This window comes from Oncorhynchus gorbuscha, linkage group LG25 (assembly GCF_021184085.1).
Source record: "Oncorhynchus gorbuscha isolate QuinsamMale2020 ecotype Even-year linkage group LG25, OgorEven_v1.0, whole genome shotgun sequence".
Taxonomy (NCBI): Eukaryota; Metazoa; Chordata; class Actinopteri; order Salmoniformes; family Salmonidae; genus Oncorhynchus; species Oncorhynchus gorbuscha.
This window is the reverse complement of record NC_060197.1, coordinates 16,810,097-16,954,275: the sequence shown is the minus strand read 5'-3', so window position 1 is coordinate 16,954,275 and position 144,179 is coordinate 16,810,097. Positions and strand designations below refer to the sequence as shown.

Here is a 144,179-nt window from a genome sequence, read left to right as displayed (position 1 = left end):
CAAGTAATACTAAGGTTTATTAGTAACCTCCCAGGCTGCTTCCAACAAGAGCGGGTCGTCTACAGGTAGAACTTCCTCATCTCACAGAGGCAGACCCGTTCAGTGACGTCATGGATAAGGGACGGGTCAGGGGCAAAAAAAGGTAAGTGATGAGAGCAACTGATGCTCTCTCAGTTTGTTGGTCCTCTCCTCTGTAGGTTCAACAGTAAACTGTCTATCTTCTCACATCCAAATATGCCACTGGAGTTCAGTTGGACTCAGAAGAGGATGCAACACACATCCCATGGTCCCAGTTCGTCACTCCTAGGAGTCCACTGTCCAGGCCGCCTACTTTTTGTGATTGAATCTGACCCTCGTCTTTGAACAGAAAGTCAACATTCCCTGGCTGCATGCAAGGGACTGAAGTCCACACACAGACATCAAGAGTAATGTTTTGACAAAGGCAATAGTGAGCAAAGGTGGAAAATATACAGATATAGGATCTTAATTTGAGCCAGTTTGCTACAGCAGGAAAATAATCCTGCAGCAATAGGAAAATATAATTATTATGTGGATTTTAATAAATTGACATTTTTATGGGGGTTGATACGTTTTTGGTTACTGGAAATAATAAGCTTTAAAAGCATTTTTAAATCTCAAATACACCACAAGTTTGCATTTCCTACTGTGCAGGACAATTCTCAGCAACAAAAGAGATATTAGATGTGGTATTTTTTACATAAAAATGCAAATATTTAATATTTATATTATGAATGTGACCCTACTATTTATAGGGCTACCGTTCCTTTTTTAAGCAATGTAGACTATATTAGGACTACTGGAGTTGTATTATCATGCATATCATATGTCTGCAATTAAGGGACCTCGACATTAATTACAAAAGCCTAAATAATGACACAAATTACACTTTTGTTTCGAAACAATAGTTTATGTTAGGGGGAAAAAACTGTCATTGCGTCAAAAACAAAACCTAGGTAGACTACAGTTACTTTCTGCTGATGATCACGCAGAATTATGTGACGCAATGTTTGCTTGAACTTTGCTTCTCCTCGTTCAGTGGCAGCCAAGTGTTAGGGCTGTGCAGTGGATCAACACATTGAAACCTGACCTCGCTCTTAATCCATGTTCAGTCCATGTAGCCTTTTCAAGCGAACCAACATCAAATCAAATCAAACAGGTGCTTGACCTTACAGTGAAATGCTTACTTACAAGCCCTTAACCAACAATGCAGTTTTAAGAAACCCCCCCCCAAAAAAGTAAGAGATAAGAATAACAAATAATAAAAGAGCAGCAGTAAATAACAATAGTGGGGCCATGTACAGATCAAATCAAATCAAATGTATTTGTCACATACACATGGTTAGCAGATGTTAATGCGAGTGTAGCGAAATGCTTGTGCTTCTAGTTCCGACAATGTAGTAATAACCAACGAGTAATCTAGCCTAACAATTCCAAAACTACTACCTTATACACACAAGTGTAAAGGGATAAAGAATATGTACATACAGATATATGAATGAGCGATGGTACAGAATGGCATAGGCAAGATGCAGTAGATGGTATCGAGTACAGTATATACATATGAGATGAGTAATGTAAACAAAGTGGCATAGTTTAAAGTGGCTAGTGATACATGTATTACATAAAGATGGAGTAGATGATGTAGAGTACAGTATATACATATACATATGAGATGAGTAATGTAGGGTATGTAAACATTATATTAAGTAGCATTGTTTAAAGTAGCTAGTGATATATTTTACATCAATCTCCATTATTAAAGTGGCTGGAGTTGAGTCAGTGTGTTGGCAGCAGCCACTCAATGTTAGTGGTGGCTGTTTAACAGTCTGATGGCCTTGAGATAGAAGCTGTTTTTCAGTCTCTCGGTCCCAGCTTTGATGCACCTGTACTGACCTCGCCTTCTGGATGATAGTGGGGTAAACAGGCAGTGGCTCAGCTGGTTGTTGTCCTTGATGATCTTTATGGCCTTCCTGTGACATCGGGTGGTGTAGGTGTCCTGGAGGGCAGGTAGTTTGCCCCCGGTGATGCGTTGTGCAGATCTCACTACCTTCTGGAGAGCCTTATGGTTGTGGGCGGAGCAGTTGCCTTACCAGGCGGTGATACAGCCCGACAGGATGCTCTCGATTGTGCATCTTTAGAAGTTTGTGAGTGCTTTTGGTGACAAGCCAAATTTCTTCAGCCTCCTGAGGTTGAAGAGGCGCTGCTGCGCCTTCTTCACGACGCTGTCTGTGTGGGTGGACCAATTCAGTTTGTCCATGATGTGTATGCCGAGGAACTTAAAACTTACTACCCTCTCCACTACTGTCCCATCGATGTGGATAGGGGGGTGCTCCCTCTGCTGTTTCCTGAAGTCCACAATCCTCCTTTGTTTTGTTGACGTTGAGTGTGAGGTTATTTTCCTGACACCACACTCTGAGGGCCCTCACCTCCTCTCTGTAGGCCATCACGTCATTGTTGGTAATCAAGGGGGGTACCAGTACAGTGTCAATGTGCGGGGGGCACCGGTGTCGAGGTAATTGAGATAATTATGTAAATGTAGGTAGAGTAATTAAAGTGGCTATGCAAAGATAATAACAGAGAGTAGCAGCAGCGTAAGGGGGGGGGGCAATGCAAATAGTCTGGGTAGCCATTTGATTAGCTGTTCAGGAGTCTTATGACTTGGGGGTAGAAGCTGTTTAGAAGCCTCTTGGACCTAAACTTTGTGCTCCGGTACCGCTTGCTGTGCGGTAGCAGAGAGAACAGTCTTTGACAATTTTTAGGGCCTTCCTCTGACAACGCCTGGTATAGAGGTCCAGGATGGAAGCTTGGCCACGGTGATGTACTGGTCCGTACACACTACCCTCTGTAGTGCCTTGCGGTCGGAGGCCGAGCAGCTGCCATACCAGGCAGTGATGCAACCAGTCAGGATGCTCTCGATGGTGCAGCTGTAAACTCTTTTGAGGATCTGAGGACCCATGCCAAATCTTTTCAGTCTCCTGAGGGGGAATAGCTTTTGTTGTGCCCTCTTCACTACTGTCTTGTTGTGCTTGGACCATGTTAGTTTGTTGGTGATGTGGACACCAAGGAACTTTAAGCTCTCAACCTTCTTCACTACAGCCCCGTCGATGATAATGGGGGCGTGCTCGGTCCTCCTTTCCTGTTGTCCACAATCATCTCCTTTGTCTTGATCACATTGAGGGAGAGGTTGTTGTACTTGCACCACACGGTCAGGTCTCTGACCTCCTCCCTAAATCAAATCAAATCAAATTGTATTTGTCACATACACATGGTTAGCAGATGTTAATGCGAGTGTAGCGAAATGCTTGTGCTTCTAGTTCCAACAATGCAGTGATAACCAACAAGTAATCTAACTAACAATTCCAAAACTACTGTCTTATACACAGTGTAAGGGGATAAGGAATATGTACATAAGGATATATGAATGAGTGATGGTACAGAGCAGCATACAGTAGATGGTATCGAGTACAGTATATACATATGAGATGAGTGTGTAGACAAAGTAAACAAAGTGGCATAGTTAAAGTGGCTAGTGATACATGTATTACATAAGGATGCAGTCGATGATGTAGAGTACAGTATATACATATGCATATGAGATGAATAATGTAGGGTAAGTAACATTACATAAGGTAGCATTGTTTAAAGTGGCTAGTGATATATTTACATCATTTCCCATCAATTCCCATTATTAAAGTGGCTGGAGTTGGGTCAGTGTCAATGACAGTGTGTTGGCAGCAGCCACTCAATGTTAGTGGTGGCTGTTTAACAGTCTGATGGCCTTGAGATAGAAGCTGTTTTTCAGTCTCTCGGTCCCAGCTTTGATGCACCTGTACTGACCTCGCCTTCTGGAAGATAGCGGGGTGAACAGGCAGTGGTTCGGGTGGTTGATGTCCTTGATGATCTTTATGGCCTTCCTGTAACATCGGGTGGTGTAGGTGTCCTGGAGGGCAGGTAGTTTGCCCCCGGTGATGCGTTGTGCAGTCCTCACTACCCTCTGGAGAGCCTTACCGTTGAGGGCGGAGCAGTTGCCGTACCAGGCGGTGATACAGCCCGCCAGGATGCTCTCGATTGTGCATCTGTAGAAGTTTGTGAGTGCTTTTGGTGACAAGCCAAATTTCTTCAGCCTCCTGAGGTTGAAGAGGCGCTGCTGCGCCTTCTTCACGACGCTGTCAGTGTGAGTGGACCAATTCAGTTTGTCTGTGATGTGTATGCCGAGGAACTTAAAACTAGCTACCCTCTCCACTACTGTTCCATCGATGTGGATAGGGGGGTGTTCCCTCTGCTGTTTCCTGAAGTCCACAATCATCTCCTTAGTTTTGTTGACGTTGAGTGTGAGGTTATTTTCCTGACACCACACTCCGAGGGCCCTCACCTCCTCCCTGTAGGCCGTCTCGTCATTGTTGGTAATCAAGCCTACCACTGTTGTGTCGTCCGCAAACTTGATGATTGAGTTGGAGGCGTGCGTGGCCACGCAGTCGTGGGTGAACAGGGAGTACAGGAGAGGGCTCAGAACGCACCCTTGTGGGGCCCCCGTGTTGAGGATCAGCAGGGAGGAGATGTTGTTGCCTACCCAGTACCAGTTGCCTACCCAGTACCCAGTTGCACAGGGCGGGGTCGAGACCCAGGGTCTCGAGCTTGATGATGAGCTTGGAGGGTACTATGGTGTTGAATGCCGAGCTGTAGTCGATGAACAGCATTCTCACATAGGTATTCCTCTTGTCCAGGTGGGTTAGGGCAGTGTGCAGTGTGGTTGAGATAGACTGTCTCATCGTTGTCGATGATCAGGCTGTTGTGTCATCAGCAAACTTAACGATAGTGTTGGAGTCGTACCTGGCTGTGCAGTCATGAGGGAACAGGGAGTACAGGAGGGGACTGAGCACGCACCCCTGAGGGATCCCTGTGTGGAGGATCAGCGTGGCGGATGTGTTGTTACCTACCCTTACCACTTGGGGACAGCCCATCAGGAACTCCAGGATATAGTCGCAGAGGGAGGTGTTTAGTCCCAAGGTCCTTAGCTTAGTGATGAACTTTGAGGGCACTATGGTGTTGAACGGTGGGCTGTAGTCAACGAATAGCATTCTCACATGGGTGTTCCTTTTGTCCAGATGGGCAAGGGCAGTGTGGCATATAATAGAGATTGCATGATCTGTGGATCTGTTGGTGCGGTATGCAAATTGGAGTGGGTCTAGGGTTTCTGGGATACTGGTGTGAGCAATGATCAGCTTTTCAAAGCATTTCATGGCTACAGACTTGAGTGCTTCGGGTCGGTCATCATTTAGGCAGGTTACCTTAGTGTTCTTGGGAACAGGGACTATGGTGGTCTGCTTGAAACTCAGACAGGGAAAGATTGAAAATGTCAGTGAAGACACTTGCCAGTTGGCAGCGCATGCTCGGAGTACATGTCCTGGTAAATCATCTGGCCCAGCGTCCTTGTGAATGTTGACCTTTTTAAAGGTCTTACTCACATCGGCTGCGGTGAGCTTGTTCATACAGTCGCCTGGAAAATCTGATGCTCTCCTGCATGATTCAGTGTTACTTGCCTCGAAGTGAGCATAAAAGTTATTTAGCTCGTCTGGTAGGCTCGTGTCACTGGGCAGCTCTCGGCTGTGCTTCCCTTTTGTAGTCTGTAATAGTTTGCAAGACCTGCAACAGTGCCTTGCGAAAGTATTCGGCCCCCTTGAACTTTGCGACCTTTTGCCACATTTCAGGCTTCAAACATAAAGATATAAAACTGTATTATTTTGTGAAGAATCAACAACAAGTGGGACACAATCATGAAGTGGAACGACATTTATGGGATATTTCAAACTTTTTTAACAAATCAAAAACTGAAAAATTGGGCGTGCAAAATTATTCAGCCCCCTTAAGTTAATACTTTGTAGCGCCACCTTTTGCTGAGATTACAGCTGTAAGTCGCTTGGGGTATGTCTCTATCAGTTTTGCACATCGAGAGACTGAAATTTTTTCCCATTCCTCCTTGCAAAACAGCTCGAGCTCAGTGAGGTTGGATGGAGAGCATTTGTGAACAGCAGTTTTCAGTTCTTTCCACAGATTCTCGATTGGATTCAGGTCTGGACTTTGACTTGGCCATTCTAACACCTGGATATGTTTATTTTTGAACCATTCCATTGTAGATTTTGCTTTATGTTTTGGATCATTGTCTTGTTGGAAGACAAATCTCCGTCCCAGTCTCAGGTCTTTTGCAGACTCCATCAGGTTTTCTTCCAGAATGGTCCTGTATTTGGCTCCATCCATCTTCCTGGTGTGATCATTGCTCACACCAGTATCCCAGAAACCCTAGACCCACTCCAAATTGCATACCGCACCAACAGATCCACAGATCATGCAATCTCTATTATATGCCACACTGCCCTTGCCCATCTGGACAAAAGGAACACCCATGTGAGAATGCTATTCGTTGACTACAGCCCACCGTTCAACACCATAGTGCCCTATCTTCCCTGTCCCTGCTGAAGAAAAGCAGGCCCAAACCATGATGCTGCCACTACCATGTTTGACAGTGGGGATGGTCTGTTCAGGGTGATGGGCTGTGTTGCTTTTACGCCAAACATAACGTTTTGCATTGTTGCCAAAAAGTTCAATTTTGGTTTCATCTGACCAGAGCACCTTCTTCCACATGTTTGGTGTGTCTCCCAGGTGGCTTGTGGCAAACTTTAAACAACACTTTTTATGGATATCTTTAAGAAATGGCTTTCTTCTTGCCACTCTTCCATAAAGGCCAGATTTGTGCAATATACGACTGATTGTTGTCCTATGGACAGAGTCTCCCACCGCAGCTGTAGATCTCTGCAGTTCATCCAGAGTGATCATGGGCCTCTTGGCTGCATCTCTGATCAGTCTTCTCCTTGTATGAGCTGAAAGTTTAGAGGGACGGCCAGGTCTTGGTAGATTTGCAGTGGTCTGATACTCCTTCCATTTCAATATTATCGCTTGCACAGTGCTCCTTGGGATGTTTAAAGCTTGGGAAATCTTTTTGTATCCAAATCCGGCTTTAAACTTCTTCACAACAGTATCTCGGACCTGCCTGGTGTGTTCCTTGTTCTTCATGATGCTCTCTGCGCTTTTAACGGATCTCTGAGACTATCACAGTGCAGGTGCATTTATACGGAGACTTGATTACACACAGGTGGATTGTATTTATCATCATTAGTCATTTAGGTCAACATTGGATCATTCAGAGATCCTCACTGAACTTCTGGAGAGAGTTTGCTGCACTGAAAGTAAAGGGGCTGAATAATTTTGCACGCCCAATTTTTCAGTTTTTGATTTGTTAAAAAAGTTTGAAATATCCAATAAATGTCGTTCCACTTCATGATTGTGTCCCACTTGTTGTTGATTCTTCACAAAAAAATACAGTTTTATATCTTTATGTTTGAAGCCTGAAATGTGGCAAAAGGTCGCAAAGTTCAAGGGGGCCGAATACTTTCGCAAGGCACTGTACATCCGACGAGCGTCGGAGTACGCTTTGCCTGTTTGATGGTTCGTCGGAAGGCATAGCGGGATTTCTTATAAGCTTCCAGGTTAGAGTCCCTTTCCTTGAGTGGCAGCTCTACCCTTTAGCTCAGTGCGAATGTTGCCTGTAATCCATGGTTTCAGGTTGGGGTATGTACGTACAGTCACTGTGAGGACAACGTCCTAAATGCATTTATTGATAAAGCCAGTGACTGATGTGGTGTACTCCTCAATGCCATCGGAAGAATCCCAAAATATATTCCAGTCTGTGCTAGCGAAACAGTCCTGTAGTTTAGCATCTGCTTCATCTGACCACTTTTTTATAGACCGAATCACTGGTGCTTCCTGCTTTAATTTTTGCTTGGCACCCCCATAGTCCTATTTCTCAATATTGCCTAGCCTATAGGTGGTTTAGCCTATAGGTAGGCATATTGGTGGTATATGGCATAATTTGTCATTAAATAAGCTGGGTTTCATTCCCAGAAATAGTCCACATATGTTGTGTTGGCTATGCAAACACTTGGCACCCCCATGCGTCCTGAATGAGTTGTGTTTTAAGCATGGGGTTGAATGTTGGTCAAATAGAATGCATCCATTTCTGATGGCCCAACATTACAAGAATCAATCATGGGTGAAGTAATTGATATTGAGTATATTGAGTATTGAGTATTGATACTCCTACCCCAGTCAACAGCACTGCACCCCCAACAGTAACTCGCCCAAGCCTTCCCCATTTCTCCTTCTCCCAAATCCGTTCAGCTGATGTTCTGAAAGAGCTGCAAAATCTGGACCCCTACAAATCAGCCGGGCTAGACAATCTGGACCCTTTCTTTCTAAAATGATCTGCCGAAATTGTTGCCACCCCTATTACTAGCCTGCTCAACCTCTCTTTCGTGTCGTCTGAGATTCCCAAAGATTGGAAAGCAGCTGCGGTCATCCCCCTCTTCAAAGGGGGGGACACTCTTGACCCAAACTGCTACAGACCTATATCTATCCTACCATGCCTTTCTAAGGTCTTCGAAAGCCAAGTCAACAAACAGATTACCGACCATTTCGAATCTCACCATAACTTCTCTGCTATGCAATCTGGTTTCAGAGCTGGTCATGGGTGTACCTCAGCCACGCTCAAGGTCCTAAACGATATCTTAACCGCCATTGATAAGAAACATTACTGTGCAGCCGTATTCATTGATCTGGCCAATGCTTTCGACTCTGTCAATCACCACATCCTCATTGGCAGACTCGACAGCCTTGGTTTCTCAAATGATTGCCTCGCCTGGTTCACCAACTACTTCTCTGATAGAGTTCAGTGTGTCAAATTGGAGGGTCTGCTGTCCGGACCTCTGGCAGTCTCTATGGGGGTGCCACAGGGTTCAATTCTTGGACCGACTCTCTTCTCTGTATACATCAATGAGGTCGCTCTTGCTGCTGGTGAGTTTCTGATCCACCTCTACGCAGACGACACCATTCTGTATACTTCCGGCCCTTCTTTGGACACTGTGTTAACAACCCTCCAGGCAAGCTTCAATGCCATACAACTCTCCTTCCGTGGCCTCCAATTGCTCTTAAATACAAGTAAAACTAAATGCATGCTCTTCAACCGATCACTACCTGCACCTACCCGCCTGTCCAACATCACTACTCTGGACGGCTCTGACTTAGAATACGTGGACAACTACAAATAATTAGGTGTCTGGTTAGACTGTAAACTCTCCTTCCAGACTCATATCAAACATCTCCAATCCAAAGTTAAATCTAGAATTGGCTTCCTATTTCGCAACAAAGCATCCTTCACTCATGCTGCCAAACATACCCTTGTAAAACTGACCATCCTACCAATCCTCGACTTTGGCGATGTCATTTACAAAATAGCCTCCAATACCCTACTCAACAAATTTGATGCAGTCTATCACAGTGCAATCCGTTTATTCACCAAAGCCCCATATACTACCCACCATTGCGACCTGAACGCTCTCGTTGGCTGGCCCTCGCTTCATACTCGTCGCCAAAGGAATACCTAGGATAGGATAAGTAATCCCTCTCACCCCCCCCCCCCTTTAAGATTTAGATGCACTATTGTAAAGTGACTGTTCCACTCGATGTCATAAGGTGAATGCACCAATTTGTAAGTCGCTCTGGATAAGAGCGTCTGCTAAATGACTTAAATGTAAATGTAAATGTAAACCCACTGGCTCCATGTCATCTACAAGACCCTGCTAGGTAAAGTCCCCCCCTTAGCTCGCTGGTCACCATAGCATCTCCCACCTGTAGCACACTCTCCAGCAGGTATATCTCTCTAGTCACCCCCAAAACCAATTATTTCTTTGGCCGCCTCTCCTTCCAGTTCTCTGCTGCCAATGACTGGAACGAACTACAAAAATCTCTGAAACTGGAAACACTTATCTCCCTCACTAGCTTTAAGCACCAACTGTCAGAGCAGCTCACAGATTACTGCACCTGTACATAGCCCACCTATAATTTAGCCCAAACAACTACCTCTTTCCCAACTGTATTTTATTTATTTATTTATTTTGCTCCTTTGCACCCCATTATTTTTATTTCTACTTTGCACATTCTTCCATTGCAAAACTACCATTCCAGTGTTTTCTTGCTATATTGTATTTACTTTGCCACCATGGCCTTTTTTGCCTTTACCTCCCTTCTCACCTCATTTGCTCACATTGTATATAGACTTGTTTATACTGTATTATTGACTGTATGTTTGTTTTACTCCATGTGTAACTCTGTGTCGTTGTATCTGTCGAACTGCTTTGCTTTATCTTGGCCAGGTCGCAATTGTAAATGAGAACTTGTTCTCAACTTGCCTACCTGGTTAAATAAAGGTGAAATAAAATACAAATAAAAATAAAATATGGATGTCAAGCAAACGCATAATTGATATTTGGCTAGTGTCTGCTGCCCAAAATCTTCCCATATCCCTCAAACCTCTCATGCACTCTAGCAAACAGCATCAATTCAACAATGACCACATCTGACAGTCAAATTTTCAGAGAAAAGTCATCCCTTGGCACGGATTGTCAACATTTCCTAGAAGGTAATGAATTATTCATTTCAGCACCACTAAGCACTGGACAGCGCCGCGAACGCGACTCATCCGCTGTCATCTCGCTCCTAACAATCCGGTGCATACAGACGGAAATATAAAAGGCAGAGAATACACGTCATGCATCAAAGAAAGACAGCTTAGTGTAGATGACCACACATTGTTTCTTGCTGCATTGGTTGGATGCGAAGTGTGATCACTTGGATTTTGACAGAATGAGAATGCTGGCATTTTTCCTGATTTGTGCGATAATTCGCCAGTATGGAACATGGGGGACTCCAACTCCAGGATTTGGGTGGACGGATATTCCAGGTAATTTCTTGCTTTGATATATTCTAATGACTTTTTGATTTCTTATAGGTTCATTTTCTTCTCATAATGTCCTGAGACAAACTTTTTAATATCCAAAATTAATAAAATAAGATTTAATGCTCTCTCTTTTCTCAGGACATACACCTGCTAAGGCGCAAGAGGGGCACTCTGTTGTGATGAGAAGTAAGGTCGTCAGTCCGAATTTACCTGACGATGCGAACCTTTGTTACCTTTTGAAAGAAGGTGATGAAGACCAGCAACAAATTATCTGCAAACATCGTTTAACTCGGACCAGCAAATTCAACTTCAACCCGTTTGGTCTCCGATTTGGAAAGCGCAACAAATTTAACCCATCCAAGGCCAAACTCATAAGATCCAGTACAAGCAAATTGTTGCCTATTCTACTCTACTTCAGAGAACTAGAAATTCCTGCCTAAATTGGTTCCTTCCCAAGAGGGAACAAATGTTTAAACAATGGAGATGGTCAATTGCTTTTGCTATAGCAACATCCTTATAACCATTCACTCATGGGGTTAAGAGTTTGTGTGTCATATTGTCTACTTATAAGGTGGGTTTGGGAAATACAAGTCTGCTGAATCAAATTTTTGTACATGTCTTGTGTGATGTAATTATTACACCTTGTAATCACAATAAGGAAAATACACTCAATCGCTAAAAGCACACTACATGACCAAAAGTATGTGGATACCTGCTCGTCGAACATCTCATTCCAAAATCATGGGCATTAATATGTATTTGGTCCCTCCTTTGCTGCTATACCAGCCTCCACTCTTCTGGGAAGGCTTTCCACTCACTAGATGTTGGAACATTGCTGCAGGGTATTGCTTCCATTCAGCCACAAAAGCATTAGTGAGGTCAGGCACTGATGTTGGGCGATTAGGCCTGGCTCGCAGTCGGCGTTCCAATTCATCCCAAAGGTGTCCTATGGAGTTGAGCTCAGGGCTTTGTGCAAGCCAGTAAAGTTGTACCACACTGATCTCAACAAATAATGTCTGTATAGACCTCACTTTGTGCACAGGGGCATTGTCATGCTGAAAGAGGGAAAGGCCTTCCCAAAACTGCTGCCCCACATAGTTGGAAGCACAGAATTGTCTAGAATGCTGTAGCATTAAGATTTCACTTCTCTGGAACTAAGGGGCCTAGCCCAAACCATGAAAACCACCCCAGACCATTCTTTTTCCACCAAACTTTAGTTGTCACTATGCAGTCAGGCAGGTAGCGTTCTCCTGGCATCCGCCATACCCAGATTCTTCCTAACGTACTGCCAGATGGTGAAGCGTGATTCATCACTCCAGAAAACACATTGCACTGCTCCAGAGTCCAATGGCGGCGAGCTTTACATCACTCCAGCCGACACTTGGCATTGAGCATGGGCTCTTAGGCTTGCTGCTCGGCCATGCAAACCCATTTCATTAAGCTCCAGACGAACAGTTATTGAGCTGACGTTGCCTCAAGAGGCAGTTTGGAACTCAGTGAGTATTGCAACCGAGGACAGACAGTTTTTTTGACAGGTGTGGCTGAAATAGCCGAAGCCACTAATTTGAAGGGGTGTCCACATACTTTTGGTAATGGAGTGAAATTGTCTTGAATCAGCTGGACTCATTTCAGCAACCACTAAACAGTGGACAGAGCCTTAATTTGTTGGCTGGGGAAGAAAAGTGATGTTAAGTAGCTAACAGTACAGCATGTTACCAGAATGTTTCTTTACTGAAAATGTCAGTATTGTTCAAATGAATTTTGATGGTTTATGTAAGTAAAAGTATGACAAGGGACCTGGATTTCCTTCCACACGTCACTCCTTTTTTTATATGTCAAATGACTTAGATATTGCTACTAACAGCAGGAAGGCATTGTGTAGCCTAGTTTATCGAGGAACATTTATGTAATTGGACACAATAACATGCTTCATACGGTTAAAGTATTTATTAAGTTACTCATTGGTTGTTGTCATTCATTACAAACATGGGTGTTACAGTAAGTAAAAAATAAAATAAAAACGACTAAAGTAGGCCGTTTCGATTGATTCCACCTCTGCCCTCTTTCCCCCCCCTTTGTTCCTTTCTGGCAATCAATGTCAGACTGAACATCTCGCACAATAACCAACACCACTGCTCCTCAACAGGAGGAGACCCAATTATAGGGTCTTTGTTCCTGCGCTCCCGACAGGAAGTGAACAGAACAGTGCTTCAAGAAAGTGCAAATGGAGGATAAAGCCAACACTTTTTGATCGTAGTACAACAGCTGCAACACATGAATCCAATTATCGTACATAGTCATACTGGTTCACAACAGCACCTAGCACAGAAACAACACAGTACCCTCATCCTACAAAAGGAAAGGGGGGGGGGGGGGGGGGGGGGGGTGAACGGCAGAATGTATACCAGTAGATTAAGATGAAAGGGAGATGGACACAGTAGATCGGAGGACTGGTGGAACTAGGTCTGGGATTGACTGCATCGGGAACGGAGGGAGAAAGGGTAGCTGTGCGTCTCTAGACGTCCTTGAGGTCCTTCTGGATGCCCCAGAGTGTGTCTGCACTTTTCTTCAGCTGGCCCACCTCAGCGTCGGTCAGGGTCATGTTGATCACGCTGCCCACTCCATTGCTGTTCAGCACACATGGCAGGGACAGGAACACCTCCTCACCAATACCATACATGTCCTGGGGAAACACAGCTGTCAGTCATCATCACAAAGAAATGTGTATGTTCGCTTCACTCTCTCGCTCTTTGTGTGTGTGTGTTTACATGCACATAATGTTTAACTGTGCATGTGTCTGCACGCATGCGTGTGTTCTCCCGTCACCTTGACCATGGTAGAGACAGGGTGGATCCTGCTCATGTTCTTGATGATGCTCTCAGTGAGATCAGCCACACTCAGGCCGATGGCCCAGTTGGTATACCCCTTCAGCTTGATCACCTCATAGGCACTGGAGGAGCACACAAAACAATCACTGTCAGTCAGCATCTACGTCCAACTGTCGCCATCTTGAACAGGTAAAACTCTCTCAATCAGGTGAACCTGCATGAACGTTAACTCAAATAAAAGGTTAATGCAAAATAAAAATGTGAGGGCGGTATTTGATACTTATTCTAGTATACAATGTCAGTAGAACTCATTATATTAATGATACCAAAAATTAGCCCAGCCTGATCTCATCCTTATTTTAGCCCTTACACCTTGACACCTAGGATAGGATAAAGTAATCCATCTCACACCCCCCCCCCCCCTTAAAAGATTTAGATGCACTATTGTAAAGTGGCTGTTCCACTGGATGTCATAAGGTGAATGCACCAATTTGTAAGTCGCTCTGGATAAGAGCGTCTGCTAAATGACTTAAATGTAAAATGTAAATGTACAGCTCCAGTAGATATGAATGAATCAGAAGGTGGTGAGCAGTACGGTGGAAACTCTAGCTGTACTACGAGCGCTAGGCGAGTCAGAGGTACATATTTAGACTATGGATGGAGCTGGGGATAGGTCTGGGGTAATTACCTGTCGACCACTTCCTTATGGGTGGCCTTCCAGTCCTCCTTGTCTCCGTCAAGGCCAAACTCTGGGTTCAGCTTCTGCAGGTTGACTCCAGCGACGCTGACACCGCTCCACACAGGGACTAACACATACAGAGATATTTATTATTTTACCCAGAGAATAATAAGGATTTCCTTCATTATTTCTGACAGAGATGGATGTGCAGAGTGATGTAACAATGCCAAAACAAGTACTTTTGTTTTAAAAGCTGCCAAATGGGTGTGGCAAGAAGTTCACACATGCGCTCAGATTCCCACTAAAGTATGCACTCCACTGACATCATCATCATCCCCACCGATGGTGTCTCTGCGCTAAACCAGGACCAATCACCATCATCCCTACCCACCGCTGGTATCACCGTGCTCTACCAGGACCAATCACCATCATCCCTACCCACCGCTGGTATCACCGTGCTCTACCAGGACCAATCACCATCATCTACCAGGATCGCCGTGCTCTACCAGGACCAATCACCATCATCCCTACCAGGACCAATCACCATCATCCCTACCCACCGCTGGTATCGCCGTGCTCTACCAGGACCAATCACCATCATCCCTACCCACCGCTGGAATCGCCGTGCTCTACCAGGACCAATCACCATCATCCCTACCCACCGCTGGTATCGCCGTGCTCTACCAGGACCAATCACCATCATCCCTACCCACCGCTGGTATCGCCGTGCTCTACCAGGACCAATCACCATCATCCCTACCCACCGCTGGTATCGCCGTGCTCTACCAGGACCAATCACCATCATCCCTACCCACCGCTGGTATCGCCGTGCTCTACCAGGACCAATCACCATCATCCCTACCCACCGCTGGTATCGCCGTGCTCTACCAGGACCAATCACCATCATCCCTACCCACCGCTGGTATCGCCGTGCTCTACCAGGACCAATCACCATCATCCCTACCCACCGCTGGTATCGCCGTGCTCTACCAGGACCAATCACCATCATCCCTACCCACCGCTGGTATCGCCGTGCTCTACCAGGACCAATCACCATCATCCCTACCCACCGCTGGTATCGCCGTGCTCTACCAGGACCAATCACCATCATCCCTACCCACCGCTGGTATCGCCGTGTTCTCCCAGCACCCATCCGTTGAAGCTGGTGGCATGGATGCCCAGGCGCTCAGCCATCAGAAAACGGAAGCGGGCGGAGTCCAGGTTGGTGCCGCTGCCGATGACACGGTGTTTGGGCAGGCCGCTCAACTTCCATGTCACATAGGTCAGCACATCCACTAGGGGTAGGGAGACACAGGGATAGAGTTAGGGATATGGTCAAACACACACACACTTGACAACATTAATGACTGACTGCCCATCCCTGTCACCCACTGTTGTCACAGTGCCCTCTTATCTTGAATTGTGGAGTGGTGTGATACTGTAGCAGTTGGTAAGGGTGGAATGTTGGAACTGGGTTGGCCAATACAATCTATGGGATAATGGAAACAATTTACTTTATGTCCAAGATTTAAATTGTCAGTGTGTGTGTACCTGGGTTGGACACCACGATAAGGGTGCAGTTGGGGGAGTGTTTGACGATCTGGGGGATGATGTGTTTGAAGATGTTGACATTCCTCTGGACCAGGTTGAGCCTGCTCTCTCCCTCCTGCTGACGCACGCCAGCGGTCACAACCACGATGCGGGAGTTTGCAGTCACGGCATAGTCTGGACAGAGATTGGGAAAGAGCAATGGAATTACGTAGACTTTTCCCATTTAGCAGGGGTGAAAAAAATGGCTAAATGGCAATCAATTAAATGCAATCAACCTTAAACTGGTTTCAAAACAAGCTGCATTACACTTTCAATGGCAAAATACATACATTGCTCTGAACCACTCCAGTGGCATACACACAAGGGGGATTCTCTTACCTTTGTCGGCGACTATCTTAGATGTCTTTAGGAAGAGGCTGCCGTGCTGCAGGTCCATCATCTCTCCCTTCAGCTTATCCTCCATCACGTCAACCAGAGCCAGCTCATCAGCCAAGTCCTACAGGAAGGAGGTGGTAGGGGTGGAAAGAAGGGCCAGAAGGATAGTTTGGCCAAGAATACCTGGTATTTACTTAGAAATTATATTGTAAAATCCACAACTACAACCAGCCTACGTAATATCTGAGTGGTAACTATTTGTTGGTGTCACAATAGTAGTAGTAATTCAGAGGTAAAGTACTAATAAACACAATAGTAAGGGTAGTAATGCAGTTGTAAAGTAACAGTACGACAGTGATATAGTCATCTTACCCTGAGGAGGATGCTGACGGCACAGGCCATGCCCACCATGCCCACCCCCACCACGGTCACCTTGTTCCTGGGGGGCTCAGCAGGGCCGCTGGCCATGGGGGTGATCAACTTCTGCATCACAGACGACATGATTCACGACGCTGGAGGAGGGAGAGAAGGAAGGAGAGAGTTTAGCCTTTAGTCTAATTAATTAAGGTGAGTGTACTTGAGAGAAAATACATATTCAAAGAGAAACCTGGTCCAAGATTAAAGTGTGTGAAATTTGTGTGAGGTAATAATGCTCTTGCCTCAACATTGAGCACGCTCTTTTAGTCCAGGCATAAGCTTAATCTGTCTGGGAATCTAGCCCAAGGAATGAATTTCTTAAGCCAATCAAACAAACACTGCTGTATTTAATTGATTTACTCCAGACTGCGTCAAAACCAATATCCCAGTCAAACTTGGGTTCAAATAAATGCATATTTAAGTTATTTAACATTTATTGTAAAAATCAGCTACTTTGAAAGTATTTTCAAATAAACTTCTGATAAAAAGCCTAAACTACTAACTTCCAAATATATTATTTCAAATACACCTAGGACCAAACAGACCTGGGTTCAAAAGACCTGGGTTCAAACGCATGAAGTATTTAAATATTTGAAAATGCATTCTGAATATTCAACTACTTGTAGCCTATTTTCAAAGAAAACATATCCAAATACTTGTTACGAAATGTCCTTGAAAGTAATTGAAATAGCCTACACTAAATAGTATCTTACCTAGGCCTGTCCCTAGTGTTTGAGACCACAGGCCAAAGGTCTTGTTTCGTAGCCACGCATTTCGTAACCATTTGGAAACCATTTTGCATAGTGTATAGTGGGTAAAAGGTCACGTTTCTAAAATGTCCTGCTATTGTTTTCCATAGCTACTACAGTGCAGTTAGTGAATATTGCTTGATATACTGTAGCCCAATTGAAGACTAGTAAACTGGCATTGCTTCAAACCATTGGTCAACTTCAGTCCTGCTGCTTTGGCAGGCAACCAACCGCAGACCAACAGTACAATACAGCTTCAAACACTTATAGGAGAGGATCTTTGGAATCAAAAGCCTGAACATCCTACCATTACAACCTTCCTTACTGAGCAGTCCCTACCAAGGAAACGCACGAGTAATAAGTTAATTATTCTCCTTGGGATTTGATAGTTATGTCCTTTCGTCATTTTACTAGCATATTCTGGCTAGACATACGGAACAATATAAAGCAACAACTAAGCCAGGGTGATTTCTTAAGGCAATCACAATGACCGGACATTGCCTGGTTATTAAACTAACAATATTGATCAAACAGGATACTTGCTTTGTCTGGCAAGGTTCCTTGCCGCCAGATACAGGCACCACCAAGTAGTGATCATGCCAGGCTAGGATAAAGCAGAGCAGGCCCATGCAAGGCCTACCACAGATCAAAGGCGGCAGGGAGACATCCTACTTCCACAGGCCCAGATTTAGCTACCTTGTCCTTATCCAACCAGGAGGTCCTCCTGGACCAGAGAATACGGTCCGACAAACACGCACCTCTGAGGTCACCCTAATCCTCATCTATGGGCCCGACCCAAGATTATATTCCACAAAACCCCAATCTCAAACATAAATCGCAAATATCTAGCCTAGTACATGTCCATGTGAGAGAGGCAGTTACAACAGTTGGCAAACAATTCAAATATTAAATTTGTCACATGCGTGTTAAACAACAGGTGTAGACTAAGTAAGCATTTCCCTTTTAGTCTACACCGGTTGTTTACAAAGCATATGACAAATAAACTTTTGATTTGTGTTGTTTACCAACAGTGGCTTTAATCCTCCATCAGAAGCTAAAAAGGATACTAGAGTCCAGAGACAGAACCGTGACAAAGGTCATGAAACAGTGTTACAATTTGACCTGAATAGAATTTCAGCTGAAGACACCTGTTCTAACACAGCCGGATGTGAGTGTATGTGATTGGTAATAGTAATGTTATTACGATTCTCAAATATTAAAACAGTGATACATGTCTTAATATATTTTAATCTTCTGTAAAAGGAAGGATATTTTAGGGTGATTCTTCAGAAGGAGAACTAATATATATATATATAGTTGACTTATTTCTCAATTATGCTTTAAGATGTAATTAATTGAATCTGCAATATCTGTGACATTTTAAGACTCCATAATGTTCCATCTGTAGGTGTGACAAAGCAAAATGTAGTATCTACAGATACTACAAAGCCAAATGAAGCCTTATCTCTTACATACTACTAATTACAGAGTTTATTTCAATAACACTTTTGACGTTAATAAAAATATTTGGCAAAAGTTGTAATATATTGTTGAACATATTATATACTATACCGGTATATCAAAGTTCCGGAGTGGGATCTCTGCTAGTTTTAAAGTTAAGGCCCATTGTATACAGAGAAATTGGCATAGTAGGCAATCGCAGACCTCCTTTTGCTCGCATCGTTGCACATCCTGCAAGTCACCAGCAGAGGGCAACCATTTTGAATCCATTTTCACATTCACTTTGTTGGTAATGTTTACAAATTGGATCATAACTAAAAGTAGCAGAGATGGATTAACGGCATAGCAAACATCACTCCGGTGTTCCAATGGCACATTGTTTTAGTTAATTAAGTTTATCTAAGTTAAAAAGGCTAATTGATCATTAGAAAAACCTATTACAGGCCTCCTGGGTGACGCAGTGGTTAAGGGCACTGTACTGCAGCGCCAGCTGTGCCATCAGAGACTCTAGGTTCGCGCCCAGGTAACCGGCCGCGACCGGGAGGTCCGTGGGGCGATGAACAATTGGCCTAGCGTCGTCCGGGTTAGGGAGGGCTTGGCCGGTAGGGATGTCCTTGTCTCATTGCGCACCAGCGACTCCAGTGGCGTCGCGGGCCGGGTGCAGTGCGCACTAACCAAGGGTGCCAGGTGCACGGTGTTTCCTCCGACACATTGGTGCGGCTGGCTTCCGGGTTGGATGCGAGCTGTGTTAAGAAGCAGTGCGGCTTGGTTGGGTTGTGTATCCGAGGACGCATGACTTTCAACCTTCGTCTCTCCCGAGCCCGTAAGGGAGTTGTAGCGATGAAACAAGATAGTAGCTACTAAAACAATTGGATACCACGAAATTGGGGAGAAAAAAGGGGTAAAAAATAAAAACTATTGCAACTATGTAAGCACAGCTGAAAACTGTTGTTCTGATTAAAGAATCAATACAACTGGCCTTTAGACTAGTTGAGTATCTGGAGCATCAGCATTTGTGGGTTCGATTACAGGCTCAAAAAGGCCAGAAACAATGACCTTTCTTCTGAAACTAGTCAGTCTATTCTTGTTCTGAGATATGATGGCTATTTCCATGCGAGAAATTGCCAAGAAACTGATTGTGTACTACTCCCTTCACAGAACAGTGCATACTGGCTCTAACCAGAATAGAAAGAAGAATGGGGGGCCCTGGTGCAAAACTGAGCAAGAGGACAAGTAGATTAGAGTGTCTAGTTTGAGAAACAGACACCTCAAGTCCTCAACTGGCAGCTTCATGAAATAGTACCCATAAAACACCAGTCTCAAAGTCAACCGTGAAGAGGCTTTTACCTGGGGCGACAGGTAGCCTAGTGGTTAGAGCGTTGGGCCAGTAAGCGAAAGGTTGCTAGATTGAATCCCCAAGCTGACAAGTAAAAAAAAAAAAATCTAGCATTCTGCCCCTGAACAAGGCAGTTAACCCACTGTTCCTAGGCTGTCATTGTAAATAACAATTTGTTCTTAACTGACTTGCCTAGTTTTAAAAAATGGTTAAACGATTTTAAATAGAGGCAACTCCGGGATGCTGGCCTTCTAGGCAGAGGTCCAGTGTCTGTTCTTTTGCCCATCTTAATATTTTATTTTTATTGGCCAGTCTGAGATGGGCAGAGTTGCAAAGAAAAATACATATCTCAGACTGGCCAATAAAAAGAAAAGATTAAGATGGGCAAAAGAACACAGAACACATTCCTGCATCCTGGAGTCGCCTCTTCACTGTCGTCGTCTTTCTATTCTGTTAGAGCCAGTTTGCGCTCTTCTGTGAAGGGAGTAGTACACAGCATTGTATGAGATGGAATAGCCTTCATTTCTCAGAACAAGAATAGACTGACGAGTTTCAGAAGAAAGCTTTTTGTTTCTGTCCATTTTGTGCCTGTAATGGAACCCACAAATGCTGATGCTCCAGATACTCAACTAGTCTAAAGGCCAGTTTTACTGCTTCTTTAACTCAGAACAGTTTCCAGCTGTGCTAACATATTGCAAAAGGGTTTTCTAATGATCAATTGGCCTTTTAAAATCATAAACATGGATTAGCTAACACAACGTGCCATTGGAACACAGGAGTGATGGTTGTTGATAATGGACCTCTGTACGCCTATGTAGGTATTCCATTTTTAAAAAATGTTCCAGCTATTAATAGTCATTTACAACATTAACAACATCTGCACTGTGTTTCTGATCAATTTGATGTTATTGTAAATTGGACAACATTTTTTTTTTTAAATGCTGTTCTTTCAAAAAACAAGGACATTTATAACTGACCCAAGACTTTTGAACGATAGTGTATATGCTTCAATATTGCCACATTTCCAGAGTGGGTTCTCCTCTACTTTTGAAGAGATGACCCAATTTATACAGAATATTTTCATTTTCAATGTTATATGCAGCTTTCATGTGCTAGTCAAAACTAGGAAACTCAAATGTCCAACTTGCTAACTGGTTCTTAGTGCTGAGGGATTAGCATCATGGGCCTTTTAAAAAGTTGTTTATTTTTTACATTTTTTTAAACATTCAACAGATTGCATTGTGGGTGGAATGCTCTAAGGTAACAGAATAAAACAATAAAAAGGCCCATGATGGTAGTGACTGCCCATTACTGCTTATCACTTAACATTACTTTAATAACATTTCAATTGTTATATATTACATTTGTTTTATTTGATAACTATTATTTCATTCCAAGTCATTATCTCATCTCTATAGAGTGCCGCCTATGCTGGTTGACAAATCACTATTTTAGTAGTTCTTCAAAGTAAATAAGGCATACTTTTATGACTGCTGAATATCAACGACTAATTACATAATGCATTTTCAGGGAGAGATACCTAGAAGCAAACGGCATTCTGTCTCATAGGTAGCAGGCATAAAAGAAGAGTAAGAGTGCAATGGATTATGGTCATTCAAGTTAATTACCAAATTTTCTGCATTAAACTATGTAGAATATAGGCCTTGTTGGAAACTACAACTCCCTACTACGTCGCACAGGTCACGCTTGATCTAATTTATCTCTAGAGAAGCTGTGCAATATGCACATTGAGCTCACAGAAAACCTAAATGGAATTCAAATTGAACCACTTCAATTAGTTGTTTAAAAACTGAAAACGAACAAAAATATTAGTTAACGTGTTGAGTGTACGTACGGGGCAGTATTTTTATGTTTGGATGAAAAATATACCCAAATGAAATTGCCTATTTCTCAGGCCCAGAATCTAGAATATGCATATAATTGTCAGATTAGGATAGAAAACACTGAAGTTTCCAAAACTGTCAAAATATTGTCTGTGAGTATAACAGAACTGATATTGCAGGCGAAAACTTGAGGAAAATCCAACAAGTAAGTGCCTAAGAGAAACGAATCTCCCTGTTCAATTGCATGCCTTCCCTCCATTTATAGGCATATCAACCATATTCCCTTCTCTATGGCTTCCACATGATGTGAACAGTCTTTAGACAGTTTCAGGCTTTTATTCTGAAAAATGAGCAAGAACGATCACATCGTGTCAGTGGATGGCTGGGTACCAGCAGAGTTTTGCATGCGCAACAGCTTGGAGCAGACATTTTCTCTCTCTCTTTCCTATTGAAATAGCTACGGTCCGGGTTAAAATATTAGCGATTATTTATTGTAAAAACAACCTGAGGATTGGTCATTAACATTTGATATGTTTCTACGAACTTTACGGATACTATTTGGAATTTGTCTGCCCAGTCGTGACCACTCGAGCATGTGGATTTCTGAACAAAATGTGCCAACCAAATGGTTGGTTGGATATAAAAAATAATCTTCATAGAAAAAAAGTAACATTATTGTGTAACTGGGAGTCTAGATGATCTTCGGATGTTTGCACTCACAAGGTAAGCGATTCATTTGATTGGTCACGAAAGTCAGAAAAGCAATCTACTTTGCTGCTAGCGGTTTGTAATGTTTTGTCTGCTGAGAGAGATGTCCTAACATAAACGCTTGGATAGCTTTTGCTGTAAAGCTTTTTTGAAATCTGACACGCCAGGTGGATTAACAACAAGCTAAGATGTGTTTTGCTATATTGCACTTGTGATTTCATGAAAATGTAATCTTTTTTGTAATTTCATTTGAATTTGGCGCTCTGCAATTCAACGGATGTTGACGGAAATGATCCCGGTAATGGAATGGGTGCGCCAAGAAATTAATTGTTCTGTACAACTGGTTGTAGCTATCATGTGCCAGGTTCAACCAGTTAGTAAGTCAGACATTTTTTAGTTTCCTAGTTCCAACTAGCCAGTGAACAAGGCGATAGAGTGTTGATGTTTCTTAAAGGACGTATTGGGGTGTTTTTGGAGCCTTTGTTCATGTTTTCTGTGCCCCTACAACTACTGCTGAACAAGCATGAGGAAGGATATCACTGTTGGGGTAAGTTTTAAAAAAAAACAAGTGAAATAGCAACAACAAAAGTCTATAACATGCCACTTACATCAAAAATAAGGATTTGGTTCAAATAGAGTAAACCTCTCCTTTAAACAATCCCAGACCTCTTTTAGGAGTGCACATGCAGCAAATCACAAGCAGAGGGAGTTCCCTTTAAATCAATTTGCCCATTCCCAGTGTTGGTGGTGCTCATAACATTTATCATTACTTAAAAGTTGAAGAGCACCCACTCTGGAAATGTGATGTACTTGTACAGTACATCGTTTTAAACAATATGAACAAAATCAAGAAGGGTACTTGAGATAATGTGACAAAATGTATTTCAGAATCTAGACATCCACATTTTAGAGCACACTAAGAACCATAATGGGTTCCGTGTGGCTCAGTTGGTAGAGCATGGTGCGCGTGTAGCTACGGAAAAATGTATGCAGTCATTACTGACTTAGTTGCTCTGGATAAGCGTCTGCTAAATTACTCAAATGTAAATGTATAATGACGCCAATGTCTGTATCATAGGGTCTTTCAAGAGGCATGTATGGAAAAAAGGGCCTAAAATGGCCTCATGATCTTCTCAAGTAGTTTATGATACAAATGTAAAAAGAATATCAAACATTCTTCCTCCCAATTAAGTTTCTACCTGAGAATTTCCTGAACAGTCAGATACCAAAAATATATGTTTGGGCCATGCTGTCGTGGACTCGCCCTACAGAGGCATATTAATACTAATATGTTTGATCATGTTAAAAATATTGAAGCTTCAAGATGTCGGACATGCAATAACTGATATCACAATAGGTAAATTATAATTCCCTAAAACAATCGTAGATATATCCTTGTAGGCCAATGTTGAATACCCTTTTGTAATCACATTGAGGCAATAGTCCTATCGTCTAATGGCCGGATGCTTTTTTTGTGTTTTACACTAGTCGGCTGCAAGGTGGCAGAGCATCTATAACATTAGACAAACGAGGTGGAGGTTGTCACAGTCCATTAACAATCTGCACAGTTCAAACCAACATTCATGTCGTCAATCATTAACCACGTCTTCAAATGACATTCCGTAATACAAGAACTGTGTCACGTTCAAGACGGAGTCGCTCACGAAGCTCAACGAGGAAAAAAAATCAGTTTCCTGTCAAATTAGCGGCATCCACCCCTTTAACGACAACCGCTATTATAGGGAGCTAGGCCACCTCGCTAAAACACAGCACGCTATTAGGCTTCTAAATGTCAAATATCAAACCATGTAGGAATATCAAGAACATTATTCAGGCTATTGCAATATCAAGAACATTATTCAGGCTATTGCAACCAGGTTTGCATGCTACAAAACGTATCCAAAAATTGTGTGTAGGCCTACGTGCATTTTTGAGCATACACCGAAGTGATGAGTCAGTCGTGCGTCACATGACAGAACATAATCGAAAACTATGATAGCAATTCACTCAAAGTCAAAGCAAACACCGGCGGTAGCTACATACATACCTTTTGCATATATTTTAAAGATCGGTTATATCCCTTTTTGGTCCTAAGAGGCAGGCAACTGAAGCAGCGTCGAGAGTCAGGTAGTGAGAGGACGAGATGACTTCACTTATGGAGTTCGGGGTTTAACGGGTTTTTAGCCAAAGAGGAGGATGCAAAGTAGGGCTTCACCACTGGCTGAGTTTGACACGGAAATAATATCAATGGTATCCTCCTCGCATCCTCTCTCCTCGCCTTCTCAAAACCCATTGGAGGAGAAGGTCAGAGGAGCGGCACCTCTGGCTTTTTCATCCAATGGGTTTTGAGAAGGAAAGGACAAGGAGAGAGGACGTGAAGACTATGCTGGCGAAAAAGCTCACATCTGAGCAAAAGACAGATCAGTGCGTAATGTTCATTTCTGAAATCTCTATTAAATAATTCGAAAGATTTAGTCACTTCTAAGTAGTTGTTTCAACTGTATAGTAAGTTGACACAACTTGACAGTTGAAGGAAAACATTAGTAAGTTAAAACAACTAAAAGTTATGTTTTTCTGACTATCAAATACTTGTCTTCTCACTGGGTAATTTGTCAAAACAACTTGAATAGCTTTGTTAGACAACTAAAAACATCAGTTGAAGCACATTGATTTGACTAAAAGTATCAAGTTCACTCAACAAGTTATTAAATCCAACTTGTCAGTTCCACTTACTTAACTAGGTTGAAGTAACTTTAGATTGGGTTAACTCAACACGAAATCTAAATTGTACTTAAAAATGTTAAGGCAGCCAGGTTACACACTTTTTTTTACAGTAACATACAGTCAACCTTTGTCATTCCCTCGCAGTGTGATGTGTAAAGGGTATAGTACGATGATATAATATTGCAAGGGTCTAAAGGTCTCTTATTGTAACTACTGCAACAGGTCCAATAGTCACTCGGTCAACTGGAGAGAGAGGGTTGATGATGTCAATAAAACCAGACAGTGGACAGACGATAGACACTGCCTGTCTCCTGTACAGACAACGCCCTGCCGCTAGGATGTTTACTTTGGCTCAGTGCTCACATTGTTTGTCCTCCCCTTTGTCATGTTTTAGTGTTCCCAGTTTTTGGAGGGATTATGTAGGTGGAGGAAAACATTTATTTAAATCATGTTGTGCATTTTTATGATGACGTTTAAGGATCGGACCCTTTTTTCAAATTTTGCCTAAAATGACATACCCAAATCTAACTGCCTGTAGCTCAGGACCTTTAGCAAGGAAATACTTTGAAGTTTGTGGAAATGTGAAATGAATGTAGGATAATATAACACATTAGAACTGGGAAAAGATAATACAAAGAAAAAAAAACATAACGTTTTCTATTTTTTCTTTCTTCCATCATCTTTGAAATGCAAGAGAAAGGCCATTATATCACTTAGGAGTATAGGTGCAATTTAGATTTTGGCCACTAGATGGTAGCAGTGTATGTAAAAAGTTTGACTGATCCAATGAACCATTGCATTACTGTTCAAAATGTTGTATCAAGTCTGCCCAAATGTGCCGAATTGATCAGTTCATATATTTTCAAGTACATAACTATAAAGAACATACAAAAACGATATGGTAATAAAAAAAATGTAGTTTACACACTCCCAGGAATGTCATAAATTATGGATAATTAGCTTCCCTACAGGATAGACACTAACCTTCACACATCTAGAGGGGGCAGACACAGCAGGGGTTCAAACTGTAGAACCCAGTTCCTACATTTGAATATAAAAATGGATTTTATGAAACAAAACTATGCTATATTTTATATCTGGGACCCTCAGGATGACAAATCAGAGCAAGATTACTGAATGTAAGTACATTATTTACCTCCAGAGGTGGATGTATCAAACCAGTTGCCGTGATAAAAGTTGTTGTTGTTGTGCAGTCTTCTCAAACAATAACATGGTATTTTTTTTCACTGTAATAGCTACTGTAAATTGGACAGTGCAGTTAGATTAACAAGAATTTATACTTTCTGCCGATATAAGACGTCTATGTCCTGGGAAATTTTCTTGTTACTTACAACATTAGCACGTTAGCACAACCGTACGTTAGCACAACCGTCTCGGGGGGGGGGGGGGGGCACCGGTCCCGTAGAGGTTAACATAGACCTATGGTAAAACTACTACATTTCCACTGTACTAGCCTAAGGTTTTGGTGTTCCATTTCACTGTGTTCCATTCCACTCTGCTATATCTATTCCACTGTCCTCCATTAAATTAATTTAACAGAGGGGTAAACTCATGTATCACATACTGTATTAGATGGCTATTCTCCCTCCCTCCTCTCCTGATGTTGCTGCAATCCTATGAATCTCATACATGAAGCCTCGGCACCCAATGGGGTTTAAGTCACTCCTATATTCTCAGCCAATGAGGTGAGAGGACACTGATCCTGATAAGGACATCCAGTCAGCTGCAGTAAGGGCATTGTTTGGTGAATATGCAAGCAGGGGGCGTTTACTGTGGTGCAGCAAGCTCTCTCCCTCCCTCTATTCCCCTCTCTCTGTCTTTTTTGTCCCCCTCCCACCTCCCTTGTCTCTATCTTTACGTCTTCCTCTCTCCCACCCCCTCTCTCGCACTCCCTCTCTCTCTGTCAGATGTCCTTATCATCACACACACGGTGGGTACATGTGACTACAGGACACAATGACACACAGTCCAGTCCAACCATTAACAAGGTCATGAGCTGTAGCAAAGCTTTTAGTAATGTGAAGCACTTGAGATTCTATTTCAATTGATCCCCTAAAATATGTGTCATGAATTTGATGGGAGCGGGTAATATGACAGAAAAGGCCAACCTCTGTATGTTAAAAATGCTTTATCTGCCTTCCCAATGAAAACTAGTTTGAAAAGTCAAACATATTTGACAGAAAATAGATGAATGTTTCTGGACGATGCACCATGCTGCGTTGTTGACAACATGACCGAGCAGCTCAGATTTCTGTTAGATTTGAGAAGGGCGCTCCTCCTTCACCGCTTTTGCCTGTTCACATAACAGCCATAGATAGACTGGTTCCCCAGGGATCAGTATAATCCAATCTGCCCAATGATAGCCATTGTTCCTTCTATTAAAGGACACAGGAGTCAAAACTTAACCTTCAAAACACAATAGATGGGCACCGTAACCAGATTAGATTTCCTTTAGTCTGACTGTGTATAGTAAATATAGATGTTCTCAATGTAATGAAGCACAATTATTTTGCATTCACACATTAGATAATTTACCTCTATCTTGGCCACAATCCCTGAATGTGTTTCACACAACTATATCATCAAGTGCCATGATCAATGAGAAACACTAGTCACATGATGCATGAGTTTTACCTCACGTTCCCCACATAGTAAGTTAGCTACTGCTTTATACTACACATGACAGAGGCCCATGAGGTTGGCCGGAGGTTGTTCACTACATAAGTTATAGGGGTACCATTTCGGATACACAAGACTCAGGCGCAGCCCAGCCCCTAACTCGGCCCAGCTCGTGACACAGGAACACTGGCTACTGTTTCAGAGTGACCTCTCCAAGACCAGCACAAGGGCAGAGACACAATGGAGTGGACACACACACTTCTGCATGACAGCACAAACATTCACACATGCACACACACAGAGGAGGAAGGATATTCATATTAACGGTTTCCTTTGATGTGGGTGCAATCCACTGTGGTGCAATCAAATAATGAAGAGACTGCAGTAAGTGCCTGATATAAAATAGTTCCAATATCACCAGGGCAGGTTCAGACTATTTCAGACTATTTCCAATATCTTGTGTTTCCATTGAAGCTTTTCAGGACTTCTCTCAACCATAGTAGTCTTCAGTTCCACATTGGGTCTTCAGTTGTAATACTAAAATAACATTGAAGATAGAAGTGGGAAAACATTGGCAGGCCTGTCTCTCTGGGGATTGGGAGAACTGCCACTGATGGGCTGCAGCTGTCGTCACCTCAGTAGTCCACATAGATATATTAGGGACCAGGGTAAAAATAGCAAACCGAGCTTGTCCCCTCAGCAGCTATCCTTTTAGAGTTCACACCCCAGGACGATGTTAACTTGAGGAAATATGTTTATTCTATTTTACTGAGCCATTACTTTGTTCTTATTCTTATATTTTATTTTTTATTGTGTATCCGGTACATATTACGAATACAATTAAAATGATAGTTATCTATAGCGGTACTGAGCATCTCTGGAATGTTAACTTGCTTGAGGTGGTAGCTAGACCTGGGAAGTACATTACAATGTAATGACAGGAAAAGTGTATACATATGACACATTAGGCTACATAACACCACAAGTAATAGTTAAGAAATGACTAAATTACTGACTGAATTAATCATACCATGATATCAACATCTGTAGAGCAATTTCAGAATCTTACACATTTTGGGAATATATTCCATGCTCACCAACATCCCCCCCCCCTTTTAAAATAATCACGTTTTTTTCTAACAGCAGTAGCAGCAGGATACGTCTGAGTCATTACTATTTGAAAGCACTCAATGGTCACTAAGGGGTCACAAAGAAATGGGAATCCATTTCCCATGACCCCCCTCAACCTTAACATTCCGCAGACCCGAGCTCCAGTTTTCACGAACACATCTCATTTCCTGGAAACATCGCTTCCATTCTGTCTTCCGCTTTCAGGGAACGGAAATGTGAAAAACCCATTATTAAAAGCAGCCAAATGGATTATAATGACATGGTTACTGAACACAATGCGGTCCGATTAACATTGGGAGGCTGTTGATGTGACGCATGCTTGATACACTAGTCCATTAGATACCCGCGAGCCTCGGGTAGTTGTGCTCGCCTCCTAGCCCTGCATCCACATCACATACTATCAATGCTCACGCTTCCATTTCACAAAGCAGAATGACGCAGGCAAATTTCATGTTCTGACTGGATGCATTTTTAATAAATGGGGTCATCCTCTATCCAGGGACAGTCATCAGATATCACCATCACTGAAGACATTTTTTTGTATATTACAAAGTAATACAAATGCAATCAATATTCAGGTCATCTGTTCTGACACAGGCTGTACATAGTATATAGCCCCCTCTAGTGTTTAAGAGAACAGAAACAAATCCTGCAACCGTTTCTATTTCTATGGGTATAGAGCTCCACAGAGGGTGTCATATCCACCAGTAAAACAGGGAAATTGTTCCAATTGTTTTTCCACCAATCATTTTTCCCCAAAGGGAATTTTAGAAACACTCAGAATAAGGGCTGTGTTTCACGTCGGTTTACCCTGGAGTGATGTTTTCATAACCATGTAAATCTCTCCTGGACAATGTGACTTTTAGCAATCTGTTCAGCTTTCTTTACTCTGATCCCAAAATCCTAATCAGCATCAAAGTAGACATCATGCAAGACTACAAATTCCTGCAAATAATCTCTAGATGACACCTGTGCCAACAGTTGTCAATTTATAACTTTCACAAGACAGTACTCAGTATTGTTCATTTTAAAAAATGTAGACAATGTCTACACCTAGCTAACATAGCACATCCAGAGATACTTAACTTTTCCTTGATTCTGCAGTTTTGTCCAGATCATGGCATTTGTAGTACTTTATGATAGCCACATCAGCATCTCATTTTTGGGGGTAAATATACTGATAAGTCCCCTTGTCCTAAAGAGATTTAAAAGGTTACATTTTTTATAATATATTTTTTGAAAGGAACTCCTGAAAGTTGTACAGGAATGCACAAGGTGCAATTTCTCCATTGGTTAGTGAAGGAATCATTTCCTCTTGTAAGTGTTATTCATTGCATACCTCAGAAAGCTATTTATAACTTGTCAGAAATGTCCAGATCAACTAGACCATGTCAGCTGTTTGTTTTTGCCCATAGATAGTTGTCATTTTTTTAGTTACTCAAATCACATGGACATGGAAATGTATATAATTACATGAAAATTATTTAAAACTGCAACATTATCTTTACACCCTATGACAAAATGTGTAGAATTTAAGGAAGCTTTAAACCAGCAAAATTATCACGAGCAACAAGAGTGGCGTGTACAGTGTCACGAACAGTGCTTGTGACCATAGAAATTGACAGGGTGATCCCCAATGCTGGAAGGGAGGCAGCTTAAAATGTATAGCATACCAATATACCACTTAAACCAAATACCAAAATAATTTTCAGTGGAAAACTTCAAGAAATTAAAACTGGACATGTTTGAGGGAAACATTTTAATTTTTATATCATTTCCACATTACTAATGACATGATTCGATAAAACCAGACCATGTTTCTACAGTACGTATATTCTCCTGTACCTCAGTGCAGAGGGGGGACAAACACGGATCCTTCCCTTCCGGTCTCTCTTTCTCTTAAATATACATGGGAGGAACAGCCCTGGAGAAGAGGAGCTGCTTTAGGAACATAAATATAGAAAACAGAGCTGTGTGCTGCAGCCAGGGGGATGAGGTGAGTCGAGAGGGGGTCCTGGAGATGTTTTTTTTTACTCAGTCAGCCCCAGCTTCTTCTTGAGGGACTCTGGCATCTCGGGGGGAGGGGGACGGGGTAGGCGGAAGTAGACCTTCACGGAGTCGTAGATGAACCACTGCAGAGCGGTCAGAGTACCGATCATGATGATACGGGCAACCAGGCCCTTCCAAACACCTTAAAGGGGGAGAGAATGGAAGGAGGGAGGTGTTTGTTAGAAGTGTATAAATACATTTCATCTGCTTTTTAGTTTCTTTGAGTGGGACAAACACTCAATGTTAGGCAGTCATACATGCAAGATTTTAAAAGGCCATATTCAGTACAAGGACTGTACATGGAATGTTACAGGACTCTATCCAAAGGGACTAAAACAAGTGTTAGCCACCCCCAGCCTGGCTGGGGGACAGGTAGACTGCTCTCACACACCAATGACTCAAGCACCTCCAATTGTACAGCCAGAAAGCTGCTGAGGGCCTCCAGGCTGGAGCTGCAACACTCGAGACCACAGCTTCCTGCCAAGTCAAGGGCTGGTTAAGGTTTTACTGCGAACCTACAAATCATTACATGGGCTTGCTCCTACCCATCTCTCTGATTTAGTCCTGCCGTACATACCTACGAGTACGCTACGGTCACAAGACGCAGGCCTCCTAATCGTCCCTAGAATTTCTAAGCAAACAGCTGGAGGCAGGGTTTACTCCTATAGAGTATGAAGGTGAACGGAAAGGCTCTGGAGCAACGAACCACCCTTGCCTTCTGCCTTTTTACGGTTCCCCTCTTTCCACTGGGATTCTCCGTCTCTAACCCTATTACAGGGGCTGAGTCACTGGCTTACTGGTGCTCTTTCATGCCGTCTCTAGGAGGGGTGCGTCACTTGAGTGGGTTGAGTCACTGATGTGATCTTCCTGTCTGGGTTGGCGCCCCCCCCCCTTGGGTTGTGCCGTGGCGGAGATCTTTGTGGGCTATACTCGGTAAGTTGGTGGTTGAAGATAACCCTCTAGTGGTGTGGGGGCTGTGCTTTGGCAAAGTGGGTGGGGTTATATCCTTCCTGTTTGGCCCTACCCGGGGGTATCATCGGATGGGGCCACAGTGTCTGACACCTCCTGTCTCAAGCCTCCAGTATTTATGCTGCAGTAGTTTATATCTGGAGTACTTCTCCTGCCTTAGCCGGTGTCCTGTGTGACTAAGTATGCTTTCTCTAATTCTCTATTTCTTTCTCTCGGAGGACCTGAGCCCTAGGACCATGCCTCAGGACTACCTGGCATGATGACTCCTTGCTGTCCCCAGTCCACCTGGCCGTGTTGCTGCTCCAGTTTCAACCGTTCTGCCTGCGGCTATGGAATCCTGACCTGTTCACCGGACGTGCTACCTGTCCCAGACCTATTATTTGACCATGCTGGTCATTTATGAACATTTGAACATCTTGGCCATGTTCTGTTATAATCTCCACCCGGCACAGCCAGAAGAGGACTGGCCACCCCTCATAGCCTGGTTCCGCTAGGATTCTTCCTAGGTTTTGGCCTTTCTAGGGAGTTTTTCCTAGCCAACGTGCTTCAACACCTGCATTGCTTGCCGTTTGGAGTTTTGGGCTGGGTTTCTGTACACCACTTTCAGATAACAGCTGATGTACGAAGGGCTATATAAATACATTTGATTTGAACAGCACCAGCACACAGGAGCACCCTCCAGATATGGATCTAAGGAGCGTGTTGTTAGAATTGGACCATTAAATATTTATTTAGACCCCAACTATTCTCACCCAGTAACCTGAGAGGGTTTGATTGGATAAAGTACCCCGAGGTACCAAATCACATCGGTGACAACTTTGAGGAAGGATGTATTTCCTAAATGAGACAAGCCCTACGGTTGTCCACTCACCTTTAGGTCCCAGCTTCTTGAGCACTTGGGCGGCGGTGCTGCCACTCTCCTTGTTCAGTACAGACACCACTGAGTCCGCTGGGTGGGACACGATGGCACAGAACACACCAGCTGCAGGGGACAGACAAATCATCAGCACACACTGCTATATAGGACCACTATATACCATCAAACAGAAGCCAGGGTCGTCTTTGTCCGTCACCAAATGGAAGAAAACTGATTGAAACAGGGAGGGACAACTACATGTACATGTCCAATAAGTAACACTTGTTTTCATTTTCCGCTGCACAACATTTTGCTATGGTGTGCACTAATGAATACGACCCTAAGTTTTAGATGCACTATTGTTAACTGACTGTCCCACTGGATGTCATAAGGTGAATGCACCAATTTGTAAGTCACTCTGGATAAGAGCGTCTGCTAAATGACTTAAATGTAAATGTGACCCAGGTCTCTCTGGGTAAGTAGTTGCCATTGGTCACAGATCTAGGATCATATTACTCTTTTCCAAATCCTAACCAAATTGTATTTGTCACGTGCGACGAATAAAACTGGTGTTGACCTTAGTGAAATGCTTACCTACAAACCCTAACCAACAATGTAGTTAAAATAAATAAAAAGTAACAAATACTTAAAGAGCAGCAGTAAAATAACAATAGCAAGGCTATATACAGGGGGTACCGGTAGAGTCAAAGTGTGGGGACATTGTTATTTTACTGCTGCTCTAAGTATTTGTTAACTTTTATTTATATTTCTTCTTTTTTAAACTACATTAGTGCACACCATAGCAAGACGTTAATGTACCTTAGTTATTACGAGGACAACACAAACATGACTCAAGGTGAGCTCCTAGACCCACCTTCATCCTATTTCCTGTGGTACTACTACTCACCGATGTAGCCGGCAGTGAAGGTGACGATCAGCTGTTCGGACTTGGTGCAGTCAGCACGTGGTTTGGGCACCACGTGTTTGTAGAGCAGCTCCACGGTCCTCTCAAAGCAGGCAAACTTCATCATGGTGTAGGGGATTTGCCTCATCCACAGGGGAACCACACCCTTGTAGAACCTGAGAGTTCCGTACATACAGATCAGAGTTCTCGTCAATATGGTGGTCACTAACAAGGCACCGACTTTCAACAGTCAATTTTCCCCACACAATAGTGTAAAAGGAGATGAGAACAAACTACGTTAGACTATCAAGGCGCAAACCTGGAAAATACCATTAGGGCCTATTGTCCATCCCCCAGCATAGCTCCACTGGTAGGGTCCCGTCAGTGGAACTGAGGGTTGCCAGTGCAGCAGGGGTGCTGGGAGGCAGGTAGACTGCTCTCACACGCCAATGACTCAAGCACCTCCAACTGTACAGCCAAAAAGCTGCTGAGGGCCTCCAGGCTGGAGCTGCAGCACTCAGACAACAGCATCAGCACAGGAGTGCCCCCCAGAGGTGGATCTAAGGAGCGTGTTTGGTGGTAACCTCTCAAATCAGCTATTGAGAGCAATAATTACTTTTGCAGGTTTATATTCCATACCAGCCATGAAACACACAATCTAATAAAGGCCACAAGTTGAAGCATGTTTGTTCACCTAGTGCAGGAACAAAAGCATACACCTCATAGCTGTCCCTGGGAAGGATGGAAAACCTTTACAGGTTACACAGCCTCCAAAACAAATACAAAAACCTAATTAACATCACAAACACAATATATACTCACGCCCATACTCCCTCCTCTGCAAACATCTTGGGAGCACACTGTCTGAGGTTGTTGGCGTAGCCAGGGCAGGTCTGGATACGCACTTTGCAAGCCTCCATGGGGGCCAGGGCAATGTCAGCAAAGAACTCTGCACTGGCAGACGCAGCCAGGTACAGGGATGTCCTCCACAGGTAGGTGTTCTCCTGTTAGATGAGAGGGGGCGAAGGCAGTTGTGGACCTGTGTGGGCTAGCAAAACCAATGCCATGTTTAAAAGTCCCACAGGGATTACATATAAATACTAAAAATGTAAGTGCTCACTGTACTGTTGTTGCATAAAAGTGTCTTGTAATTAGCATGCAATTAATTATTTTTGGTGGGTGACCTGTTCCTTTAAAATACTGTAAACAATGGAATCCAACAGTGTTGGTTTCTCCCCACATTGGTTCCTACCCCTGACTGACCTCTCCAAGCATGTCACTGTAGAAGATCTTGAACATCTCATAGAAGCCAAACTTGCAGAGACCCTGCATGGAGTAGCCGATGAAGGTAGGGGCCCAGCCCTTTGCCAGGCCTCGGGCTCCATCCTCCTTCAATGTGAGGGAGAAGCCTTTGCCAATGCTCTTGTACTTGTCAGGGTCCACCTAAGGAAGAAAAAAAATTGCTTAGCAGAGAGTCAAAGGAACAATGGGACTAGAGCCCTATGAGCTGAAATCTAGGTAATTGTACCAGTATCTAAGGTTTCTGGGCCATGTAAATTTTTAAAAAAATACTCGCTAGGTTTCATGTTGTGAACTAGGGGTTTATCCAGATGAACATTACTACTTATAGCTAGTGATTTATCTGATGTCTGCTAATCTACAGAAATCTTCCGCCCAATCCCAAATCAAGTTTTCCACACATTTTTTTCAAGTGCATAGAAATTAAGGGTACATTGGGACTGCAAAGTCCAGATGAATTTTAAGGCCACAATTGTTGAACAATCCCTCTGGGACAATAAAGTTGAAACTAAAGTCTTAGGGGTAGATTTGGGATTGGGCACCTTTCCTTACAGGAGCTATGGAGGCCTTCACACAGCAGACAGCTACAGGGGGTACCACAAACCTGGATGCGGCACTTGACAAGGTCGAGGGGTACAACAGCTGTGTGTGTGAGGCCGCAGCTCAGGATACCCCCAAACCCACACAGGGCATAGTATTTTGTTGAGCCAAACTCACAGCTCACATCTGCAGAGTCTGCAGCAAAAAACACAATACGTGCCCAACACGCAATCACGACACATGCAACACAGGACAATAATCACCAACAAACATGCCACCATTACATTAGAACACACCAGGGAATGAGCCAGATCAAATTTCAAACACGTGTGAATCAGGATTTAGGTCAATTCCTTTTAAATTCAGGAAGTAAACTGACATTCCAATTTATCTCAATACTTGTCTATGATAACATTTTTAAAATTTTAATCAGTTTACAGTGTACGTCCTGAATTTGAACGTTTACTAAAAAATAAAAATAGAGTGTTGAAGCATCAGCTGCATAGTTAGTTAAAATGATACATATAGCTTACATAAATATATAAATATTTTGTACTTTAGTCAATTTAAAGCTGGGAATAATTCCATTGAGGTGTAAATTACTTGGTCCTTTGAACCTACTTATAAAGCTATAGGCCACATTCTAGCAATGCATAGCTGCACTTTGATCATGTTATAAACAGCAGGGTGAACATCGTGAACAAATTTTCCCATCGTCACTCCTGACCTCAGTGACCTACAAGTCCTTTAGCTTTGGATTGGGAAGGGGAATGTAAGCAGGCAGTGAGGTTCATTAAACAATAACACTGGTGATTATGAATCACACACTTACCATGCGATGCAGGTTATTCGAAAACAAAAAGCAGGTGATCAAGTAGGATAAAAACGTGAGGAACAACAATGACAAAGATTCCACCACGACTGCACAAAACCGGGCTGCTTGATACATCCATTCTCCCATGCAAATTGCATTTCAGACAACAAAAACACAGCGTGTTGGGTTTTAAGTGGCTCCAGGCCACAGGGATAGACAGACCTGCATTCTGCATTTGACCAGATCGAGGGGCACTAGGGCTGCGTGTGTGGTGCCACAGCTGATGATGCCACCAAACCCACAGAGGAGTAAATACTTCCGTGAGCCGAACTCACAGCTGTCTCCCTCTGAAGAAAAAGTCAGGCAATACTTTCAAAGTGGGGACTTAGTGTTGATGTTGTTCATTAGAAAAGTGGTAGTAAGTAACAGCAAACTGCATCTTCACTAGTCTAAAGGTCAAATTCAAGTGGAACTTAATTGTGTGTGTCCTGTCCTATGTAGTCTGCATAGGCCTATATCACAGGTGCAAAGAGCCATGCACACATAGAACATTTACTCCCTTTGAGGGAAGACTTGTGCAACAGACGCTGTAACAGCAGAGCAGACTAGCTATATAACTAATCAACCAACCAGCACACAGTATTTAGGCTATAATAAAGGACACTGGTCAGCAAGCTCTAAAACTAACCAAAAGCCTGACCAAAATATGGTGGTTCAATAATAGCTAATTTCACCTTTAGAACTTGGCAGGCTCTAAGCGGTAAAAACAAAAACATTCTATTGAAAATTTAAAGGCAACAATGAACAGCAATAATATTGCAATGGTCAGAATATAACAGGGGTTGTTGAAGGCCATACTTTACGTTACAAAAAGGATAGCATTTCAAGTGATCCTAAATCTTGACAACTTGACAAAACGAATTGAGAACCAATGCCCCCGTTTAGGGGTCAGACGCACATCATTAGCTGGTTGGTGTGCTAGAAAGCAATACAGACATTGGCCTAACTTCTACTTTGCACGTTTGAGACAGTGGCCTCTCACCTTAGTTTTGAACAGCGATTTGGGGGGGGATCATGAATTCAGTTCAAATACCTGCGGCATATTTCAAAGTTTACATCTGCCCTTCCGTGTCCTCCATAGACAAGGCCTGTCTTTGACATTACACATTGAATAACAGTGGCTAAATAGCTGTTAACGTTTGACGAGCACACAAGTCGTATATATTAAAAGACACATGTTGAATAAAATCGGTATCTCGTCTCATCATTGATTCCGTTGACTGCGTAATTGCTCGCTAGCTAACGTTACTTGCTAACCGTAACGTTACTTGTTAGCATGCAGAACCTTGGTTTTACCAGCGATTGCTGCGGCAGCGAGGTTGCGGCTCTGTCCATTTGCAGGGAGGCTCTGTTTGGGCTCCTCGATTTCCTGGAGGGAGAATAGCGGGGCGTTGAAGGGATTAGCCCGGGACAACTGCGTTAGTGTGTTCGGATACATGGTGTCCAAAACCGGTCTGTAGAAAAAAAAGCGAATGTTAGCAGGCTAGATCACTACCTTGTTATAGAAACACGGCCAACAGTAAAACAACTCTGCTTACACTGACAACAGCCTAGGAAGGGGTGTAGTTATAATTTGACATCCAGACAACATTGAATGAAAAGGCAAACAGTATTAGATCATGTTATTGTTGGTGTGAGCTAGCTATTCCTACAGTTAGCTGAAGTACGTTAGCTTGCTCACTACTAGCTGATTAGCTAGCTTTCCCAAGGTGGAACGATTGCGCAAGACAAGCTAGCAACATAAAACATTCTAAACGTCCTAAACAACGCATTACAGTAAAGACAAGCCTTCAGAATCCATTCTACTCTAACATTGTGAAATCGGTTATGTTAGATATTTCGTAGTACTGCACTCACTCTTTCCGCGTCTTAAAATGGAGCCTCCACTCTACTTCAACCGGCGGTCACAGGGGCCGAACGACCTCGCGATAAATCATTTTGTCCTTCCCTGACGTCACGGGAATAAGTGGGATAGTCCTTCTGCATCTCGTCCTATCAGGGACGATATACGCAATGACAGTTCGATCAATCAAAATGCGGAGTCCAATCACGAAATAGGACTTTCCTAGGCCTTCAGTGCTATCATAGAAATACAATGCTAGAATTCTCTTTAAATTGAGTTTTAGAAGTGGCAGTGCCACCAACCACATGGAAGACTAAACACATTTGCTGTGCTTGTTGCTTTCTTGTGTTCAGAAACGGTTAAAATTATTTTAGCTGGATTTTACATTTGTATTCCTGCCAATTTAGTTGGTAAATGATGGAGTGCTGTGTGTGCCAGGTAAAGAAAGGGAGTGAGGTGATGTAAACATATGTTTCCCAGGCCAATAAAGTCCTTTGAATTGATTTGAGAGGGAGCAGAGAGAGAGAGCGATACAGAGAGAGAGAGAGAGAGCGATACAGAGAGAAAGAGAGAGGTCTGAGTAAGTAGATTACGATGCCTTGGCAGTCTATTCTTGTCCATTGTATTAATCTAGGCCTGTAGTGCAGGGCAGGCTTCATCCCTGCAGGTCATCAGTGTCAGGGCAGTCTTGACTTTTGCGGCATTTACATGCTAGTCAGAACTAGGAAACTCTGAAATTTCCAACTCGCTATGGTTGTAGTTATACACATGCCATGTTTAACCAGTTAAGTCAGAAATGTCAGAATGTCCTAGTTCCCGAGTAGCATGTGAAGCTCTTATCAAGTGGACCTCTGAATGATTGGACCAGTTTAATAAATATCAAATCAGGGAGCAGAAACCACAGAAAATGCCTTCATGCCTCTACTACAATCTATATTTAACAATCCTTTGACAATGGTCAGTCAACTCAATCCTGCTTCTGGCTGACTGTGTGTTGTAAGTCGCTCTGGATAAGAGCGTCTGCTAAATGACTTAAATGTAAATGTAAATGTAGTTAAAATTAGCATCAGGGTCCTATAGTGGTCCTTCTGTGGTCCTATAGTGGTCCTATAGTTGGTAGAGCATGGCACTTGTAACGCCAGGGTAGTGGGTTCGATCCCCGGGACCACCTATACGAAGAATGTATGCACACATGACTGTAAGTCGCTTTGGATAAAAGCGTCTGCTAAATGGCATATATTATGAATGCAATAGGTGAAACTACTCCTGATTTCTACTCTGGGCTAAGTAGAGGGTATTCAGTGGAGCCTGTATTTTTTCATTGACACCCTTAAAAAAAAGACTGCTGTCAGAGTGCAGTATAACTGCAGTACACTGAAGTATAACTACAGTTAGAGTGCATTATAACTGCAATATGCTGCAAAAACTGCATCCAAAAGAACAGTGTTTTTTACCGCAGTAATTTTGCAGTGTAACTGCAGTTATTTTGCAATTACTCCATCCAAAATACCAGTCGACTGCAGTTTCTGCACTTTTACTACAGTTTCAAAACGTCAATCTTTTTTTGTAAAGGCAGGCTCAGCTCCCCCTCTGCAACTAGAAGGTACTGCTGTAAGAAAAATACTGTAGCTGTTTTGGAAAGGCTGGTCCAAGTAGTGCCTCAGGGCTCCGTCCTCGAACCTCTGACTTTTATTATCTACATGTTTCCCCTGAGCCAGATCATCCGCCGCTATGGTCTCAACATCCACTGCTATGCGGATAACCCACAGATTTACATCCACACCAAACCCACCTTTCATCTCTCTCCCAGTCTCTGATCAAATATCACAGATATGAGAACTGGATGATATCCAATCTACTCAAACTCAACAGTAATAAAACAGATAATTCTGGTGGCTCCCAAAGCTCTCCTCAAGAAAGTAGGAGACCTCATAATGTCCATCGACGGCTCTTCCATCTGCAGTTAGAAACTTGGGTCCCAATCTCTCCTTTGAGCCCCACATAAAATACATCACCAAATCTGCCTTCTTCCACCAGCACTTGTTACATCATGTCTTGACTAGAGGTCTTCTTGTGTCCAAAATGTTGGACCCAAATGGGCCTGATCATTTTTTTAAAGGGGGACCCGGACCTTGAACGGACCCGAGAAAAATCAAACCGAACCCGAATGGACCCGACGACAAACAGACCTTTATAAATAAATTAATCTTATTGGTGTAAAATACATATCTTACAGCCTATGCAGAGCTGTGGTGACATACAGTGTATTCAGAAAGTTTTCAGACCCTTTGACTTTAAACACAAAAAAACGTTATAGCCTTATTCTAAAATGGATCAAATAGTTTCCCCCCCTAATCAATCTAAACACAATACCCCATAATGACAAAGCAAAAACAGGTCAAGAAATGTATGCAAATGTAAAAAAACAAAAATGGAAATATCACATTTACATAAGTATTCCGTCCATTTACTCAATACTTTGTTGAAGCACCTTTGGCAGCGATTACAGCCTCAAGTTTTCTTGGGTATGACGCTACAAGCTTGGCACACCTGTATTTGGGGAGATTCTCCCATTCTTCTCTGCAGATCCCCTCAAGCTCTGTCAGGTTGGATGGAGAGCGTCGCTGCACAGCTATTTTCAAGTCTCTCCAGAGATGTTCGGTCGGGTTCAAGTCCGGGCTGTCGCTGGGCAATTCAAGGACATTCAGAGACTTGTCCCGAAGCCACTCTTACATTGTCTCGGCTGTGTACTTAGGGTCATTGTCCTGTTGGAAGGGGAACCTTTGCCCCAGTCTGAGGACCTGAGCGCCCTGGAGCAGGTTGTCATCAAGGATCTCTCTGTACTTGGCTCCGTTCATCCTGACTAGTCTCCCAGTCCCTGCCGCCGATGAAAAACATTCCCACAGCATGATGCTGCCACCACCATGCTTCACCTTACGGATGGTGCCACGTTTCCTCCAGACGTGACGCTTGGCATTCAGGCCAAAGAGATCAATCTTGGTTTCATCAGACCAGAGAATACTGTTTCTCATGGTCTGAGAGTCCATTAGGTGCCTTTTACTGAGGAGTGGCATCCGTCTGGCCACTCTACCCTAAAGGCCAGATTGCAGGAGTGCTGCAGAGATGGTTGTTCTTCTGGAAGGTTCTCCAATATCCACTCTGGAGCTCTGTCAGAGTGACCATCGGGTTCTTGGTCATCTCCCTGAACAAGGCCCTTCACCCATGATTGCTCAGTTTAGCCGGGTGGCCAGCTTTTGGAAGTGTCTTGGTGGTTTCAAACTGCTTCCATTTAAGAATGACGGAGGTCACTGTGTTATTGGGAACCTTCAATGCTGTAGAAATGTTTTGGTACCCTTCCCCAGACCTGTGTCCCGACACAATCCTGTCTCAGAGCTCTACGGACAATTCCTTCAACCTCACGGCTTGGTTTTTGCTCTGACATGCACTGTCAACTGTGGGACCTTATTTAGACAGGTGTGTGCCTTTCCAAATCATGTCCAATAAATTGAATTTACCACAGGTGGACTCCAATCAAGTTGTAGAAACATCTCAAGGATGATCAATGGAAACAGGATGCCACTGAGCTCAATTTTAAGTCTCATATTAAAGGGTCTGAATACATTTGTAAATAAGGTATTTCTGTTTTTGCTTTGTCATTATGGGGTAGATTAATGAGGAGAAACATTCATTTAATACATTTTAGAATAAGGCTGTAACGTAACAAAATGTGGAAAAAGTCAAGGGGTCTGAATACTTTCCAAATGCACTGTAGACCCCAGACCTGATGACAATCAAACAGGACCCGACCTGGACCCAAGGAAAATGTGAGAATTTCAGGTTTGGGTGGACCCATGAAGACCACTAGTCTGGACTACTGCGGCTCTAGTACGTCCAGAACTCTGCTGCCAGGGTCCTCTCACACACCAGACCCTCAGAACACATTACCCCCACTTTGCATCACTGGCTCCCAGTCAAATTCTGCATTACCTACAAGATCTTAGTCCTCACCTACAAGGCCCTACATAGCCTGGCCCCTCATACCTCTCCGACCTCCTCCATACACACACGCCTTCCCGCTGTCTCCGCTCCCCTGACTCAGGACTAATCACCATCCCTAAAACAATAATGGGGGACCGGGCATTCAGTACCGCTGCACCCAAATTCTGGAACTCTCTTCCCTCAAGCCACCCACAACTCTGACTCCATCACCACCTTCAAAAGCAGAAAAAAATTCCTCCTGTTCAGTCTGGCTTTCCCCTCAGTATTGCAAAAAAGGTATTAAGTGAACAATAGGTAAGTAAATAAACGAAAGCAACAGTAAAAAGACAGTGATAAAAACAGTAGCAAGGCTATAAAAGAAGTGAGGCTACATACAGACAACGGTTAGTCAGGCTGATTGAGGTCATATGTACATGTAGATATGGTTAAAGTGACTATGCATATATGATAAACAGAGCGTAAAAGAGGGGTTGGGGGGGCACACAATGCAAATAGTCCAGGTAGCCATTTGATTACCTGTTCAGGAGTCGTATGGCTTGGGGGTAAAAACTGGTTAGAAGCCTTTTTGTCCTAGACTTGGCACTCTGGTACCGCTTGCCATGCGGTAGTGGAGATAACAGTCTATGACTGGGGTGGCTGGGGTCTTTGACAATTTTTAGGGCCTTCCTCTTCCTGTAGAAGTCCTGGTCTACAGACCTTCCTGTAGAGGTACTGAATGGCAGGCAGCTTAACCCCAGTGATGTACTGGGCCGTACGCACTACACTCTGTAGGCAGTGTTGCAGCTGTAGAACCTTTTGAGGATCTCAGGACCCATGCCAAATCCTTTTAGTCTCCTGAGGGAGAATTGTCTTTGTCGTGCCCTCTTCACGACCGTCTTGGTGTGTTTGGACCATTCTCGTTTGTTGGTGATGTGGACACCAAGGAACTTGAAGCTCTCAACCTGCTCCACTACAACCCCGTCGATGAGAATGGGGGCGTGCTCGGTCCTCCTTTTCCTGTAGTCCACAATCATCTCCTTAGTCTTGGTTACGTTGAGGGATAGGTTGTTATTCTGGCACCACCAGAGTTTTAACCCTATCTTAAAATAAGTCGTTTTTATTTATATTATAATTTCAAATTAGCAGTCTCACTTAAACCCTCATATCCGCCGCCCCGTTTGACCTAGATACTTTAAACTTTGTATGTAGGTGTTTTCTTCATACTGAACAAATTTACCTCAAAGACCCATAAGGTCCATCAGGATATATTTTCCTCCATCTTGGATTTTTTTGAAAACCTTTGAACCATATAACACCAAATTCCAGTCCAAATAACACCAAATTCAGTATGTAGGCCCACTTAAGAGACTGGTTAAGAGATGGCTCTTGATAAAATCAGGAAATCAGACTTGTGTCCATTTAAATCCACTCCACAATGAGCTATCAACCTGAAACCTTTTAGGGTCAAAGACATTACCATGATGAACCATGTTACATTTGGCATTGATATCTTATAAAAAAGGAATCTAATAATTAACTGTGACTATGTGACACTTTAAATAACCAAACAAAATCTTCTCATGGACTAAAAGGCAGATTCACTCCAAATGTGGTCTTTCGACTCATCACAATAGTCCCTAAACAGTTTGAGAAAATAACATTGATGCATTTAAAGATGGCCACACTATACCAGCAGATATGCTAACATGCAAAATATTCTTGCTCCTGTGTGTCTTATGAACCATGGGACCAAATGGCACCAAATTTGGAACCTAAGCCCATGGTACATGATTTGAGAAAAGCTAAGGGATTGGTAAAAAGGTGGCAGTTGACAAATCACATATTTTATGTGTCCATTTAAACCCGTCAATTCACTTAATCTGAAACTTGTCATCGTTATCATGGACGTCCCAAAAATGAGATTACATTACATTTAAGTCATTTAGCAGACGCTCTTATCCAGAGCGACTGACCCACACCGAATTTGGTATTATTATCTAAAAAAGAAACAAGGAAACTAATCATTCTGTGCATATGTAACGCTAATGCTCAACATCTGCAATCATCTTTTCCTCATGAACCACATGTCGGATTCACCCCCGATTTTGTATTTAGACTCATTGGGTCAGTAATTAGTTGCTGCATTCAGTCGGTCAGGCTACAGCACTAGATGGCATATCACACCAGGAATAGAAGAACTAAACCAATGTCCATGGGGCAATGAAACATGGTATGTTAACCTCCATGTATACATCCCTTAGAAGCGATGCGAATATAAAGTCACTGCAACCTCAGATGGCTGCACCAGACCAATTGGTGGCACTAGTGGCGCCATAGGATGCTAGAGTAATAACTATTGATCAAGTGGGCTTGGTCTAATGCAAATTAATGTTAGATTTCAATTATGCGGACACACAAGGTGAAATATAATTATTAGTATATCTGTATAATCACATATTGTTGCCCAAGAATGTGGTATGAACATAATGAAAAGTGGATATTGCATTTTGGTCATTTAGAAACTGGAAGTCCTACCGGTTGCGCAGTCAAAGTATTACAGCTGAGAGTGTATTGATGCATTTTGTAACACTAATGTGGAGTGTACCAACAGACTTTAATAATTTACACAAACAAATACTTAACCTAAACGCTGAAAATATTTAGCTTACCTTAACATGAACCATTAGTCAAATTGACCCCAGAATTGGCAAATAAACTCAATACATTATTAATGATTAAGAATGATTACCTGCTGCACTCAAAATATAACCATCCTACAGCGCTAGACTAAACTTGCGTCATTCTTGTGGTATTCAGAGATAAACTTGGTAATGCCTTCACTGATTCAGAGAGGTTGGGTTAAATGCGGAAGAAACATTTCATTTGAAGGCATTCAGTTGTACAACTGACTGGTATCCCACCCTTTCCCTTCTTGCACATAAAGATTCTCATGTAGAAACAGAGTGCTTGCTTTATAACCGATCTGGTTTCCTCTGTCATGCTGTGAAACCTGTTCATTGCTGCTCACAGCTAATATTTGTTTTGTTTTTACTCTTTGCTGTACAGTGTCCTTGGGTTTTTTGTATGGTGCTTTAAAATCACATTATTATTGTTTCAAGTTTAGTAAAAAAATAATAATAATTTAAAAAAAAGTTTAAATCCTCAATAGACATTATCCTTACATATTACAGTTTTATTGAGAGGATATTACATGATTTATTACAATGAATACATACATGACTAATTAGGCTCCACAGACAATTTCAATTAAAAAAAGACATACGAGCTATGTGTCTGCATGAGTTTTAAGAATCCCCATCTCACACACATACCCGCTGTATACATGATTCGATCAAGAATATCTGAATACAATTGGTTGAAATTTCTTCAGTCTTTTGCCTGACTGTTTTTTGCTAATAACTGCATTAGATTATGGTGACAGTATTACAAAAGCAAACTGTGTTAAACACAGACACGCACACAGGCAATTCTCTTTCACAGACTCCGGCAAATGCAATCATACGATTTACACCATGCAGAGATGTAAAACTAAAACATAGACCATATAAGGCAAGTTCACATAATTTGGAAGCCACTGTTTCGGTGTATGTACGTTCTCTGGAGATCATTGGTGCGACTGGCTTTCTCTCAGCCTCACAGATGGGGAAAGGGCAGACTGAAACAAACAGAAGACAGTATTGTCATTTTAGAATGAGAAGTGGTGGTCATCTTCAACGTTCAATATATCATTTTGGACATTGTCGTCTTCAGGAGGCATCGATACAGATTAGGCTCCCGCACCAGACCATTTAACCAATTATGAGTGACGGAAACAGGGGGGAAAAAAACAAAAATGCCAAGGAAGTGAGGAACGATGAAAGTGGTGGCAGTAACATTATGCTGCCAGAGCACTGTCTTCCAGGCTTCACTTGCGGACCTCACTGCCACTGGTCTGCATGGAATCTGAGGACCCTCCGAAGGGGGCCATAGCGTTGGTCTCCATGGTCTGGTAGATGAAGAATATGAAGCCAGCTACAATGCAGAGGAGCAGCAGCTTCAGCCAGACAGGCAGGCCATGGGGTGGTGCTATGGCCTTTCCAGCAGGGGGTGCCACTGACGTTAACAGCCTGGTAGAGGGGGGCAGGGTGGGGACTCTGTGGACGGTGGCGGTGCGGCTCTCTGTGTAGGAAGAGTGAGAGGAGCGCAGGAGGGTCTCATCTGTCCACAGGTCACCAGACTTTAGGGGCCTGCCGGCTGCCCCTCGGATGGGCCGTCGACAGGTGGCGCTAGAATGACGAGAGAGGAAGAAAGTTGAGATTTATTGTGACATTCCACACATGAGTTGCCATCAGGCAAGTATAACGATCAAACGCTAAAATTAGTTACAGGACACTGCTTTACAGGAATGACAAAACTGGGTGGGAGTCTGCCAGATATAGCAAGGATGTATTAAAGAAGTTTATATATGCCAATAGAACAAGGCAGTCAAGACCACAGTCTTGTCATTCCTGTGAAGCAGTCTTACTTGATTCCTGTTGGAGTGTTGGTCTCGTAGGGGAACATCTCCTTCAGGATATCCTTCTCATCCACCCTGTTGGGTGTCTGCTCACCAGATGCTATCTTCTCCACCTGCAACACACATATTTTAGGACACATTACTTAGACGTTGAGGCCAATACGGAGCGATTATGGCGAGGATGAGACATTGTTCCATTTGCGTGTTACCAAGTCAATGCCAAAACCGCCACCTTCACATAAGGGCTAGAGGGGTATTATTTTTGGGATAGGCTAGAGGGTGTACTCCTAAAGACCACTAGATGGCCCTGTTACAGTCCTATGCCCCATGTGACCAAACCACCGGTAAACCAAAGGCTTGTGACAAACACCATTAACTTGTCTTGTGAATAATACCACCATGACAAACAAACCAGCACAGACCCTAGGTAATACATGCATACGGCATAGCAGTGAATTACTTTCGTACCCATGGCTCCTTAGAGATACTCGAGGAGACACTGTCCTGCCCCCTCACTGGGGTCACAGAGGAGAGGAAGGAGGTGTTTTTCTGCTGTTTCCACTTAGGTTCGAGGTCATTTTTACACTTAAGCTGATCCTGCTGGTCAAAGAGAGGTGAGCGCGTGTTAGTAAGAGCGAGGGACGGGGGGTATTGGGGTTCGTCTTCTTTCCCTCCCCTCACATCTTTCACACAGCTGTACACCACACACACACTACAGTAGCCCCATTCACAATCATCACCCATATGTTTACAACTATACCATGTCTGAGGAAAAACAGTGTGATCACTTTCACTCCTCAACAACAGAATTAAGTTCCAAATTCCAGGTCCCACCACAACAAACCATTGTGAGGAGACCAGAACTCTTGAGGACAACTATTGGACAATATACTTTAAACTGTATACCCGAGTAAAGCGATTGGACAGCATGTCAAACTTGGCAGAGAGAGATGATAGGGATTCCAGTTGTTCTTTCAGGGATGGAGATGAGGGGGTGTGTGAGGCGTAGCTTACAGGCCTGATGGTGAAGGAGGCCAAGGGGTCATTTCCAGACAAACGAGGTAGTGGGGAAGAGTTGGCTACTTGGAGCGGGCGGACTTCCTGTGGTACCCCCTTTAACAGGGATAGGGTAAGTAACACACTGGATCAGTATCCTATACTAGAAGAGTCGGGCCATAACTTATACAGGTGCATTTAAAATCCAGTGAGCAATATTACTGTAGTGTGTATCCTAAGAGGACAGTGTGATTAAGTTCATATACACACCAGAGGCCATTGTTTCAGGGGTCTTATGCGCTGTCCTACTGGAGCATGGATACTTGGTGCAGGATCCTGAGATGACCACAGATATGGATTAGAAATATCAGTTATAGAAGAGGTTGGTTGATATCCATACAGACCCAGGAGAGAGACTGATGGCAAGAGAGTGAGACCAAAACAAATAGCCAGTGTTCAGAGTATTGAGCAAATTGTGAACAGATCCAAAAAGCAGACAAAAACACTCAATACAGAGTGATGTCCCAAGTACTATAGCACGTGAGAGATGTCACAAACCTCTAAAAGAGCTGTATTGAGTAGGGTGTTTAGCTCACGACTGGGAGCTTTCGTAGTCAGAGTGAGAGGAAGACCACCATCCTCCTCACAGCACAGCTAGAATACAAGAGAATGGCTTTCGGATTAGATAAACACACAAGAAACAAACGAGAATTGATTTTCGAAGTGGATGAAAAGGTCTTTGGTCTTGGTGGCAGAAATATCTTCCAGGAAGTTCTTCTTACATCAGGTGTCAAACTTGTCCACTGCGTTGAAACAGTCGAGATGTTTGGCTTTGTGCTGCACTCGCCATTTACACATGGTATGTAAATTATTCCGAACCCATCCTGAAATCGATCAAATCATCCAACCATGCTCAGTGAATCAGGCTGGCATCAAGGTATGCCCATTGGAATGAAACATTGACATGTAGCTCTACCAGTTTAATAGTGAGACTAGAGACTAGCTAGAACTATAGAAGGGAGCAGTGAGCATACCTTCCATAGTTCCTTTACCACCAGTCCCCCCCCGGTTTCCGCTGTCTCTATTGCCACATCTCATTTGGCTTCCTCTAGGTTGTCCACCAATTCTGCCCAGAGTGGGCGAAAACACGGTTTGGTGATGAACTTTCACTTCCCTTATTTTATTAAATACATTTTACCAAGACAAATAAGATTATACATGTTCTGAATAATTCCGTGGGGTCTAATATTATATCCCAAAAGTTGGATTTCGTAACCTAATACATCCGATAAGCACCGAACTCTTGCCAGAGCGGTGCCGCTTTCTCGCAGGAACATTTGAGGATTTGACATGTTGTGGTGGTAGTCTGCAAGTCGCAAAAAGCTAAATTAGCATGAACAGGCTAAAAAAAATTAAATTCAAAACGCATTTCACAGATACATGCTTGTTTTTGTGAGAAATCTTCTGTCCCGTCTCAAAATCGATAAACATCTTACCTCTATATTGTTTTATGTCCTCCGGATTCGAGAAGATGCTACTTTCCAGGTTGCCGCCCCTTTTTGTCTGACCTCCATTGATTTAGTCACCCTAATTTGGGCCATTTTTACAAAGGTTAAAACGGCAATACCATTTGAACGGATTATGATAGAGAAATTAGGTTTGGACTATAGTATCTACACAATTAACATAAATGTACCTATTGGCAAAAATGTGTTTTTGATTGGACCCCCTACTTCCGCCGTCTGCCTGCCCACCAGGACACCTACAATAAATACCAGGTGTGGCAGGAAGGTCAAGAAGATAAAATAGCGGCTTCCTAAACCCCCCAGACAAACATTACCCTGCCCCCACCCACCCCCAATGGACATTTACAATTGTGACATCGGGCGCCCCTGTGGTCCCTATGGACATTACCAAACAGACTCTCCCCCTGCCCCCACCACCCATTTATCATTGCTACAGTTGAAAATGTGTATATATTATTATTATTGTTTCGATCCACATTTTTTATCATTCACTTCTTTTTGTTTGACATATCTTTTAAATGTATTTTGACCTGCAGTGTTACAGCCTCAATAAACTCAATCTAATGCCACACCTCACTTGAACCCATTCTATCTTGGGACCGACGTCCCGATCCTGAAGAAGCAGGCTCTCTCGAATATATGATTCTTGTGTCTCCATTGTTAAGTCGCACAGGTGAGAAGCACATCAAAACCAACAAAGTTAGGAAAGTATGCTCACACACAAATGTATACATTAAAATGGAACAAATCACTTCTAGTTTCCAGTGATTGACCAAAAGGCTATTTCTATCTCCCAGTGAGTGAATACGTGAAAGGGGCAAGGAAAGCACCCTCCTACAGGTCTACCAGGGAGTGAGGGAGTGGGGGCTCTCTAGACCTTTGTGCCCCTCAGGGACACCGTGGCTGGGGTTCTTGACTGGGGGCCCGCTGGGTTTGGCTTTGGGGAACTAGAGCGCAGCAGCATTCACATTCAGGGGGAAGGCTTGGCCAGGGACAGACTGACAGTAAGACACAGTAGAGAGACTTTAGAGTACTAGACTAAATAGCCAAAATGTCAGGTGGGTGGGTGAGTGAAAATATGCAAAATGGCACAGTCCCACATATCTTATTATGACTAAGAGACACCACAGGGACTACGTGACCATTAGCTATGTACACCCATTAAACAACTTCCAATATCAATCCGAGCCATGAACACAACAACCATTCATAGTGACAGTGAGTGACAAGTAACCACAGTGAACCTCACAGGTACCTGAGTCAGTCTGGGTGATGGAGACTCGGCCCTGGCTGTTAGGACAACCTGATGGATAGTCCTAGTGGACTGGGCATGGGCTAGGCCATGCAGTAAGGGCGTGGATTTAGAGCTTGGCTTCTCTGCCAATATAGGCTTAGGTTCCTTAAGGACTTCCTGGAACATGACAGATGGGGAGAGAGAGGCGAAAGGAAATTAGAGGGAAGACTGACTAATGAATCAGTGGAAAGTTTACTCAGGACATGACAAAAACCCATGTCTATTGATCACAAACCCACCAGAAGCAGAGGTGCCTTGGTCTTTGCCTCTCTTGGAGGGTGAAGAACTCCCTCACCAGCTGATAGCTCAGAGACATCCTGGAGCAAGATGAGGAGAATGAGGAAGCTGCATAATAATTGAGGTAATCATGCACCTAGGCTTAAGGCGAGACCTGCCACCTGTGTTAGTGTTCATTGTTCACCATATATGAGGAGGACAGTGGCACCAGGTGATGTGGTGAAAGGGAGGACACACCCACCCACACAAAAGTAGCTTCCCAAATAAATCCAAACATATAATATTTAATAGTGGATGTAGAGAACCCAGTGAATTAAGACACCCTATGCCTTTGTGAGACAGCTTAATGCTGCTTAACTAATTGTCTACAACATTTCATTTTTACTTATTTAGGCCTTTGTATGCTGCAATTCAGCTTTTAGCTGCAAATGCGTACAACTCCAAATAAACCTTAAATATATAACATGACTAACACTATCCACAAAAAAAGGTGCTTATCAAGCTAAACACTTCTCCATTGCACCACAAACCCAAGGAGATGGATAGGCTCAGTGTATATTACAGTATCATCGCTTGCAGGGACCATCTGGTCGACTCTATGAGATGATCTCCTCAATGGTCTCTTTATGTTCAACACAGGATGCTCTTCCTCAAGATCATCATCATCATCATCCTCCTCCTCCTCCTCAGCATAGATCTAAAACACACAAATGTCTCAGCACACCAGACCATCCACCTCTTCGAGAACACACCTTACAAAGCCAACTTCAGTGAGTAAAGTTGCTTTTAAAAGGGACAGTTTGAGATTTTGCCAATGAAGCCCATCGACTTCCCCAGAGTCAGATGAACTCTGGGATACCATTCTGATGTTGTCTATACTTCCAGTATGAAGGAAGTTAAGAGGTGTGAGACAACGCTAACTAGAGTTAGCCCATGACTGGAAACGCACAGGAACAGCTAACTTGAGGTAGTAGATCAATCTCAAACTATCCCTTTAATGTGGTTACAATATCCACATGAGCCCGGCAGCTTCAGTTGAATAGGTTACCATCTGGGACCTTCAGGATTTGAGACACCAGATGTCACCAACACCTCCCTAAGTATCAGGAAAAGAGGAGAAAAGTAAAGTGGCTTAAAAATATATTTTTTAAGAACCTAAAAGAAAAGGATTTGCAAAGAAAAGTAAAAAATAATAAGCAGGGGCTTTAAGTATGTTCTTGGGAGGAAAGAATGAAACAGGGACAGAGCGAGCGATAATAGTGGACTAGAGGCACCCAGTGGCAAAGGAAAAAAAACAAGCTAATCCAAGTCATGTGGCCAGTTCTGAAATCAAAGCCTGCTACACTAACTCCCAGCAGACATACACACTGAGAGGGTCCTTCAGAAAGACATTTGGTGCTTTGTTTTCCACACACACATGATTCACACCCCTATAGGCATCTCATAAAGGACATTCTTCCTCGCTCTCAAATTGTTTATTAGAGACCGGTTTAATTGACCCCAGCTGTGCCACTGCACATCCTATAGCCTCTAATGGGACTACTCATCATTGCTAAATGTGTAGCATTTGGGGCCAAATCACAACTTGAGATATGCATGCTATTTAACTCAGATTTGAACACTTCTGTACTGTGAGATTTGAAGGAATGCAAACCATGAGGTTGACCTAGGGTGAGGATATGCTTTTGTCCACTGATTAAATAAAGATGTTAAAATTTAAAAAGAGGGACTTACCCGGTTGTGCTGGCTGCTGCGGGTCCTGGTGGTGACTGGGGTCTTCCCTCTGCTTCTGACAGGTCTCTCCACCATGGGGACTGGGACAGGCTCTGGTTCTGTAGTCACCTCTAAACACAAAATGTCCAGCAATATCGTGCTCTGTCAGTCAGTCTATTGACCAACCAATCAATCCATGATTCGTATTATCCCAGAGGGCCAATCTGGTTTGAGAGTAGGTATCTCCGGAAAAAAATATCTAATGTGTAAACTGCCAAGATAAATCTGATTTGAATCTGTAATAAACTTGGTTGAATTTTTTATTTTACCTTTATTTAACTAGGGGGGGTGAGAGGGATTACTTAGGATAGGATAAGTAATCCCTCTCACCCCCCTTTAAGATTTAGATGCACTATTGTAAAGTGACTGTTCCACTGGATGTCATAAGGTGAATGCACCAATTTGTAAGTCGCTCCGGATAAGAGCGTCTGCTAAATGACTTAAATGTAAAAGAACAAATTCTTATTTTCAATGACGGCCTAGGAACAGTGGGTTAACTGCCTGTTCAGTGGCAGAACGACAGATTTGTACCTTGTCAGCTCAGGGATTCAATCATGCAACCTTTCGGTTATTAGTCCAACGCTCTAACCACTAGGCTACCCTGCCACCCTTAATAAAGAGGATGACTGACTGTTCCATTTCTTACCTTCTTCCTTGTCGCTGTAGCGGTCTGAGTCAGAGTTGCCGTTGCTGTCTACCTGAGTGATGACCACCGGTAAAGCCACGGTCTCAGGAGGACCCTGGTCCAACAGCTTCTGGAGCCTTCTCTCATACAGCTTACGGGTTGAGGCTGCCATGACAAGACATTCAAATAAATTCAATAGAACTTTATGAATCCCTCTTATCGGTGGAGGCTACCAAAAGTTCAGACATTATTCAAATGAATTCAACACAACTTTATTAATAAATGAAGATTGCAACAATAATGTCCATTGTTAAAATAAATTCAATAATGTCCATTATTAAAATAAATTTAATACTACTCTTAATTCCCAACTCTTACTGACTGACTCACCCACGATGGGTCCTATGTTGATTCCATACTTGAGCAACTCATCCTTCAGGCCCTCACTGGTCAGCTCAGTCACATCCAGGTCCTCTGGTCGAGGTTTGTCTGTTTTCCTCGTGGCTTTCTGTGAAAGAGGGATCACAGAGGTCAGATTGGTGCAAAGTGTTGAGATCTATAGTCACAGAATTAGCCTACCACCAATCACAGAAACATGACTTGAATGGGAATGCCCGTTCTAGTAATTATATTTCTGAGTTATTTTAAATACACTTCAATTCGTGCTGCAATCCCTTTTCTGCTACTGAACATTACAGGGTTTAACATTTGAAATCCACACATCAGACAGACAGACAGACAGACAGACAGACAGACAGACAGACAGACAGACAGACAGACAGACAGACAGACAGACAGACAGACAGACAGACAGACAGACAGACAGACAGACAGACAGACAGACAGACAGACAGACAGACAGAGACAGACAGAGACAGACAGAGACAGACAGACAGACACAGCTCCCTGGGCTGCTTTAATAAGCAACACCACAGATGTTAAACCTCGTAAAAAAGGTTTCTAATCACACACTAATTATCAGCAGAGCTAGTTTTATGCAGAGCTAGTTTTATGCCATTTCCTGACCTAAACCACCGCGAGATTGATAAACACCACTCGTAAATAAACAAGTACCCGTTCAGATTAATCAAAAAGATGTTTGCCTAATGCAAGTCATGGATCATATACACAATGTTCAAAACATTAAGGACACCTGCTCTTTCCATGACAGAAAGATTGGGTGAACGATATGATCCCTTATTGATGTCACTTCAAAATCAGTATAGATGAATGGGAGGAGAAAGGTTAATGAAGGACAGACTAAAGATTTGAGTGCCTTTTAACAGGGTATGGTGGTAGGTGCCATGCGCACTGGTTTTTGTCAAGAACTGCAACACTGCTGGGTTTTTCAAGCTCAACAGTTTGTGTCAAGAAATGGTCCACCACCCAAAGGACATCCAGACAACTGTGGGAAAACATTGGAGGCAACATGGGCCAGCATCCCTGTGGAATGTTTGACACCTTGTCGGGTCCATGCCAACAAATTGAGGATGTTCAGAAAAACAACTCAATATTGGGACGGTGTTCTTAAAATGTTTTGTACACTCAGTGTACATTACACATACAATTGCCTCTATCAATGTAGTGTGTCCGCCTTGTCCTGAGGATGAAGGGATTTCCTCGTATAAACATTCAGACGTAACCTACACAATAATACTCTACACATTGCGTTGTTCATGATACACACTGCCTGAACGACTCAATCATCAAAAGGCGGTAAACAAACAACCAGAGATCAAACAGAGCGGTATACTACAAAGCATTTTATTACTTATCGTTAATGCCATCTTTGGTGTGCTTATCAATGCACAACCACCCTTTTCCTTCCATCTATGGAATAGCTTGTTGCGTTGTGGGCATAGACATATAATCCATAGAAGGGTTTTGACGTAAACTCATGGGTACACTAGCAATGGATGCTAGTCTTGACTTGAATGAGAACTGCCATCTATATATGTCAATGGTTAATTGCGGCTGTCAGTTTGCCTTTCGCAAATGTCAAAATACAATTGCGAGAAAATATACAGTTTGGAAAGCAAATACTGTCATTACTGAATGTGTAATGTGAGACATTTTTCTTCAAAGATGTTTTTTTGACACTTAACATAAATATTAAACGCAACATGTAAAGTGCTTGTACCTCAAGACTTTTTTTTAAATTATAAATTTATACGCAAAAAAAAACTTATTCGCTCAAATTGTGTGCACAAATTTGTCTACATCCTTGTTACTGAGCATCGCCTTTGCCAAGATTCGAAGCTGATTAAACAGCATGATCATTACACAGGTGCACGTTGTGCTGGGGACAATAAACGGCCACTTTAAAATGTGCAGTTGTGTCACACAACACAATGCCACAGATGTCTCAAGTTTTGAAGGAGCTTGCAATTGGCATGCTGACTGCAGGAATGTCCACCAGAGCTGTTGCCAGAGAATTGAATGTTCATTTCTCTACCATAAGCTGCCTCCAATGTCGTTTTAGAGAATTTGGCATTACGTCCAACAGGCATCACAACCGCAGCCCAGGTTTAACCACGATAGCTCAGGACCGCCACATCCGGTTTCCTCCCATGCAGGATCGTCTAAGGGGTGGGTCTGGTGCTGAGGAGTAATGCTCTCAGTAATAAAGTCCTTTTGTTAAGGAAAACTAATTCTGATTGTCTGGGCCTGGCTGCCAAGTGGGTGGGCCTATGCCCCTCCAAGGCTGCACCCCTTCCCAGTCATGTGAAATCCATAGATTAGGGCCTAATGATTTTATTTCAATTGACTGACGTCGTTATATGAACTGTAACTCAGCGAAACCGTTGAAATTGTTGCATGAGGCCATTTATATTTCTTTTCAGTATAATTAATAAAATATTGAATTTGTCCTCAAATGAAGGGGATGTTGAGACAAACTTTGCTAGAGGAAGGGTATCCGATTTCATTGGTCTTCAACTCGTGGCGCAGACATTGCTTTCAGGATAAATGGAGTCAGCCTGCCCTGGAGGAGGTTAGTTCTGAAGGAGTTGTTGCTGTAGAAATGTACCTGGCTAAAAAGGTGAGCCACTTTCGTGGTACCAGTTTACCAAGGTTAACTCCTCAAACCTGATTCGTAGTTCGAAGCTCAGCTTCAACCCCCTGCAACCAGGTTGCAGAGAATTGTTGTCGAAAGGGGGGCCTTTAGAGAATCTCTCCCCTCTGCTGACAAGTATTTTTCTAGAAAGGACAAACATTCTAGCCATTCTGTTTAGTCCCAGAAACTGATGGGTTGGACCAGACACAGAACACACGCGGGTAAAGCAGCGGTTTCAAAATTCGCCATTAGCTTTGATACTCTGATTGGTTAGAGATGATCCGATCACTGATTACGTCGTTTTGTACAACACACCTAATTTTGATGTCACCACAAACGACTTCAATGACGGCAGTGTCAGACTGAAGTACACAGCAAATGAGCAGTGGAAGAATTCAGTTGGAATAGTCAGGCAAGGTATAGCTGCCAACCGGCAGTCGCCTAGTATTTGTTTGAAGTGGCTGATGATTGTAGTTCATAGAAAGGGGGTATTTTCCACCTTGGCCTAGGGTGCACAACCATATCGGACTGCCCAGCCCCAGGACATCTCTTCCACAGAGCTAAACAACCATATCACTTTCTGTGCATGCATTACTGATTCATATTCCTTAACAGCTGGAATAAAAGCCATGCGTCGATTTGAACTAATATTTCATATACACTACCGGTCAAAAGTTCTAGAACACCTACTCATTCAAGGGTTTCAATTTATTTGTACTATTTTCTACAGTGTGAACACAAAACCTATGAAATAACACATAAGGAATCATGAAATAACCCAAAATGTTATTTGAGATTTTCCAAATAGCCACCATTTGCCTTGACAGCGTAGCACACGCTTGGCATTCTCTCAACCAGCTTCACCTGGAATGTTTTTCCAACAGTGTTGAAGGAGTTCCCACATATGCGGCGTACTTGTTGGCTGCTTTCCCTTCAAGCTGTGGTCTGCCTCATCCCAAACCATCTCAATTGGGTTGAGGTCGGGGGATTGTGGAGGCAAGGTCATCTGATGCAGCACTCCATCACTCTCCTTCTTGGTAAAATAGCCCTTACACAGCCTGGATGTGTGTCAGGCCATTGTCCTGTTGAAAAACAAATGATAGTCCCACTAAGCCCAAACCAGATGGGATGGCATATCGCTGCAGAAAGCTGGGGTAGCCATGCTGGCTAAGTGTGCCTTGAATTGGAAATAAATCACAGACAGTGTCACCAGCAAAGCACCCTTACACCATAACACTTCCTCCACCATGCTTTATGGTGGGAAATTAACATTCAGAGATCATCCGTTCACCCACACCAGGTCTCGAAGACACAGCGGATGAAACCAAAAATCTCCAATTTGGACTCCAGACCAAAGGACAAATTTCCATCGGTCTAATGTCCATTGCTTGTGTTTCTTGACCCAAGCAAGTCTATTCTTCTTATTGGTGTCTTTTAGTAGTGGTTTCTTTGCAGCAATTTGATCAGGAAGGATTGATTCACGCAGTATCCTCTGAACAGTTGATGTTGAGATGCGTGTTACTTGAACACTGAAGCATTTATCTGGGCTGCACATACTGAGGCTGGGAAGTCTAATGAACTTATCCTCTGCAGCAGAGGTAACTCTGGGTCTTCCATTCCTGTGGCAGTCCTCATGAGTGCCAGTTATCATAGCGCTTGGTTTTTGTGACTGCACTTTTTGTGAAAGTCCTTGAAATGTTCCTTATTGACTGACTATGTTTTAAAGTAATGGACTATCATTTCACGCTGTTTATTTGAGCTGTTCTTACCATAATATGGACTTGGTCTTTTACCAAACAGGGCCATCTTCTGTACCTTGGTTACAACGCAACTTGATTGTCTCAAACACATTAAGAAATTCCACAAATTAACTTTTAAGAAGGCACACCTGTGAATTGAAATGCATTCCAGGTGACTACCTCATGAAGCTGGTTGAGAGAATGTCAAGCGTGTGCAAAGTCGTTATTTGCTTTACACTTTATTGGTTACTACATGGCAGATTCCATGTGTTATTTCATAGTTTTGATATCTTCACTATTATTCTACGATGTAGAAAAAAGTATTTTAGGTGTTCTAAAACTTTTGACCAGTACTGTATATCATTGAGTTAATAAAGCCGCATACAAACATGGTCTATTTTTTTTCTTCTTGAATAAGGCAGCTCCAAAATGCAGGTGTTTCAGCCTAGCTCCATGCTTTATGTGGTGGTGGGGCAAGCCAGCAGAAAATTTGGAGCGTTGCAGGGTAAACCCCTTGGGTGCTGTCATAGAGTTATATTAGAAGTGCCCATCCAAGAAGACTCAAGGTCATTAGCCACAGATAGACTGACACGACATCAAATCACCTTCTCTACAGTAGCTTTGATTGGACTGATTTTACTTTCAGTCAGTTGTCATCAAGTTTACAACCTACTGGCAAATCCTTGTCATATGAAGAGAAATTGTAGATCAAACATATGGGTTCTCATCAGCCATTGTACATAAAGATTACCAAACAAGTTGGAAATCGCAAATTCAACCATGCGTAATTTGGAAGGAGTCAGTAGCTAACTGCAAGCGTTGCAAAGAAACCACTAACGTTAGCCTGCTATTCAATGGAGTGGCTGTGTAGTCTATTTTCACCTACTGTTCTAACTTGGTGGTTCACAAACAGCCTAAAACCCGTTTTAGAGAAATGTAATCATAGAATATTGTAAGAGCTTTCATTGTCTGTTTATATGCCCCATTTATTTATCTTACGGTTCTGACGTGTACAGGGAGTACACTAAGAATGGCCCATGTTCTGAATTCTGTTGCTGTACATTTCAAAAGTGCTGAACAAAGTTAAATTGACCATGTCCATTGTCACTTGCTCATTGTCTTAAATCGAAATTACGGATTGCCTCTTATCTACTTGTCATCCCATTATGTCATAGTTTGTACATCTCAATTGTATGTAGAAACCAGATTTGTTTGAACAAATCTGCCATATCAGCTATGTTTATGTGTAGTGGCTTTACAGGCATGCATCCCATGTTTTGTTTACCCCACCAAGATTACAACTCTAGAATTGGCCAGCCAATAGCAAATCAAATTCCTTACACATTAAACTGAGCATGGCAGAGGTGGTAAGAGTTGGGAATACTCTGGCTGACTGACTTATAATGATGCAAGCAAAAAAGTGACAGGAATCAGAAAGTTCAATAACTCTATTTCTATGGGTTTTGCCACTTTCCATTGGAACTCTGCCATAGAACATTTGATGGGGTGGGAGTAGGGTTGCAAAGGGTTGGAAACCTTTCAGTAGATTTCCTGATTTTTTAAGACATTTTAAAATTCATCAAAAAAAGTTTATAAGTATTAACAGAGATCCTTTTGTGAGATACACAAGGCAACTCTAGGTCTTGTGGCATATTTTGGTTAAACGATTCACAATTAAATGGAATTGCAACCCTCTGCATACACAGTGCATTCTTCAATCACATGTGCAGCTGATTCGTAAGATCTTGCACACAAATTAGATGCTATTGAGCCCACACTACTACACTGAGCCAAGGACTACATGCTTTCTATTTTGTTTACAATACTGGGTGTGGTGAATATTTTATATGGCATACATGTTTTTAACTAGTAAATAGTAGCCTACAGCAAAGTGTGTTCAAATAATTTCTAATTTGTTAATTTCTGCTAGTTAGTTTTTGCTACCATGTGGGTTTTAGCTTGCATGAGCCTGCTAACTGAGGAGTGTTAATTCACCTGTTTCCATACATGTTTCACTGTAAAGTCCGTGGACAATAAGAGCAACTCCTCCCAGCTGCATACTGCACTGAGGCTAGGATACACTGTCACCACCGATAAATCCACAATAATTGAGAACTTCAATAAGCATTTTTCTATGGCTGGCCATGCTTCCCACCTGGCCAACCCGACCCTGGTCAACAGCCCTGCACCCCCCACAGCAACTTGCTCAAGCCTCCCCCATTTCTCCTTCACCCAAATAGCTGATGTGCTGAAAGAGCTGCAAAATCTGGACCCCTACAAATCAGCAGGGCTAGACAATCTGGACCCTCTCATTCTAAATTATCAGACAAAATTGTTGCAACCCCTATTAGCCTGTTCAACATCTCTTTCGTATCGTCTGAGATCCCAAAGATTTGAAAGCTGCCGCGGTCATCCCCCTCTTCAAAGGGGGAGACGCTCTAGACCCAAACTGCTACATCTATCCTACCCTGCCTTTCTAAAGTCTTTGAAAGCCAATTTACCAAACAGATCACAGACCATTTCGAATCCCACCGTACCTTCTCCGCTATGCAATCTGGTTTCCGAGCTGGTCATGGGTGCACCTCAGCCACGCTCAAGGTCCTAAACGATATCATAACCGCCATTGATAAGAGACAATACTGTGCGCATCTGTATTCATCGACCTGGCCAAGGCTTTCGACTCTTGTCAATCACCACATTCTTATTAGAAGACTCAACAGCCTTGGTTTCTCAAATGACTGCCGTGGCTGGTTCACCAGCCTGTTGTCCGGACCTCTGGCAGTCTCTATGGGGGTGCCACAGGGTTCAATTCTCGGGCCAACTCTTTTCTCTGTATACACCTATGATATCGCGCTTGCTGCTGGTGATTCTCTGATCCACCTCTACGCAGACGACACCATTCTGTATACTTCTGGCACTTCTTTGGACACTGTGTTAACAAACCTCCAAACAAGCTTCAATGCCATACAACACTGCTTCCGTGGCCTCCAACTGCTCTTAAATGGAAGTAAAACTAAATGCATACTATTCAACAGATCGCTGCCTGCACCTGCCTGCACACCCAGCATCACTACTGTGGACGGTTCTGACTTAGGTATTTGTAGTTGTCCACATATTCTAGGTGTCTGATTAGACTGTAAACTCTCCTTCCAGACTCACATTAAGCATCTCCAATCCAAAATTAAATCTAGAATCGGCTTCCTATTTCGCAACAAAGCATCCTTCGCTCATGCTGCCAAGCATACCCTCGCAAAACTGACTATCCTACAGATCCTTGACTTCGGCAATGCCATTTACAAAATAGCTTCCAACACGCTACTCAGCATATTGGATGTAGTCTATCACAGTGCCATCCGTTGTCCCCAAAGCCCCATATACTACCCACCACTGCGACCTGTACTCTCTCGTTGGCTGGCCATCGCTTCATATTCGTCGCCATAACCCACTGGCTCCAGGTCATCTATAAGTCTTTGCTAGGTAAAGCTCCGCCTTATCTCAGCTCACTGGTCACCATAGCAGCACCCACCCGTAGCACGCGCTCCAGCAGGTATTTTTCACTGGTCACCCCCAAAGTCAATTCCTCATTTGGCCGCCTTTCCTTCCAGCTCTCTGCTGGAACGAATTGCAAAAATCACTGAAGCTGGAGATCCATATCTCCCTCACTAACTTTAAGCACCGGCTGTCTGAGCAGCTCACAGATCACTGCACCTGTAAATAGCCCATCCAACTACCTCATCCCCATACTGTTATTTATTGTTTTGCTTCTTTGCACCCCAGAGTCTCTACTTGCACATTCATCTTCTGCACATATATCACTCCAGTGTTTAATTGCTAAATTGTAATTATTTCACCACTATGGCCCATTTATTGCCTTACCTCATTTGCACACACTGTATATATACTTGTTTTCTCTATTGTGCCATTGACTGTATGATTGTTTATTCCATGTGTAACTCTGTTGTTGTTTGTGTCGCTCTGCTTTGCTTTATCTTGGCCAGGTCGCAGTTGTAAATGAGCACTTGTTCTCAACTAGCCTACCTGGTTAAATAACAGTGAACAAAATATATTTATATTTTTTACATTTATCTTACAAAGGAGGTGTTTAATCTAACTGCTTAATTTATCTGTACATTAAATTGTATCTTTACAGGAAAATGCCACAGGCACTATCTGATGTGTGGAGACATTTCACTGCAGCTAAATTAGAAGAAGAAGCTGTGTACATTTGCAAATACTGTGCCAAATCACATGAAGAATGCACCAAAGATGCAGAATCATCTGGACAAGTGCATAAAGTTCCCTCAGCATCAGTCTGTACATTGCAGATGAGCTGAAGGCAATGACCTTGGACCACAGAAGGTGATCGACAAAGCTGTGAACATGATGGCTGCTTGGTCTAAAGTGGGGGAGTCCTACCCTCACATCACACCCATTGGCTGTGCTGCTCATGCATTGAATTTGTTCCTAAAGGACATCATGGCACTGAAAACAATGGATACACTCTACAAGAGAGCCAAGGAAATGGTTAGGTATGTGAAGCGTCAGAGTTATAGCAGCAATCTACCTCACCAAGCAAAGTGAGAAGAATAAGAGCACCACATTGAAGCTGCCCAGCAACACCCGTTGGGGTGGTGTTGTCATCATGTTTGACAGTCTCCTGGAGAGGAAGGAGTCTCTCCAAGAAATGGCCATATCACTGTCTGCCAATATGGACAGCCCCATCAAGAGGATCCTTCTGGATTATGTATTTTGGGAGAGTGTGGTAAGCAGCCTGAAACCTATAGCAGTAGCCATTGCACAGATTGAGGGAGACAATACCATCCTGTCTGCTGTTCAGACTCTGCTTGCAGAAATCTGTACTGCCCTACACACTTCACTGTTGCGCCATGCAGAGGAAACTGCCGTTTTGAAAGGCATCAAAAAGTGTGAAGACTTCTGCCTGAAGCCCGTACATGCCGCAGCATCCACGTTGGACCCCAAGTATGAGATCAACAAGGTCTATGGTGTTATCACTACCATGGGCAAGGTTCTTGGCAGTCTGGCGAAGTACACTTCCAAGCAAGGGCTTTGGGATGGAGATGCAATATGGCAGTTGTGCCAACATATCTCATCACCAACCTGGTGGAAGGGATTTGTGGATCTGAGGCTCTTTCCTCCAAACCCCACCAACATCAGCCGCCTCCGAGCGCAACTGGTCCTTGTTTGGGAACACACACACCAAAGCACACAACAGGCTGACCAATACAAGGGTTGAAAAATTGGTGGCCACCTGGGCAAATTTGCTGCTTTTTGAGCCTGACAACAAGCCATCCTCAACAACGTTGGAAAGTGACAGTGAAGATGAGGCCCCAGAGTCTGATGTTCAAGAGGTGGACATTGAGGAGGTCCAGGGAGAAGACATGGAAGCCTGAGAGGAAGACAACCAAAGCCTTAGTCTAGAAACTAACATTTTACAGATGTTTAAAATATTTCTGGGAGATGCAATGGATCATTCAATATTCCCTTTCTGTTGTTGTTCAGTGAAATCATCCCATGAGAAGAGTCAACTCATTAATTAAAGTTCAATTCAATTCCCACATTCTTTTTTTGGAAGAATTTAATCATTTTAATTATGTCTACTTATGTTGAGGGAAAAGGTGTCTCCATATGATATGGTAAATATGGGCGGCAGCGTAGCCTAGTGGTAAGAGCGTTGGAATAGTAACCGGAAGGTTGTGAGTTCAAATCCCCGAGCTGACAAGGTACAAATCTGTCGTTCTGCCCCTGAACAGGCAGTTAACCCACTGTTCCCAGGCCGTCATTGAAAATAAGAATATGTTCTTAACTGACTTGCCTGGTTAAATAAAGGTAAAAAATTAAAATATGCAATGCAACAAAAACAACATTTAAATGGTATTCATATTAATTTGCATATATTAAGTTTCCACCTCTGAATATTCCACAAAATGTGCAAACCTTGGTGGGAGTAGTAAAGAGAGAGAGGGAAAGAATCCCAGACAGACACACGGGGGGATTTAGCAGCTATCAGTCTCCCACTAGCTTATACTAGATTCCTTACTGTAGGCCTCAGTAAAGTTGGAGCTGGATCTCAGCCCAGCTGAGCACATTATATAATCACAGAATTCCAAGGAAGAAATAACGGGAAAAATAAAATTCCCGACATCCAGTTTATTCCCTCACTTATCTTCCGCTCTCTGACCACACATTTTAAAAGTGATATCAAGGCATTGAGGTCATGGCTAGCCCCAAGGCCCAGACAATCCCTGTGCTTTAAGTTTTGCACTAGGCAACTTGCAGAAGGTTTGTACACTAGAGGTTTAAATTACATGGAATGAAGATTGCATCAATGCATTGCAGAACAATATGGTTTAACATAGTCCAGTCCCATGATCGCCTAGATTTCCATAATGCTCTCAGTCTGACTAAGTTGTTTCTATTCAGACAGAAATCATGGCTTGGCGAAGTAATATTGAAACTGACTATGTTATGTGGCTTCAGGGGTAAACTATAACAAACTGCTTGGTTGTGAATCATGATGTGCACATGGCTAACCACCGTTATGGATGGTTTTCATATCTGTGGTCCTAATGATGACTGCTGCATGTGAAACAATTCACTCCAAATGACAATAAACCATTCAACCTTAGTTGAACTAAACCTTTGGGGAGGGGGGGGAAACAGTTTTTCTTCACTTTTATCCCAAAAGGTTTATTTTGATAGCTATTATGAGTGAAAATGTGTTTAAAGTTCTGAGTGTGCCAGTGGATGACTGCCTCAACTGCTTTATGGTAAGCTGTAAATCACAGACAGACATGCATGGGAGTCAGGTGACTATATGTAAACACCAGGAAGAGCACTGCTACGATAGCATTTAAATCTAATGAAAAAGTACTAGCCTACACACACAGTTAACCAAACATATGTTCAGTGATAAGGGAATACGTGCAGACTTCCACAGAAAGTATTTCCTCAATAGAGAAACACAATAGGAAAAGAGCCCTATCCCCACACCAGGAACCTCAATTTCCTTCTATTCCATTACCTATTCTATAATGCCATTTCCATCACACTCAGAACTCCTTGAAGTTCCTTTCCTCTTCTCTGCATACCTAGACTTTTCCCCTAACATAAACAAAACTTCTCCGGTCCAGCTCCATCCCTTCTGTGGAGTCCACCACATGTGACACTAGCTGCTTTTAGCAATGCGTGTGTATTGGCATACACCATTGTTGCTTCCTAGCTTATTGGGTTGCACAAAAACAGTCAGAGGGAAGTTCAATTTAATTTCAACTTACTGTGCCATGGGGCAGGACGGTTGGTCATTATGACAGGGAGAATAAGACATTCCTAACATAATGTATTATTAAACAGACTTTGAAAACGTGGGTCTGTTGTCTTTAGTCTCAAATTCCACTCTTCATAATGAACAACCGTCCTGCCCACCAGGACAGTAAGTCCTTGAACAGTATTGGATTGAACTTCTAGCTTTCCGTGGATTGTGCCCTATAAGCTCAATACACAGCCCTGGTGCTGAACTCCTCCCTATGCAACTGGGTCCTGGACTTTCTGATGGGCCGCCCCCAAGTGGTGAAGGTTGGTTAACATTACCTCCTCGACACCGATCCTCAATACAGGGGCCCCACAAGGGTGCATCCTCAGTCCCCTCCTGTATTATCTGTATACCCATGACTGCATGGCCTCACACAGTTCCAACTCCATCAAGACATGTCAGTAGTAGGCCTGATCACCAACAACACAGCGTACAGGGAGGAGGTAGGCACTCTGATGGCGTGGTGCCAGGTAAACAACCTCTCCCTAAATGTTAGCAAAACAAAGGAGCCGATTGTGGACTTCAGCAGGAACCAGGCTGGACAAGGACCCATCCTCATCAACAGGGCCGCGTGGAGACATGTAATAACTTCAAATTCTTCTGCATACACAACTCCGAGAAGATTAAATGGTATAACCGCATGGTCACTCCACCCCCTCAACATTATTTACTCTGACTCCACCCCAATGGACATTTATTTACTCATTCATTACTGCCAGTTACATCTATCGTGCTATTTCTATTACAATTTTAATTATTTTACTTCACTAGTCCTGCATGTTGGAGCTCAAAGCCTAAGATTTTCACTGTACATGTGACTATTAAACAATCTGAATCATATAGTTTGTGTTTTTGTGGGCAGAAGACAAGTGATTTATATTCTCACTGTCCACACCTCTTAACAAATGTCAATGGTTCCCTCCCTAAAACTGAGCAAATACAGGTTAGGTGAGCGTAACCTCACCTCAATGTACAAAGACTAGTGTGAACTGCAGAAGTTGTGTGTCAGCAAGCAGTTCTTTTCATTCAGTCATTCACAACCGATGCACTGCAACAAGGTGTACGCACCGGAATACATTTTTCTTTAAAGCACGCATACAATGCATTCCAATTTTGTAGGCCTACTATACAGTACACTAACCCTAAGAACAGCTGTTTTTCACAAATGCTTCACAAATATAATTTCATTAAAGCCGTCCCACAACTTTCCCAAATAAGAAAGGGGGGGGGGGGCTTGGTGGATTAGGAAAAACACCCAGACTGTTACACATGAAGGTGACAGCTGTTACCTTGATACTTGACAACACACTGTAGAGTTGAGTTTTTAAGAACTGCCAATCTAGTCCTACATTACATTGAAAGGTACAATGTCTTCAGAAAGTGTTCACAGCCCTTGCCTTTTCCCACATTGTTGTGTTAGAGCCGGAATTTAAAACTGATTAAATTGAGATGTGTCACTGGTCTCCGCACAATACCCATACTGTCAAAGTGACGTTGTTTAGACATTTTTACAAATAAAATTTAAAAAATGAAAAGCTGAAATGTCTTGAGTCATTAAGTATTTAACCCCTTTATTATGGCAATACTTCAGGAGTTCAGGAGTAAAAGCACTTAATAAGTACATGGACTGTGCAATAAGTGTTTGCACCCCACACATGCAATTATCTGTAAGCTTCCTCAGACGAGTAGTCAATTTCAAACACAGATTCAACCAAAAAGACCAAGGAAGTTATTCAATGCTTCACAAAAAAGGCACCTATTGATAGATGGGTATAAATAAAAGCAGACATTCGAGCATGAATTTATTAATTCAAATGTGGATGGTGTATCAATACACACAGTCACTACAACGATACAGGCATCTTTCCTAACTCAGTTGCCAGAGGAAGGAAACCACTTAGGGATTTCACCTTGAGGCTAAAGATGACATTAAGTAGCCGAAATACAGTTTTTACTTGAAAATCTATGGCAAGACTTGAAAATGCTGTCTAGCACTGATCAACATCCAACTTGAAAGAGCTTGAAGAATTTCAAAAATAATGTGCAAATTTTGTACCATCCAGGTGTGCAAAGCTCTTGCCATGTGAGTAGTTATGTAAATTTGATTTCTGTATTTACTTTAATACATTTGTAAAACTGTTTTCCCTGTCATTATGGGGTATTGTGTAGATGGGTGTGAGAGAAATCAATTTAATATATTTTGAATTTAGGCTCAACAACAAACGTTATCAAGGGGTATGAATACTTTCTGAAGGAACTCTATGTTCTACTATCTAAATTTCGAGTTATTATCTCGAACCTTGATTGACATATCTCAAATTCGGTTTAGTATGGACATTTTAAGTAGTTCGGATATTTACACACAAAACACGAGTGGCGAGAACGGGTTTCCATAAGGGTGCATTCAGCAGTGGCAGATATTTTAAGCGGGAAACTTTAAACTGATTTGTAATACAATACAGCTAAAATGTGTTCGTTTTATATTTAAACGAGATGGAACACAACACGCTGTAATTGAAAATAACGATATTTAAAATGTTATGCGTGTAAAACAATTAAATAAAATGTAATTACCTACAATACCAAAACACATCTGTTTTTTTAAAGGGGATTTTAAAACACCCTTTCAAAAACAGTAACATCTTTTCTACATTTACAATGGAAACATTGTTACAATTACTATATTCGCGCGCGGGAAAGAAATCTTACAACAACTCACCCTGCCGGAGCGACTTTTGTTTGACACTACCGGGACAAGCAACTCCTCGTCGCTGGAGAAGGCGTCTGTAGATAGGATCTTGTTGTTCTGCACGGTCAAGTTTTTCAGATACAGACGCACATAAACTTCCTTTCGCTGGTCTCCGGTTGGGAGAGCAACATTGTTGGCCAAAAGCTCGCTCTTGAGTTTATCTTTGGTGAGAACAGACGGGTCCTCCAGATATTCCGGCATGTTGCTCGCTATGACAAGCAACTCCGCCTCGGTAACAACAAAATGAAGTTTTTAGCTGGCTATGTTAGCTAACTAGCGCCTCTTGTTGGATTAAATCTGCAAAATTACCCGTGTACACAAACTTGATACTTCCAGTTACAATCTTAGCACATTAGCTTACTCGTGTTGGTTCCTCTTTTGTAGAACTCTCATTGACAGTAGAATTAAGAAGTGGACGCGCTAAACAAGACAAACCTCACCATTTGAAGTGCTTAGGCTATTATACCAATATCTGCTAGGACAGCGGCCCTCTGCCAACATTGAAGGAACAAACGCGGTGAGAATGGACCCACTGCCCTGTGAAAGCGGACACTATTGGACAAGAGCAGTAACATCGGGCTTTGCCATTGGTAGAGAGTACGTGCCCAGTTTAGGCGTTCATGAGCTACCGAAATACATATATATTTATATTTTCCCTCTATTTACATTTTAAACGTATGTGAGTCAAACCATTTGACAATGCACTGCAAAGCACTACCCTTTAATTGATATTAATTGATATATGAACTTGTCTTGCTGCCACAAAGCTTTTTTTGTGCAAAAAAATGAATGGATGTATGCATCTCTTTATTTAATTACATACCTGCAAAGTTGCAACCAAGGACAAAAATACAAAGCAAACAACTTAAGTAATTTTACTCTCTGGCCTGTTAGAGAACATTACCCCATATACTAGTTTAGGGTACACCTATGGACAATACACCACTTTCAATGAATAAGATCATTTCATTGAGAAAATTAACATAATTTCTCAAAGATAACATCAGTTTCCCTCCCCGTGTAACTATGTGTGTATTCCCATATTGTAAAATGAAAAAGAAAAAAATCCAGAACCAAATTGCCCCTGAAGTCAATACATTTAAAACAAAAATTGCTCATGGGGTCACAGTGTTGAACATACAAACAGATCAGGGGGGACAGATTGAGCTGATCAGAGAAAAAGCAGGCAGCGATGAGCCTGATGCTCACAGGTCTACTACTTTCCTCTGGAACCCAATCTCTGTGTGTGTGTGTGTGTTCTTCTAATTACCACTAGAACTCATTTTGTGTGTGTACATGTGTGTGTTGGGTCTGCCTTAACACGTGTGTAAATCGAGAGCTCAACTCCAGATCAGTTCCTGGTGAAGAGGAGGGGCTCAGGTCCTTGCTGGGGCTTGGTGTTCTGAAGAGACTGGAACACCCTGCTCTTCTCCTCACCTCCTTCTGCTCTCCTTTCTTTCGTCCCCCCGTCTCAGGCCTTGATCTCAGGAGCAGCAGGAGTGCAGTATATTGTGTCAGAGTTCTCGGACACCAGCTCCTCTGTTGAGGAAAATAACACTCAATGACATTTGCATGGTTGATTCCATTTCGGTTTTAAGCCTCTTAAAGAAGTCAGCACCCCTTCCGATAAGATACAGTGCATTCGGACAGTACTCAGACCCATTGACTTTTTCCACTTTGTTACGTGCAGGGGTGGGCAATTCCAGGCCTCGAGGGCCTAATTGGTGTCACAATTGTGCACCAGCTAACACACCTGACTCCATAATCACCTAATCATGATCTTCAGTTTAGAATGCAATTTGATTATTCAGCTGTGTTTGCTAAGGATCGAGAAAAGTTGTGACACCAATCAGGCCTTTGAGGACTCGAGTTTCCCACCCCTGCGTAGAGACTTATTCTAAAATGTATTAAATAACCCCCTCCCCCCCTCAATCTACACACAATACCCCATAATAACAAATCAAAAACAGGTCTTTAGAAATGTATTTTTTTTAAATATATATATACGGTTTTTCACTTTTTCTCCCCAATTTAGTGGTATCCAATTGGTAGTTACAGTCTTGTGTCGGAGGTCCCGGCGACCGTGTCAGTGTGCACTGCACCCGACCTGCCACATGAGTAGCTATTGTGCGATGGGACAAGGACATGCCTGCCGGCCAAACCCTCCCCTAACCCGGAAAATGCTGGGTAAATTGTGCGCCTTCCCATTGGTTTCCCGGTTGCGGACGGCTGCGACTGAGACTGGACTCAAACCCAGAATCTCTAGTGGCACAGCTAGCACTGCGATGCAGTGCCTTAGACCACTGTGCCACTCGGGAGGCAGAAATACCTTATTTACAAGTATCTAGACCCTTTGCTATGAGACTCGAAATTGAGCTGCATCCTGTTTCCATTGATCATCCTTGAGCTGTTTCTACAACTTGGAGACCACCGGTGGTAAATTCAAGTGATTGGAAATTATTTGGAAAGGCACACACACCTGTCTATATAAGATCCCACAGTTGACAGTGCAAAAACCAAGCAATGAGGTCTGTAGGATTATCTGTAGAGATCCAAGACAGGATTGTGTCGAGGCACAGATCTGGGGAAGTGTACCAAAACATTTCTGCAGCATTGAAGGTTCCCAAGAACATTGTGGCCTCCATTATTCTTAAACCGAAGAAGTTAGTAAATCGAGCAATCAGGGGAGAAGGACCTTGGTCAGGGATGTTACCAAGAACCCGCTGGTCACTCTGACAGAGCTCCAGAGGTCCTCTGTGGAGATGAGAGAACCTACCAGAAAAACAACCATCTCTGCGGCACTCCACCAATCAGCCCTTTATGTTAGAGTGGCTAGACGGAAGCCACTCCTCAGTAAAAGGCACATGACAGCCCACTTGGAGTTGGTCAAAAGGCACCTAAAGGACTCTCAGAACATGAGAAACAGGATTCTCTGGACTGATGAAACCAAGATTGAACTCTTTGGCCTGAATGCCAAGCATCACATCACATCTGGAGGAAACCAGGCACCGGTCATCACCTTGCCAATACCATGCCATATTGCTTATATCTACCCAGTCATTTCAGATAAAGCTCCTAGGAACCCCTATTAATTAATTGTCATTAAGTATGAAAACTCACCAGGAAGGACACACTTCCACAGGCCATAGGTTTTGCCGACCGCAGTCTGCCACAGCCGGAGCGTACCATCCTCAGAGCCACTGGCATACAGCTCCCCGTCTGGACTGAACCGCACGCAGTGGACTGGCCCAAAGTGGCCCTTGTATGACTCTACAGGAGGAGCGGAAAGAGAGCCACAGCAGTGTTAAACATGACCCTAACCCTAAACATGTCCACACACAGGTTATAAAGCCATACATGTGAGGGAGCCACTCCTGTCCAACAGTATGCGGTCGATGTCAGTGAGTTGGTTAGGATTTAGTGAGCATTCTCTTATATACAGGTAATTCGTAAAGTATTCAGACCCCTTGACTTTTTCCACATTTTGTTACGTTACAGCCTTATTCGAAAATGGATGACATTTTTTTTCTCATCAATCTACACACAATACCCCATGATGACAAAGCAAAAACAGTTTTTTAGAACATTTAGCACATTTATTTTTAAAAAACAAAACTTTTTTTTACTTAAGTATTTGCTATGAGACTCGAAATTGAGCTCAGGTACAACCTGTCTCTATTGATCATCCATGAGATGTTTATACAACTTGATTGGAGTCCACCTGTGGTAAATTCAAATGATTGGACATGGTTTGGAAATATACACACCTGTTTATATAAGATCCCACAGTTGACAGTGCATGTCAGAGCAAAAACCAAGCCATGATGTTGAAGGAATTACCTATAGATTCTGCAGCATTGAAAGTCCCAAAGAATACAGTGGCCCCCATTCTTAAATGGAAGAAGTTTGGAACCACCAAGACTCTCCAAGACTCTCTGGTCACTCTGACAGAGCTCCGGAGGTCCTCTGTGGAGATGGGAGAACCTTCCAGATTGACAACCATCTCTGCAGCACTCCACCAATTAGCCCTTTATGGTAGAGTGGCCAGACGGAAGCCACTCCTCAGTAAAAGGCACATGACAGCCCACTTGGGGTTTGCAAAAAGGCACCTAAAGGACTCTCAGACCATGAGAAACAAGGTTCTCTGGTCTGATGAAGCCAAGATTGAACTCTTTGGCCTGAATGCCAAGAATCACACCTGGAGAAAACTTGGCACCCTCCCTACGGTGAAGCATGGTGGTGGCAGCATCATGCTGTGGGGATGTTTCTCAGCGGCAGGGACTGGGAGGCTAGTCAGAATCGAGGGACAGTTGAACGGAGCAAAGTACAGAGAGATCCTTGAACAAAAACCTTCTCCAGAGCACTCAGGATCTCAGCCTGAGCTGAAGGTTCACCATACAACAGGACAACAACCCTATGCACACAGCCAATACAATGCAGGCGTGGCTTTGGGACAAGTCTCAATGTCCTCGAGTGGCCCAGCCAGAGCCCGGACTTGAACCCGATCTAAAATCTCTGGAGAGACATGAAAATAGCTGTGCAGCGATTGCTCCCCATCCAACCTGACAGAGCTTGAGAGGATCTGCAGAGAAGAATGGGAAAAACTCCCCAAATACAGGTGTGCCAAGCATGTAGCGTCGTACCAAAGAAGACTCGAGGCTGTAATCACTGCCAAAGGTGCTTCAACAAAGTACTGAGTAAAGGGTATACTTATGTAAATGTATTACTTCCATTTTTTTCATGTTTCTTTTTATACATTTGTATAAAAACTGTTTTTGTCATTATGGGGTATGCTGTGTAGATTGATGAGGGGAAAAATCTATTTAACCTCTTGGTCCTACCTGGCACGCAGGCGTCCCATCTAGAGCTCTGGAAATGCAAATGCACTACGCTAAATGCTAATAGTATTAGTTAAAACTCAAACATTCATTAAAATACACATGCAGGGTATTGAATTAAAGCTACACTCGTTGTGAATCCAGGCAACAAGTCAGATTTTTAAAATGCTTTTCGGAGAAAGCATGAGAAGCTATTATCTGATAGCATGTAACACCCCAAAAGACCCGCAGGGGACGTAAACAAAATAATTAGCATAGTCGTCGCTACACAAACCGCACAAATAAAATATAAAACATTCATTACCTTTGACCATCTTCTTTGTGGGCACTCCTAGATGTCCCATAATCACTATTGGGTCTTTTTATCCGATTAAATCGGTCCATATATAGCCTAGATATCGATCTATGAAGACTGTGTGATAAACGGAAAAAAATAACGTTTCATAACGTAACGTCATTTTTTTAAATTCAAAAAGTCGACGATAAACTTTCACAAAACACTTCGAAATACTTTTGTATTGCAACTTTAGGTATTAGTACACGTTAATAAGCGATAAAATTCATCAGGAGGCGATGTCAATTCTATAGGTGTCTGTTTCGAAAAAATGTCTTGGAGAGAGCTCGACCAAAACATCCGGTCGGAGACCGGAGGGGATCGATTCCCTTGATTCGGTTAGACCAAGAATCAATTGTGAATCAAATGACAAGACTCTAGACAACGTGTGGAAGCTGTAGGCACTGCAACCTCGGCCTCATTTAATTCGATTCACTTTGAACAATTCCTTGAAGTCGCGGATGGATATTTTTTTCCATTTTCAGTGATCAGATATTCCTGCACTTTTCGATGAAACGCACGTTCTGTTATAGTCACAGCCGTGATTTAACCAGTTTTATAAACGTTTGAGTGTTTTCTATCCACACATACTAATCATATGCATATACTATATTCCTGGCCTGAGTAGCAGGGCGCTGAAATGTTGCGCGATTTTTAACAGAATGTTTGAAAAAGTAGAGGGTCGACTTAACAGGTTAATCAATTTTAGAATAAGGCTGTAACGTTACAAAATATGGGAAAAGTCAAGGGGTCTGAATACTTGCCAAATGCACTGTAAATTGGTGGGATTTTTTTTATTTTATTGTAGTTTAAGCTGCTGCTTTACCCAACTCCTCCTTGGTGCCGTAGTCAAATTTGTAGAGCTTGAAGTCATCTCCCCCGGCAACAAAGAAGTCCTTATCTGGATGCAGCGAGGCAGAGTGAATGGATGCAGGGGCATCCACAGTCTTGATCATGTCAAGGCTAGGGAAAAACACAAGTCAGTAAGGAAACACACACAGCTTTAGCACTAGCAATTACAATCAAATATGAGAGAAATCAAACTATAATGGATGGCATATACTGTATGCTATGACTGCCCCTGAGAGAAGGTAGAAGTAGTCCCTAACCTATGATACAGGGTCAGATATTTTATCAGTCCCCTAATGGTTTAGGCTAGGTTTGGGGGTGGGAAAATCTTATCCTAGATGCGTGGTTAGTGACAACGTCTACCTCGAGCTATGCCTGAGGGCAATGCCTGGGTTTTGTGTATTGTACCTGAGGGCATTGTAGAACGCGATGGTCTTTCCATAGGTGATGACCAAAACCTCTCCGTCAGGGATGTACTCCATGCTGCTGACTGACATGTCGAAGGAGAGCTGCTTCACAACCTCAGTGGAATTCCTGTCCCACAGTCTACACAAGGGAATATAGAAATACATATTTTAGATCAATAGATACAGTACTCGGTTGATTGAAAAGTCATCAAGAAATGACAGCAAAAATCAGAGTGATGGCCAGACTTATGACCATAGTATGTTTATGACTTTTCAATGTTGATAATCACACACTGCCCTCTTGTGTTCGTAGTGGGCAGAGACTTTTTGCCGCAAGGAAAAATTACTGCAAATGCTTCCAAATGTTCCCGATAGTATATAAGGTGTGTGGTCATCCTATCAGCCTTTTGGCATCATGATAATATCCATGACAAATATAGAAGCAGGTAGATCAAAGAGCACCGACCGTACGGTTTTGTCATCAGCCGCAGAGAGGATCTGTGTGTCGTTGTTACACCACAGGGCTTTCTTTATGGCAGACGTGTGCCCTGTAATCTCTTGCGGTTCTGAGGGAAACAAAACACAATACATATCTCAACACAACCAAATGTTGACACAAACAATTAAACAAGGGCTTGCATTGGTACAAACCTGCTTCCGGTTTGTTGAGGTCGTATATGCGTATTATCTTATCATTCCCTCCTGTTAACAGACAACTGCTATCCTGTCAGAGAGAAATGGAGGCGGAAGAAGTTGACTGAAATATCAAATATATTTAAGTCCCATAAGAAAGTCCCCAGAACAAAAAAGATATGCGAGACATGTAAACAGGTTTACACTGTCATGACAGGGAGAATTTAAGTCCTCAATCTCATACATTTGACACGTACAGTAAAACCCATATCAATTCCAAGTAACTGTAGTACCTGAGTAAAATTGACTGACTTGACAATGTGCTTGTGTGCCAGAGTGAGCACCTCATCTCCAGTCACGGCATCCCACACCTTCCTGAAGAGCAAAGAGATGGTCATCATCAGTATAAAAAGGGAAAGGGGGATACCTAGTCAGTTGTACAACTGAATGAATTCAACTGAAATGTGTCTTCCGTATTTAACCCAACCCTTCTGAATCAAGAGAGGTGCGGGGGGGCTGCCTTAACATCCATGTCATTGGCGACCCAGGGAACAGTTGGTTAACTGCCTTGCTCAGGGGCAGAGCAACAGATTTGTATTACCTTGTCAGCTCGGGGATTCAATCCAGCAACCTTTCAGTTACTGACCCAATGCTCCTACCCAACAGTCTACATCAGCCAAGAAAAATAATACAGTAGCCTAATTACCACTTGCCAGACATTCTTTTGCTTTCACGAACTCTGTTGTTGAAATGACAAAGGAGTTGGCTAAAGCAGACAGACTAGCACCCAGGCTAGGAGAGTAATAAGCTAATGTCAGAAGTCTTTGGAGATCTCTCATTGAACAATATGAATAATTGAAGACTTTCCACTCATTCTGTTCTGAAGTACAGTAAATGGTTATTGCCTGGTTCTATACTGTATGTGCCGTAGCCAACTCTTATAGAGCCCGCCAGCTTGTAGTCCTAAAAATCAGAAATTTGTTGGCATTTTCTACCTATGGTTCGTTCACCATTCCTATGGGGGAAATAATGGTGTTTTGGGATATACGCCGAAAATAAGGTCAGAGTTTAACACAGGCTTAGGAGATCTTATGTTCTGTTTTGTTCTATGAGATAATATCAGTCAGTTAACATGACCTTTATGAATTATGAAGCCTATGTGCTCAAAATAAGTCAGTTGCCAACAAGTCACTCACTTTCAGAGATATGGAACGACAACATTAGTCGCAAAATTACACGATGCTAGTCTGACAAAAAGCCAGTTAGCTACAAGCTCAAACAAAAACACAAGAATGGTATATTGTTTTGCTCCAGGCCGCAACCACATCTCTTCAACGGGAAGGTGCTTGTTTTATTGGTTCAAAGGCATGGGCTCCCGAGTGGCACAGCGGTCTAAGGCACTACATCTTAGTGCTAGAGGCGTCACAACAGACCCTGGTTTGATTTCAGGCTGTATCACAACCGGCGGTGATTGTGAGTCCCATAGGACGGCGCACAATTGGCCCAGCGTCTTCCGGGTTTGGCCGGGGCAGGCAGTCATTGTAAATAATAATTTGTTCTTAACTGACTTGCCTAGTAAAATAAAGGTGAAATAAAGTCGGTTTTTTATCTTTTACATTACATATTGTTAGCTTTTTACTTGATTACATAAATAGTTCATAATTATCTCATAGAATAAAAAATGCATAAGATCTCCTAAGCCCTTGTTTACGACAGAACTTATTTTCGGTATTAATCCCCCTAAAAACATTAATTTCCCCATAGGTGCTGGCCAATGAGCCATGGCGAAGTTAGCCTCCATTATAGCCCTCAAACTCTAGTCAGCATTCTGCCTTCTCCCTACAGTTTTCAGCCATACGTGACGCACACGACTGGCGAGATAATCTTACACACAGGTATTCGGAGAATGCTAGATAGACAATTAGTAAAGGTGGTCGCTGCTTGTCTTCCATCGGTTTCCCATAAGCAAGTGCTGTAACACGGAGATATGGCCGTGTAGCAACACTAACCCTATCAAGGTGTATCAATTTAACCTTTTGTATTTTGAAAATGATTTCTCGTTGATATGAAAGATAAGGTCCTTATTCTTCCAAAACCGTACCGCAAGCAACGCGTGTTAATGTTCAGATTGAGCATGTTGCTCTTAACAAAACGCCTTCGTCCAATGACTCTTATGTGTAATGGAACTGAGTCATAATAAAGGAATATAGTCTCCATTAGAGCCTACATAAAAGACACAATTACCATTGCTCTCTACATTGTTGTCATAACATGGTCATGGCCAGGCTATGTTGTAGGCCTAAATACATACGCAGTGAAATCTGCAGCAGCAGTGGCTGCCTTGGTGGCTTCATTATTCAGAGTGGCCCCCCAGACAGCACCCTTGTGACCCAGGAACGTTCCGATCCAGTCCCCTGTGTCTCCCTGGCGCAACATGGGTTTGCCATCTACAAGAAGGAACAATCATAAGTGGTTAGACAACTACAGTACCTCCAACTGTAGCACATACATGAGTGAAAAAGTCTATGATAATTTCCTAAATACATTATTAAATTCCCCTCTCTATTCAGACCCCCACCTGAGAAAATGAGGTAATATAACTTTGTTAAACTCTACTTTACATTCAATATTTTCTAAACAATGATCTATGATTATCTAATCTTACCCTTGCAGGCACTGATGAGAAAATACCCGTATGGGGTGATGCCACTGAAGGCTAGATCCACCACAGGTCTTGTGTGGCCAGAGCAGGTGAGTGGTGTCTGTCTCATTGCCATGCTCACCTTTGTTTCAGACAGACGAGCTAGTAAACAATACAAAATGCTAAATAAAATCGCCAAAAGTATGGAGCTAGTTAGTGAATATAAATGCCAGCTTGCAACTGGCTAGCTAATGTATGGAATGAGATTGCTAAAACTCTGGCTAGTGCTGAATAGCCTAACGTTAGCTTCCAATGGTACCAAAGTTAGCTTGACAAACATTAGCTAGCCAACGATTCTAGATAGTTTGAAGATAACGCAACCACCGTTAACTAGATGTTATGAAAAAAGAGAGAAGGAATTAAGCGAAGATATTGATGTTTCTGTGAAGGCAAAGGGCTTCTCTCCCAGCTAGGAAATAGCGCGCTAATAGCTACAATATTGCAACTAACTAGCAACGTGCAGTTAGCGACCTTAGGTATTTAAAAAACATTGTAAATATAGAAATACTTCCGGTATCATGAAAGCTATAGTCTTTTCTAAATAAAAGTCCCAGATCTAAATTAATGGTCAAGACTCAGAATCATTGGTGGTACAATGAAATAATCTATCATCAAGACTTATTTTGTGCTACATTGAATATTATAATATTGTACAATTTACAGAACTTTTGGGGGGGGACCTGTGGAAATCTAGAGCACCAGGCGTGTGAGGGGTACAATTTGTGCAAAGAAAGTTCTTAGAGCTTTATGGTGTTGAAAATAACATGAAGGCTTGTTTTAGATGGTTTTGTCACACACAGATGGTACATGAAACAGATGTAGAAAGAAGGCTCTGGATTAAGGCCACCAGGGTTCTGGTCTAGAAGCACACTTTCCACCAATGGTGGAAAAAATACCCAATCGGTAAACTTGAATAAAAGTAAAGATACAGTTGATGTCTGAAGTTCACATACACCTTAGCCAAATACATCTAAACTCAGTTTTTCACAATTCCTGACATTTAATCCTAGTAAAAATCCCTGTTTTAGGGCAGTTAGGATCACCACTTTATTTTAAGAATGTGAACTGTTAGAATAGTAGTAGAGAGAATGATTTATTTCAGCTTTTATTTCTTTCATCACATTCACAGTGGGTCAGAAGTTTACATACACTCAATTAGTATTTGGTAGCATTGCCTTTAAATTGTTTAACTTGGGTCAAACGTTTCAGGTAGCCTTCCACAGTACATTGGGTAAATGTTGTCCCATTCCTCCTGACAGAGCTGGTGTAACTGAGTCGGGTTTGTTGGCCTCCTTGCTCGCACACGCTTTTTCAGTTCTGCCCACAAATGTTCAATGGGATTGAGGTCAGGGCTTTGTGATGGCCACTCCAATACCTCGACTGTTGTCCTTAAGCCATTTTGCCACAACTTTGGCAGTACACTTGGGGTCATTGTCCATTTGGAAGACCTATTTTCGACCAAGCTTTAACTTCCTGACTGATGTCTTGAGATGTTGCTTCCATATATCCACATAATTTTCCTCCCTCAGGATGCCATCTATTTTGTGAAGTGCACCAGTCCCTCCTGCAGCAAAGCACCCCCACAACATGATGCTGCCACCCCTGTACTTCACGGTTGGGATGGTGTTCTTAAGCTTGCAGGCCTCCCCCTTTTCCCTCCAAACATAACAGTGGTCATTATGGCCAAACAGTTTTATTTTTGTTTAATCAGACCAGAGGACATTTCTCCAAAAAGTACGATATTTGTCCCCATGTGCAGTTGCAAACCGTAGTCTGGCTTCTTAATGTTGGTTTTGGAGCAGTGGCCCCTCCTTGCTGAGCGGCCTTTCAGGTTATGTCGATATAGGACTCGTTTTACTGTGGATATAGATACTTTTGTACCTGTTTCCTCCAGCATCTTTACAAGATCCTTTGCTGTTGTTCTGAGATTGATTTGCACTTTTCGCATCAAAGTACATTCATCTCTAGGAGACAGAACGCATCTCTTTCCTGAGCGGTATGGCGGCTGTATGGTCCCATGGTGTTTATACTTGCGTACTATTGTTTGTTAAGATGAATGTGCTACCTTCAGGCGTTTGGAAATTGCTCCCAAGGATGAACCAGACTTGTGGAGGTCTACAATCTTTTTTTTCTGAGGTCTTGGCTGATTTCTTTTGGTTGTCCCATGATGTCAAGCAAATAGGCACTGAGTTTGAAGGTAGGCCTTGAAATACATCCAATAGACTCAAATTATGTCAATTAGCCTATCAGAAGCTCCTAAAGCCATGACATAATTTCCTGGAATTGTCCAAGTGGTTTAAAGGCACAGGTAACTTAGTGTATGTAAACTTCTGACCCACTGGAATTGTGATACATCGAATTATAAGTGAAATAATCAGTCTGTAAACAATTGTTGGAAAAATTACTTGTGTCATGCACAAAGTAGATGTCCTCCTAACCAACTTGCCAAAACTATAGTTTGTTAAAAAGAAATTTGTGGAGTGGTTGAAAAACAAGTTTTAATGACTCCAAGCTAAGTGTATGTAAACTTCCGACTTCAACTGTACCCTAATAGAAAATTATTCAAGTCACCCAGTAAAATACTACTTGAGTAAAAGTTCAAGTATTTGGTTTTAAATATACTTAAGTATCAAAAGTAAAAGCAAAAATAGAAATAATTTCTTATATTAAGCAAACCAGACAGCATCATGTTCTTGTTTTTTTAATTTACAGATAGCCAGGGGCATGCTCCAACACAGCATCATTACAATCTAAGCATGTGTTTAGTCAGTCCGTCAGTAGGGATAACCAGGGATGTTCCCTTGATAAGTGTGTGACCATTTTCTTCTCCTGCTAAGCATTAAACATGTAATCAGTTCTTTTGGGTGTCAGGGAAAATGTATGGAGTAAAAAGTACATTGTTTTCTTTAAGAATGTAGTGAAGTAAAAGTTGTCAAATATAAATCGTAAAGTACAGATACCCTAACATTTTACACCACTGCTTTCCACTGTACCCAGAGGACAAATATAATCTAATTTCATTTGTCACATGCTTCGTAAACAACAGGTGTAGACTAACAGTGAAATACTTACGGGTCCTTTTCTAACAATGCAGTGTTAAAGATTATTAAAAAAAATATTTTTAAAAATTGTGACATGAGGAATAAATACACACTGAATAGGAGTACAAATAACATGGGTATATACAGGGAGTACCAGTACCGAGTCGATGAGCAAGGGTACAAGTTAATTGAGGTAGCTATGTACAAATAGGTAGAAGTAAGGTGACTAGGCAACAGGATAGATAAGACCGTAGCCGCAGCATATGTGGTGAGTGTGAATTGTGTGAGTGTGTGTGTGGCGTCAGTATGCGCGTGTGTGTGTGTGTGTGTGTGTGTGTGTGTGTGTGTGTGTGTGTGTGTGTGTGTGTGTGTGTGTGTGTGTGTGTGTGTGTGTGTGTGTGTGTGTGTGTGTGTGTGTGTGTGTGTGTGTGTGTGTGTGTGTGTGTGTGTGTGTGTGTGTGTGTTGGGGTGTCAGTGTCAGTGTTTGGGTAGTCCAGTGTGTACAAGAGAGTTAGTGCAAAAAGGGTCAGTGCAGGCAGTCCGGGTAGCCATTTGATTAGCTATTTAGCAGTCTTGTTTAGAAGTCTTATTGCTTGGGGGTATAAGCTGTTCATGGTCCTGTTGTTTTCAGTGCACTGGTACCGCTTGCCATGTGCTGGTAGAGAGAAGATATGGCTTTGGCAATTTTTTGGGCCTTCATCTGACGTCGCCTGTTATCGAGGTCCAGGATTGCATGGAACTTGGCCCCAGTGATGTACTGGGCTGTACTCATCACCCTCTGTAGAGCTTTGCAGTTGCCGTACCAAGCGGCGATGCAGGCAGTCACGATGCTATCAATGGTGCAGCTGTAGGACCTTTTGAGGATCTGAGGGCCCATGCCAAATCTTTTCAGCCTCCTGAGGGGGAAGAGGCGCTGTCGTGCCCTCTTCACAACTGTGTGGGTGTGTGTGGACCATATTCATTCCTTAGTGATGTGGACACCGAAGAACGTTAAGCTCTCGACCCTCTCCACTGTAGCTCCAAAGAATGTGGATGGGGGCATGCGCACCCCTCCATTTCCTGTATTTCCCGATCAGCCTCTTTGTCTTGCTGGCGTTGAGGACACTTTCGGTATTGCAGTTTAGCTTTTGTCCAACCCAGGAAGACAATTACCAGACATGGAGAAGTCAAATTTGAAAATTCCTAATAAGACACTTTAATCATCACCTTTGTACACAAAACACCCATTGAATTATTCAAATAATTGTTGCAGATGCCAATTTATTTTTTCATCCCTCACAGCCAAAGCTATTAAGGGGATAATTCACCCAAATTACTAAATATCATATTGGGTTTCCTTCCCTGTAACCAGTCTATGGACAAAGTTTGACATGCGTTCCCATTCAAGTCATGAGACCGATATTATAATTGTTTGTGCATCATGTTCAAATCATCTATAAGTGACTGTAGAGCTTCACAATACATTGGATTTAGTTTCGTATGATTTGGACATGATGCGTAAAAAAATGTTAATATTGGTCACATGACTTGGACGGGATTTGTGCCAAAAATGCTAAAACATTACCATGTGGAAATGGTGTCAGGGAAACTAACATACCGATAACATACTTGCGAACATTTAAAGTTTACATTTAGACTTTTTCTTCTTAAAAAGTTTGAGGCCCCCTTATGTCAAGCTTTGTTGTTAAAGGGATACTTCAGGATTGCGCTGGCGCTAGTTAGCAACTTCCTTCAAACTGCACTCAGTTAAAGGGAATTACCATTACTCATTACCAAAATCCCAAAGTATCTCTTGAAGGAAAAAAACTGTTCACTTCATCAAGGATCTCTCTGTACTTTGCTCCGTTCATCTTTCCCTCGATCCTGACTAGTCTCCTGCCACCACCATGCTTTACCTTACAGATGGTACTAGGTTTCCTCCAGACTTGACGCTTGGCATTCATGCCAAAGAGTTCAATCTTGGTTTCATCAGACCAGAGAATCTTGTTTCTCATGGTCTGAGAGTCCTTTAGGTGCCTTTTGGCTAACTCCAAGTGGGCTGTCATGTGCCTTTTACTGAGGAGTCGCTTCCGTCTGGCCACTCTACAATAAAGAGCTGATTGATGGAGTGCTGCAGAGATGGTTGTCCTTCTAGAAGGTTCTCCCAACTCCACAGAGGAACTCTGGAGCTCTTTCAGAGTGACCAGCAGGTTCTTGGTCACCTCCCTGAGCAAGGCCCTTCTCCCACGATTGCTCAGTTTGGCCTTATTCTTGGGGACATTCAACGCTGCAGACATTTTTTGGCACCCTTCCCCAGATCTGTGCCTCGACACAATACTGTCTCGGTGCTCTACGGACAATTCCTTCGACCTCATGGCTTGGTTTTTGCTCTGACATGCACTGTCAGCTGTGGGACCTTATATACACAGGTGTGTGCCTTTCCAAATCATGTCCAACAATTGAATTTACCACAGGTGGACTCCAATCAAGTTGTAGAAACATCTCAAGGATGATTAATAGAAACAGGATGAACCTGAGCTCAATTTCGAGTCTCATAGCAAAGGGTCTGAATACTAATCAGTTTTTAATTTTTTATACATTTGCCAAAAATTCGAAAAAATATATGTTTTTGCTTTGTCATTATGGGTTATGGTGTGTAAATTGATGAGGACATTTTGGGTGGGGGGGGTAAGGATGTAACTTTTAAAAATTGTGGATAAACTTGATTATTAGCCAGCAGTGTGATTGTCTGCATGGCTGAAGAAAGATGCAGTACTATAAGAAAGACACATTTAGGCTATATTAGCCAACCTGCCAGTTTAGTGAAGTCTGCCACTAGCACAGTCAGTGTAGTCAGCTCAGCTATCCCCATTGAGACAGTGTCTGTGCCTCGATCTAGGTTGAGCAAAACAAAACATGGCGGTATTCGCCTGAGCAATCTCACTGGAATAAAAGGCCTCCTCCATTCCTGTCAATATTGAAAGAGATTGTGATATCTCAAAATAGGGCTACTCAATGTTAGATCCCTCACTTCCAAGGCAGTCATAGTCAATGAACTATTCACTGATCATAATCTTGATGTGATTGGCCTGACTGGAACATGGCTCAAGCCTGATGAATTTACTGTGTTAAACGAGGCTAAGAACAATCCCAAATTTATATTTGATATTGTTGAAAAGCTAACTAAAAAGCAGCATTCAACAAGAGTGGATATATTTCACTTTCGCAGTGATAAATTCATTAACTTCTTCGATGAAAAGATCATGATCATTAGAAAGCAAATTATGGACTCCACTTTGAATCTGCGTATCTCTCCAAAGCTCAATTGTTCTGAGTCTGTACAGAACTGCCAGGACCTAGGATACATGGAGATGGGCAAGTTTTTAAAATTCTGTATCTCTTGACACATTCATGAAAATAGTCATGGCCTCTAAACCGTCTAGCTGCATACTAAACTACTGAAAGAGCTACTTGCTGTGCTTGGCCCTCCTATGTCCTATGTTGAACATAATAAATGGCTCTTTATCCACCGGATGTGTACCAAACACCCTAAAAGTGGCAGTAATAAAGCCTCTCTTGAAAAAGCCAAACCTTGACCCAGAAAAAATAAATAAATATCGGCCTATATCGAATCTCCCATTCCTCTCAAAATTTTTAGAAAAGGCTGTTGTGCAGCAACTCACTACCTTCCAGAAAACAAACAATGTATATGAAATGCTTCAGTCTGGTTTTAGACCCCATCATAGCACTGAAACTGCACTTGTGAAGGTGGTAAATTACCATTTAATGACGTCAGACCGAGGCTCTGCACTCCTCGTGCACCTAGACCTTAGTGCTGCTTTTGATACCATCAATCACCACATTCTTTTGGAGAGATTGGAGACCCAAATTGGTCTACACGGACAAGTTCTGGCCTGGTTTAGATCTTATCTGTCGGAAAGATATCAGTTTGTCTCTGTGGATTGTTTGTCCTCTGACAAATCAACTGTAAGTTTAGGTGTTCCTCAAGGCTCCGTTTTAGGATCACATAATGAAGCCCCAAAATTGCCTACCCTGGAAGCCTGTGGTTTAGACATAAGGAAGTGGATGGTATTAAATATTTTACTTTTAAACTTGGGCAAAACAGAGATGCTAGTTTCTAGGTCCCAAGAAACAAAGATATGCTGTTGAATCTGATAATTAATATTGATGGTTGTACAGTCTCAAATAAAACTGAAGGTCCTCTGGACCTCGGCTTTGCTCTGGTCCCTGATCTCTCTTTGGACGAACATATCGAGAATATTTAAAGAACAGCTTTTTTCCATCTTCGTGACATTGCAAATATCTGAACGTTTTTGTCCAAAAATTATGCAAAAATGCTTTTGCTTTTGTCACTTCTAGATTAGTCTACTGCAATACTCGACTCTCCGGCTATCTGGATAATGCACTAAATAAACTTCAGTTAGTGCTTAACTCGTCTGCTCGATTCCTGACTAGAACCAAAAAATGTGGATCTTATTACTCCAGTGCTAGCCTCTCTACATTGGCTTCCTGTTAAGGCTAGGGCTGATTTCAAGGTTTTACTGCTAACCTACAAAGCATTACATGGGCTTGCTTCTACGTATCGCTCCGATTTGGTCCTGCTGTACATACCTACACATACGCTACAGTCACAAGACGCAGGCCTCCTTATTGTCCCTAGAATTTCTAAGCAAACAGCTGGAGGCAGGGCTTTCTCCCGTTGATCTCATTTTTTATGGAATGATGTGCCTATCCATGTGAGAGATGCAGACTCTGAGTCTTTACTGAAGACTCATCTCTTCAGTAGGTCCTATGATTGATTGTAGTCTGGCCCAGGGGTGCGAAGGTGAGTGGCAAAACACTGGAGCGACGAACTGCCCTTGCTGTCTCTGCCTGGCCGGCTCCCCTCTCTCCACTGGGATTCACAGGGGCTGAGTCACTGGCTTACTAGTGCTCTTCCATGCTGTCTCTAGGAGGGGTTGAGTGGGTTGAGTCACAGACTATTTTTTTTAAACTCCCTCGGGCTTGTGCACTGGAGGATATCATCCTAGGCTCTACTCAGCCTTGTCTCAGGGTAGTAAATTGGTCTGTTGATATCCCTCTAGTGGTGTGGGAGCTGTGCTTTGGCAAAGTTGGTTGGGTTATAATCCTGCCTGGTTGGCCCTGTCCGGGGGTATCGTTGGACAGGGCCACAGTGTCCCCCAACCCACCCGTCTCAGTCTCCAGAATCTATTCTGATAATATATAATAATAATAATAATAATAATTCTGCAATAGTGTATGTGCCGGGGGGCTAGGGTCAGTCTGTTATATCTGGTGTAATTATTTGATCATTTCGACTATCTCTCTCTACCGCACCTGTTGTCTCGACCTCTGAATGATCGGCTATGAAAAGCCAACTGACATTTACTCCTGATTTACTGATCTATTGCACCTTCTACAACCACTGTGATTATTATTTGACCCTGCTGCTCATCTATGAACATTTGAACATCTTGAAGAACAATCTGGCCATAAATTTCCATGTACTCTTATAATCTCCACCCGGCACAGCCAGAAGAGGACTGGCCACACCACAGAGCCTGGTTCCTCTCTGTGTTTCTTTCTAGGTTCCTGCCTTTCTAGGGAGTTTTTTCTAGCCACTGTGCTTCCACATCTGCGTTGCTTGCTGTTTGGGGTTGTAGGCTGGGCTTCTGTACAGCACTTTGAGACATCTGCTGATGTAAAAAGGGCTTTATAAATGAATTAGAACTTGCCGCAAACGGCAAAATGACCAGCAGTCCGGCTCACCACAATGTGGGCTATTCATCCAATTGAAATCTCATGTGTGTTTTAGTATCTTTAATTATCAGATGGTGCCATTTGGCACCATGGAAAAGTGTTTTATCATGTCCAACTACATCAACATTTGTAATTGGCTGATGCAGAATTTGTTACAGGAAATAATCACTGCCACCTGGTCAGGTTCGCATAGGGCAAAATGTTCCAGGTTATGCAATGGCAACAGCTAACATGTAACGTTTTATCACCTGCAACTACATCAACGATTTTAATTGGCTGGTGAGAATTTTGAGAATGAAAAAGTTTAAACTTAAACTTTTTCAAATGTTTGCAAGTATGGACGCACCTTGTCCGTAGACTGCTTACAGGGTAAGGAAAGCAGTGTGTGATTTGGGTGAACTATCCCTTTAACATTTTATATTCATCCACTGTCTGTCATGCTTCTGGATATTATGTTGAAAATAACAGTCGGCCATCTTGTCTTCAGTTATTTAATAGTTCAATGCTCTGAATGAATAAAAACAGTTTTAGCAAGGACATTGCCATTGAGGGCTTCTTGAGTGTCTTTCAGGTGGCGACATAGAGGTAGAAAGAGGGCTCTAGATGGATATATCTTGTTTTCATCATGGACAAAGTAGTCAACTGGGTAGGGATTATTATGGGTTGGGAGCAATCAGCCAATGATCAGATCATTATCCCCTTCTTGAAATTGGGCTGCCTATGGTTTGTAAGTGGCTTTAAGCTATATCACTGGCAATGGAGACCTGTCATTCAGGGAAGATAGGGCAGGGCACAGCACAGCACAGTTTTATTTATATATATATATATATATCATTTTTTTGTTTCCTGTTTTACATGTTATTTTGGCATTAATTCCTGTAGGTAGGTTCATGCTCTACAACATCCGCAGAGTACGACCCTGCCTCACACAGGAAGCGGCGCAGGTCCTAATCCAGGCACTTGTCATCTCCCGTCTGGATTACTGCAACTCGCTGTTGGCTGGGCTCCCTGCCTGTGCCATTAAACCCCTTCAACTCATCCAGAACGCCGCAGCCCGTCTGGTGTTCAACCTTCCCAAGTTCTCTCACGTCACCCCGCTCCTCCGTTCTCTCCACTGGCTTCCAGTTGAAGCTCGCATCCGCTACAAGACCATGGTGCTTGCCTACGGAGCTGTGAGCGGAACGGCACCTCAGTACCTCCAGGCTCTGATCAGGCCCTACACCCAAACAAGGGCACTGCGTTCATCCACCTCTGGCCTGCTCGCCTCCCTACCACTGAGGAAGTACAGCTCCTGCTCAGCCCAGTCAAAACTGTTCGCTGCTCTGGCCCCCCAATGGTGGAACAAACTCCCTCACGACGCCAGGACAGCGGAGTCAATCACCACCTTCCGGAGACACCTGAAACCCCACCTCTTTAAGGAATACCTAGGATAGGATAAGTATCCCCCCCCCCTTAAGATTTAGATGCACTATCGTAAAGTGACTGTTCCACTGGATGTCATAAGGTGAATGCACCAATTTGTAAGTCGCTCTGGATAAGAGCGTCTGCTAAATGACTTAAATGTAAATGTAATTAATTAGTGTCACATCAGTTTGCAAACAATGTAAAAAAAAATGTAGTTACAAACTTCTTTGCTTTCTTGAGTAAGGCAGCTCCAAAATGCAGGTGTTTCAGCCTAACTCAGTGCTTTCTGTGGTGGAGGGGCAGGCAGTGGAAAATACAGAGCGTAGGAGTTGGTAATCTTCTCTAGTTGCGCCGTGATTGGCTCAGTGTTCTGTCACTCATGGGGACACTTCGTCACAGCACAATCTACAGGGACAGCTAGGAAGTTCTAGCCCCCTTGGGTGCTGCCATATATTTACATAAGAAGTGCAAATCCAAGAATGCTCGCCATTGGCCACAGATAAAATGATGTCAAATCACGTTTTATCTACCGTAGCGTTGATTGGACTGATCATGTCAACATCATACTTTCAAAATCTTAGCTAGCAAGCTAGACAAGCAGTCATCATCATGAATCACGTTGACAATCTACTAAATCCTTGTCATATGAAGATAAAATATTTTCTTCCCCTGCTATTTGGTGGAGAGGGTATGTGGTCCAAGTCTGGGTTTAAGGGTCTCTTTTCCAGGGTTAAAAGGACAAACATTCATGTGCAACACCATGGGCCAGAAAAGGTTGAATACCATTGACCATGCTGTCAATTCAGCATGACTTCTGCCGCGTTCAAAACAACTGGAAACTGGGAAATCTCAGACTTCATTGCTTTCAAGACAACTGAGAACTATACGTTTTGAACGGTCATACAACTCGGAATTCAAGTAGGGAACTCGGGGCCTCTTTCTAGAGCTACGACCTGAAGATCATTGACGTCATCATGATTCCACCTCGTTTTTTTTTTTAGTTCCCAGTTGTTTTGAAAGCACCATAAATCCAGATAATGCCAGACTTTGATGACAAAGTTGAATGAAAAAAATTGCCCATGAGAAGGACCGCAGAGCCACCTTCCTGTTCAAGTAAGCACAGCACAATGGTGAGTCCAAAAATGTCTTGTATGCTGCTGCATAAATGATGAAATATGCCAGGGAAATATGCAGGATGTCAATATGCCTCACCCTGAAAATGTGGTCCCTTTCCCCCTGATAATTTAGCCTACTGTTCTAACTTGGTGGTGAACATGTAGCCTATAGTTGTAGTTTTAGAGAAATCTCATCATCGAATATTGTAAGGGATTTCATTGTCTGCTTATATGCCCCATTTATTTATCCTATGTTTCTCACTTTGTGTACAGAGTGAATACTGTAAGAACGGCCCATGTTCTGAATTCTTCCCCTTAACAAATAGTTATATTGACTTAGCTCGCTCATTAAGGTCTTATTGGAAATGACCGATAGCCTCTTATCCGCTCATCATTCTCTTATGCCATAGTTTGTACATCCCAATTGTCAGTAGACACCACATTTGTTTAAACAAGACAGCTATATCAGATATGGTTTTTAAAAAGGCAGTAAATGAGGCTGAATGAACTGTTTCGCTGCCAGAAAAAGCTGATAGCCAGGTGTAGCCGTGGTAAGGATTCACTCCATGGTGCTGAAAAGAAAGCTCTGCTGTTGGGACAGCTTTATGTAGGCCCTAACAGTTTGTGTGCACCGTTGGTCACTGTTATAGTGCAATTAATGTATTGTTTAGTGTTGTGCAGTGGCTTTGCTGGGATTTATCACCAATATGTACATGCTAAAATCACCACTGGGAGTCCCTAAACACAATATAGTTTGAAGAAAATGCATTCATTTGTTGAGGCCACTAGATGGCAGTGGTGTAAAGTACTTAAGTAAAAATACTTTGGTGGCCTCCCGGGTGGCAGCGCTAGCTGTGCCACCAGAGACTCTGGGTTCGCACCCAGGCTCTGTCGCAGCCGGCTGCGACCGGGAGGTCCGTGGCCTAGTGTCGTCCGGGTTAGGGAGGGTTTGGCCAGTAGGGATGTCCTTGTCTCATCGCACACCAGCGACTCCAGTGGAGGGCCGGGTGCAGTGCGCGCTAACCAAGGTCATCACTACTGCCTCTGATCTGGCAGACTCACTAAACACAAATACTGTGTTTGTAAATGATGTCTGAGTATCCAAAAATAAATAATAATAAAAAAAAACAGAAAATTGTGCCATCTTAATACAAGGAATTTTAAATGATATGTACTTTTACTTTTACTTTTGATATTTAAGTATATTTTAGCAACTACATTTACTTTTGATACTGAAGTAATATTTAAAACCAAATACTTTTAGATTTTTGCTCAAGTAGTATTTTACTGGGTGACTCAATTTACCTTGTAATTTTCTATTAAGGTATCTTTTCATTTTACTCAAGCATGAGATTTGAATACTTTTTACACCACTGCTAGATAGCGGGGATCCGTGGCAATTTTAGCATGTAAATCTTGTGCAAGCACTACGAAGTCAGAACAGTAGGCTAAATTATGAGGTGGGAAAGGGACCAAATGATTAGGGTGAGGCACATGGGCTACTAACAGCTTACTACACAACATACACTTAGCAATACTTTCTTAGCTACGGTATAGATATCTCCCTGGCATATTACATCATTTATGCAGAAGCATGCAGGACATTTTAGGACTCACCATTGTGCTGTGCTCAATTGAACAGGAAGGTGGAGCGGTGGTCCTTCTTGAGGGCAAATTTTGTCATAAAAGTCTGGCATTCTCTGGATTTATGGTGCTTTCAAGACAACTGGGAACTCTGGGGGGGGGGGGAACAAGGTTGAATCATGACGTCAGTGATCTTCAGGTCAGAGCTCTAGGAAGAGGACCGCGTTCCCGAACTGGAATTCTGAGTTTAATAATTCTGCATTGTGAATTCCTGGTGAAGCTGGTTGAGAGAATGCCAAGAGTGTGCAAAGCTGTCATCAAGGCAAAGGGTGGCTACTTTGAAGAATCTCCCATTTAAAATATATTTAGATTTTTTACACTTTTTTGGTTTATACAAAATTATTTATAGCTAGGTTGAATTTGGTTATTTGAATTCCCTTTTTCACATGTTTTTTAAAAGAGAGGTTGGAATCAAGTATGATGCCAAGGTACTTAAAATCGGATACCACCTGGAGCTTCTCCCCTGACACATAGACATCTGGCTCAGTAGCATCTGTTGCCCTCTTTGTGAAGAACATGCAAACAGTTTTTTTCACATTGAGATGCAAACACGAGTCACTGAGCCACTTTGTAACCTGGACCATTACAGTAGTGAGTTCTTGTGCAGCTTGTTGTTTGCTCTTTGCGTGCACATATATCACTGTATCATCTGCATAGATTTGAACTTCAGACCCAGTACAGACAGAAGGCAGATCATTAATGTACAGGCTGAACAGGAGGGGCCCCAGTATTGACCCTTGGGGCACGCCCACATCATAGCTATGAGTGGGCGACAGCTCATTGCTCACTCTGACACACTGAGTTCTGCCTTCAAGGTATGATTTCATCCATCTCAAGGCATCAGGGGAAAAGTTGAACTTGGACAATTTTGTGATGAGAATCTCATGGTTAACAGTATCAAAAGCCTTCCTTAGGTCCAGAAACACAGCCCCAACAGCACCCCCTTTGTCCATCTTGGACTTCACATTTTCCAGAAGAAAGCAGTTGGCCGTTTCTGTGGAGTGTTTCGCTCTGAAGCCAAACTGCATGGAGTGTAATGTGAAGGGGCTGTTGTTAAGGTGGGCAATCAGTTGTTCTGCTACACACTTTTCAACAACCTTTGACACCACAGGTGTCTACTGTGGGCCTGTAGTTACTCACGTCAGCAGGGTCGCCTGATTTAAAGATGGCCGTTATTATGGCCGACTTCCATACCCTTGGAAACACACCGAGACCAATAGATGTGTTGGTGACCTTAGTAATGGGGCCAATGAGTGACTCTTTGTAGTTTTTAAGAAAGGTAGAGTCCATCCCAAACACATCTTTGGCTTTAGAGTTCTTTAGTGAGCTAATCACCTTGTTCACCTTTGACTCAGAAACCTCCCTTATGATGAAGACAGGTTGACATCATTTACTAGCATCATTCACTAGCACTGAGCCCAAGAAATCAGTGGAGGGGTTCTGTGTCAGTAACCTGACAGAGTCAATAAAGTAGGAATTGAAGGCTGTTGCTATTTCAACTGCATCCTGTGTTAGATTGTTATTCACCATGATTTCTAGTCTTTTTGCAGTGTTACTATGGTCTTTCCCTGTTAACTTTTTTAGATTCTCCCATATCAATTTAGAATTTCCCTTTGCTTCACCAATTATGTTAATAAAAAAGTTTGCCTTGGCCTGTCTGATTTCTTTTATCACCTTATTTCTCAACATGGTAAACCTACGTCTGTCATGCTCTAATTTAGATTTTAGGGCTATTTTTAGAGCATAATCTCGTTCTTTCATCAATTTCCAGATTTCTCCATTTAGCCAAGGAAGAGTGCTCTTTTGGCCAGGTTTGGATTTGATTTTCTTTAGGAAGCCATTTATTGTAGTCTGGATTGTGGATAGAAAAACCTGACTATCAGCTTCCACGTCTGTATAGGACAAAAGATCATTCCAGTTTATTCCCTTAATTGCTTTTTCAAAATAGTTTAATTCACCCTTAGGTATTCTGAGTTGATCCTGTTTAGATCAGTTAAGATCACCACTTTATTTTAAGAATGTGAAATGTCAGAATAATAGTAGAGAGAATTATTTTATTTCAGCTTCAATTTCTTTCATCACATTCCCAGTGGGTCAGAAGTTTACATACACTCAATTAGTATTTGGTAGCATTGCCTTTAAATTGTTAACTTGGGCCAAACGTTTCAGGTAGCCTTCCACAAGCTTCCCATACTTATTCTGGGCTATTCCCCCTGACAGAGCTGGTGTAACTGAGTCAGGTTTGTACGCCACCTTGCTCACACACGCTTTTAAAGTTCTGCCCACAAATGTTCTATAGGATTGAGGTCAGGGCTTTGTGATGGCCACTTCAATACCTTGACTTTGTTGTTCTTAAGCCATTTTGCCACAACTTTGGAAGTAGGTCATTGTCCATTTGGAAGACCCATTTGCGACCAAGTCTTGAGATGTTACTTCAATATATCCACATAATTTCCATTCCTCATGATGCCATCTATTTTGTAAAGTGCACTAGTCCCTCCTGCAGCAAAGCACCCTCACAACATGATGCTGCCACCCCCGTGCTTCACAGTTGGGACAGTGTTCTTTGGCTTGCAAGTCTCCCTCTTTTTCCTCCAAACATAACGATGGTCATTATGGCCAAACAGTTATATTTTTGTTTCATCAGACCAGAGGACATTTCCCCAAAAAGTACCATCTTTGTCTCTATGTGCAGTTGCAAACGGTAGTCTTTTTTTAAATGTCGGTTTTGGAGCAGTGGCTTCTTCCTTGCTGAGCGGCCTTCCAGTTTATGTCGATATAGGACTTGTTTTACTGTGGATGTAGATACTTTTGTATCTGTTTCCTCCAGCATCTTCACAAGGTCCTTTGCTGTTGTTCTGGGATTGATTTGCACTTTTCGCACCAAAGTATGTTCATCTCTAGGAGACAGAATGCATCTCCTTCCTGAGCGGTAGGACGGCTGTGTGGTCCCATGGTGTTTATACTTGCGTACTATTGTTTGTACATATGAACGTGGTACCTTCAGGCGTTTGGAAATTATTCCCAAGGATGGACCAGACTTGTGGAGGTCTATAATTTTTTTTCTGAGGTTTTATTTAGATTTTCCCATGATGTCAAGCAGAGGCCCTGAGTTTGAAGGTAGGCCTTGAAATACATCCACCGGTACACCTCCAATTGACTCAAATGATGTCAATTAGCCTATCAGAAGCTTCTAAAGCCATGACATAATTTTCTGGAATTGTCCAAGCGGTTAACAGGCACAGTCAATTTAGTGTATGTAAACTTCTGACCCACTGGAATTGTGATACAATGAATTATAAGTGAAATAATCTGCCTGTAAACAATTGTTGGAAAAATTATTTGTGTCATGCACAAAGTAGATGTCCTAACCGACTTGCCAAAACTATAGTTTCTTAAGTTAACAAGAAATGTGTGGAGTGGTTGAAAAACGAATTTTAATGACTCCAACCTAAGTGTATGTCAACTTCCGACATCAAATGTATATATTTTTTAGCTGAACAGGTGGGGCTCTGCTCCGCCTTCCGAGAATGATGGATCGCCACTGGGTGCTCCAGCACTGCAGGTGGCGTTAAATCACCGATATTAGCTTTACGCTTTTTTCAAACACAAATTAAGAATATATGTTACTTTACAATAGCGATAGCTTTCGACGGTGCTGCTATGCGGTCACGGAAGCCATTATGGCACAGCTACAAAGACGAACCCTCATTCTATTATGGGTGACGAGTAGCAAAAACTGCGGCCAAAGACTCCTGAGTCATGACTAAAAAAATAAATGTCCTCAAATTAAACGCAATGTTGGAAGGTAAACCAAACTACATAACACTCCAATTGTCTTGCATTTTAATTTTGGTGTCGCTATGGTGATAACAGTTATTTTGGAATTTCAATAATTATGTCATTCATTAGGCTGGGGAATAAAAGAGATGCTCTATGGTTCATGAAAATAACAGACATGCCTGCCTATGAATGAAATGTTATTAACAAGGCCAGGGTAGGTCGTGCACTGGGTGCCAATCTCAATTGTGCCAAATCTGAAACTAACGAAATTCTAGTCTAGAGAGTCTGGTTTGTTAAATGTTGGTCCCAATCAGAGCAGAGCAAAAGCTGCTACAAGGAATTTGTAGGCTAAACAGTATTATTAATTAAATTTCGTGCATGATATGAACTCATAATTATTAAGGTTATATGGTCTGTAGCAAAAGGTTTACAGAACATTCCAGATGTGACACGTTAGTGCATGCGTTAGGTTCAAGGTTGCTTAAATGTGTAAGTGAAAAAGCCTATAATCGCCGACATATTTAACTGGGACTCAAAGAAAGGCGGTCTTAATCGTTTATATGAGTCAGTGGGCAGTCTCCAGCACTTGAATGAAAGCTCCAGTTTACTGCTCAGCTGCTGTGTTGGGTGGAGTCCTGTGCGCTTAACGCTCCACCGGAACAGGAGACCTGCCACATTACGCACGGGGAGTTCACCAAGCACGCCTGTTCCGCGAGGAGACGGGAGGGAAGAGAACTTACAGAACAAAGCTAACGATTTCATGTTTTTGTTTACGAAAAGGAAGAGTTTGTTACTCCATCCCTGTATACAGAGTGGAGTTTTGGGACATTTTTGATATTTTTCTCTGTAGCCTATGGTTATTTTAAGATTATTTTAAAAGGTAAGTGCATCTCTCAATTTTTAAGAAAGTTAAGTAAAGTACATTCAATGTAAATGTGTCTACCATACCCTGTGTCTATGGAAACCTATTTTGGACTCACTGGGTAGAATATTTGCGTAGAAAATACTGGGACTGGGAATAGGAAGTCGCAGTGTCCCACTGCAAAAAAATCTTGATTTTAGGTTTTATTTGATCATGACCTAAACTCATAGGCTACATCGAAACCAGTGGCGAGAATGGAATGTGTCAAAGCAGTCACCTTGACAAATCACTCAAAAGCTTTGAGCGTCCAATGTAGGTGTATTTGAAGATCCTAAACAAGGAGGGCTTGTCTGGTGGAGCCTGTTTCCTCGTCGCTAACATACCTGCTCCAGAATAACTCGTCTATCAGTTCATGAGCTCTGTACCAGTGATTCTGTGCCATAACTACCCATGGAGTGACTGGTGGGGGGGGGGGGGGGGGGGCGTGACTACATGTAATAGGTATATTGTAATAATTACATGTAATAGGTATATTGTAATAACTACATGTAATAGGTATATTGTAATAACTACATGTAATAGGTATATTGTAATAATTACATGTAATAGGTATATTGTAATAACTACATGTAATAGGTATATTGTAATAACTACATGTAATAGGTATATTGTAATAACTACATGTAATAGGTATATTGTAATAACTACCTGCTATAGAGAGTGTAATAACTATCACAAATGGCAAGGACGCACTCGTCGAGGGACCTACTGAACAAGGTGCACCTTGTTCTTGCCTATGACTTGGGGATGTGCTCCCCCCAGCTGAGGAGACCAGCAATGGCAAACATGACGACCTGTTGCAAAATGACTGTTGATACTTCACTTCAGCTGAGATGGTTGAGTCAGTGTCAGCTTGGAGTTCAAACTTTGTGTTGAGAGTTTGGTATTTACATGATGTAGACTTACACTGAATATGTGTTTGGGGAGGGGGAAGGAAGGAAGGAGGGAGGGAGACATTTTCCCAAGGAGAGCTGTGGGGGAGTGTTCTGTTCTTACCAGCTGTTTCCCCCGAGAGTATTTAGACAGTCAACAACATCATATTGATGTTATAGTAAACCAAAACACCACTGTTTTATTACATTCATTCTATTACGGTACAGTCTTAGTCCAGGCTATCAGTCTACAGTCTTATACTGTACAACTACTACTGTTTTGTTACATTCATTCTATTACGGTACAGTCTTAGTCCAGGCTATCAGTCTACAGTCTTATACTGTACAACTACTACTGTTTTATTACATTCATTCTATTACGGTACAGTCTTAGTCCAGGCTATCAGTCTACAGTCTTATACTGTACAACTACTACTGTTTTATTACATTCATTCTATTACGGTACAGTCTTAGTCCAGGCTATCAGTCTACAGTCTTATACTGTACAACTACTACTGTATTATTACATTCATTCTATTACGGTACAATCTTAGTCCAGGCTATCAGTCTACAGTCTTATACTGTACAACTACTACTGTTTTGTTACATTCATTCTATTACGGTACAGTCTTAGTCCAGGCTATCAGTCTACAGTCTTATACTGTACAACTACTACTGTTTTATTACATTCATTCTATTACGGTACAGTCTTAGTCCAGGCTATCAGTCTACAGTCTTATATTGTACAACTACTACTGTATTATTACATTCATTCTATTACGGTACAGTCTTAGTCCAGGCTATCAGTCTACAGTCTTATACTGTACAACTACTACTGTTTTATTACATTCATTCTATTACGGTACAGTCTTAGTCCAGGCTATCAGTCTACAGTCTTATACTGTACAACTACTACTGTTTTATTACATTCATTCTATTACGGTACAGTCTTAGTCCAGGCTATCAGTCTACAGTCTTATACTGTACAACTACTACTGTATTATTACATTCATTCTATTACGGTACAGTCTTAGTCCAGGCTATCAGTCTACAGTCTTATACTGTACAACTACTACTGTGTTATTGTTTGAGCTGGCTTCCTTTCCTTTATGCCGTTCCTCCTCTCTCTATTTGTTTCTAGACTGTGTTTGAGGAGATTAAAAGATTATTCAGAGTGAGAGCTGACTCGTTCCCGGACTTTATCTCCAAGGACTGCTCGGAGACCACTGACCCCTCATGAGATACCCACAAGTCACCTGGCATTTGACCCGATAACCATGGACGTCCGAGTGCAGGCCAATCCTAACCTCCATTTCGGGGTCAACGGGGGTCATGATGGCGCTAATAGAAACTCCCGCAGTAGACCATTTGTGAGTATAACTTGAATGAAAACATTTCAGTTAATGTTTTTTTTTCTCTTAGTATCTCAAATATAAAATTTGAAATATTTCTCCATTTGTTCACAATTTATGCACCCATGTTAGGGGGGTGTGGCATTGAAGAATTCACCTGTTCCTGGTTGAGAGCAGGTGCTTTTCATTGTGTGACTTGCTGTGCTTTTCAAACCTGACTGTGCTGTTTATACAGCGAAGTCTGTCTCCATGCCCCCCTCTGTCATACTTTCACTGAGAAATTACACAGGATTAACCACTACATCCTGTTGCATGCCTCAGGGATGACAAACACACACATATATACACACACACATACACACACAGCACGGAGAGTAAGGGAAACCGGTTAAGGTGCAGTTTTGTAGGTCCTGCATCACACAACAAAAGTCAGTGGTGTTTGGTTTCAACTGAGTTTGTCTGCAGGTGTGTGTGTGCGTGCGTGTGTGTTGGTGCGTGCGTGTGTGTGTGTGAGTGTGCACATGGGTGCGTGCGTACATGTGTGTGTATGGTTGGTGTGTGTATGTGTGGCTGAATAGAACAGGTCTGTGTTGTGGTAAATATTTACCTCTAGTAAAGGTTGATCTCTCCATCCCTACAGTGATGCCTAGCAACGAGATGGCATTCTGCTGCAGTGGCAACCTGTTACCCTAGTAATCATAGGCACAGGGTCGTAACCTGAAACGGCAAACAAAAAGAGTTTGTTTGTCACTGATTGACAGTGGTGGTAATTGTCAATGAAAGGTGTATGGGTGCATCTGTTTTTTACTTTCTTGTTGCAATACAAAATGGGCCATGGTCAGCCAGGTATTTGTGTCTGTGTGTGCTTTCCTGGGTTTGTGTGTCTACTGTCATGCAGGTGAAAGAGGACCCAAAAGCGACTTAACAGAAACAGAGTTTATTTAAGTCCAAACAGGGAATAACAAAAATCCTCTAGTCTGTAGAGGGGAATAACTGGAGAAGCGGCCACAGACTGCAGGTCGCTTCGGGTAGGCGCAGGCCGTAGTTGATAGAGACACCTGCTCACACGCAGCATCTGATGAAGGCAAAAACACGACAGGACAGGGCGATACACAATCACAGCAAAAACACGACAGGACAGGGCGAAACGCAATCACAGCATGGTGAATACTAAACAAGGAACCGACGGGACAGGAACGGAACACAAAGGAATAAATAGGGACTCTAATCAGGGGAAAGGATCAGGAACAGGTGTGGGAAGACTAAATGATGATTAGGGGAATAGGAACAGCTGGGAGCAGGAACGGAACGATAGAGAGAAGAGAGAGCGAGAGAGTGAGAGAGGGAGGGGGAGAGAGAGGGATAGAAGGAGGGAAAGAACCAAATAAGACCAGCAGAGGGAAACGAATAGCATGGGGAGCACAGGGACAAGACATGATAATAAATGACAAACATGACATCTACTCCCTACATGTGTATTTAGATGGTACATTGTTTTATGGGGGATCTACAGTATATATAGCTAGTCTCTAGCTGGATTGTGCATTCTGTAGACCTAATGCCTTTTTTCCTAAACCCATTAAGGTTCATTTTAAACAATCTAACCAGGTTGCCCTTTGATTCAGCACATTATCTTGAGTGAAACAGAACCCAGAGAGCAGTGGAAAAGCTGTGCTCTGTACAGAGGGACAGGTAGTGATGTAACATGTAGGCAGTGAGGTCTCCCTGTAGGAGGGGCTAGAGGGTGTAGGCTCCTCCCTCCAGGGCTCTGAGCTGGGTTGGGGGGGATTTAGAAGGTTGGGAGGTGGGAGAGCACGAACAAGCAGCCCTGTGTTCACACCGTCGCTCATACACATACATAAACATACGAGAGATGGCAGGCAGCTTGATGGATTGGGACACAGGGTCTCTCAGTTACGAATTGTGCAAAAATGTTGTCAGTCAGCTGTCCACCAGCGGGTGGTCTCTAATACATGGTGCACCGAACGAACGCCAGACGAACGGCAGATCAACATTTGGTGTGGTCCTTTCAAGTAGGAGGAGAAAGGCTAAACCAACAATCATCCAGAACGCCGCAGCCCGTCTAGTGTTCAACCTTCCCAAGTTCTCTCACGTCACCCCGCTCCTCCGCTCTCTCCACTGGCTTCCAGTTGAAGCTCGCATCCGCTACAAGACCATGGTGCTTGCCTACGGAGCTGTGAGGGGAACGGCACCTCAGTACCTCCAGGCTCTGATCAGGCCCTACACCCAAATAAGGGCACTGCGTTCATCCACCTCTGGCCTGCTCGCCTCCCTACCACTCAGCCCAGTCAAAACTGTTCGCTGCTCTGGCTCCCCAATGGTGGAACAAACTCCCTCACGACGCCAGGACAGCGGAGTCAATCACCACCTTCCGGAGACACCTGAAACCCCACCTCTTTAAGGAATACCTAGGATAGGATAAAGTAATCCTTCTCACCCCCCCCCCTCCCCCCCCTTAACATATTTAGATGCACTATTGTAAAGTGGCTGTTCCACTGGATGTCATAAGGTGAATGCACCTATTTGTAAGTCGCTCTAGATAAGAGCGTCTGCTAAATGACTTAAATGTAATGTAAATGTAACAGGATCTATGTTTGTTTACATCCTTTACATAACTCTTTTGGGCAACATGAAGTATATTCCATACACTAGACCTGGGATGTTATAGGAGATACATTACTGTGACATACATTATTGTATAACAGTAACTCATGTATGACCAATTACCCCTTAACCAAAGAGCACCTTTAACCTACGTTTTTGATGATCTACTAGTGTGTCCCTGTAGCCGGTTCCATCCAAGTGACTCGTGTGTGTTGTGTTGCCCTGTGCTCTGTGTCACCCCCTACAGGAGGATAACGCGCTTCAGTTCTTAAGCCAGGAGGAGCAGGATTGTATCCTGTTCTTTGAGGAGACCATTGACTCCCTTCTGACTGCCCCAGTAGTAGATGAGCTTGATGGACCAGGACCCCCCATCCTGGCATCTGCCCCCAGCACCGTACCACCCCGCTCAGCCTTGGACAGACCCACCAGCACCAAGGACCAGGACATCATAGACCTGGTTCGCCCAGCACAGTCTGATCTAGTCCACCCCATACAGGCACCGTTCAAGTCCTCCATGCCAGGTACAGCACAGTCCACTACTTGCTCCACCCTGAACAGTACTGTTTACATTATGATTACCAGTCCCTTTTAATCATTAAAATTACTACAGTCAAATGAGATCAGACTTTATCACTGTCATCAGAATGACGGATTACTCCGCATTGACATTTGCAGCATGTGAACAAGAACAATGATTCAGACTTGCCATTGACCCAGTGGTTTTTTGAAGATATAGACTTGCCATTGACCTTGTCTTTTGAAGATACAGAACGTGTCGAGAACTGATGAGTTTACTTCTCAAACTTTCTTTTTGCAGATTTCACCCAGAATATGGTGATGAACAACCCTGAGAGGCATTTTGATAACAAACCGAGGCGCGAGGTGATGGAAAACTTCCCTACAGAGTGCAACCTGACCCTTCCTGGAAAAGACAATGCCCCCTATGGCCACGCCCTGTACCAGCCTGTAGGCTCCGTTCCCACCCCCGTCGTCATCGCCCAGAAGATCGCCGAGAACCAGGGGAGCGGGGGGAACACCAACATCCTCTCCTCCTCCCTCCTGTCCAACCACCGTAGGAACCTTGATTTGGAGAACATAGAGAGACCACCCACCTCCCCAGATTATCCAATCAAACAGGGTCCGAACACCTCAGCCAAGCCCAACCATTACCCCGTCAACATCAGCATGATAATGGGCAGCAATCAGCACCACAGTGATTCGCTGGCCAGTGTGAACCTCCAGGACAGGAAGTCTCAGATGCTGGCTAACCTATCAGGGACGTCCCACCCTTTGGAGGCAGAGAAACTCCATGGGCTGCAGAAGGTCCAGGTAAAACTTCCCACCCGCAGTGTGTCTTTCAGGGATCCCACTCCAAATAAGTCCCGGATGGAGGCACTGTCCAAACTGGGCTTGAGCCGAAACCGCTCCCCGTCAGGGGATTTCTCTCTTATAATCACCCCCAAGAGCAGCACAAACGCCAAACCCGCTGCTGCCCCGATTCCGGTTGCCACCCCTACACCCGTTCCTACACCTACACTGACACCCATGAGTAAACCAGGCGTGGCCAGACAGGCAAGCCCCTTGCCACCAGTAACAGTCAACACCAACAGCTCTCACGCCAGTATCCATGACAACATGCCTGCTTCTCCCCCGCCCGAAGTCTCGTCCAAGGACTTTAACAGCTACGGCGGGAAGACCATCGTGGTGAACCCCTCTAAGGCTGCTGCTGCTGCTCCCTCCATCAGCAGCCATGGCAGTAAGGCCCACCCAGTGACCTCTCACAGTGACTTCAACCCTTACGGGGGTAAGACTAAGGTAATGAAACCTGCTCCTGTTACCACAACCAGGCCTGATCTACCACAACCAGACATCCAGAGCAGGGCCATATCTCCCCCAGCATCCACCTCCGCCAGAGTGATACCTACCCCAGCCTCCAACTTCACCCCAGCCAAAGTGATGCCTCCCCCTGTCTCCACCCCCACCCCAGCCAGAGTGATGCCTCACCCAGCTTTCAACTCCACCCCAGCCAAAAGGATGCCTCCACCAACCTCCATCCCAACCAAAGTAGAAACCATGCCCTACGAGGTCAATAGCTACGGGGGGAAGACCAGAATGGTCACCCCATCCCACACCACCCCCTCCCCCATTACCACCCCTGACATCCTCGCACACACTCTAGTGAGGTCCCCCAGCAAAGCTTCATCCCCAGTGCCTTCTCAAGCCCCCAGACCTTTCTGCTACAGCACTCCCCCTAGCTCCAACAGGGTGGTGGCGTCTCCCCCGGAGCCCCGGCCGAAGTCCGCCGTCTCCAAGCCGTCCTTCCGCTCCCAAGGGATCACTGTGCAGTTCTCCGGACGGGGAGTGTCGGATGAGTCGCGCAGGGATGCGCTGCGGAAACTGGGACTGCTGAAAGACACTTTCTAACTCTGTCTTCCTTCTTTCATTGTCTCCTCTGCATAACCTCCACTCAGATTCCAGATGGGACAGGCGCAACTAATGTCTCCGAGGTGTGGCAGGAGAGGATACCTACATTACTGTGGAATGAAACAGGTTCCTGGTTGAAACCCGGCACACCAGGTTCTGAGCCAATGAATGCTGACAAACGAGTCCGACGCGTCACATGGCCTAGTTGACAAATGAGCACGCGTACGTTTTTCTTTTCTTCAAATACACACACGCGCACGTCAAACACATACGTGCACATGCACTCATAACCCACAAATACATTCACCCAGCAACTCCCACACTCCCACGGAGCTGTTGTATGCATCAAAGCTCCGTCTCTTTATTGTGCTCTATTTAACTGTAATCCTACTCAGTGTTTTACATTGCCTCTGAACCAAGACGTGGTTTTTCCGCTACATCGCAGTCGACATGTACCTCCTATTGTATTCTCTGGGCCAAAACAGACAAAAAACAGACCTGTGCAAAAGGGGAACGCAGACAGCTGAATGTCTTTGGCATTGGCACATTTGGCAGAGACAGACGTTTTACTCCCTTCACCTCCTTCTGATGTCACATACTCAGCTACCAGTGAGAATCCTTTCATACTCTCACTCTCCAAAGATGGATTTATATACCCCCCCCCCCAAAAAAAACAAACATTTACTTTGTATGACACTATATTGATTACTGATCGGTTTGAGGCTGGTACTGCTGGTACTGATAAAGTGAACTTGAATCATTATAAACTGACATTGAAGTCACCTGAGAACTGAAGAGCCTCACAGCATGTTATTTTGTTAACCGATATGAGCATTGTTGTATCTCACCATACAGTTCTTATGAGCATGAACAAGGACGTGGCTTATTTCCTGGTAGAATGAGGTTGAATTAGAATGTACCTATATTCCCTGTGAGGACGGTAACCATCCTACTCACGCATATTGATTATATTTTACTATATAGGTATTTATGCACCCAATGATTCCCACTGCTGCCTTATGGTATGTTGAAGACAGGTCACTCGGAAGGGGCTACATTCCTTCAGGTAAGAGCAAAGCTTATAAACGTAACGATTGATTGACATAGCAAGCAAACTAAGCAGCAATTAAAATAGTTTACATTCATTTACCTCATATGCTCAGCTCTAAGGATATCACATTATTGGAAGTTCTGAAGTGACCCCATGTGTTTATCTCCTCATATGACATTTGTGTGACTGTAAGTCACAGAAAAGAACCCAGGCTTGAGTTTTTAGGAAAGGAGTGATATGTCACTACACCGCTGGCTAAAGGGTATTTTTTACTCCATGGACGTGCCTCCCACACAAAACCACTGAATGTGGTTTGAAAAGTAGACTTTTACTACTTTGAGGGTGGAGAAATGTACTTAGTGAGGACTGGCAAGGGCTTGTAATGCCCAAAACACAAACACCGAAGCCACAGAATCCAGAAATACTCACAAGGACCATTTCCTTTTGTTCATGTATGCTGCATTTGCAATATGTAATTGAACTGTCATCATAACTGATGCCTCTTGTTTCTCTCTGGACTGCAGCTATATTGGTACATAACCCTGTGTGTGTGTGTGTGTGTGTGTGTGTGTGTGTGTGTGTGTGTGTGTGTGTGTGTGTGTGTGTGTGTGTGTGTGTGTGTGTGTGTGTGTGTGTGTGTGTGTGTGTGTGTGTGTGTGTGTGTGTGTGTGTGTGTGTGTGTGTGTGTGTGTGTGTGTGCGTGCTCGGGTGTGTCTGTGTGAAACATGTTTGTCCATTTTAGAGTTTTATTTGATGAAAAAAGTCAGACTCCGGTTTTGTAGTTCATCTACAATAACTCATGAAGGATCCTGTGTTACACCATGCACACATTATTGTGGTTGTGTGAGTGAAACATATTTAACTATTAATATCTTGACTCCGGTTTTGTAGTATATCTACAGTAACTCTTGAAGTATCTAATACACACAAACACACACTGGGGGAAATATACCTGTAGTTTGCAGACCCAGAGCGAGAAACAAAAAAGCCTCACGGACAACATCTTTATTTGACATTCAATTAACATTTACAAATTGTCAACTTAAGTTGCTGGTATGGTACAACAGCGCCTTCATATGTTTTGCTCATTGTCATATTGTACACAACGTCTAATGTACATCTGTGTCACTTAATAAAGAGAGTAATATACATGACCTTTCCTATCCAGAGTTTGTTATTCTTCACGGGACATTTACTATGGAATGTTATGGATGAGTAGAATCTCAGTATTTGGTTTATAATGATTGACCTTCCCTGGGAAATAATTCACCATGGTTTTAATTGAACAGTAAACAGACACGATTTCCATGCATGCATTAACTCATCTCAGCCTACATTCTAAACACTCATTCTATTACCCTTTTGACTGTCCATCCATGAAGGTCATGATTCCAAAGTTCCGTGTCTCCTTTCTGCCGCTACGATGAAATAATTGGAGAGTCAAATTCCCATAAATCTTCCCCGATATTGTTTTAAGCTTTCCCTTTTTCAGATCTGACGGCAGAGGAAAATTGGAAGACTATTGAGATACTTTCTCTTACATACAGAATATTTCCTGGAGCGCTGTAGCCCACTGTGTCCTCTTCTCTGATAGGTGGACGGCAGCTCCCAGTTTCACATGGGTATGCTGTCTACACTGCAGTCAGACCACTTTTCCCAGCCCCAACAGAGAGCCTTTCTTTCCCTCTGTGGGGCATTGGTCTAAGTGTGTATCTGAGTGTGTGTGACCAAGAAGATCTGGGGAATTGGCTTCTTTGGGAGTGTGAGCGAGGGCAACTAAATCTGTGGTTTGGTAATGTGTGTGTGTGTTGAGGGGAGGTACTCAGGCAGAAAGTGAGGAAATAAGCATGTTTAGGGTCTGTAATTGTAAAACCCTCTAAGAGTGCCCTCGAACAAAGACACACACTCCCTCTGTCATACAACCTCTTTCTCTGACACACAGATGCACTAATATAGTCTTGCACTCCCTTTAATACACACAAAGGTACATCAATGGAGGAGCAAAGGCTCCAAGCCATATAAGTGGGACTACAAAAAAACGGTAACTGTAATCCATTACGTTACCGCAAAAATATTGGAATGAGATTACAGATACTTTTTGAAAAACAAATGCTTACTTCGAGGATTACTTTTAAATTCAGAGAGGATTTGCAAAAAATAATCTGACACTTCTATGTTTTCCCAATGACATTCCAAACAGCATTGAAAAAAGGCACATATACAGTTGAAGTCGGAAGTTTACACAATTTCTGACATTTAATCCTAGTACAAATTATGTTCTAGGTCAATTAGGTTCACCACTTTATTGTAAGAATGTGAAATGTCAGAATAATAGTAGAGAGTGATTTATTTCAGCTTTTATTTCTTTCATCACATTTTCAGTGTATAAGAAGTTTACATACACTCAATTAGAATTTGGTAGCATTGCCTTTAAATTGTTTAACTTGGGTCAAATGTTTTGGGTAGCCTTCCACAAGCTTCCCACAATAAGTTGGGTGATTTTTTGCCCATTCCTCCTGACAGAGCTGGTGTAACTGAGTCAGGTTTGTAGGCCTTCTTGCTCATACACACTTTTTCAGTTCTGCCCACAATTTTTCTACCGGATTGAGGTTAGGGCTTTGTGATGACCACTCCAATACCTTGACTTTGTTGTCCTTAAGATATTTTGCCACAACTTTGGAAGTAAGCTTGGGGTCATTGTCCATTTGGAAGATCCATTTGCGACCAAGCTTCCTGACTGATGTCTTGAGATGTTGCTTCAATATATCCACATAATTTCCATTCCTCATGATGCCATCTATTTTGTGAAGTGCACCAGTCCCTCCTGCAGCAAAGCACCCCCACAACATGATGCTGCCATCCCCATGCTTCACAGTTGGGACGCTGTTCTTTGGCTTGCAAGCCTCCCCCGTTTTCCTCCAAACATAATGATAGTCATTATGGCCAAACAGTTATATTTTTGTTTCATCAGACCAGAGGACATTTCTGCAAAAAGTACGATCTTTGTCCCCATGTGCAGTTGCAAACCGTAGTCTGGCTTTTTAATTTGGAGCCATGGCTTCTTCCTCGCTGAGCGGCCTTTCAGGTTATGTCAATATCGGACTCGTTTTACTGTGGATATAGATACTTTTGTACCTGTTTCCTCCAGCATCTTCACAAGGTCCTTTGCTGTTGTTCTGGGATTGATTTGCACTTTTCACACCAAAGTACATTCATCTCCAGGAGACAACGCATCTCCTTCCTGAGCGGTATGATGGCTGCATGGTCCCATGGTGTTTATACTTGCGTACTATTGTTTGTACAGATGAACGTGGTACCTCCAGGTGTTTGGAAATTGCTCCCACAGATTAACCAGAATCTACAATTTTTTCTGAGGTCTTGGCTGATATATTTTGATTTTCCCATGATGTCAAGCAGAGGCACTGAGTTTGAAGACCTTGAAATACATTTTTATTTTATTTATTTAACCAGGCAAGTCAGTTAAGAACATATTCTTATTTTCAATGACGGCCTGGGAACAGTGGGTTAACTGCCTGTTCAGGGGCAGAACGACAGCTCGGGGGTTTGAACTCGCAACCTTCCGGTTACTAGTCCAACACTCTAACCACTAGGCTACGCTGCCGCCCCATCCACAGGTACACCTCCAATTGACTCAAATGATGTCAATTTGCCTATCAGAAGGTTCTAAAGCCATTACATAATTTTCAAGCTGTTGAAAGGCACAGTCAACTTAGTGTGTGTAAACTTCTAAACCCACTGGAATTGTGATACATTGAATTATAAGTGAAATAATCTGTCTGTAAACAATTGTTGGAAAAATGACTTGTGTCAAGTAGATGTCCTAACCGACTTGCCAAAACTATAGTTTGTTAACAATAAATTTGTGGAGTAGTTGAAAATGGAGTTTTAATGATTCCAACCTAAGTGTATGTCAACTTCCGACTTCAACTGTATTTATACACTACCGTTCAAAAGTTTGGGGTCACTTCGAAATGTCCTTGTTTTTGAAAGAACAGCACATTTTTTGTCCATTAAAATAACATCAAATTGATCAGAAATAATAGTGTAGACATTATTAATGTTGTAAATGACTATTGTAGCTGGAAACGGCTGATTGTTTGTGGAATATCTACATAAGCGTTCAGAGGCCCATTATCAGCACCCATCACTCCTGTGTTCCAATGGCACGTTGCGTTAGCTAATCCAAGTTTATAATTTTTAAAAGGCTAATAGATCATTAGAAAACACTTCTGTAATTATCTTAGCACGGCTAAAAGCTGTTGTTCTGATTAAAGTAGCAATAAAACTGGCCTTCTTTAGACTAGTTGAGTATCTGGAGCATCAGAATGTGTGGGTTCGATTACAGGCTCAATATGGACAGAAACAAAGATCTTTCTTCTGAAACTCGTCAGTCTATTTTTGTTCTGAGAAATGAAGGCTATTCCATGCGAGAAATTGAAGATCTCTTACAACACTGTTTTTAAAATTTATTTTACCTTTGTTTAACTAGGCAAATCAGTTAAGAACAAATTCTTATTTTCAATGACGTCCTAAGAACAGAGTTAACTGCCTGTTCAGGGGTAGAACAAGATTTGTACCTTGTCAGCTTGGGGATTTGAACTTGCAACCTTTCGGTTACTAGTCCAACACTCTCACCACTAGGCTACCCTGCCGCCGTGTACTTGTCCCTTCACAGAACAGCTAAACTGGCTCTAACCAGAATAGAAAGAGGCGTTGGAGGCCGCGGTGCACAACTGAGCAAGAGGACAAGTACTTTAGAATATCTAGTTTGAGAAACAGACGCCTCACAAGTCCTCAACTGGCAGCTTCATTTTAAATAGTACCCACAAAACACCAGTCTCAACATCAACAGTGAAGAGGTGACTCTGGGATGCTGGCATTCTAGGCAGAGTTCCTCTGTCCAGTGTCTGTGTTCTTTGCACATCTTAATCTTTTATTTATATTGGCCAGTCTGAGATATGGCTTTTTCTTTGCAACTCTTTTGAGAAGGCAGTTTCATCTGTGGATTTGCCCTTTAAACAGCTGCATATTATCAAGATATCAGTGTCACAAAAAAAGTTAACCAATAGGCCTATAGCAAATGCAGCATATGGCATTCATTTTTCACATGTAAATAGCAATTTTCTGTAGTGCTCAAAGCTTGCTATTCCATGAGTGCATTATTTATTTTCAGCTCGAATCAGTCCTCCGTGACAACAAAATAAACAACATTGGGCTGGCTAATAAGTCCTTCGTTTTGGGGTTATGCTCAGGTAAAATCATTTGGCTAATCTATACTTCTTTATTTCCAAGTCCTATTCTTGAAGATTAACGGGTATAACATCTATTGGACTGACTGGAATTCTGATAAGACTGTTTTTTAAATGTAAATTTAATCGTTTTATATGTAGTAGAAAGCGATGGGTTAGAAGAAGCCTACATAACCAACTCATATGTAAACTTCAACATTTATTTATCCTGCAATACATTTGGTTCAATTGGTAACATACATTTTTGTATTCTTCTAGGGCCTCTTAAGGGGTAAGAAATCTACAAGTAACTAAAAATGTTACGTTACTGAGTTTGGATAATCCAAAAGTTACATTACTGATAACAATTTTGGACAGGTGACCAGTAACTGTACTTAGAAAGTAACCTACCCAACCCTGGGTGGGACACAGATCATGGACGCAGTAAAGAAGTCAAGCCAGAGGAGTGAGTCACAAACTGACACTTTTACTGAAACACAGGCAGAAATCAGCTTACAGAGCTGGTGCAGAAAAGCCCATGCAGTACAGTACAGATTATCTATCTATATATTCAACAGACAGAAATAATCAAACAGAAATGATCATCACTGAGTATGACTCAGGAGGCAAGAGCACAGATAAGTATCTTATCCATTTGTCAAAAACTACAATACAGCAGACAAATTCCAAATCAACAAACTGTATATCACCCCAAAAAAGTATATATTTTTCATGAAAATAAAGGAAACATCTAGAAAGCAAAAATGCTGAAAAAATAAAGAATATGTATTATATTCATCACTTATATTTTATTTTTTATTTCTGATGATGAAACGCTGGTCAGTCAACCCTGGTCTTGTAACAGCCTCGGGGTCAGGGTCGTCACAGTGACAAGGTGTTCCACTTCCAACAGGGTTAGGAGGAGCAAACCATCTCTATGGTACAGATGTAGGATCTTCATTTGATCACCCTGTTGCAGGACAACTTACTTTCCTGCAATGCAGGACATTTTAAAACGTGTAGTTCATGAGGTTTAAAAAGGCTTCTGAAGATTTTAATTTCAACTTTACAAAAATGTATCAACCAAAAAGTCTGTTAATCATAATAATTCACATTTCCTGTTGCTGCAGGATTATTGTCCTGGTGTAGCAAACTGACTCAAATGAAAATCCTACACCTGTAACCCTTGCTCACACAAGCAACCACGTCTTTCTGTACATCATCCTGTCCTCCTTGTTCCCTTGTTTATCGAGTCATTTAGTAGTGGTGACCCCATCTGTGCTCCCTCTCCTCCTCCTCCTCCTCCATCAAGCTGCCTTTGAACAGTGTGTGATTTAGCTAGATAAAGAGAAAAAAAAGACTGAACAACAGATCTGTTCCCAGTAAGAGAAGCACAGTTCATCTCCAAAGATGTTACACCCTCACCCGTCCCCTTTGCTTTCACACATTCTGTCCATTGTCCTCCTCTTGTGAGCCCTTGTACACCATATCCTCATCCTGCACGGGAGCGAAGAGAAGACGACTGTAGTCCCTTGTCCTGCAGCCCAGCTGTCCGTGCGTCTGTTTGTCTTCGTCCATGTCTGCCCGTACATACGTCCGACAGCTGGTCGATCGTTCTTTCATCTATTGATTCGTTCTTTTGTTCGGGCGGGGTGGGTGTTTGTGCTGCTGTGCTGGTGTCGTCCCGGGCGACGCACAGAAAGGAAGGGGTGTTCTCTGGAACGCCTTAGCTGGCTGAAGGGGGTGCCCCCCTCTTCCCCACCCCTCGTTGATGCCCTTTCTCCTTCTCTTCCTCCGGCGGCGGGGTTAGGTGTGGGGGTCTGCGCTTGCGTCAGTGGGCGGCTGGCGGACTCACTCCCTGCTCAGGCGAGACCGATGGTCCGCTCGCCCTGTCTTGCTCTCTCATTTGCTTGCTCCCTCGGCCAGACTCCAATCAGCATCTCCTAGGGGACAGAGCAGGGCTTTACTGTAGTAGCTGTCTCCAGAACACTCACTGGAGTATTTATCCCATCCTCAAATCCCCAAAACATCCATCCAAGATCCACCTCCTTTCCCCCACCCATCCTTCCCTCAACCTCCTGCCCCAATATCTGTCCCCATTCACTCCTTCAGTACCATCATTATTGCATCTCCTTCCATCCATAGGTTGCAATGGTCTAGCGTCTGTTCGTGAGAAAATGTAATTGTGAGTGACAATCCAAAATAAAGTTTTGTTATTCATCAAAAGCATACCGTAATTGTGTACTTTGCCATCAGTATCATGTAAGCATCTGTCAAATATATGTTAGGCATGAATATGATGCGTTATGTGGATCTAAATATCTAATTTCTGAGTTATTTTGTCACTTTTCCAAGACAAATATGAGGAAAGGACAAAGAACCACAAGCTATTTCTGTTCTGATGAAAATAGAAAGTTCGGGCAATCTTTATTTCCAAAAATAGAAAGGGATCTTTACAGCTTTAAGGAAAAATAATATGAAAATGCACTTTAGTGCCTGCAAAGCAGAACATATATATTTTCTTTCACTATGCAAAAATAAAGGGGGACAAGTCTGTATCTGATCAGAATACTCAAAACAAAATATTTTTTTGACAGTTGGGAGACATTAACCCTTTCCGTTTTTAACATAAGCAGGGCCTGAGTGCAGAATGCAGTCTGTCAGTAGCGTGTCCGACTGAGCTGGCTGGCCCTAGCCTCCTGGCCCTCATATCTGTTGTTTCTCTTGTGTTTCTCTTGCCTTTCTTGTCTGTCACGCTTTTCGTGCCTTTCATTTCTCTCCTGCTTTCTGTCCAGGTGCAGAGAACAAGGAGGGAGAGTCAGTGAGTTGACTAGCACCACGTCCTTCGACAGGATCCCATTCTAATGCCAACCCTATTCCCCCCCGCAGTGAATACAGGCTGTGTGTGATTGTATTTAGGTGTGGTGGTGATTAGGACACAAAACAAACTTTTCATTCCACCACTGTCCCAGCCACTGTGACTGCTGCATTTAAGAAAGTTCACCAGTCACTCAGACTTTCTACCAGTATTTATTTGGCTGGTGGTGTGCTGTTGATTCCAGGCCCTGGTGGTGTGCGTGTGTTGTGTAGTGGGTAGGTAAGTTGAGGAGCGAGTCTCACCTTCCTCCGGTCTTGAAGATGAGGTCGGCGTTGGGTGCCCCTTTGGGGTGTTGGTAGCGCGGGCGCCGCTCCCGGTTGGTGTTGGCAGGAGCGGGCCGCTGGGCCAGAGACGCCATCATTTCTACATAGCAAAAACCAAGAAGGTAAACACAATGCTACACAAACCAAGCGAGTTTAAGACAATGCTACAGAAAGAAATGCAACACAAACCACCAAGGTTAAAACAACGCTACACAAACCAACAACGTGGAGGCATGTTGAATTCTGGTCGTACTCCTGCTGCTTTCTCTTGTCATCTCTCAAAAACACTCCCCATTTCTTTTCCCAATGCCCCATTCTCCATCGGTCCCTCTTCTTATCAGTACTGTATAATAAAAGGGTGTCCAATCTAAAATGCATCTTTTGACAAACGAGTAAAGTAATGTGTAACTCCTCTAAGAAAACATCATGTCTCTTCCAAACCTCATGTCTCTTCCAAACCTCATGTCTCTTCCAAACCTCATGTCTCTTCCAAACCTCATGTCTCTTCCAAACCTCATGTCTCTTCCAAACCTCATGTCTCTTCCAAACCTCATGTCTCTTCCAAACCTTATGTCTATCATAATCCGTTACAAAACCTATTGGGAGTTTTAAACTCTTGTAGGATGGCCAGAACTAAATCAATGGAGGCGCGAGAAGAAAAGTAGGCAACAGTCAGGACAATTGCATTGCGTCAGCTAGGAGGATTCTCTGCAAGAATTAAGGCTACTGCTCCCTGACAGGCTCACTTTCCCATTGAACTCGTCATCTTTCTTTGAATCGGCAGTACATAAAACAATAGAGGTAAGATGGATATCGGTTTTGAGACATGACACATAGTATATTCATATTATACGCTTTTTCAGTTAGAAGATTTCACACAAGAACAAGCATCTCTGTGAAATGTCAACGGAGCACTGAGCGTATACCAAGTTCATTATTTTCAAAGCCTTTTACATTTAATTCAGCTCGTGTCATGCTAATTTAGCTTTTCTGCGACCTGCAGAAACAACTTTAAAGACGACAGCCACAAAATGTCAACTCTTCAAAAGATGCTACAAGGAACCTGTGTCGCTATTTCAACAGAGCACGGTGCTTACTCAAATCAAATCGACGTTTATTGGTCACGTACACAGATTTGTATTGCAGGTGCAGCGAAATGCTTGTATTTCTAGCTCCAACAGTGCAGTAACACACATAATGCATAAAGTTTAAAAAATTAAGAAATTAAGAAATATCAGAACGAGCAATGTCAGAATATATATAGATATATATATACACACACACACACACACACACACACACACACACACACACACACACACACACACACACACACACACACACACACACACACACACACACACACACACACACACACACACACACACACACACACACACACACACACACACACACACACACACACACACACACACACAGTACCAGTCAAAGGTTTGGACACACCTTCTCACTCCAGGGTTTTTCTTTATTCTATTTTCTACATTGTATGAAATATGAAATAACACATATGGAATCATGTAGTAACCAAAAAAAGTGTTAAACAAATCTAAATATATTTTCGATTCTTCAAAGTAGCCACCCATTACCTTGATGACAGCTTTGCACTCTTGGCATTCTTTCAACCAGCTACCTGGAATGCTTTTCCAACAGTTACCAGGAGAAGGAGTTACCACATATGTTGAGCACTTGTTGGCTGCTTTTCCTAACTCATCCCAAACCATCTCAATTGGGTTTGTAAAGGCACACACCTGTCTATATAAGGTTCCACAGTTGACAGTGCATGGCAAAGCAAAAACCAAGCCATGAGGTCAAAGGAATTGTCCGTAGAGCTCCGAGACAGGATTGTGTCAACGCACTGATCTGGGGATAGGTACAGCCTTGAAGGTCCCCAAGAACACAGTGGACTACATCATTCTTAAATGGAAGAAGTTTGTGACCACCAAGACTCTTCCTAGAGCTTCCCGCCTGGCCAAACTGAGCAATCTGGGGTGAATGGCCTTGGTCAGGGAGGTGACAAAGAGTTCCTTTGTGGAGATGGGAGAACCTTCCAGAAGAGAACCATTTTTGCAGCACTCCACCAATCTGGACTTTATGGTAGAGTGGCCAGACGGAAGCCACTCCTAAGTAAATGGCACATGACAGCCCGCTTAGTTTCCCAAAAGGCACCTAAAAATTCTCAGACCATGAGAAGCATGACTCTCTGGTCTGATGAAACCAAGATTGAACTCTTTGGCCTGAATGCCAAGCGTTACGTCTGGAGGAAACCTGGCACCATCCCTATGGTGAAGCATGATGGTGGCAGCATCATGCTGTGGGGATATTTTTCAGCGCCAGGGACAGGGAGACTAGTCAGGATCGAGGGAAAGCAGAACAGAGCAAAGTACAGAGAGATCCTTGGTGAAAACCTGCTCCAGAGTGCTCAGGACCTCAGACTGGGGCGAAGGTTCCCCTTCCAACAGGACAAACGACCCTAAGCACACAGCCAAGACAACGCAGGAGTGGCTTCGGGACTAGTCTCTGAATGTCCTTGAGTGGCCCAGCCAAAGCCCAGACTTGAACCTGATCGAACATCTCTGGAGAGACCTGAAAATAGCTGTACAGCGACTGACAGAGCTTGAGAGCATCTGCAGAGAATAGGAGAAACTCCCCAAATAGAGGTGTGCCAATATTGTAGTGTCCTACCCAAGAGGACTCGAGGCTGTAATCACTGCCAAAGGTGCTTCAACAAAGTGCTGAGTAAAGGGTCTGAATTTTTTGCTTTGTCATTATGGGGTACTGTGTGTAGATGGATTAAATAGTTTTTCCCCCTCATTAATTTTAGAATAAGGCAGTAACGTAACAAAAAAATGTAAAAGTAAAGGGGTCTGAACACTTTCCAAATGCACTGTACATATGAAGTGGGTAAAACAGTATGCAAACATTATTAAAGTGACCAGTGTTCAATGACTATGTACATAGGGCAGCAGTCTCTAAGGTGCAGGGTAGAGTACCGGGTGGTAGCCGGCTAGTAACAGTGACTAAGGTTCAGGGCAGGGTACTGGGCGGAGGCCGGCTAGTGGTGACTGTTTGTTTTTTTATCGGCTGTATTAGGTTATGAAATCCAACATTTTGGATATAAAGTTAATGATATGTTAGATAAAGACCACACCGAATGACTCAGAACATGAATAATCATATTTGCCTTGGTAAAATGTATTTTATAACATAAGGAAGTGACATTTTATCACCGAAGTGAGTTTTCACCCACTCGAGGCAGAGTGAGTAGACACCCTATTTAATACCTTGGTAGTCTTCTTGCTCCTGTCTCTCGTTGATGTCCAGAGTGAGCTTCTTCATCCTCATCCTCTCCTCCTGCTCTGCCTGCTGCTGGTTGAAGTGGTTGGCAGCCAGGTGGGAGGATAAAGGCACGTTCAGGATCTTAAACTGGAAAACAAGAGAGACAAAACAGAGACGCATTCAAGAACTTTAACTCCAGTTAGGAGATCTGAAACAGGCACATTAAGCATTGAGAAGGAGCAAGAGTTACATCTCATGCTGTCGGCAGACAATGGGACAAGTGTTCAGTATTCACACTGCAGAAACATGCTCTTCTGGCTCACTATTCAACCTTTTACAACATGCCCCGTGATGTTTGTGCTAAAACTCAAATGTGTTTCCCGGACGGAGGTCCAGGCAGCAGAGAAAGTGAGGGAGGGCCACTCCCATGGTGTGGAGCTGACAGAGGAATGCAGTGAATGTGTCTGACAGGGAGGGGTCCAGATATCTGTGACGCTTACTAACACACACTGAACCGCTTTATCCTCACCTCAGGAAACGCACTACAGGAGAGGATAGTGTGTTTAGCATGGGGGTGTATGGAGAGATACGTCATCTATAATGCATTAAGCAATTTATATAGCTTCATTTTACATCAACAAAAAACGTCTATAGCCGGTACTGTTATTTGGTCAAAACATAATGTTTACATAAGGTTTGTAATCCGGTAAATGTCCTTTAAAAGCAGTTGCTGGGAGTGTAGTGGACTGAGTTTAGAGAGGTTTACTTTTAACGTCTTGATTTTTCTGGACAGAGAATGTGTACACACTCTGAACCTACAACAGTAAAAGAGCTTGTCATCTCTACCCCACCACCATTCATTCCACCAGCGGACTGGGCCTAAACACACACACACACACACACACACACACACACACACACACACACACACACACACACACACACACACACACACACACACACACACACACACACACACACACACACACACACACACACACACACACACACACACACACACACACACACACACACACACACACACACACAGCTCAGAGTCAATATTATCACTGGGTCTGTCTGACAGTGCTGATTCTGTGGAGGAATCTGACTGAACTAACAGCGAAGGAGACTTCAACAAGTTAGTATGTGTGCGTGCGTGTACCTGCTGTTTGTTGCCCTTGCGCGTGAGCATGACAAACTGCATGGTGTCTGAGATGCCTCCGTCTCCCTCTCCAGAGCAGATGGGTCCTCCAGGGCCTTTCTTCAGCTGGCTCTTCAGCTGCAGGGGGATGGCCACGTCCAACTGGTGCACCTTCACCGCCTCCCCACTCCGCTGCTACACACGCAGCACACACGCACACGCACACGCACACACGCACACACACACACACACGCACACACACACACACACACACACACACACACACACACACACACACACACACACACACACACACACACACACACACACACACACACACACACACACACACACACACACACTAACTCCTGTTAATACCCGTCTATTTAACAAAAGTAGTACAGTACTACGGACATAGTGACTGTGGCACACAGATTAGAGAGAATAGGAGAGATACTGTACCTGCAGGTTCTCCAGCATCATCTTGTCCAGAGCCTGGATGAAGTCCTCATCCTCAGCACATGCCACATGCTTCAGACCGCCACCACGGATGGTCACCTCCTACAGGACAAGACCGTCAGCAACACAATAACCTCTCTCCCTTTCTCCCTCTCCTTAACATCTTCTTACATTGTTCTCCTCGTCCGTCTCGTTCTCCTTGTTGGAGTCGGTCAGATAGTCAGTGTTCTCCTCCTCCTCTTCCTCCCGCTCCTCTTCCTCATTCTCAGACCCTTCCTGGAACACACAGCAGGTTCTTAGATGGGGGGGGGGGATTGTGTGCTAGCTTCTGTAAGGTAGAAAAACAAAACACTAAACCCGGAGAGCTATGTTGTACATCGGGCATGATAAGAGTTGAGTCAACATATCAATCTACCAACACAACAAGATGACCCGCTTCCTTATACAGTATCTTGCTTAGGACTGGGCTTCTGTCCTCAGTTTGCGACCCCCCCCCCCCCTACAAAACTAGGGGTGAGGGCCAAATGAATGAATGATAGATGAGTGAACGAGTGAGAGATCTAGTATCCACCTATTATGAGAGACTTGTGTCTTAGAGATGCAATGAATGAATGGATGAATAAAAAAATTGACAGAATCACTTCTTCCTCTAGCTCGTTCATCTCGCTCTCATTGCCAGACTGTTCCTCTGTGTCCGCCCCTCCCTCTTCGTCGTCATCCTCGTCATCCTCGTCTAGAGCCTCGCCTTCACTCCCCATGGCACTGGAGGGCCGGCCGTCCTTCTGTCCATCCATGGCCAGTCCTGCAGGACACAAACATACACACACACACACACACACACACACACACACACACACACACACACACACACACACACACACACACACACACACACACACACACACACACACACACACACACACACACACACACACACACACACACACACACACACACACACACACACACACACCTTCATTTGAATGGCGCAGTGTCAGGTTGCAAGACTAAGTCTTGAAGCAAGAGACTTCGAGAGAAAACAGATGCTTGGGGAGACCATGAATATAACTTCAGAAGCCTGATGAGCTGAGAGCAGTAGAGGAGCAGATAGATGTATAGTTAAGAGACGCTACTAAGCAGTAGAACTTAGTTAAGGAGGGTTCGGCAGAGGCAGAGGAATGCCTTCAGTGCCTTATCTTGGTTAAAGGATGAATGGCGAAACAATGAGGCCACTGTACAGCCTGTGGCTTACATCACCCTCATCAATCACTCATAACACTCACGGTACTGACGGACAGACACGGACAGGGTTTTTCAAAAGCGCTCTCTCTCGCATTCCACGTCAGCACCTTGAAACCTGGAAACAATGTTCTGTGCCTGGGTTAATACAGCGGACTACTTGTTCTGTGACTCAGAACGCATCACACCCGCTAAGCGAATGCTTCCTTCTTCCTCCTCTGTGTCCCATGGGGAATTTCATGATCTACATCCTGTCGGTCTCTTGATTGTTTCTCTATCTCTGTGCATCTCTTTACTTTCCTCTCCATCAGATAGCTGACCAACTGCGTTTCACCTAAAGAAACACTTTCAGTATTGTGCCACTTTAGAACAGCAGGCGCAATAGGGCTATGTTGTATTTGACAATATCATTGTCACTGGGATGTCACTCAGGTATTTATTAATATTCCCCTATAACCCTGAAGTGAACATTTACTTGAGTAAATGTGTTTTTGTTTGTGCAGACTTAAGAGTGTGCGCTTTAAGTGGCAGTCTACAGTGCAGGCAGGTCTGACTGCTGTGTGTTTGTGGTATATGTGTGAGAGGGCCAGGTATGTGTGTTATTATGAGGGAATTAGACCTGTCTGACAGACAGAGAGTGGTATGAGCTGAAGCAGCCTCCTACACACGGGGGAATGTTGCTCAGCAGGGAGGACAGAGAGCAGGAGTGGGCCAACCTGAGGAGCTAGCTGCTACAGCAACATATTTCTGAGGCCTGCAGGCACACACACACACGCACTAGAAACATGTGGGGGACTCGTGTATGACAATGATCTTTAACAACCTTGTTGTAGTGTGCGTGTGTGTGTGCATGTGTGTGTGCCCTTATGCACGCATTCCTGTGTGTCTGTCAATCGCTCTCTCTCCGTCTCTTACCCAGTTTAACAAGGAACTCCCTCTCCAACTCGGTGACGTGTCGTGTGGAGTCTTCCAGGGAGATGCAGAGCTTCATCTTGGGCCGGAGAAGCTCCAGGGTGTCACTGATCATGTAGTCAATGTCGATGGGGAACTGGTGTTCCGCACTCCACACCTCCACACTCTTCTTCCACCAGATATACCTCTGGAGGACAGACAACAACACATCGCAATTTAGGGACAGTCTTGTAACGAATTCATGTATTTGACATCGTCACAACAGTATCAAAAACCATTCATGGTGAGAGAGAGAGAGAGAGAGAGAGAGAGAGAGAGAGAGAGAGAGAGAGAGAGAGAGAGAGAGAGAGAGAGAGAGAGAGAGAGAGAGAGAGAGAGAGAGAGAGAGAGAGAGAGAGAGAGAGAGAGAGAGAGAGAGAGAGAGAGAGAGAGAGAGAGAGAGAGAGAGAGAGAGAGAGAGGCTGAGAGGAGTGAAATAAGGGGAGGTTAAAAGGTCATACCAACTGACCTGGAAGTAGATGAGGAAGCAGTCCAGCTTCCTCTTGCTGGAGCCGCGGTCAAAGTACTGTCCGCAGGTGTCAAGCAGGGTGCAGACCATGCGGATGCGGAACAGGTGCTCGGGGGGGTCCAGGGGGCTGGGGCTGCCGTCCGGGTTCACGCCGAACGAGATGAAGGAGAAGAGGGTGCGGAAGATGACCGCTGACTCCACCATGCGGTAGTTGTAGAGCTCCCCCAGAAACTTGGCACTGCTGATCCGACGCTGGTTGAACTTGGGCTGGTTCACCTGCAAAGGAGAGGGGAGAAGGAGCGATGATGGGGGGTGAGATCGAGGAGAAAACGGGTGAGATGGATAGACATGGAGAGGAGGGGGAGAGATGAGAGAAAGCAGGTGAGGTGGAATGGCAGAAAGGTGTTGAATTTGAGTGCATCTGTGCTCAGAAACACCATGAATAAGCCCCAGGGAAGACTTCACCCACATGAACCTCAGATTTAGCACTCAATTTGTTACTGTGTGTCACGCAAACCACATATCTGAACCAGAAACAAGCAGTTCGACAGCCTGTTCACACGGTATACAACACGTAGCCTCAACAATCACTCATTCAAGTCATAAAAAAAAGTACCATCAATCTCTCCTGCTCGGGCTCTTCACATAGCCCTTACATCCAGGAATGAACTCTTGAATCTGGGCCTGACTCCAACCAGCTCCTCCTCCCTGGTCCTCACCTCCAATCCCAGAAAGAGCTCACCACCCTGGGCTTGCCTTGCCCTCCCCACACCCTCCCATGGTGCTCACCTCCATTCCCAGGCGGATGTCCTCCAGGACCCCATCCACCACGTGGATGCCCACGTCCTCCTGGTAGGCCACTAGGCCGGCCAGCAGGTTGGCCACACAGTGAATGCTGTTGTACTTGATGTTCCAGATGTTGACCATGCAACAGATCAGGTAGCCTTTAGACTCTGGGTCCTGCCAGGGGGAGTTTACGCATCTGCCTCAACACCTACGGTAGGGGAGGGAGGAGAGAAGGGGATGGAGAGGAAGGAGACAAGGAAGAGGGAGACAAGGAAGCGGAGAACGAGAAGGGAGAGGAAAGATGATAATCGGCAGGTGTTTGATACTTCTGTTGTGGTTTAGGTTTTTGGTAAGTTAAATAAATTACAGACTAATCGGGCGGGGGGGGGGGGTTCAAGACCCCCCCCCCAAACCTCTCTATAGTGTTTTGATGAATATGCATCAGCCAGTGACTGTATAAATGAGGCACCATAAAAATAAAATGTAAAGCCTTTCGTGAACTAGCACTTGCGCGTGACTTTTATCCCCCCTTACTGACTTCAAGTTGAATTAGTCGTATATGTACGGGATACACATGGTATACACCTGTCCAACTAAATGCTTACTTGCAGGTCCCTTCTTGAAAATGCAACAAGAATACGAAAAAAAAGAATAATTGGCAGTAGAATAGAATAACACAGTAAGTATAATACAGGAAGGCACCATTTATAGTTCAATATTTACATGTGTACTGGGGACGGGGAGGGTGGGGGGCAAGGGTATAAATAGAGCTGTATAATAAGAGTCTGGTCGCGGCAGTTGTGATGTGTGTGTAGCATGAGTGTACAAAATATTAGTAAAACCTTCCTAATATTGAGTTGCTCCCCTTTTGCCTTCAAAACAGCCTCAATTTGTCGAGGCATGGACTCTACAAGGTGGCGCAACCGTTCCAGTGAAAGTTCCAGAGGTCTAAATATGATACCCCCCCCAAAAAAAATACTAACCTCCACTGTTACTGTAATCATCAGAGGTTAGCATATCTTGGGGGTTATGACATTTGCGCCTCTAACTTTCTCATTCATAGCGATTCATTCAGGATGATCCGTAGCATCAAGGTAGCATCCACATTAATGTAGAATGTAGAAACACATTCTACTCTTATTTACAATAAAAGCGACTCCAAAATGACGCAATACATTATGCACCATTCATTTCTATTGGGCACAAAATGATCTGAAACACAGCAGATGTATCCAACAAGTTTGTATAGTCATTGCGTGCTAGGAATATTTGACCAAATACATTTGACTATTATAATACACATGAGTGAATTTGACCCAATAACTTTGGTCCCCTAAAACGCGGGGACTATGGACAAAAATGTATGTAATTTATAATAATAATAATAATAATAATAATAATATATGCCATTTAGCAGACACTTTTATCCAAAGCGACTTACAGTCATGTGTGCATACATTCTACGTATGGGTGGTCCCGGGGATCGAACCCACTACCCTGGCGTTACAAGCAACATGCTCTACCAACTGAGCTACAGAAGGACCACACACACAAGGACCAATTTCATAAACCGTTCACCCGATATGGATCAAAATACCTTCAAATTAAAGCTGACAGTCTGCACTTTAACCTCATAGTATCATTTCAACTGCAAAGTGCTGGAGTATCGAGGCAAAACAACAAACAAACGTGTCACAGTCCCAATACTTTTGGAGCTGCACTGTATCTTAAGATGAATGCACTAACTGTCAGTTGCTCTGGATACGATCGTCTGCTAAGTGACTCAAATGTAATAATATTCATACCTTCTCCGTGGTGACCTTGGAGAGGTCCTTGTAGAGCAGTTTGCGGATGTACTCCTGCAGCGGGGGCCTCTTCTTCCTGACAGTCTTCTCCATGGGCGGAGGGTTGCAGTAGTAGTAGGCATTCTCCACCATGGTCACGTAGCGAGCATCCAGGTGCTGCGCCTGCTTCTTACGCATCATTTGCTCCTGAAACAAGCAAACATACAAAAACAAGTGAGCCATTCAATATAGAACCCAACTAAAAGCCCCCCAAAAAGGTTTGTTATCTTATTATCCTGCTAAACGTAACCTAGAAAATATGGCAGCTGTTCACGCGACATGAATAACCTCGTCCAAATGCAAATTAAGGGACAATAAAGATGGATTAATAGCACCTTATAAATCAGATTTAACCCTGGATTTCGGCACCAGTTAGGAAGGCCAAGACATGTCTCTCTCCGGGACTTTGGATGCACTCCAAAACCTTTGAGGAATTCCAGTATCGTGTTTGATAGGTGTGTGTGCTTGTACATTAGTGGAGGCTGCTGAGGGGAGAACGGCTCCTAATAATAGCCGGAACGGAGCAAATGGAACGGCATCAAACACCTGGAAACCATGTGTCCAAACTATTCAAAGAAATGCCACCGATTCTGCTCCAGTCATTACCACGAGGCCGTTCTCCCTAATTAAAGGTTTCGCCAACCTCCTGTGCTGTATACGTACGTGTGTGCATTGCCGTGTGTGTGGGCGTGTGTGTGTGTTTGTACCAGAAGGACGCTGGTCCGGAGGTGGGAGTCGGGGGATCGGAAGAGGAAGCGTCCACTGGTTTCCAGCAGAGTGCAGGCCATCTCTATGTGGTGGTGGGAGAAGTCTGACAGCAGCATCTGTAGAGCAACACACACACACAAACACACACATCACTCAGTAACATGATGATGACAGTGTAATACAATAATTGTAACAGTAACCTAGTTTCCATTCACAGTTTTTATGCGAGTAAAGTCATGTCATATATACTTTTTTTAAAATCACGACAGGCGTGATGGAGACAGGAAGTGTCAGTACAATTTCATAAATGTCGACAAACAATTTGTTCGTTCGACGTGGTGGGATCATTTTGTGTCGGTAAATTGAATTATGTGACAATTGCAGTGAAAACTCCTTCATGCGCAAATATTGATATAATAAAACCATCATGATGATATAAACTTGGGAGTCACGAGGAATGCTGGATATGAAGTTGTACTACCACTACGGCATGGAAAACTATTAAGAGTTTATAGGCAGCTGAAATAAGTTCTGATGAACTTCATGGTGGTTAAGTGATGGATGGTGATGAGCTTTGAAGGTGTTATTTGAATGCTGGTGACGTGATGATGGATGCAAGGCTGCCAACTATCAAATGCAAATGATATTGCTCTTATCCATATCTCATCATATAAGTTATAACCTACCCTGTCCACTTTATCAGCAAACTGTTGTCTCGAGAGCATGCGCCAAAACCAGATTGGGCAAGTTACCTATTTATCGCGACAGTTTTGGTGACAAAACCCTTGGTAGAGTTAAAAATGCTTTTTATTTGGTACATGAAAAACGCGCACAGAATTTTATCAGTTTGATGGAAACACACCTCTTGTTGGAATATTTGAAAATTGTTTTTTCTTCTTCAGATTTTAGAATAGTTGTATGAAAATCTGTCAACCAATTGGATGGAAACCTAGCTAATGAAAGCACAGCTTCCTGGTGAAAGAGAAGCATCCCCTACCTTCAGACAATGCAGAGTGTCCGTTTTAGAGAAGAGCTTGAACTTCGCCAGCTCCCCGATAAACCGTACAGTTTTATTTTTGGTTTCGATGTTGATCTGGTCCTTCTTCCGGATCTACAAAGCAACACAGCAAGCATTCTGTATTGATATCTCCTTCAAAACTGTTTGTTTCCTTCAGTACAGGTCCTATTTGAATGAGGCGGTGGTTCTGTATGAAAGATACAACAAAGACGAAGGTGTTAATAGTTGTTGTAAAGTCTTGGGACCTACATGGAACCTGAAGTCTCCTTTGAGTATGGAGCACAGGTCATCGGCCACATCTGACATGCAGGGGTGAAGGGTGGCCACCAGACGGGAGTAAAAGGGCAGCAGATCCAACCTGGAAGAACACAACACAACCATGAGCTTTACAATGGTGTTAGTACCATTGACTCCTTTATGCCATTTCAAATTAAATGAGCAACGGCACCACCTAGTGGGGAAAAGGGACAAGAAAAACAACAACATTCCCACACAAATCAATCCATTATCAAATCCTTCCAAATGAACTATTTGCCTGTGTGTGTGTGCTTTGTCAGGGAACAGTGAAGAAAGTCTGGACCAGCTTCCTGATCAAATCCTTTCAAATGAACTATCTGCTTTATAGTGAGTCTGGTACCTTTGTCTGGGAACGGTGAAGAGAGCCCGGACCAGCTTCCTCCTGTTTGACTTGGTGTTCATGTTCATGCAGAAATCCATGGCAGCCTGTGAACAAACACACAAACGGTCAGACTAATTCACTGCACAATTGCGTATTTAGTACCACATTCCCTGTGAATCATTGCCTTTGTGGCTAAACTCAAATTGTCACGCATGGAATAGATCCATCTGGTATGCTGAAGGTGTGTTGTGTTTTCTCCTTGCCTTGTCTATGAGGTCTCTGTTGACGCAGTTGGGAAGCTGCTGGATGAAAGCGTCCACGATGAGCTTCAGGTGGGACCCGGTGCTTGCCTCCTCATCCTCTTGTTCTTCACACGGAAACAGGGAGGACACAGTCAAACATGAATACAACAAAGTCATGCTCCAAATATCCCCTTAGCGAACTTAAAGAGTCCCTCAGCGACAGAAACAGCAAAGACATAGCATAGGTATAGACCTAAGAATGGAGTTGATACATGTGGAATATTAGAAACCTTGTGAATGACTGTCTGGTTTCCACATGCTCAGCAACACACCTCTGTTTACTTGATTGGCCCTGAGCACCCATGAGTGGGCTCGAGCTCTGTTTCCCTGACCTCTCTCATACCCTAACTTGAGCCCTGGAAGAGACACACAAACACCAAGACACTGTCCATGTCAATAACCAACATGCCTCCTCTATCCAGAGGCTGTAGATATTCGATTATTGCCGCCCTCTTGATGTAACTGTCAAAATGGACAGCTGGCAGTGCAAAGCGCTGGGTGTTGTGTGCTGCTTGGTGGGTAGAGAATACCTTCATCTTTACCTTGCTCGTCCAATAGTTTTTTGGCAAGCTCTGCCTCGTTCTCTGCCTCGTCAGGTCCATCCAGCTCCAGAGGGTCATCAGCGATGTCTAGAGCCTCGAGCTCCAACTCCAACTCCTCTGTGGTGGCCGCAGCCTCTTTAGCCTCTGAGGAAAGGATACAGCAACAAGAGAAGGGTCATTCAGACAGTGCGAGTCCGTGTGTGTGTGCATGCGTGCATGTGTGTATGCGGCTGTACCTTTACCAGCAGCCTCTTCTTTGTCCTTGCCCTTCTCGTTATCTTTGAACAGGATGGCGGGGACAAAGGCCTTCAGGTCCACCATGTTCTCATAGAAGTTCCTGGCATCCTCGTCCTCCCAGATGCCCCCCTCCAGGTCATACTCCCCGGGCTTCCCAGGGGTGAAGATGTCAATGCCAGGGCCGTGCTCTATCACACAGAGAGGAGATGGTTAGATACATACAGACACATTTACATTTACATTTAAGTCATTTAGCAGACGCTCTTATCCAGAGCGACTTACAAATTGGACACCAAAGACTGTTGGCTACATATAACCAACAGCAAAAAAACATGATAACAATGTGGCTTTATAACAAAAATCACCCAAAATGACAACAAAATGCACAGTCTTTATATTGTTCCAAAGTAAATACCAAAGTATATACCAAAATATACCAAAATACCAAAGTAAAAAAGAGTATACAAGGATTGTTATTCTTTACCTTCCTGCACAGTCTTGTCCAGTGGAAGTTCTGGCATGTTCTCATCCAGAAAGTCAGCCAGAGACTGGGTGTTAGCCAGCAACTTCTGGTAGGATGTAGCAAACTCCTCATACTGCTTGTGTCTGTCCTCACTCAGCTCCCCTTTGGAGTGGAGGATACGCCTGGAGGAAGAAAAAACATGGAGGTGTCAGTATGTACACTAAAAGACATTTAGCATGTTACTCAAAATGGCTATGCGTCTTGTGCTGTGGCAGGAGTATACACTGAAATCAATAATACAAGAGAAGTTGTGAGATGGGTCATGTTGAAAGAATTCTCCCAGGAAGCCTAGACCCCATCACCTGTTCTGCCTCTCGATGTTCTGCAACTCGCGGTGGTCCTTCTTCAGGTGCTTGGTGAGCGAGGTGAAGTACTCCCTCAGAAGGTTCTGGAAGGGCTGCTGCTTCTCCGTGTTGATGATCTCACTGGGAGGGAAGGCCAGACCAAACTTCTCCCGTGCAGCCTTCACTTTGCGAGGCACCAGGCCCGCGATGTCGTCCCCGCAGTGCTTACAGAAGCTGATGACCACCGACACATGCGTGTGTGTCTCGCGGTCTGTCCCGATGATGTTCTTCAGCTGCTCGTAGATGAGCGAAAGGCCCTCCTTGTCCGTAAACAGGCCCACGATGGTAAGCTCTGCGATGAAGCGCAGGTCGGTGCGCAGCTTGCTCACGTTGGGTGCCTTCTCCTCCTTGCGCGCCTCAAAGTGCCTCTTCCAGGCTTGGAGGAGCAATGGGGCAAATTCAGCGTAGCGTTGGTGAAAGAGGGAGCATAGGTGCACGGCGCAGCCCACATCAGAGATCTTCAGCTTGGCCTCCACCACCGAGCCCACCGCCTCGCCGATGTACTTGCTGAGGTTGAGCGAGCCGAAGTCATTGGAGAGGGCTTCACGCTGCTGCTCAGTGAGCGTGCGCAGCTTCTTGACGAAGGCCGTATTCTTCTTCAAGCTGGAGTCAAGGCGGCTAAAGAAGGTTTCCTCGGGACGGCCCTCGTGGGCGTTCTGGTTGCGGATGCGCAGCTCCTTCCGGCACTGGTGGCGCTCCCAGGCCTCCTGGTGGAGCTGGTGACCCTCTTCCTTCTCCCTGGAGTGGGAAGAAAGATGGAGAATCAAGTTAGCAATTATCGGAATTCACAAATACTAACCATACACAAAGTTAATGATGTTGAGAGCACCTACAGTAGATACATTACTATGGTGGTTCCACCCCTGAGCTCTTACTTGAGTTGAGCTGCCTCCTCTTCACGCTGTCTCTTGGCCTCCTCCTCCTGAACTTTCCTCTCCTGCTCCTCCTGCTGCTTCTTCTCATCTTCCTCCTTCTTCCTCTGCTCCTCCTCTGCCTTCAGTTTCTCCTCTTCTTTCCGTTTCCGCTCCTTTTCTTCCTTCTTTCTTTTGTCCTCCTCGAGTCTTCTCCTCTTTTCCTCTGCGGCCTTACCGACATCTTTCTTGCCACTCATCTTTGCCTCATCCTTCACTTTATCCCGGGAGGAGGTGGGCCGTCTATCACCCTCTCTGTCTTTCTCCTTGTTACTAAAGGAGCTCACCTCTTTCTCATCCATGTTTAATAATCTCTTGCCCTCAGCAAGCATTCTAGAAAAACAAAGTTGAATCATTCACATTAGCAGTGTTACCCATATCAGTGCTAGGCAAGCCTAGTTAATAACGTTGGGCCAGTAACCGAAATATTGCTAGATTGGATCCCCGAGCTGACATGGTAAAAATCTGTCGTTCTGCCCCTGAACAAGGAAGTTAACCCACTGTTCCTAGGCCCTGTCATTGTAAATAAGAATGTGTTCTTAACTGACTTGTCTAGTTAAATAAAGGTTCAATAAAAAAACATTGAACCCTAGAGGCCTGAATATTGACTTTGATCTCAGGCCCTTCTTATGAACAAATGTTTCCTTAATAAACAGCTTAAACACCTAATATGTTCCCCCTGTTGATGATGCTCATTGTATATTAGGGTTGAACAAAATTATTTCATGTAACACAAATGAAATGAAATACGAAATTATGTGAAATTGAATTAAACAATATTGTATGTTGATGCTAATATGATTTACAATATTCCATTATGTTTCTATATGATAACAATAGCGTAATATATTTAATATGCCATATACTATTTTTTAACAGTTTCACTAATTAATTTGAATTAACTTAATAATTATGACACACCCCTCACTACTCTCATTGGTTACACTAATTGCACTGTTTGTCTACATAACCAGGTTCAAGTACTCATGATATTACCCTGAAGAAGGCACAGTGACCCTGAAACGTTGGTAAATACCCATTCAATTGCTGGGAGTTTATACATTTACATTTAAGTCATTTAGCAGACGCTCTTATCCAGAGTGTGCCACTTAAGTTTATTCGCTGTTCGCCAGTACCTATGCATAAACTATTCTGGGTGTGGGCAAGGTCATGTTTTTTTTTTATTAAAAAAAATAATTCAACTTTGACTACGTTAATATTCGTTGATCATATCATTGGCTAATTCACATTTCTAGCTACACATGTGTCACAAAATGTCGCTATAACAGTACTAGCACTGTTGGTTAGCGCCTGTAAGTAGGCATTTCACTGTACACCTGTTGTATTCGACTCAAGTGACAAACTTTGATTTGTGACTGACCGAGTTGCTAAAAGTTTGAGCCAGCCGTTGGTGAAAGCGTCACAATATGAAATGTCAGTGATTATATATTGCAATAGCGTTCGCTAGTTATTTTCAAATCTCCGCCAACTACCATATCTAGGTAATGTCATAAAATGCATAAAACCTCAAAGTTGACTACACGCGAATTACATGTTTGCCAACGTGCGTTATGAGCCTATTTGACTCTTAAATTGCATTTCTGATAGTGCTGTTTAGGTAACGTTAGCTATGCTGACATTGTCTTACCTACGACGCACGTATAGCTAACATAACATGAACTAAGCTAACTTGCTGAACACAACGGTTAGGTAAGAACCGTAATTTAGAAATTGTACGACTACTATGTGCAATTATTTTATAACTACGAAAAAGTGTCTAAATGTTTTTACCACCAGTTTTGACAAAACTGCACACATTAAGCCAAAGTTACGTTGCTAACGCGTTAGCTAGATAACTGTTAGGCCACTTCGGATTGAGTCGCGACTCGAGAGGTAAACAAATGCCTTGGTAGCCCGCGAACATTAAGATCGTCGATGTCAATCGTCTACATAAACCAAAAACAAGCGTCAACATATTAGTAATTATTACATATCGTTCATTATATAATATAATCTAAAACCAAAGTATTACCTTCGATTTCTCTCAAAATAAACATCGGACTTGTGTTGATAAGTAAAAATGATTTCCTTGTGCGGCAAAGGACCCCTTGGATTAGGCACCAAATAATTTGCCTGAAAGCAAATGTAGGGTCTAATCTGCTTTGTTTATTTAATGGATAAGCAAATTGGACATATTTAGTATAGTAGTATTTATCAGTAGATAAATTGAACTACACCAATTTTATAATTTAGTTATGTATTCATGGTACATTAATTTAGACAGGCAATGTTGCAGATTATATTAGGGAGTGGGTCTCTGTTGTGTCTGCTGGAGCAACAGTTGCGGCAGAGAGTTCCAGTCAATTATTTATACTTTAGTCATTCAGCAGATTTACAGGAGCAATTGTGGTTCAATGCCTTGGTCAAGGGCACATCTACAGATTTGTCACCTGATCAGCTCGGGGATTCAAACCAGCGATCTTTCGGGTTATTGGCCTAACACTCTTAACTGCTGTGGGTAAAGAATTAACGGTCTAAACTGATAAATATTCGGTTATCACTTTTTATTTCGTTTACTGTCGATGTCTGCATGCATAATAGAAAACATAACTAATGCTACGAAATATTATACATTTGAGTAAAACATTATCCTATTATCCATTATATACATTTATAGAAATGTGTTATGGTTTCAATAGTCTAAAAGTTTCCATTCTATTTTTGTCAGTTTTCCCTCATCTATTACTGATAAGAGAACAAATTCAATGGAGAGAACTTGCTTTACCGGTCCACAGTGGCGATTTTAGCATGTAAATCTTGGTGGTACAAAGCATCATTTACTGCCTTTAACAAAAACATAGTTAAGACTCCAGATTTTATTTTAACTAGGCAAGTCAGTTTAAAAAAAATCTTACTTACAATGAAGGCCTAGGAACAGTGGGTTGGAGGTTAAATGCCTCCAACTCAATCATCAAGTTTGCGGACGACACTACAGTGGTAGGCTTGATTACCAACAACGACGAGACGGCCTACAGGGAGGAGGTGAGGGCCCGCGGAGTGTGGTGTCAGGAAAATAACCTCACACTCAACAAAACTAAGGAGATGATTGTGGACTTCAGGAAACAGCAGAGGGAGCACCCCCCCCTATCCACATCGAAGAGACAGTAGTGGAGAGGGTAGTAAGTTTTAAGTTCCTCGTCGTACACATTACAGACAAACTGAATTGGTCCATCCACACAGACAGCATCGTGAAGAAGGCGCAGCAGCGCCTCTTCAACCTCAGGAGGCTGAAGAAATTAGGCTTGTCACCAAAAGCACTCTCAAACTTCTACAGATGCACAATCGAGAGCATCCTGTCGGCTGTATCACCGCCTGGTACGGCAACTGCTCCGCCCACAAAGGTAAGGCTCTCCAGAGGGTAGTGAGGTCTGCACAACGCATCACCGGGGGCAAACTACCTGCCCTCCAGGACACCTACACCACCCGATGTCACAGGAAGGCCATAAAGATCATCAAGGACAACAACCACCCGAGCCACTGCCTGTTCACCCCGCTATCATCCAGAAGGAGAGGTCAGTACAGGTGCATCAAAGCAGGGACCGAGAGACTGAAAAACAGCTTCCATCTCAAGGCCATCAGACTGTTAAACAGCCACCACTAACATTGAGTGGCTGCTGTCAACACACTGACTCAACTCCAGCCACTTTAATAATGGGAATTGATGGAAATTGATGTAAAATATATCACTAGCCACTTTAAACAATGCTACTTAATATAATGTTTACATACCCTACATTACTCATCTCATATATATATACTGTACTCGATACCATCTACTGCGTCTTGCCTATGCCGTTCTGTACCATCACTCATTCATATATCTGTATGTTCATATTCTTTATCCCTTTACACTTGTGTGTATAAGGTAGTAGTTTTGGAATTGTTAGGTTGGATTACTCGTTGGTTATTACTGCATTGTCGGAACTAGAAGCACAAGCATTTCCCTACACTCGCATTAACATCTGCTAACCATGTGTATGTGACAAATAAATTTGATTTGATTTGTTCAAGGGCAGAACAACAGATGTTTATCTTGTCAGCTCAGGGATTCAATTCACCTACCTTTTGGTTACTGGCTCAATGCTCGAACCACTAGGCTACCTGCCACTTGCTTAAACAAATGTGTTTTCTACTGACAATTGAGATGTACAAACTATGGCATAAGGGGATGGCGAGCGGATAAAAGGCATTCAGTCATTTTGATTAAGACATTAATGAGTGAGCTAGGACGAACATAGTCAATATGATGTGCAGACACTTTTGAAATGTACAGCGACAGAATTCGGAACATTATTCTCCCTGTACACCAAATCAGAAGCATAAGATAATGAAATGGGGCATACAGTACCAAGATAAAGTATGTGAACCATTTGGCATTACCTGGATTAATGCATAAATTGGTCATAAAATTTGATCGGACATTCATCTAAGTCATAACAATAGACAAACACCGTCTGCTTAAACTAATAACACACAAACAATTATGTTTTCATGTCTTTATTGAACACCATGATAGAGGACGTCATCCCCACTAACTGTACGTACATACCCAACCAGAAGCCATGGATTACAGGCAACATTCGCACTGAGCTAAAGGGTAGAGCTGCCGCTTTTCAAGGTGCGGGACTATAACCCAGAAGCTTACAAGAAATCCTGTTATGCCCTGCGATGAACCATCAAACAGGCAAAGCGTCAATACAGGGCTAAGATTGAATCATACTACACCAACGCTCATCTTATGTGGCAGGGCTTGCAAACTATTACAGACTACAAACGGAAGCACACCCGCAAGCTGCCCAGTGACATGAGCCTACCAGATGAGCTAAATCCCTTCTATGCTTGCTTTGAGGCAAGCAACACTGAGGCATGCATGAGCGAATCAGCTGTTCCGGACAACTGTGTGATCGCGCTCTCCGCAGCCGAGTTGAGTAAGACCTTTAAACAGGTAAACATACACAAGGCTGCGGGGCCAGACGGATTACTCGGACGTGTGCTCCGGGAATGTGCTGACCAACTGGCAGGTGTCTTCACTGAAATGTTTAACATGTCCCTGATTGAGTCTCTAATACCAACCAGTTTCAAGCAGACCACCATAGTCCCTGTGCCCAAGAACACAAAGGCAACCTGCCTAAATGACTACAGACCTGTAGCACTCGTGTCCGTAGCCGTGAAGTGCTTTGAAAGGCTGGTAATGGCTCACATCAACACCATTATCCCAGAAACCATAGACCCACTCCAATATGCATATTGCCCAAACAGATCCACAGATGCTGCTATCTCTATGATACAATCTCAATCTCGCTACTGTTATTTTTCACTGTGGTTTTATTTCTTTACTTTCCTATTATTCACCTAATACCTTTTTTGCACTATTGGTTAGAGCCTGTAAGTAAGCATTTCACTGTAAATAAACTTTTATTTGATCCGCTGTTGGGGTCATGCCTCAGCATTTTAAATCAGGTTGAGATCAGGACTCTGACTGGGCCACTCCAGAAGGTGTATTTTCTTCTGTTGAAGCCATTCTGTTGATTTACTTCTGTGTTTTGGGTCGTTGTCCTGTTGCATCACCCAACTTCTGTTGAGCATCAATTGGCAGACAGACAGCCTTACATTCTCCTGCAAAATGTCTTGATAAACTTGGGAATTCATTTTTCTGTCGATGATAGCAAGCTGTCCAGGCCCTGAAGCACCAAAGCAGCCCCAAACCACGAGGCTCCCTCCACCATACTTTACAGTTGGGATGAGGTTCTGATGTTGGTGTGCTGTGCCTTTTTTCTCTCCACACATAGTGTTGTCTGTTCCTTCCAAACAACTCAATTTTATTTTAATCTGTCCACCGACTATTTTGCCAGAAGCGCTGTGGAACATCCAGGTACTCCTTTACGAACTTCAGGCCGCCAGGAATGTTTTTTTATTGGGGGACAGCAGTGGCTTCTTACTTGGGGTCCTCCCATGAACACCATTCCTTTTTAGTGTTTTATGTATTATTGTTAACACGTTCCAGATATTTTTGAACGTTTTTAGCTGACACTAGGATTCTTAACCTCATTAAGCATTCTGTACTGTGCTCTTGCAGTCATCTTCCCAGGATGGCCACTCCTAGGGAGAGTAGCAACCGTGCTGAACTTTCTCCAATTATAGACAATTTGTCTTACCATGGAATGATGAACATCAAGGAATTTTAGAGATACCCTTTCAGCTTTATGCAAGTCAACAATTCTTAAGTCATCTGAGATCTCTTTTGTTCGACGTATGGTTGAAAAATTATTTTATGTTTAAAAGATGATTAAATAATTCTACCCGGAATCTTAACCATTAGGGATTAGAGTTTATGTAGCATGTATAAGGATTATTTGTTGGTCCAGAGGTATAATTCTCGCCTGTCACATGGGAGGCCCAGGTTCGTTTCCCAGCCTATGCTGGGTTTCTGATTTGTAATTCAACTATTGGTATGTTTTGTCTGGAAAGATACGGTTGTTAGTGTTTGTTTAAGGGATAAATAGATTGTTTAGGTTAAATTGAAAGTCTAATTCATTCAAAATAGCGAGGTGATTTCGATGTGTTACATTGTCTGTTGCCTAAATGGTCTGTTGGAATAACGTATTGAGGATAGGAGTCGTATTTAAATAACACAGATAATCATCATTATCTGTGACAACCATCACAGATAATTGCGATTAGAGTTGTGCCCACCGAAATGTTTTTTATTCTTATGGATTGACTGATGTATGTTATAAATTTGGCGAAGTACATGTTACTTTTTAAGTTTTGGACATCTTTTATAAGTGTGAAGAGAAAGTTGTAAAGTTTGGTTATACTCTTATGATAGAGGTAGGCAGAACTCTGTTTGAGTAGGGGTTATGTTTTCGCCTACTGGGAAGAAATAGATAAGTTTGTTTATATTTGGCTGTAAGGGATTCAAGTTTGAATAGTTAACTTTTACGATTCATGATTAGTTTCTGATTTACTGTTTTTTATTTATTTAGGTAATACCAGTGAATTTGAGCAGGAAGTTAATGTATTCTAACACTATAATCTGTTCCCATTACGTAGAACAAAAGCAGATTGACTGAAGGTGCTTTTCCTTAAGGGCTTTTCCTATACAGTCATCTCTCATGGCGGACCTTGTCCATCTGCTGCCATAAGGTTTGGGTTTTCTGTTCAACAAAACTAATGATTGGAGGGAGTACAATGGTTTATATTTTTGATTAAGTTTTGTTTGTGGTCAACGTTTGGGTTTCTGAATCGGTGTCGTATAATGAAATGCTAACCAAGTGGTTGTATTTTTTTTCTGGGAAAAGGAGTGTTTCATTTTCTCTCTTTGGAATGTTTCCTAGAGTCACAATATCTTAAAGGGGTACACACACATATGGAATTTTTGAAGTATTCTTTTCTGAGTTGAATTAAAACACGTGAATTCTTTAGAGAAGGGAGTGTTCTGGGAACCTGGGATACAACATGTAGAAAATGTTTGACGTTTTTACTTTAATTTGTCTAATATAGTAAGAAACACTTCTTTTGAAAGGGTGGTTTGACCTATGACCTCAATCATGGTTCTCCTGTGTGGTCTGATCAGCCTCATGGGAGGGCCATTAGGATAATGCATTTAAGGTAATTTGTAAATCTGATTTTTAAGGTAATTTGTGTAATTGATAATTATGGAGTTTATAGTTCTTTGACATATTTGTAATTTGAACCAATAAGAAGAAAGATAGGGTAGACTTCCTTAAGTCTCTTCCTATGGCCATAAGGGTACAATAATGTTTCTTTGTTGAGGGTTTCAGAGTAGTGATTTTGATCTGATTATGTTATTTGAAACTGATCTTTTGACCAGTAGTAGTGTATATTTTTTATACAATACTTTCATGGAGAATTATGGGTTAAAAATTGGGTGTTGGTGGGTTTATAAAAAAAAAACTGTATAAAGGTTAGTTTTAAACTCTCACTATTTTGGCTTAAGTAATGTTTAGTAATCTAGCAAAGTTTTGTTTTCCCTTGGGTAATCAGCTGTTGTTGTATGCAGAGTAAGACATTTAACACAACAAGGCTGTGAAATTGAGATAATAGTATTATTATATTTTGTTGTTGAACAAGGTTATAAAGTTAGCAAGAATAAGTTTAATAATGGTAGACTCATTTTAAGTATTTAGGACATTCTGAGCCAACAGGACAGGGATATATTGTGGTGATTCAGGATCATTGAGAGAATCGAGAAACTTTATCAACCAGGTAATAATCTTAAAGATTACTACCACAAACATGTTGATTTTTCTAAGAATCCATGAGTACAGACAGTGAGACATTTAGTCAATATTTGGAAACGACCCATATTTGATACTGACTGTTATAAGAAAGAGTGACAGACCGAAGGAAAGACAGACGGAGAAGTCCTCCCCGCACTGCTGAGACCTTGATGGTTGGGACGTAGCATGAGGAGAGAAGATAGAAGTGACACAGAATGGGTAGATAACAGTTACTGAGTGGAGGCCAGCATAGTTAAAATATAAACAGGATTAGATGGCAGAGTGTAAAGCTCTCCTGAGAAATGGGGGACAGAAATAATAGTGACAGACAGAATAATAATAAAAGGGGAGAGAATTTGGTTCACTTCGTTTTAGGATAATAATTCATGGAGAGACTGTTAGCTCCATTTGTTTTAAAACATATGACAAGTTAGGAGGGCAGGCATGTATTTTTTTATTTTGAGTGTATGTTTAGTAAATTCGCTAGGCAGAGATATGATGATTTTGTTGGAAGTAATTGTTACCCTAACTAAAAGGGGAATGAAAGCTTAGTTGGTTTCAGGAACTAAGGTGTTAGACACTGAACCATTGCCCAGAAATTATTCTGCACAACAGGCTGAAATAGTAGCGTTGACTAGAACCTGCGAAATAAGAAAGGAGAGAAAGGTTACTATTTACAGAGACAAGTACATAGGCATTTTAATCCATACAAAGCAGCACAGAAATCTTAAAGAAGATACGACACTTGACAGAGAATTGTTACAGGATAGCCAAGAACGAACGCCCCAGGAAGAATTGGACATGTGGAAAATGAAAGGGGCGATCCTAGAAGACAAGGTCTGACATAAGGATAATTTACTAAACTTACCAAAGTCATTGTTTAGATATGCAGCAATATTGACACATGGGCAGAGCCAGGTGTCAACAGGGAGGAAGAATGGTAGAGCAGGTTAGGAAACACTACAGGTTAGGAAAGACTTAGTGGACTAGAGGATAACTACTTAATGGCCTAGATGATAATTACTTTTAAAAAATGTTTTTGTAGAATATCCACTCCAACATTTGGAAATGGACTAAATTGAACTATTCCGAAGTGAGTGAAAGAAGTGGTGTTTAAAAATAATAGAAGTATATTAAATGGGTAGAAGCATTCCCAACTTACTTGGCGGACATGATTATGGTAGTTAAAATATTAGGTCAAGATATTATGCCTAGAGTTGGTTTACTAGGATCTATTCCCTTAAATAATGGATGGCATTTGAGCTAATCAGGTAGAACAAATAGAATGCCAGTTACGGACAGGACAGGTAGACATAGAAGTTGAAGATATACTAGCAGAACACATGGGAAGACTTTTTGTTAACCAAACCCATATGTCCAAGATTGTCCAACAGGTGAATTACAGGAGAAGGTGATTCACTCAATCATACCAGGAGACTGGGTGTGGATTCAGTCCCTGAGGAGAATAGACTGGAAGCAGCCCCATTGGAAAGGCCCATACCAGCTTCTGTTAAAACACCGCCTTTGCCATTTGAATAGCTGAGAGAGTCACTTGGGTCCCCGTTACCCACTGCAAGAATGTGTGTACACATATGAGCACGGCTGATCACACACAGAGTTAAGAGAAGAACTGAGTACCAACAGGGTCTGGGGGTTACCTCCTTAACAAATATTTCCTATCCCGACCGTTCATCACTGTGGGTGCTCCTAGAAGTGTGAGTATGGGGTGGTACCTAGCAGACTGACTAAGGGCAGGTGGTTTTTGGGAAGAGTAGAGACTCTGAGGTGCATCATAGTCTTGGTAATCTTTCTGATACATCCAGATCTACCACCTTTCGGTACTAATTATATGACGCCGTTGTCATTGATAAGAAGTAATGGATATACTATTGTCACGATCGTTGTATGGAGGGGACCAAAGCGCAGCGTGGTTAGAATACATTCTTCTTTATTGAATAAAGAACACGGAACACTTAAACAAAAAGATTACGATGACCATGACCGCTATATAAACACTGTGCTAACATGCAACATAACATAGACAATAACCCACGAAATACCCAAAGAAGATGGCTGCCTAAATATGGTTCCCAATCAGAGACGACGATAAACACCTGACTCTAAGGCCATCAGGCCATCAGACTGTTAAATAGCCACCACTAACATTGAGTGGCTGCTGCCAACACACTGTCATTGACACTGACCCAACTCCAGCCATTTTAATAATGGAAATTGATGGGAAATGATGTAAATATATCACTAGCCACTTTAAACAATGCTACCTTATATAATGTTACTTACCCTACATTATTCATCTCATATGCATATGTATATACTGTACTCTACAACATCGACTGCATCCTTAAGTAACACATGTATCACTAGCCACTTTAACTATGCCACTTTGTTTACTTTGTCTACACACTCATCTCATATGTATATACTGTACTCGATACCATCTACTGTATGCTGCTCTGTACCATCACTCATTCATATATCCTTATGTACATGTTCCTTATCATTCTCTTTTCTGACGCCATCTGTCAGGAGAGTTCATCTCGGCTTGATGTCCTTTGTCATCCCCTTACACTGTGTATAAGACAGTAGTTTTGGAATTGTTAGTTAGATTACTTGTTGGTTATCACTGCATTGTCGGAACTAGAAGCACAAGCATTTCGCTACACTCGCATTAACATCTGCTAACCATGTGTATGTGACAAATAAAATTTGATTTGATTTGATTTAATTGAGAACCAATCTAGGCAACCATAGACCTACATAAACACCTAGATGGAAACAACCCCATAAATCTACAAAAACCCCTAGACTGTACAAACACGTGACTGTTCCACTGGATGTCATAAGGTGAATGCACCAATTTGTAAGTCGCTCTGGATAAGAGCGTCTGCTAAATGACTTAAATGTAATGTAAATGTAATGAGACAAAAACACACATCACCCATGTCACACCCTGACCTAACCAAAATAATAAAGACAACAAAGAATACTAAGGTCAGGGCGTGACAACTATACTATATACTCACTGATGAGCGACTTACAGAATAAGGAGTCAAAGAAGATCAAGATGTAGGATTTAAGGTAAACCTTAAACAATTCCCTAGGAAAACAAATAACTTTACAGGGATTGGGTTGGCCAGATTGAAGTACTCGGCCAACCCACCTCGGTTCACTTTAACTCCTGATGGGTACCAGTGTTCTAGACACAAGAATGGCACCGAGAACTTCGATGATTCTAATGGCTGAAAGGTAATCGTTAATGTGACTGACTTAGGCTTGGAAGTACAGGAGAGAAGGACGCATATGACAAACTACCAAAAAGGGTGGTTAGGAACTTGTGCCCCGGGGTTATTGGTCCAACCAGTTCGAGTTAGTCATCAGAGGCCAGTTATAGGAGGCTAAAGTAGGCACAGGAGGAGTTTTGACCAGGATGGGAGTCTAGATGGATGCTACTGGAATCCTCGGGGAAGTTCCAGATGAATCAAATAGGTGAAGGCTTTGCCATTACATTATTTTGGTGGTTGACAATAAATAAAAATGTGGATTGGATTAGTGACATCTATTATAATCAGCAGAGATTCGTGAATGATTCTGGGGATGCAGTAAAGGGGTTCTCTGACCAATTATCCGCCACCTCCCTCATGACCTGGTAAAATGGACTGACTCTCGATATGTTATTGGCAGAAAAGGGCGGGGTATGTAGAATGATTGAGGTTCATTGCTGTATGTTTATTTTTTAAATAACACAGCTTCAGACGGATCAGTGACCAAGGCCCTTGCTGGTTTAACCACATTAGCTCACGAATGAGCAGAACTCTGGGGTGGATAATTCTCAAACAAATTGGTTTGACAGTATGTTTGGGAAATGGATAAATGTCATAATCACTGTTGTTGGCAACCTTCACCTGTATAACTGTGTTGATATCCTGTGGCTGTTGTTTGATTCTGTGTGTGAGGTCTCATTTCCAGATCTCTGGAAAGGTCAATGACGCAACAGATAGTGAGATACGGACCAATTCCGAGCTCCGTCCAGTGGGATGATGAATACAGGCTTCCAGGCCTAGGAGATGGCTACGCTCCTCTTTTAACTACGAGGAGCCAATGTTAGATGAGACTATTTTAGCTGTTTAAGCAGAGACTGTTACTTTCATGAAGATTATGATGAAAATCCTAAACCGGAAGAGTTTTAATTGGATATAAGCTTAGAACAGTCATTGATGAGTAATCGAATGTAAATACATGTATTGGTTTGGTTTATTCTTGTAAAATTTGTTTCCATATAGTGTTTGATATATCGTTGTGTCTTATTTAGTCATCAAGGGTGGATTGATAAAATAGTTTATATGATTAAAAGATGATTAAATAATTATACCCGGAATCTTAACCATTAGGGATTAGAGTTTATGTAGCATGTGTAAGGAGTAATTAAAAGTATTAAACATCAGTCCAACTAGGTTAGACTGGGAAAGAGAGGAATGTGTGTGCCTCAGTAAACACAAAGAACAATTCAACTGTGTTTGAACCGATCTGGCTAGAACTCTGAGAAATTTATGATAGGACCGGGAGTTCTGCATTAGCTGTAATGATCTTCGTCTGTTGTTTGAAGTGAGTCAGACCGAAATGCAGTGTGTAGGTTACTCATGACTTTTAATGAAGAAAATGCTGTACATGAAATAACTGAGAATACAAAACAACAAACGAGTGAAACTACTTACAGCCTATCTGGTGACTAACACAAAGACAGGTACAATCGCCCACGAAATACAACGCGCACTCAGGCTGCCTAAATACGGTTCCCAATCCGAGACAACGAGAATCAGCTGACTCCAATTAGGAATCGCCTCAGGCAGCCAAGCCTAACTAGACACACCCCTACTAATACACACTCCTAATTAATACAAACCCCAATACGAAATACAACATATAAACCCATGTCACACCCTGGCCTACCCAAACATATAACAAAAACACAAGATACAATGACCAAGGCCTGACATTAGCGTAGAACAGTCCCCATAATATGCAACTTTTCAGGGAAGCTAGAAACCAATATACACAGGCAGTTAGAAAAGCCAAGGCTAGCATTTTCAAGCAGACGTTTGCTATATATATTATTTTTACTCAAATAAATTCATTTTCTGAACACCCCCACAACATTAAGTACATATTAAACCTTCAAGAAAACATGTTTTCCCACCTCGGGCATATTATTGTCAATTTGTGTCTGATATGGACACCATTTATCTTCAACCATATCCCAGACAATATAGAAGTTGTCTGAATATGATTATAAAATGTACTTGTTATAAAATCAACATTTACCTAATGCTCATGTGTCCCCCAAACCAATTAAATTATTATTATTATAAATATAACATTTATGTAAAATCTCTGAATTTTGCTGTATTAAACCCTGAAATAGACACCTGTCAGTGGTCTTATCATTTCAGAATTTTAACATAAATCTAATCTTCTTGGGATTGTCCTTAACATTTCAGACTGAGCTCAGAAAACATTCAATTAATCTTTTCCGTTTTATTTAACAAATATTGTCATGTGATGGGGTTGAGACTCGGGTGACAGGGATTAATACTGTAACGGTTTTCATATAAACCAGTTTACTTTATTATCAACGTCCCTTCAAGATTTACCCCATAATGTTGCATTTCATTGTATGCAACCATGTAATAAGGACATTAGATATATTTAGAATAATCTGGGTTTTATTAACCAAACTGCAGTAAATATCAAACCTATAAAAACACATCAGGCATTAGGGTAATAACATTCAACAGGTTTCATCAGAAAAGTTCAACGTGTCATCAACCTGTAGGAACATTTTCCAAGGCCATTTAGAATGCTAGAACAGCTGTAACTACAGCACTAGTATTCATTCTGTCACACCCTGGTCAAAGTATTTTGTGTTTTCTTCATGTATTTGGTCAGGCCAGGGTGTGAAATGGGTTTTTGTATGTGGTGTGTAGCTTAGTGGGGTGTTCTAGGAAAGTCTATGGCTGTCTGAAGTGGTTCTCAATAAATTGGTTATGGTGCAGGTGTTTATCGTTGTCTCTGATTGGGAACCATATTTAGGCAGCCATATTCTTTGGTTGTATTGTGGGTGATTGTCCTGATGTCCTTTGTTAGTTGACACAAGTATAGGCTGTTTTCGTTTAGGTTATTGTTTTGTAGTGTTCGTGTTTAGTCGTGTATATGTTTGTTTAAATAAACATGGATCGCAATCGACACGCTGCAGTTTGGTCCGACTCTCCTTCACCATATGAAAACCGTGACACATTCATACATATTCATTCATGGTTTTCTTCTTGAGAGTCTGGCCCACACATCTCTCTCAACCTCTACGTGGCAGGATGTCACACACTGTGGGGGTGGAATCATCTCAAGGACTTCATCAAAGTGATACCAGTGGATGTCGTCTCGAAGGCCAGAAAAATTTGTTTAGTCCTACAAAATGCAATCATTTCACTTGCACTCATTTCCTCCATGCCCAAGGATGATGCCTGGATAAAGGTCATCATCATATTCCACTACACACCACTGCCCAAGAAGACTTGCATTCCCCCATTGGATTTTGTCCACACGTTGTGGATTTTTCTCATTGGCTGGCTGTTCTGGAGCAGCCAGGACCTTCTACCTGAAACTGAAGTGATGTGTGTTAAAGCATGTACAGTTCAGGTCCTTCTTTGTTGAACAAAGGCAGCTGACATGAGACATCAGCTCACCAGGAGCAAGGCTGATGACCTGGTGTATTGTCACGGTGGAGGGCACCGCTTTTATCGGGCTTGGCATCATCTCCATTGCACGTTCAACATCGGCACTCTTCACAAAGAATAGCTTCTCTGACGTGTTTATCTCACCGGGGGCTTAGTAAATCTCCTGTGCATCACTGAGAACTCAGCCCTTAGCTACCAACCTGTCTGCCATTCTCTTCAATGTTCCTCCCACGCCATCAGGAGGCCCTTTTCCATGGCTTGACTTTAAAATGTTCCAGTTCCTCTGTGCTCTTTTCCTCTCCATGCTGTTCTCTACTGTTTACACTTCTGACGCTGGTCTCTCTCACTTAAATCGCTGATCTTTTTATTTTTCTCCTGCCTCAACATTTCTTTTCTATCTCTGTTTTTTCTCAAGATATTGTTCCCTTTTTTCTGGGTCAGCATTTTGATGTGCTCGACCCAGTTTTTGTCTTTCTCCTGCTGTTGTGGGTACCGTCATTCCCTAGATGTTTCAATGGATAATGTTAAATCAAAGATTCTTAGAATGTATACACTATTGTAATGACCTGATTAGATCATAAATGAACAATTGTCCAGACAGAGGCTTGAGTTTGCGAATTGACGGTTTATTAAACCAACTTTACACAGGCTACTGTTTGGGCCGTAGCACACGCCAAATAGATGACAGATAACCCACAAGCCAATCGTGACCTTCTCTTGTGAAGCCCAGACGTAAGAGAGAGAGAACAAAGGCTGAACCTGGTCTTAACTTCCAATGCTCCACCCCCCTGCCCAACCCCCCTCCACGCCACTCCGCCAACCACCAGGATGCCCGGCATCAGAACATTCCAGGCATTCCCGTGATTGGCAGATAGCAGGTTGATTGACATGTCGGACCCCGCGAACACCGGGTACTGGTCAGTACAACACAACCACCTCCTAGCCTAACACATAACACACAGCAGTCTGTGCGGGTCGCTACACTATAATCCTTGAGTAATTTAGGATCTAGAGCGACTTAAAGGAACAACTGAAGTTAAGAGCCTTGTCCCAACTCTTCTACCACTTGGCTACCTGCCTTAAAATATATTTTTTGTTCACGTGAAACACATTACTGTCACGCCTTG

At 42.8% G+C, this 144,179-nt stretch overlaps 6 protein-coding genes and 1 non-coding gene across 18 annotated transcripts; 1 reads left to right on the top strand and 6 right to left on the bottom strand.

Annotated features, from left to right (window-relative positions):
- Positions 1-12,799: 12,799 nt before the first annotated feature.
- On the bottom strand, positions 12,800-25,063 carry LOC124013953 (L-lactate dehydrogenase B chain-like). Its single transcript, XM_046328536.1, has 8 exons — positions 24,863-25,063; positions 16,673-16,812; positions 16,304-16,421; positions 15,926-16,099; positions 15,496-15,669; positions 14,384-14,501; positions 13,694-13,817; positions 12,800-13,550 (listed from the first exon to the last, which is right to left on the bottom strand). The coding sequence occupies exons 2-8, from the start codon at positions 16,799-16,801 to the stop codon at positions 13,383-13,385; spliced, it is 1,005 nt and encodes a 334-aa protein (XP_046184492.1). The 5' UTR covers positions 16,802-16,812; positions 24,863-25,063; the 3' UTR covers positions 12,800-13,382.
- A 5,987-nt stretch (positions 25,064-31,050) lies between these two features.
- Positions 31,051-38,813, bottom strand: LOC124013999 (phosphate carrier protein, mitochondrial-like). Of its 2 annotated transcripts, none has more exons than XM_046328625.1 (8): positions 38,659-38,813; positions 38,098-38,255; positions 35,992-36,122; positions 35,352-35,531; positions 34,911-35,092; positions 34,092-34,264; positions 33,200-33,310; positions 31,051-31,501 (listed from the first exon to the last, which is right to left on the bottom strand). In XM_046328625.1, exons 2-8 carry the CDS (start codon positions 38,237-38,239, stop codon positions 31,341-31,343), a joined length of 1,080 nt encoding a protein of 359 aa, XP_046184581.1. In that variant the 5' UTR covers positions 38,240-38,255; positions 38,659-38,813; the 3' UTR covers positions 31,051-31,340. The 2 variants fall into 2 exon arrangements, with proteins under 2 accessions (XP_046184581.1, XP_046184584.1); XM_046328628.1 differs by lacking the exon at positions 35,992-36,122 and adding an exon at positions 36,964-37,088 and having other exon boundaries at positions 38,659-38,812.
- Positions 34,430-34,662, bottom strand: LOC124014641. Its single transcript, XR_006835065.1, has one exon. It is a non-coding gene; the product is annotated as a small nucleolar RNA SNORA53 (small nucleolar RNA).
- Positions 38,814-45,788: 6,975 nt separating the features above from the next.
- Positions 45,789-69,079, bottom strand: LOC124013735 (lamina-associated polypeptide 2, isoforms beta/gamma-like). 11 transcript variants are annotated; one of them, XM_046328185.1, is made up of 14 exons: positions 68,433-69,079; positions 53,980-54,097; positions 53,611-53,754; positions 52,926-53,035; positions 51,754-51,888; positions 51,194-51,271; positions 50,916-51,071; positions 48,693-48,788; positions 48,405-48,470; positions 48,045-48,251; positions 47,607-47,738; positions 47,148-47,251; positions 46,560-46,908; positions 45,789-46,298 (listed from the first exon to the last, which is right to left on the bottom strand). In XM_046328185.1, exons 1-14 carry the CDS (start codon positions 68,661-68,663, stop codon positions 46,248-46,250), a joined length of 1,977 nt encoding a protein of 658 aa, XP_046184141.1. In that variant the 5' UTR covers positions 68,664-69,079; the 3' UTR covers positions 45,789-46,247. The 11 variants fall into 11 exon arrangements, with proteins under 11 accessions (XP_046184141.1, XP_046184142.1, XP_046184143.1 ...); XM_046328186.1 differs by having other exon boundaries at positions 47,607-47,735; positions 68,433-69,078; XM_046328187.1 differs by having other exon boundaries at positions 48,153-48,251; positions 68,433-69,074.
- Positions 69,080-69,248: 169 nt separating this feature from the next.
- LOC124013736 (serine-threonine kinase receptor-associated protein-like) lies at positions 69,249-78,708 on the bottom strand. Its single transcript, XM_046328198.1, has 9 exons — positions 78,189-78,708; positions 77,835-77,970; positions 75,817-75,898; positions 75,542-75,614; positions 75,357-75,456; positions 74,892-75,029; positions 74,461-74,597; positions 71,583-71,732; positions 69,249-70,001 (listed from the first exon to the last, which is right to left on the bottom strand). The coding sequence occupies exons 1-9, from the start codon at positions 78,298-78,300 to the stop codon at positions 69,934-69,936; spliced, it is 996 nt and encodes a 331-aa protein (XP_046184154.1). The 5' UTR covers positions 78,301-78,708; the 3' UTR covers positions 69,249-69,933.
- A 16,895-nt stretch (positions 78,709-95,603) lies between these two features.
- Positions 95,604-105,371, top strand: LOC124014546 (proline-rich protein 36-like). Its single transcript, XM_046329668.1, has 4 exons — positions 95,604-95,851; positions 97,907-98,135; positions 100,990-101,263; positions 101,560-105,371. The coding sequence occupies exons 2-4, from the start codon at positions 98,043-98,045 to the stop codon at positions 103,164-103,166; spliced, it is 1,974 nt and encodes a 657-aa protein (XP_046185624.1). The 5' UTR covers positions 95,604-95,851; positions 97,907-98,042; the 3' UTR covers positions 103,167-105,371.
- Positions 105,372-109,932: 4,561 nt separating this feature from the next.
- Positions 109,933-130,107, bottom strand: LOC124013772 (regulator of nonsense transcripts 2-like). Its single transcript, XM_046328276.1, is given in 24 exon segments — positions 109,933-111,409; positions 111,582-111,629; positions 112,587-112,707; positions 115,910-116,051; positions 117,070-117,243; positions 117,511-117,609; positions 117,679-117,783; positions 118,149-118,309; positions 119,662-119,845; positions 120,167-120,442; positions 120,956-121,135; positions 121,137-121,160; positions 122,758-122,943; positions 123,504-123,620; positions 124,502-124,615; positions 124,772-124,880; positions 125,160-125,245; positions 125,405-125,508; positions 125,986-126,129; positions 126,222-126,410; positions 126,707-126,867; positions 127,048-127,827; positions 127,965-128,333; positions 130,033-130,107. Coding segments are annotated over 22 exon segments (3,831 nt in total). The 5' UTR covers position 128,333; positions 130,033-130,107; the 3' UTR covers positions 109,933-111,409; positions 111,582-111,622.
- Positions 130,108-144,179: the final 14,072 nt, after the last annotated feature.

Excerpts from the sequence above, each read along its gene's own strand:
- LOC124013735 (XM_046328185.1), bottom strand. The coding sequence starts at position 68,663 with ATGCCGGAATATCTGGAGGACCCGTCTGTTCTCACCAAAGATAAACTC. Across the intron at positions 48,252-48,404 it reads CCCTGAAACAATGGCCTCTG|GGGGTACCACAGGAAGTCCG; the intron begins GTGTGTATATGA and ends TCCCTGTTAAAG. Across the intron at positions 46,909-47,147 it reads AACACTCCAACAGGAATCAA|CGCCACCTGTCGACGGCCCA; the intron begins GTAAGACTGCTT and ends TCGTCATTCTAG.
- LOC124013736 (XM_046328198.1), bottom strand. The coding sequence starts at position 78,300 with ATGGCAATGAGACAGACACCACTCACCTGCTCTGGCCACACAAGACCT. Across the intron at positions 75,899-77,834 it reads GCTGCTGCAGATTTCACTGC|GAAGGTGTGGGATGCCGTGA; the intron begins GTATGTATTTAG and ends TTTGCTCTTCAG. Across the intron at positions 75,457-75,541 it reads CCTCAACAAACCGGAAGCAG|AACCGCAAGAGATTACAGGG; the intron begins GTTTGTACCAAT and ends TGTTTCCCTCAG.
- LOC124013953 (XM_046328536.1), bottom strand. The coding sequence starts at position 16,801 with ATGTCGTCTGTGATGCAGAAGTTGATCACCCCCATGGCCAGCGGCCCT. Across the intron at positions 16,422-16,672 it reads CCGTCAGCATCCTCCTCAGG|GACTTGGCTGATGAGCTGGC; the intron begins GTAAGATGACTA and ends TCCTTCCTGTAG. Across the intron at positions 13,818-14,383 it reads CATAAGGAAGTGGTCGACAG|TGCCTATGAGGTGATCAAGC; the intron begins GTAATTACCCCA and ends GTGCTCCTCCAG.
- LOC124013999 (XM_046328625.1), bottom strand. The coding sequence starts at position 38,239 with ATGTATCCGAACACACTAACGCAGTTGTCCCGGGCTAATCCCTTCAAC. Across the intron at positions 35,093-35,351 it reads ACAGTGACATGCTTGGAGAG|GAGAACACCTACCTGTGGAG; the intron begins GTCAGTCAGGGG and ends CTCATCTAACAG. Across the intron at positions 33,311-34,091 it reads CTTCACTGCCGGCTACATCG|CTGGTGTGTTCTGTGCCATC; the intron begins GTGAGTAGTAGT and ends TGTCCCCTGCAG.
- LOC124014546 (XM_046329668.1), top strand. The coding sequence starts at position 98,043 with ATGGACGTCCGAGTGCAGGCCAATCCTAACCTCCATTTCGGGGTCAAC. Across the intron at positions 98,136-100,989 it reads ACTCCCGCAGTAGACCATTT|GAGGATAACGCGCTTCAGTT; the intron begins GTGAGTATAACT and ends CACCCCCTACAG. Across the intron at positions 101,264-101,559 it reads GTTCAAGTCCTCCATGCCAG|ATTTCACCCAGAATATGGTG; the intron begins GTACAGCACAGT and ends TTCTTTTTGCAG.